At 35.9% G+C, this 144,179-nt stretch overlaps 1 protein-coding gene across 1 annotated transcript; it reads left to right on the top strand.

The window, feature by feature from the left end:
- The first annotated feature begins 43,669 nt into the window (after window positions 1-43,669).
- Window positions 43,670-119,703, top strand: LOC149571493 (transducin family protein / WD-40 repeat family protein). The gene is made up of 6 exons (XM_089813008.1): window positions 43,670-44,434; window positions 55,019-55,180; window positions 88,503-88,689; window positions 116,880-117,305; window positions 118,326-118,733; window positions 119,095-119,703. Exons 1-6 carry the CDS (start codon window positions 44,043-44,045, stop codon window positions 119,344-119,346), a joined length of 1,827 nt encoding a protein of 608 aa, XP_089669134.1. The 5' UTR covers window positions 43,670-44,042; the 3' UTR covers window positions 119,347-119,703.
- Window positions 119,704-144,179: the final 24,476 nt, after the last annotated feature.

Raw genomic sequence — 144,179 nt, 5'->3', positions numbered from 1 at the left:
ACTTGGGTCTTGTTGATATCAACATATTAAATCATTTTTTTTCCCTTTTATGTTGAAAGTTATTCAATGTTAACCCACACTTAGCTTGCCAATTTCATGAAGTATGTTCTTAGCTATTTCATGCTTTTGACTCCTAGTTAAGTATAGAAGATTTAGGGGTTTTTATCTGCTTTACATTAGATTCAGTGTATGCTTTGACAACTGGTACCATATAAAGAATCTATAGGTACACCCGCCTAGGTTTTGCAGAGCCTGAAGTGCAGAAGGAGTATAGCCTTATAGTTGGCCCAGGTTCTTTGTGAAGTGTGTCCATTCTTGGAGATAGCTGCCAATAGATGCATTCTTGCCTTGCATACTTGGTTGTTCAAACATTGTTAAATCAGGAGCCAACATACCATACCCTTGTACCGATAACAATACTTTGTGTATCATACCCATGTAACAATAACCATATTGCATCAATGATATCTCCTCATCTTACGCTTTTCCCTATCATACACACACCTACTATTGTATTATATCATAAGTTCCTAATTCATCCGCTCATTATATAGTCATGCTTGAACATCTTCAAGTCCTATAGTAGAACCTCACGTCACTAGCTAGTTGTTTATAGGAAGTTATCATTGCCCATTATATCATTTTCCAAATAATACTGTTGCTAGGTCTTTATAGGATGCATCCTTCATTGTACCTAACATTAGCCTATCATTATCTAGTTAACCTGATCTCTTTGGCAAATGGTTACTTTCTCATGGGTTTATTATTTCTTCTGATATTGGGTTTTTGTGTATTTTTATTTGGGCCATTTCCAAGTGATTTAGTTGTTCCCTCCTCATGGTTGCCATGATTTGTTATATCATGGTGTGCTTTGACTGGGGCAACTTAAAAGCATGGTTTTGACCAAGGTCTTTTTTTGCTTGTGAGTTAGTCGGATATCACCCTTGCATATTCCAAACATGTTTTCATTAATGATCACATAATGCAGTTGGATAATATCATTTTCTTGTGGATCACCCAACATCCTTTCCACGTTGATTTCTTTGAGAATCATGTGTAATGTTGGGGAAATCATTGCATGCTTGTTCGAGTCAGTTCTATTGCAATATTGGGGAAAAGGCCTTGTTGTTCCTAGTAACCTTGGCATATCCCTAATGTTCCTATATCAAATAAAGTGCTCACACTACATGGTGATACTTCTTTACAAAGTACCCCACCCTCAAGCTTCCAAGGCATCCCCTCACTCTTGCCATTTTGTCCCATACAAAAACAATTGCTTGTGTACCACCCTCACACACATTTGTACTAGCCCCCTCCTACATGTTCTCTTCCTACATCACACCTCGCCTCTCTACCCCCAATCCCCCAAAGCTCTTATCTACCATGTTCTCACCTTTTCCTATCATCCCAATCTCCTACCTAATCCCATACCCCTAAGTCTTCTACACATGTAGTGTTTAAAGTTGTGCATACTCTTCCTCCCTTCCTAACCAAGGTCATGATTGATCAATGATATGCTACACCATCCTCCTACACCCCACATATGTTTCCCTATCACTCTACTTACCTTTCATATAGTAATCGCTCATCTTCCCTGCATCCCCTTAAATCCCTTCTCCTATTTTTCTTCATCACTTGCCTTAGCTGCATTCTTTCTTTACATCACCCATCTTTTTCACCCTTTGGATCCTCCCATCATCAGAATCTCTAGATTCAATTTCCTTATCCTCAAACATTGATTTCATCTTCATTATCATACTCTGACATATCATAATCCATGGGCTAAGATTTCACCATCATCAATTGCACTCTTTATCATAGTTCACCATCCTAGATTTAAGTTCATCTATCCTATATCTTATCATCATAGCTAGCATACTTTTCAAATCATTCTCCATCATCATACTCTTAAAAATTAGTTTTTCATATTTTTCAAGTTCATTCTTTATCTTAGATCATTATCATAGATTGAGTTTGTTTATCATATCCCAGCATCATAGTTTTTCCTTTTATCATATTTTTACCATCATAGATTATGTCTATTTGTCATCTCCCACCATCATAGTGTTAAATTTATTTACCATGTTGTATCATCATAGATTATGTTCATTTATCATGTCCATTATCATAGTTTGGATTTATCTTATCATGTTTCACCATCAAAGATTACATTCATTCATCACATGTTAGGTGCATTTATTATATTTTATCCTCCTAATCTTTAGTTCATATATCATATGTTATCATCATAGCTTTGAGTTCATTTGTCACATTTTCTCATCCTAGTTGGCAATCATTTTACTTACGTTCCATCATCATAAATATCACATTCACTTTATGTTTTTTTTATCATCTTTAATCATAGTTTCAAATCTCCTTTTAGCATATTCATCATCATAAGTTTGCGTCCGCTTTTATCCTATTCTTTATCATACATTCATTTTCCATTTCTTGGGTCATGTTTTTATTCTTTTACAAACATTCATTTCCGTTTATCTTTTTCAAAAGAGAAAACACATTACATCCATCACCATATCTTAGGTTCATTTTTAAATTATTTTTGTAAGAATTTGCCTAAGGGAAAAATTTGCCTAGGAACTAAGAACTCAAACACAAGCACACAGTAGACCAAAGAGAGAGAGAGAGAGAGAGAGTATGATCAGAATGACAATGTATTCAATATGCCATGATTAAGAGTACACTAGGAGAGCCTATATATAAAGGCCTCTCAGGAAGCACCTAGAATGTCTCTAGAAACAACCAAAAGATAAGACAACTAAGCACCTTATCCAACATTCTAGATGAATGGATAAGAATGACAAAGTGTCATATGTGTGTAGAAGATTCCTGTGTTGTAGACAACATGTGCTTAAAAGAGGTGCGAACCCCCTGTGATGTCATCATGACAACACACAAGAGTGCACAAAATCCTAAGTGTCTCACAAATCAAATAATGCAAAATAATTAAATAATGCATAAACCTAAGTAAACTTAAGTAAGTGTAATAAGTAAATACTTATTTACACCAACAATTTTCTTAGTTATCATAAACACAATTTTTTAAACAAACTCATCATCAAGCACATTATATCCAGCATCACAAACTATCAACACTATCAAGCAAACTCATCATAAACATCATATCCTGCATCACCACATATCAGCACTATCAAACAAACTCCTCATCAACATCACATCCTCCATCACAAACATATCAACACTATCCAAACAACTTATCATAAGCATCATATCCTACATCACACATTGTCAATAACATCATATATCTCATAAACATTGCATCTTGTGTAATGCCCCGCCCAGAGATCCTTGGAAACAAGGATTCAAATCAAGCCAAGATATAAAAAAATTCCAAGTATGAATGCACAAGACAACATCATACAAGGATCACAAAGATCGCAACAGAAGACTTCAGCACAATCCCGGCAACCAACGAATCTCTGAATGCCACTACCAAACTGACACACCCAAACAAAAGCCAACAACCACCACAACAAGATGAGGGCACAAGAAATGACCACTCATCAACAAAACACCAAGCTGGGGTAAAATGCAGAATCTCAAAATTTCCTAGAATCCATAGCTTATCTCTGAGAGGTCTGAAACCTATCTCAAATGATTTGCCGCATATATTAAAATATATCTTAAGTATAAGAAATTACTTATACTTAAACGATATATTTTAAACCCCAAGAGACTAAAACAAAAACACGAAAACTCGATTTCAAGAGAAATCGACAAAATTCAAAATGCAACAACATAGGGTCGAAGAACGCCCAAAAGGGTATCCAAAACCACTCTCAAAAAGATCAAAACACGAAGAAAAGTGCCCGCTGATGGCACGCGCAGGTTTTTCACAAAAATCGTGTGACACTTTTTACTAAGGGAGGGCGATACTTCTCCTTAAGGCGTGCGACACTCTTCCAGTGTCGTACGACATTTCTCAAGAAGGCATGCGACACTTTTCAGCATCGTACGACATTTCTCAAGAAGGCGTGCGACACTCTTCCAGTGTTGTATGACATTTCTCAAGAAGGCGTGCGATACTTTACAGTGTCGTATGACATAGTTTGCATGGGCGTGCAATACTTTTTAAAGTGTCGCACCATGCTGAACAAATGTTGCCCATAGAAACACGAAAATACTCCCAAAAGCAAAAATGACCAAAATTAGCGCAAAGAACCTCCACACCACGGAGTACCAGATCCACAAAGGCTCGAGGAATGAACACTCGAGTGCAAGAACAACACAGAATGAAGAACATCGATCCGACAAAACTACAGCAGCAAAGAACATATTGAAATAAACCTCGCAGAGAGCTGAACAAAAGCAACATCGCAATGTACGTAAATACATCTCAGGAACAAAATAACCAAACTAAGTACGTGGTTCCTCCCAACCGTCAATAGCATCATAAGACCATCGTGGATCCTAGCCATCCCCCGCGCGTAACATCCCAAGCCACTGACCAAATCGTCAGTACTGTCGTAATAGGGACGTCACTACTAAAACATGCATAATAACAGCATAAGAAAATCTAACATGCTAGTGATAATGCATAAGATAATCCTGCAGTAGATAACATCACCTATCACATGCTAAATAGCAGTAAGCAATAGATATACTACTAAAGCAAATCACATCATCTAATCATATGCTAAACATCATAATAAGGGAATGCGCCAAATAAAATAACATCATCTAAACATGATATACAAGCATCCCAATGAAAGCATAAATCACAAGAAAGCATACTCTGAAACCCGAAGTACCAAGTGAAGACATCCAGCAACGGTCGCACTAGGATAAGAGATCGTCTCTGTACACCAGTCCCTAGCAGTGGTGAAGGTAGCTACGCCTCCCAACCACGTGGCACCCATAGGTCCACACCTGCCGTGATGATGGAGATAATGATCCAACCAAAAACACACAAAAGAACATCCATGGCTAACACTCATGCTAGACAATATGATGGCTGCAACCAAGAACCTAAGACAATGCAAGGAGTACAGGTCCTGGTCAGACACTCAAAAGGCTACTAAGTAGGGGCTGACATCATGGAGAGTCGCTTGGCATCGACAAGCCCAAGCTCGGATCTATGTAGCTCAACTCCCTCAACGGAAGGCCAATACACCGTGTAGCTCAACTTCCTCAACGGAAGGCCAATACACAAAAGTACCATTTTATTATCTTAAGTTTTATTACCAGTCACACATTTTATTTAGTTATCACTTATTTAAAACTTCCTCTGCCAACCCTATAGGACTAAGGTCACCAGGCTGTGAGATAGAAGCCCCCTCCATATGCTACCCTACCCTACCCATGCTCATCCTACGACAAGTGCCCATGGGCATGCATACTCCCATCCCAACCCCAATGATCATAACTTCCGGCAAATCCATGGAAGATCGGGCCTCACAAGTCACCCAACAAATGTACGCGTACGTACTCGTGTGTGGCGCACCACCATCACGAAGATCATAACACAAGGACAAGAATGAGAACACAATGCAAAGAAAACACCCAACTGAAAGCAACACGAGAAGGATGGATTATACACGAATCCCAAAGCCAATAAAATCATACATCATGAAATCACTCAACCGGCCTCAATTCGAGAGTATGGATTCTACACGAATCCCAATGATGTAACAAGACCAAAAGTCATGAACTTACTCAACCGGCCTCAATCCGAGAGTATGGATTCTACATGAATCCCAATGTCCATGAAACAAGGCAAAGGTCTAAAAGAAACAATAACAACAAGTATAAAATCACTCAACCGAACACAATGTCGGGAGTACGAATGCAACACGCATCCCAATGCAACATAAAAGTGCAAAAGTGGTCTGACTGATATCCAAATGGATCATCAAGGTCCACGACCCACATTGTGCTAAGAAAACTCGAGAAAACAGGGCGGCACACAAAACGAGGTAAAAATCCCAAAAGTTTGAAAAACTACAAAATTAAAACCCATTTGGCCTTTGGGTTCAAAAACCCCAAAAATCCAAAAATAAATGAAATCGGACATCGTATGCACAAACAGCCAGCGTAACGGTGCAAAACTCCAAACCCTCATCTCGAAAAACAGGAAAATGTTCATACCCGCCCAACCGGGTAGAACTAACATACAGAAACGGAGGGGAACACTAGTTCTCAGCCTCCAAACAAACGGCTACCAAAAACAGAAGCAGAAACGGAGCAGAAACAATAAAACAAGAAAGCCCTACCTCACAGCCAAAAGGGCAAAACGGGAATCTGAACCATAAAATAAATATCTCGTAGAAGTAGCTGAAAATCGCGACAATCCAAGGTTTCCCCGAGCTGGATCCAACGAGCTCAACCTCGTGACGATCCCACGCCCGTAGCTCCCACAACAAACAAAACAGTAAATCCTCATGAAGAGGATTTTGGGTTTTACTCTCCAACTTTCCAATTTGAAAGTGAGAAGTGAGGAATTAAATTCCTTTTTGGATATTTATTCACTTTTCGGGTGAATAACCGATTAGGGCATTTAACCAGCCAATCTAGTTAAACCTTGAATCGACCCAAACGAAAATAGGCTATTCCTATAAATAGGAATTCATCTATGGCAAAGCTGCCAGAAATTAAAATAAATCAATTAAAAAGCCCAAAAGCCCACAAACACATAAATCTCCTAAACAACTTTCGCGATAATGTGAACCTCTAAATGCACAAACACGCTTACTGGTCTAATCACATAATGCAAATGAGTTCCGATTTAATAATCACCGAAAGGTTTAAATTAAACATTTAATTAAGGATACGTCGACCATACAAGGGCGACATTGGTAAAATATGAACGGCTGAATCACTAACTCCATGTGCCACTGCTAGGGATACAATCCTGCACACTAAACAACACGATCAAGTGCAATTGCATATAATAACATAGCCGAAGCAATAAATGCATTAAATCACCTAATTTAACCATTTATTTAATTATATTAAAATAATCTATTTACATCACTCACGTTCACAAAAGGTATAGCAACGCAGGAATGAAGTAAATAACCATAGCATTAATTCCATCGCATAACAAAATTAGAGGTATGTCCAAATACCAGATAACCAGACATCATCATAAAACACACAGTCATCTCAAAATGGCATCATCATGCAATATGATTAACTGAACAGCATAGTAGTCTAAAATCCATGATATTGGAATCAAAGAGTAACATTTGACCCTCAGGTCATCTCAAATGTAAAACATCACATAAGAACAGATATCTCTCAGATCAAAATAAAACAAGGTAAATGTCCGTAGCACATAACCAAATAATCCCACAAGAACAATCCATTTAATTACTTACGCATTTAATAATGATTGATTACTCTGCATTAAAAAGGCATTTAAAACATATAAGCAAACACAGTCATAAACATGACTAACCACTGCTACAGGAACCTAGTCCAGTGTAGCATGGTAAAAGAACATAGTGCAATCTATGCACACATCTCAAGGTAATCATGGAACAATCTCATGATACCACATCGATCCTGGTAACCACTGGCACAAACCTCAGTGAACCAAAAATCACATCATAATCTCAAAGATCAGTCAAAAGCATAAACAAAGCAACTGATACATAACCATAAATCCAAACACCTCAACGGTGTAGACCACTCAGGGTCACAATCATGATCCATCACAACAAAAGACCAGCAAGGTTGCATCCATCAGGACGACTTACAAAAGTCAAATGGGAGAGGCACTACATCTTGCATAAACCACATTAGTCTCTTGTCTACATCTAAACATCTATAAACATATATGTAGTAAACAAACATCATGACATCATCAATCCATACATCTTTATCCCACCCCAAAGAATGATCTTATATATATATATATATATATATATATATATATATATATATATATATATATATATATATATATATATATATATATATATATATATATATCATCCATAAAGAATAAAGAATAAATCACCCATCCCTCCAAAAAGACCAAAGTCCATCATAGTCCATATATCTAGTATCAATATAATACAAAAGGCCCATATCAATACATCGGGTCTGTACCCACACAAAAATACATCCAAAAACACTATGTCAAAATGTAGCATATCACTGATCCCCCAATCCATTGCCTCCTCATCATGAGACTCATAAGTGTCTCTCTCTGCCCCTAGCGCTGTTGCTAGTGGAGGTGGCGGCCTCATCTATCCTCCTCCCATACCTGAGCCCTCTGCCTCATCCCTCCTCCCTCTAATCCCTCTTGTCTCACTGCTAGCTCTACCCTGTACTGTGGTTCTGCCTTGTATTTTGAGACCCACCTATCCTCTAAGAGCCCCCAATGCTCCATCCACTCTTGCCCCCTCCTTGTATGCTTGTATGGGCCCCAATTGTCCCTGACTGTGTCGACTATCTGTAATGCTCTATCTGGTCTGCTGGTACCACTAAATGATATCTCCCCCAATCTCTCTCTCTCTCTCTCTCTCTCTCTCTCTCTCTCTCTCTCTCTCTCTCTCTCTCTCTCAACCTCCTCCACCTCCCCCCACAACCTCCTTAGCTCATCTAAACCTCTACCTACCGCCACCTATGCTTTCAGGGTCGCCACCTCCACCACCAACCTATCCCTCTCCTCCTGGATAGTGTCCATTCATACCTGTAACATCATCCTCTCTAGTGTCACCACCTCCAACCTCCCCTCCAACTGCATGCCCTCCACCCATATTGTCCCCACCTCTATCCCTACTCTGTCTGCCTATCCTTGTGCCACATCGTGCTCACATCGCAACTAATCTCGCTCTATCCTGAGCTGATCTTTCTCCTATTTAGTGTCTCACAATGACTAGTTGGTCACCTCATGTGTCTACTGTAGGGACATGTATTGGCTTGTTAGTCCATCCTCCCCTCTCCCTGATGATGATCCACCTCCACCACCACCTTTGTCACTCCCTCTACCACTCCCTCCACCTATAGTCTCCTCTCCACGACTAGCCTCTCCTCTCCCCTCACAAGTTGTGCCCTCCTCTCTTCTTTTCTCACCTCTCCTTCACCCCTCCGCCTCTACCTCATCGATCCCTCCTCCTGCACCACTGCCTTTGCCTACTATCGTAGTCCCCTAGCTACATATCTACCTTGTCTAGCTACTTAGGCTATCTCTCCTGCCACCACTACTGCTCTAGTCACTTGCACTTAGCCTACTGGCCTCAACCACTCAAACCAATCTCAATACTCATGTGTGGAGCCTCCATCTACTACTTCGCCGAACTAATCCCACTCCTATAGTGCTAAGTCTTGCCATGCCTGTAAAAGTCCATCTCTCTAGAGCATTGGCCCAAACATCATCACTAGCTCGCGTGTAACCAGTGATACTAGTTCAACTCCCTTGGAGCCACCTGTACCCATCCAAACTACCGTAAGGCCCTATCTGGTTGGTACTGCTCTGTGATGTACTCCTATTGCCCAAAAATGAAGCATGGTGATATAGTATATGGCAGGTGTTGTCTCTCCTTTGCCCATGGCCCGAGACCCATGTATGGTCTCCATGTTACCACCTGAATCTCATCTATCTAGACTTGCCAATAGTCCACCTCCTCTGTATGATGGTATATTAGTGGCTCCCCCCAGCTATACTCCACTAGCTCCTCTACCTACCTATCCCTGTGCCCAACCATCCTGAATGTCGCAATATGCTCCTAAGCCAACACCTATAGTAATGTAGGGAACCCCACACTCCTCCCCTAGCATCATGCCCCCTGATATACTATTTGATGAAGATCCTAATATAGATTTTCCAACATCAGTGACCCCCAAGCCTCAGAAAATCCAACATCCACAATCTGCATGATGCTTGGTATTAGCACCAAAGTAACTTCTATCCCACCTGTATATGGGGCAATGTACCTCGATACTAGCCCATACATAGAAGTAAATCCACCTCTTTACTTCTACCCAATCTAGATGCTCATCTAATGGGAACTGCCCACTATGGATCTGGTATGCTACTCCTAGCCCCACTAGTCACTATATTGCTACCTCACCTATCATCTCCCTTGTCACCATCACTGGCATCCCTTGCACAAGTAATCTAAAAATCATGTACACATCCTCTAGCATCATTGTCATCTCTCTTATTGACAGGTGAAAAGTGCCTCTCATTGTGTTATCGCTCACATAACATTCTCACCATTGCCATGTAGGTCCATGTATGGGGCAATCTCACTAGGTACCCAAGGCCAATGTCATTGATCCTCACCCAGTCAGCTGGCATGAGCTACTCTTCGACGCATGGTATGATCGCCTGTCGCTTCCGTGACACCAGAGCGTCTAGAGACCACTGCACACAAACCAGTCACATGTCAGTTTTCCTTTTCATATATACATCATATAGCTTCTAACTCCCACCCCCCTCATCCCTCTACCAAATCCCTATTTTCCTACCCAACTTTCCCCCTTTTTTCCCTTTTAACCGTGTTCCCACTACTACATTCATGTGAATGCTCACATCTCGTGATCTTGTCGATACAACTTATCGTGGGATTGTTCGTTGACCTTTTGACCCCCAAAACCTTAGCTCGTGTTCCCACTAGAGAATTCTCATGAGAGCTAAAAAGAGGTGATCCTATTGACCCAACTTATCATGGGATCACGCTTTGCCTTTATCCTACTGGTCAAACCCTATCTTGTTCCTGCATTAACCCTACCCATTTTAGCAAAACCACATTCTCGCCACCTAGAGTGTGTTTTCACTAGCGGGATCGCTTTCCCACTACCCAATTTGCAATCTCGCAACATCTACATGACCAAATTCACAATTTTGCAAAAGGTTTTTTTGAGTCCTATTTTACCCTTACCCTCTAGTCATTTTTGCAGGATCACAATCTCGCCAATCCCTATAGCGATCCTGTTGGACCCATGTCTGCGGGATCGTGTTTCCTACATCGCAAGAGCACTAAAAATATGGCAAAATAAAATTAAAGACTAGTTTTTTGACCCTACTGCTTGATCTAGTGTTTGTCACACTCATACTCATCCTACCATGTCCACCCCATGCTCTAGTCGTCCAAGCGCAACCATCGTATTGTCCAAGTTAGAGCACCAAGCAGCAATACCTCATCATTCATATGAGAGAAAATAACCCTTTCTAGCCCTCCCCAAGCCCCTTATAGGCCCCCTAGGGTGCCTTATTTTCCTCTATGACTCCTCTAGTAACTTCCTTTTCCTACGACCTTATTTCTTTTCTCCATTTAATTCTCATTTTCACCCTCTTTTATTCTTTCTATGTCCTCCTACTCCCCCTGGCTTACTGCATCTTTTCAAGAAATTGTCGAGCCTTGTTTTCTTTCCCCATTGCCTTCTTGAGGGGGCATCACGTAGTCCATTCTCTCCTCTTCTACTTGAAACTAGGGCAATCATATTGTTTCAAAAAAGTCTTCTTCGCATCATTTATATTCAATTTTTTTTGAAATAATGTTGTTCCAAAACTATTTCAAAGAGGGGTAAAATGTAGACACCTAAATCTTATTACACTACTAGGTAATCGTATTTAGTCATCTCCCAGGACATTCCTAATTAAATATTTATTATTTAATTAATTAATTATCATTCCCTGGTTTATTTATTTATTTAATTAGCTAGAGTCCAGTTGATAAAATTGAATGATAACCCAAAATCAATTTATCAATTAAAGCCTTATTCCTCTATTAAATTAAATAAATGTCCAAATCTATTTAATTTAATCCCACATCCCCCATTTATTAAATAATCATTTAATAAATCATTCCTAACCCCTAAAACATCCCTAAATGCTACCTTTACCCTCAATCCAACCCATTCACCCATACTAACCTCACTTAGCCACCTAACCCACCCATCCCATCAAAGATAAGCCACTTGTCCCCTAAACCCCTTCCTAAGATAAGCCTAATCCCCTTCCTAAACATGTGCACAACTTTAGGCAAGGGTTAGGACTTGCTAACCCAAACCCAAGTCAACAAGTCTCCCTTGTCCTCTTCCATCCCTATCCAAGAGCATTAATGGTTCTTACATGCCATTAATGCCTCTTACATCCCTCTTATACAATCATCCTTCCTCATTACTCCCCTTGATCCTCCATTTTGACCACCCAATCCCCTTGTGACACTTGTCACAAGGGTAGAACCCTAAACAAGCACAATCCATGTGCTCCCTTTCAATACATCTTAGCCCTCCCTTATCATTCTTCCATCAAAGCATCTTGAACATCCATCTCTTTACCCCTTGGCCTATAAATAAAATCCTTCCCTCTCACAATCCATCATCAACATTCATACAAACTTATAATGCCCCACTTACCACTACATTACAGCCATTTTTACACCATCACCATGCTAAAATCCATCCGCACCTCCATTGTTGAAACCCTCACCCATCTACATGCTTGGTAAAACACCTATCCATTGGAAACTTGAACACACCATGAGCATACATCCCCTATCCATTAGGGACATATCTATGCCATCATAGGTTACACCTAAGGAGCTTATCATTCTTGGTTTGCCTTCCTTCTTGGTGATAACCTCGTCCTATAGTAAGTGTTTGTTCTTTTTAGTATTTGTGAATACTTTGTTAATATTAGCATTTCTTTATTACATATACTAAATTAGGTTATACAAAAGGAACAATAATAACAATAATCAAAGACACCAAATTAATTCACCAATCTCCAAACCCAATTCTACTATACCTCAGCAATAGACTGGAAAATATACAATATTCAAGAAGCCTTAGAAACTACCCAAACCCTCAGCCAGAACAAAAGATGAGAGAATATAATAATTAATATTACTCTCCTTAGCTATAGAAAATATAGTAGGAGAATGTTGACCAATTGTATACTTAAGCACAATTGCCAAGAAAACTTCTTAGACCTAACTCTTATATATCAGCAAGGGCATACAATTTAGAACTCAGGAAAAATCCACAAAGGCACAAAAGAAAATATATAATCAAGCATACCTTTCCCAATGAAATGAGCTCTCATTTATAAGCTTTCATTGGCAAAACTTTCCATAAAACTCCACTTCAGAAATCATGGAAGTTTCCAAAAAGAAGTTAACGCTAGAAACTTGCCAACTTGCTTTTTAGAAATATCTCTTTTTTTTTAAAGAGGGGTAAACGCTTTGACCTGGAGCTATGAACCAGTGAGGTCACAAACGGGGGACCTCATCCCCATGAGATTTGAACCTTGATGGCAAGGATAACAACACAACAACTTAACCATCAAAACATGCCACTATTGGCAAAAAAAGAGGGGTAAACACTTTGACCTGGAGCTATGAACCAGTGAGGCCACAAATGGGGGACCTCATCCCTAAAGAAATATCTCTTAAAGTCATTATTATAATAATATAAAAATTATTATAATAATGCAACTCGATGAATAATAAATAAATAAGAGCTCATGCAATTCTTAACCTAATTAACTACGGGTGATGACCAACTACCAAGCCACCCACTGCACTGCTAAAAATAAACTTACTAAAAATAGTAAATCCATAACTAAGACCCCCAAAATGCCCTGTCAGCTTACAAGGGTCACTATGGTGAACTAACTTGGCCAACTATAGGAACCTACTAAAAATGGGGACATTATAAATTTGATTGTGTAAATATACTAAGTTGAAACTTGGATCCATGCTCAATACTTTTTTGTCCTTCTGAAGATCAACATCAATCTTATCCATTTACTCCATTATTTTCTTGTGGTACAAGGGTATATCATTACACAATTTGGAAAATAATGTATTTGTATTTGTAACTATTTTTCCAAATCATTAATGAGAGTAGATAGCTCAACCTATTTTATTGCTCTCTTTCGATATCTTCTCTAACACTCTATTCTTAAATTTTCTTTCTGACCACTACATAAGTTTTTTCTTGTGTTAATGTAAGGGTCATTCAATCTCTCCACTATATTAACCAATTGTTCAATTATAGGATCTTTTTCATCTAAGTCATCAACAATAAATGTATCAAGGAATATGTCCTTAATGTCATATAATACATGTTTCTACTAATGCTCTCTCCTCATTCCTTCTTGCTTGGCCTTCCTTGCTAATAAATCATTTAGAATTCTTATTTTCTCCTTAGTTAGATTGGATGTATCCCAGTTAGGAATTATAATCTTCTCATCCAATGTAATAGATTTACCTTTTATTATCGATGGAGACTTCATTTTCTTCTTCAATATTTTCCCTTTGGAGTTTGGTGTGCTGCTACTCATCATTGTTTGTTGTAGACCTTGTCTTTGTACCTCCAAACTCAACTTTTGTAGCTCCATCTTAGTCTCCTCACCCTTCTATGACAATTATCCTAACTTTCTCCTCTTCTTTACTCCTGTATGTACCCAATTATTGTAGATAATCATCTTGCTTATCCTCATTATCACTTGTTTGGAGTTCACTAGCTGAACGCGGCTTTTCTGCCTTATTTGGTCCCTCCTACTGAGGTCTTAAGGTACTCGATCTACTACCTATACTAAATTGATCTGCTTGATCATTTAGGCTCTTGTCTTCCTTCTCACCTTCTAAATTTACATTGATATTGCCCTCATTGGCATCATTTTAGGCACAAGTGCATTATTTTCTTCAATGGCTAGTATACCCTATTACCCAACATCACCATCTAATGCTTCACCTTGGCTAACATTTGAACTTACTGAAAAATATAGGAATTATTGGGATAATTGGTTTAGATTCTACTAGTTGTGTGCATAGTTGTATATATATATTATGATATTCCTTTACTTATACTAACATGGGATTCAGGTTCAATGATACCTCTCATGTTGACTTAAGTTTTAAGCTCCTTTCTTCTATTCTTTCTCGGTCAACATATTTGTTTCTGGATCAGATTCTTCATTGGTCACAACCTTCACTGGATTCTTCTTAGGCTCATCTTCTACTGTAACTATCTTGGTTTTCTTGCCACCTTGTTGAACCATATCATCATTAAAATCTTCTTGATTGTCCAATTCTATGTGTTCATCTTCCTTATCATCATTCTTCCTTTCATCTGCAGGCATCAACCCATATATCTTCTTCCATATAGTTTTACTTTCTTCCACTACATGTTCAATATTGCCTTTTAGAATCATGAAATCTCTAGAGGATCAAATTTCTTAGTATAATATTTCATAGCTTTTGCAATTTGTTTCCTATTCAATTCCAACATAACAATGGAAAGTGCACCTTCCCTAATTTGTCTTTTAATCCTTAGTGCAAAATTCCATCTCTCATAAACTTTGGCATATAATTCATTAGGAATCATGTTTCCTAACTCCAATGGGGTATATATGAATTTAGCCATCATATCTAAAGTAGATTCATCAACTTTATTCTTATTAGCAACATCCCATTTTTCATACTTAATGAAATGAAATCCTGACAATCATGCACTTTCACTATGGTTGTGACAAACCTCATCAATTGCTTGTGGGGGCTTGTGCACTGCAACTCTAAGGTGACTTATATCTTCTGATTTAATATTCTCTTAATCATTTTCAATTTCAAGCCTTCTTCTTGGCTTCTTCACGGGTTTTCTCGACTTTGCAACATCACCAATACTTTTCCTCTTTGTCAAGATCTTCCTCTAAGCTAGTTTAGTATCCTTAGCTACTCCTTTCTTTGGCTTAGTTAGCTATAGTGGTGGATTCTCTATTCCTCTGCTTAGTAACCCTTTGTGGTGTAGATACAAGCTTAGTGAGTGTCTTTAGGTTCTTCTGCACTTGGGGCTTGACAATTACAATTTCTTTTCTTTAACTCTTTTGTGGCTCAATATTCATTATCTCTTTTTCTTTCCTTCTACTTCTTCCTCTTCATTGTCATCTTCCTCTTCATCCTCACTATTCATGTCCTCACCTTTGCCTTCAATTATTTGTAGAGGCATCTCCTTCTTAGCTCCTTCTCCAAATGCTTTCTCCAAGTTTCAAATCATACTCCTCTTCTTGTTTATCTTTGGGCCATTGATTTGTACAGTTATTTTAAGTTTTTTTGTCTCATACCTTCCGAATGGCTCAACATCCTTATCAATTTCCTTGGCCAACAAGGCAATAATTTGTTTGTTTTCACTTCATCAATGTTAACCTCATATGGTAGAGGTCTCAGCCATTCAACCCTAGGTATAATTTCTTGTGAATATGTATAATCTTTGTCAACTAAGAAACATACATCATTGTTGTACTAGTCTACTAAGGATTAGGGAATTCTTGTCATGTTCTTCATCTTTCTCTTAAACTCTTCAAAATATTCATCCATGATTATCTCAAAATTTATACCCATTTGACTAATAAACTTGCTTATTTTGTGAGCCATGGGTTTCTTCTCATCCCAAACAACATTGCCAATAGTAGGAAATGAATTCTAAACATAGAAGAAGATACAAAAAATTAGACAACCAAACTTACAATTTTTTATTTGTGTTAGCTAGACATTGCAAGGTCATAATTATGTATTTTTCTTGATAATCTTCCACGCTCGATTGCAATACAAGGTGCTTTATCAGGTCGACTAGATTGATAGAATTTGTGAGCAATGACTCTTACAACAAAATCAATCTTTGCATCCTTGATGGTAGATATTGTCATTCCTCTGTTATTCCATTTGGCCAATGTGTTTGCCTCAATCACATCTTTTCCTTGGCAATGAATAGTTTTCACCCTTTCCATAAGAGGGTAACATGTGACATGATGAATGATTTTCTTGGTAATCTTCATTAGTCCATCTTCCAACTAGAGTTTCATGTCAAAATCACCTATTTCTCTAATTTTGCATGTGTAACATGATCTTACATCTTGAATCATGATAACCCTAGGTGAGATTGATGATAGGGCACCTAAAGAATCACCCTTCATCACAATAATTAAATAAGCTCTAAATTTTAGTGGGTGACAAGCTTCACTCTTAACCAATTGCACATTAATATCCATCAATTCCATTTTCTTCCTAGTTGTAGATGAATTTGATGTCATTCTTTCGATTTGGGGTTTGATCACCTCTACGTAACTCAACCTCAATACAATTGCTTGCAATTCACTTATATCACCAAAGGCACATACCAAATCTTTCACAAACTTGCTCAAATTGATTGGAAAATACTTCAACTCAATTTTCTCTTAGAAAACATGAATTCAAGGTGCACAAAATGATTCACAAAATTCACTATATATTTCAAAAAATTCAATTTTAGGGCCTCCTTAATACTCCATACCTTTAGTGGGTGTATAACAATTGTCTTGGCCTTCTCTATAAAACTTGATAGTCTCACTTCCTTCCATTTCACTTGGCCAATACCATGACTCAATCAATATTGATAGTTCAACTCAACCTCTTAACACTTCGAAGACTTCAACACTAACACTCAGCCATCACTAGCTCTTCAATTCGACATTCAAATACATTGATAATTTAGGTTTATCCTTATGCATCTAATATTATGTTGATTTGGAATTTCATGCATGCAATCTTAGGAACTGATGTAATAATTGACCATTTGAAATATATTTCCATGCATACCTCTTTATATTTATTTTTTATGGGGGAATCACTAGACCCATTGGATTGGATGATCACAACTTCACCATTTGCACTGTTGCTTCTATCATATTTCTTCTTCTAAGTTTGATTCATAAGGTTTCTCACTTCTCCAGCATTAACCTTCACATTTCCATATTCTCTTCAACTTTAGTGTTGGTGCTCAATTCATACAGTCTTTTCTTAAGTTATCGACCTTCTAACAGTTTAAACATATTGGACCAAAGTTTCTCCAATTCCCCGATCTTCCTCTGAGATGCATCCTTGCATAATTTTTTGCAATATGCCCATACTTTCCACATAATTGACAATTGACACAATCATTGTAACTCCCAATTTATAGCATTGCCTTGCCTAGTTGCATTGCCTTAACCTTTAGGTGTCCAACTACGTTTGGCATTAGAACTACAATCTTGTGTCATATGCCCATACTTCTGACATGTGTAACAATAACCTTCAAATTTAGATGTAGCTTGTTTGTTATTGGCCTTAGATGTACACTAATGTGCTTTATGTTCATGCTTGTTACAATTGAAATAATTACCATTGAATTTGGGCTTAGGATTTGACTTACCAATTTTTCTCCTACAAATATTTGGTGTATGGATCTATTTTCTACAGTGATAACATGTAGACTTCTTGTTCTTTGGTTTTGCATCTCCTTGCTCGGTAGATGATATGAACTTAGTATAGCCTAATTCAATCATATCATGAGGTCTTCTTTGTGCTTTTAGTTGTTCATCAAGTTGTCTCATAACCTCTCCTAATCTATTCATCCTTTTAAGGATTTATTTTTCATCTCTCAACTCAAATTTTAGTTGATTTTTCTAATATCTTAGATTTTCAATCTCTTCCACCTTCCTAGCAATCCCACTTAATAATTGATTGACCATGTCAAATTGATAATGATTTAACCTTTGTACTGCATTAATCCTCTCATCAAGACTTGTAGTTGTTTACCTTTTGTCTTCATTAGTCATTGCATTGTCTTCTTTAGCCTTTTTCTTTTGTTTAGTAATTTCACATAGTCTTACTTATTGTATTTCATGTTCTCTTTTCAATGCTCTTACCTCTTAATTCAGGATGTTCTTGTTCTCCAATAGATCTACTATTTATGCATCAATTTCACTGGATTTGCCTTCATCACATAAGTCTTCAATGTTTTTTTTCCTTGTATTGTATGTCATTTTGTTGGATTGTCATCCCTGTCCTTTTCTTCAAGGATTTCTTTTGTTCCTCCTTTGTAACCTTGACTCACTCAAATACAAATTGCAAATGAAGCTTTTGATTCTCAATATCCTTTTCGAGCTTGTAGGCTTCCATCTTCTAAATCTTTGACTCTCAAGTAGTTAGACTTATTTTTTAGAGAATTGGCTCTAATACCAATTGTTGGAAATCTAGTGGGAAAGTAAGGTACTAAGAGTGCGGGTGGGGGGGGGTGGTGAGTCATGATCTCTAAAACTTTTATCACATCAAACATTAACCATGCTTAAGATCTTTGCCATAAACTTCATAAACCTTAAGCTTCTATGTAGTCAAACATGCAACTTCATGAAATATCATATCTACATCTACTTGAATGAATAAAATACATAAACACATAACACCATATTTGGTAACACAAAAACCCTCCAAGGTGAAGGTAACATCAAACATTAACCATGCTTAAGATCTTTGCCATAAACTTCATAAACCTTAAGCTTCTATGTAGTCAAACATGCAACTTCATGAAATATCATATCTACATCTACTTGCATGAATAAAATACATAAACACATAACACCATATTTGGTAACACAGAAACCCTCCAAGGTGAAGCTTGTAGGCTTCCATCTTCTAAATCTTTGACTCTCAAGTAGTTAGACTTATTTTTTAGAGAACTGGGCTCTAATACCAATTGTTGGAAATCTAGTGGGAAAGTAAGGTACTAAGAGTCCGGGGGGGGGTGAGTCATGATCTCTAAAATTTTTATCACATCAAACATTAACCATGCTTAAGATCTTTGCCATAAACTTCATAAACCTTAAGCTTCTATGTAGTCAAACATGCAACTTCATGAAATATCATATCTACATCTACTTGCATGAATAAAATACATAAACACATAACACCATATTTGGTAACACAAAAACCCTCCAAGGTGAAGGTAAAACTACAATGGGTATGACAGCCACAAAATCTTCACTACTATAGCAATAAAGTGTCTATGTTAGGGCTACAAAGTTTGATCACTTCTGATGATCTACCATGTAAGGGGTTTACACTCCTAAGAGCTTACAAGATTGTTAAGTCTACCTTGATTAAGTGAGCACTCTATTAAGAGATTTACATAAGCCTATTAGGATTAATTTATTAAGAGATTCACCTAGATACACTTGTTAGAATGTAACAGTACCTCGATCCTTCAGTTTACACTTGAATGGTGATGACAAATCTTCTCTTTCCAATATCTAATCACCTCCCTGTGTTTGATATACAATAACTGCTCTTTGCACTGCTCAATCACCTTACTTCACAATTTGTTGATTCACCTTAGCTTAGCACAACTACAAAATTCTAGCTTGGAATCATGCTTAAATATACATCTTAGAATTTAATGAAGCTTTTGATTCTCAATATCCTTTTCGAGCTTGTAGGCTTCCATCTTCTAAATCTTTGACTCTCAAGTAGTTAGACTTATTTTTTAGATAACTGGGCTCTAATACCAATTGTTGAAAATCTAGTGGGAAAGTAAGGTACTAAGAGTGTGTGTGTGTGTTGGGGGGGGGGGGTTGAGTCATGATCTCTAAAACTTTTATCACATCAAACATTAACCATGCTTAAGATCTTTGCCATAAACTTCATAAACCTTTTCTATGTAGTCAAACATGCAACTTCATAAAATATCATATCTACATCTACTTGCATGAATAAAATACATAAACACATAACACCATATTTGGTAACACAGAAACCCTCCAAGGTGAAGGTAAAACTACAATGGGTATGACAGCCACAAAATCTTCAGTACTATAGCAATAAAGTGTCTATGTTAGGGCTACAAAGTTTGATCACTTCTGATGATCTACCATGTAAGGGGTTTACACTCCTAAGAGCTTACAAGATTGTTAAGTCTACCTTGATTAAGTGAGCACTCTATTAAGAGATTTACATAAGCCTATTAGGATTACTCTATTATGAGATTCACCTGGATACACTTGTTAGAATGTAACAGTACCTCGATCCTTTAGTTTACAGTTGAATGGTGATGACAAATCTTCTCTTTCCAATATCTAATCACCTCCCTGTGTTTGATATACAATAACTGCTCTTTGCACTGCTCAATCACCTTACTTCACAATTGTCGATTCACCTTAGCTTAGCACAACTACAAAATTCTAGCTTGGAATCATGCTTAAATATCCATCTTATAAGTTAATGAAGCTTTTGATTCTCAATATCCTTTTTGAGCTTGTAGGCTTCCATCTTCTAAATCTTTGACTCTCAAGTAGTTAGACTTATTTTTTAGAGAACTGGGCTCTAATACCAATTGTTGGAAATCTAGTGGGAAAGTAAGGTACTAAGAGTGCGGGGGGGGGTGAGTCATGATCTCTAAAACTTTTATCACATCAAACATTAACCATGCTTAAGATCTTTGCCATAAACTTCATAAACCTTAAGCTTCTATGTAGTCAAACATGCAACTTCATGAAATATCATATCTACATCTACTTGCATGAATAAAATACATAAACACATAACACCATATTTGGTAACACAAAAACCCTCCAAGGTGAAGGTAAAACTACAATGGGTATGACATCCACAAAATCTTCAGTACTATAGCAATAAAGTGTCTATGTTAGGGCTACAAAGTTTGATCACTTCTGATGATCTACCATGTAAGGGGTTTACACTCCTAAGAGCTTACAAGATTGTTAAGTCTACCTTGATTAAGTGAGCACTCTATTAAGATATTTACATAAGCCTATTAGGATTACTCTCTTAAGAGATTCACCCAGATACACTTGTTAGAATGTAACAGTACCTCGATCCTTCAGTTTACACTTGAATGGTGATGACAAATCTTCTCTTTCCAATATCTAATCACCTCCTTGTGTTTGATATACAATAACTGCTCTTTGCACTGGTCAATCACCTTACTTCACAATTTGTTGATTCACCTTAGCTTAGCACAACTACAAAATTCTAGCTTGGAATCATGCTTAAATATCCATCTTAGAAGTTTCTAGATCTTGAGCAATGATCTAGATTCATCCTTTTTTTCACTTAGTCCTTCCAATTTTTTGATTGGTTGATCTCATTACATATGGATTAATTATTTGTAATTACATGCTTACTTACCTCCTTGATTAACTCCTCAATCATAAAAACATGCTTCCATCTTAACAAAAATGGTTTACATAATATTTTGTGTCATTCCAAAGATATATACAAAAAAATTCTAACTCGACACATATACCCTCTTATGTTGGGTCATGCTTGATCTTCATGTTGTCCTTCGATGCATACTATACTCAACTTCTACTGCATTGCTTGGCTCATGTGTTGCCTCTTGTATAACTCAACAACCACCATATACTTGATGACTTGATTTGCTTGACAAACATCATTGCTTGACAATAACTGAATGTATACAATTCTTATTTACTTAGCTTGGCCTATGTAGAGTAGATTGGTCGCAATGTTGACTGACTAACTCTACCTTATAAATGACTAAGTATTTTGCACTAAGTGACAACACTATGATTTCCTTTAGGGTCAACATCTGTAGGTTGAGGCCCATAGATATGACCCTTTTTCTTATGCTTATTCTTCTTAGGTTGGACCATAGGTTTTTTTAGTTTGTGGTGTCTAATAAGGGAAGTATTGTACATACTCCATAATTATCAGCATTTTTGGGCTAACATGTTGTAACTAATTTTAACCCTAAAGTGACAAAAATACTTGTATAAATGGGCTTAGGATTAGGGATTTCATAATGTGTGATGTAATAATAGCTTCGTGGGATAGTATTAAATTGTAAGGGATTACAAATTGTAATCACTAGATAATAAAATATTAGATTTGTTGGTGGACATAGCCTAGGGATTGGGTGAACCACGCTAATCTTTGTGTCTTGTGTTCTCTTTTGTGCAATTTATTATTTTTTGATATTGGCTATATTTCCATGTAATTGTTATTTTTGTCTCTTCAAACCCTAACAAGTGGTATCAGAGCATAATTGTTTCAGTTATCCTCTACAGGAAAGTCTCATGGTTGAGTAGGAGCGATGGAAAATGAGGGAAAGTTGAAGGTTGAGAAGTTTAATGGGAAAAACTTTCAGTTATGGAAGATGCAAATGGAGTACTATCTTTATCAGAAGGATTTATGGTGGCCATTATAAGGAAAAACTAAGAAACAAACTGTTATGATGGATGAGGACTGGAAGATTCTAGACATAAAGGCACTTGGAAGTATTTGTTTATGTCTGGCACACTCGGTGGCATTTAATATTACAAAAATGAAGACGACCGAAGAGTTGATGAAAACCCTAGTGAAATAGTATAAAAAATCCCTCCTCTTCAAATAAGGTATTTCTCATGAAGCATTTATTTCATATGAATATGACAAAAGGTGGATCTATAGCAGATCATTTCAATGTGTTTAAAATAATTACTAGTCAGTTATCTTCTATGAATGTTAATTTTGATGAAGAAATTAGGGCTCTCTTGATTTTGTGTTCTTTGCCTAAAAATTGGAATGGCTTGGTCATGGTTGTATGTAATTTTGTTTATGGGTTTAATAACTGTTGTGGTCACACAATGCATGCCCCATTTTGTGACTCAAAATGGGGACCCCCTAGTTTCAAACTCTCTAGGAGGCATCTAGTCTGAAGCCTTTGTCATTTAAGAACCTCCCCTAGGTCCAGGTCAAACCCCGGTCTCTAACGGGAAAGTGTTGGGTAGTCAAAGAAAGGCAAAAACTACCATTCAGGACTTTATTGTGCTTGAAGTGTGCATATGCGCACATGCACATGTTTTCCAAGTGTGCACAAACACACTTCACCCTGCTCTAGGGATGTGCAATTATGCCAATTTTGCACAAACATACTTCACCCCGCTTTGGGGATGCATATGTGCGCACCCTCAGAGGTGCACACATTTGGAGGTGCACACCTCACCCCCACTTACCTCTGCTTCCTTCGCATGATCACATGTCTACACCTACTCTAACTATGCTACTTTATTGCCCCACTTCCCCTCTTCACCTAACCTAAGGTAAAAACACACCCCTAAGAGTTACACATGCACACCCCTAAGAGGTACACGTGTGCATCTAAACCAAAAAAAAAACTAAGACAAGTTTGTTCCCCCCTCAGCATTATGCATTGATGTGCTAGTGCACAACTATGCACTTAACTACTTTAAGTGCAAGCAAGGTGTGCAGGTGTGCAAAACTGGCTATTAGGGGAAATCCATAGTTTATCAATTTTGATTAGTTTTCGCTCACTTTTTCATCAATCTGGGTCCTAATTGAGTCTTATTTGGGTCTTTCAACATTGGTGGATTAATGATTGCTTCTTTTATACAGATAAAATGGCATTATCATCATCTTTCGTACTAGAGAAAATGACACCTAAACCTGTTGCATTCAAATACCAAGGAGATCTCAAGAAATCTAGATTCCAAGACAGACACGTAGAGATCCAGGACACTGAACTCAATCACATTGACTAGAATGCATTTTTTACAATATGCAATAGACCAAAGGAGAGGTGAGCAGTGATATCAAATTTGATTTGGAGTGGGTTGGTGAATGTTGCATCACACCCTACATCAGTTCAATCCTTTGAATTGATCATGACACTGACAGAACACTACATGATGGAAAAGGTTGTGAAGAGTGTTACAGGAGAGATAGTCCTAGAACTTTGACCATACAACATGGAGAAAGTATTCCACCTCCTGAGGGCAGACTAATGCCTCCAAATATCCCATGATGGACCAGACAGATGATACAGGGAAAACAAGAAACATGCAAAGGAATTGGTGCAAACCTCATTCTTGATTAACATGACACCTTTAGACCAAAGAGTAGGCAAGGTAGACATGACCCAAGGATATATGAAGAATGACATTGGATATTCGATTGTTCTCCTCGACAGAGCAATGGGCCTCCCTGTAATAGGTCACCTACAAACATGGATGGTTCACTTCATTGAGACCATCAAGACTACAAAGATGCCTATTGATTGGGGTACCATCCTAAGTGACAACTTGGATGAGTAGTTAGTCTTGATCAAGATAGACCCTCACTTCCATATAACATGATACATGGTGTACCTACTAGTGGCTAGAACTACTGACTACCTAGGGCTATACAAGAAGGAAAGCATGCAAGATGCAAGTCATTGGCCCTATGTGGTATACCCACAACTTGTAAAGAAGAAGCTCCCACTACAGAGTGTGGAATACATGGTAGTCAATGATGGATTCATTTTTTCCATTGTCAAGTTTCTAGAGGGAGATTATCCTAAACAAATGTCAGTAGAGGCAGCATCAAGAATAACTAAAGTAGGAGCCTACTACATTTAGTTCAAGACATTCACATATCTCTAGGTAGTTGGTACTCTTCTATGCCCCAAAAATCTCCTAAGGTACCCTCTAAAACAACTAATACTTTTAGAGATAGCCCGCCAACTCACTTCTACATATGACAAAGTGAGGAAACAACACAAGAAGACCTCAGTCTGGCCAATCACCATTGGGGCATTTGAGGTGAAGTAAAAATATGATATTGCTACCTTTGATTTGGAATGGGATCAATATCCCTTGGAGGACTATCAGGCTCCTTGCCCATATTTTGATAATATTGGGATGGTTCAACATCTTATGGGAAAACAATTTGTCCATGAGGAAGCCCTGGAAGATCACTAGATGAATGTGATAGATGACTATGATGTTTGAATTAGGGACTATTGTAGGATGAGTCTACATTTGGCAAAAAAATGTGCTTAAAATGAAGATTCCCCCAAAGGCCATATAAAAGGATGTCGACAAAATCTATCATCAGGCCAAACATGTAGTAGAGTTAACAAGGGAATGGATTCAAAAGCCATTTCAAATGGATCCATTTCCCTAGGTCATACCTCTATAAGCTACAACCAGGCCTTAGAAAGGTAAAGGTGTTAAGGTCACCATATTGACCTACTCCGCTAAATCATTAGTGAGGCTAGAAATAGTGTATCAACATGAGTGAGAGGTTGAATATTTTAAGGTTGACAAGGGAAAAGGTAAGAGGAAAAGGGCATCCCCTAGGGTGAGGAAACAAGTGGTTGGGGCCCAAACAGTACAAGCCCAGCAAGAGCTAGAGCCAGCTGACCAGCCTCAAGATGAGCAAGAACAACCACAAGAGCCACAACCAGCAAGAGGAGGAAGTTCCAAAGGAACAAGAGGTCCTACCACTGAGAACTTTAGAGGAAGAAGCCTCCAACTTAGTGCCAAAGAGAACATAAACAACTGTGGTAGGTGTCTGAAGGAGGAGATTGAAAAAGAAAAGTATGCCCTCCCCACAGGTTCTAGAGACCATCTATGAAGCAAAGGATGAGGAAGAAGGGGAACAAATAGAATTTGTTTCCTTAAGTCAAAGAACTCGCTCGACCAAGGCAGTAGAGGAAGAGAGAAGGTGAAGCTTTACTCAAACACCTCCATCTACTCTAAGATATCCTATCCAGGTAGAAACTTTAGAAGATAAACAACATAAGTGGACAACTAAGATAGAGAGTGAAGGGGCAAATGTTTTTTACCTCTTAGACTTTGAATTTATGCAAGTGGGCACCAAGATGGTAGGTGAGAAGATAAGGGACACCCTGATAAATGAGCTACTAGGAGAGGATTGGAATCAACTACCTCCTCTACCTTAGGGACCACTTGGAATTCCACCACCAGCACCACAAGATATGGCCACCATATTGAATAAAGGGTTAGTAACTCCACCTCCTCTAAAAATACAAGATGAACCAAAAAGTTAGGAAACCAAGGAAGGAGAATACCAATAGCTTCATGCTAATGAAGTATCTGAAGAGGGGTAAATAGAAAAAGAAACTCAACAAAATCCCCTAGATATAAAGGCTAGATCCTTAGCCTGATAAAACACAAAAACTCCTTCTAAAGATCTTCCTCACCATGAGAAGACTTCAGAGAGGAGTAATAAGGGAAAGAAGCCTGCTTTAGAACCAACTTCTTCAACCAAGTACATGTCACCAATGGAGATCATACCATCATGGTTGAAGAAGGAGGTTATGTTTCAATAGAGGAAGAAATTGGAGCTAATAGAAGAGGAGGGAATGAAGGAATTAATAAAAGTGATAAAGAAGCCTGCACCACCTAAGGGTGATGCTAGAACACTTGCCTTCATTATGATGAATCAAGATTAGGATCTTCTAACTCATATTGATATTCCTCCTCCTCATGCTAGCACCAAAGAACTAACTCCCAAGGATTACCATATGAACGAGATCATATTGGGAAAGCCCATAGTGGACATGGCTAAAGTACTAATCACTACAAGCCTGAAAGAAGTGTTCCAACACTTAAATAAGGATGAATTAAAGTTAATAAAATTGCAAAAGCAGAATGAGATGTTAAGAGGCTATCTAAATGAAGTGGTGGGACCCATTGACCTAGAAAATCTGAAGATCGCTCTTGAAGATGCAATTAGAAGGAAACAATCACAGGTACAAATGGATTCAATTTTGGATGCATGTCAGCAATGGTGTCAAAGTTTTGAATAAAGAGGAATGTGAATAATACAGGGTAATTTGAACCTATTGCACCATGTCCAGACTAATGCTAACAAGTTGGTTTCCATTATAAACCAAGATTTTGGGTTACTGGATGAAGTGTGTACATGAGGTAACAATCTACATGCACTCCTATCAATAAAGGGCCAAAGGTACCAGATGCTGATGGAAGTATACTCAGTACAGGAGCTAGATAAGCTCAATGACTAGATAGAGAAAATATCCTCGGGATAAAGTTATGGAAGGATTACATGAGGGAATCCAACAAATAAAGGACAAAGCTCAAGAGCAATTTTTGGAAGCAGAAAAGTACTATAATGTCGTCAGCCTTGAGTTTTTTGAAGATGAGTCAAAGACCAAGCTTTTTTTGATGTAATCAATGATTTAACAATTCAGAGATACATTTGAAAATACTTTGTCAAAAGATGATGTATGAAAAGCATTTAGAGCTGAAGAGGCATTGTTAGAACTAGACACCAAGCTTGAGGATATTGCAGAGACGAGGATAGAAGTTAGTAACTACCGACAAGTAGTAAAGAACAAGTATGATGCATTAGATTTACTAGAAGCTAGTGAGGTTGCAGAGATAAAGAGAATTTCAAGAATAAACTTCTAGACATCATTTTGGTATAAAGGGGAAGAAAACCCAGATGTTGGAAATTCAGTTTTGACACTTAGAAGATTTTTTGGATTTTTGAATCTTGTCACCAAGGTGCGCAGGTGCACTTTTCACAGAGGTGCGCCGACATTTTTTAAGAAGAAGGAGGGTGCTAATAGTTAACTAACAATTGCTATTTTAGATCATTCCATGCATAAAAAACACATTTTGACAATAGTTCAACTCCCAGAAATGCCTAAAGAAGGTTGAGCTTCCATTTTTAGAGCTTCCAGAGACTACAACATTATCTCACAACTTCCTTCTTCTTATCTTCTCATCCTTTTATTCTTTCGTGTCATGTAAAGGCTCATGCACCTAGAATGGATATAAACAAGGGTGGAGACCTACTTAGCACCATTTGGAGAGTCTGTTTGTATGTAATTATATTTATTTTATTAGTTTTAACATAAATTTGCATTTAAAGACCTCTCACTCCTAACACAAAAGGAGGAGAGGATTTCTTTTAAACACATGGATGTAATATATATTCTAGGTCATTATTTTGATGTAATAATATATAGTTATTGGTGCTCTCATTTCGAGTGTAGTTATTCTTGTCGAAGTGTGTTATTTTTGTGAATGCATGTTCATGAATAATATGGAGCCAATTGTTTTGTTGTATTTTATGATTATGCAATTTTTTAGTTCTGGTGTTTGCCTTGTGTTAACGAATTTCATTGCTGTGACAAATTGGAGAAAGGATCATATTTGTTCTTGCATACTGTTTTGTCTCGTGTGAGCACACTTTTTGTGGACTCGTAATTTGATGATACGTGAAACATCTTTCAGTTATTATTGAAGTTCCCATCGATGATTGCATCAATGGAGTTGAGGAAGTGATAATTTAATTTGTAGACATGTTGTTACTTTGGCTTATGTCTATTAGGAATTCCCTTTCAATAATTTATTTTAATCTTTCATTACTCTATCTTTGTTATTAGCTTTCAAACACTTGGTTAAAATAGAAATTCATATAGTTGCATCGATAAATTGCATTAATCATAAAGAAGAAAATACAAAAAATATAGATCTCTTTGTGGTCACATTTCAGCAACAAGTTGTGCAGGTTGGTTGGAACCAACATAGGCCTCCTCATGAACATACACATTTATCTTCAATTGAGTTACCTAGCAAGTTGAAAAACACCCACCCACAACCTTGGAGTTGGTCCTTGATCAAATTTTCAAGAGAGAGACCTAAAAGGATCTCTACCATTCAACATCGTGCAAAATGACAACTCATCAATACCATAAAATTTGAAAATGTGATTGGCATTATTATGAGTCAGGAAACTTGTAGAAAAAGATCAAGTGGATCTATATCCGGAAGTGTTTTGAATGCACAAAGCAGAGGCAAAACGACGAAGAGAGGAAACAATTCTAGAAATCATGGGAAATCAAGAGGAAAATCAAACGGGAAGAGGTCTCAATCTAGAGGACCAAGAGATTACTGGTAAATGAAGGAGACAAACAAGAAGGGAACAATGAGATAAATGTGGTAAGTAATAAATTTAAAGAGGATGCTTTGCTTCTTTCTTTAGAAAGTGTTGGTGATTCATGGGTTTTAGTTTCAAGGGCTTCATTTCATGTTACTTCCCATAGAGGTTATTTCCTAGATTATGTCTATAGGAATTTTGGGCTTGTATACTTGGGGGATAATGAACCTTGTCGAATTGTTGGAAAGCGAAAAATAAAGATTAAGTTTTAAAATGGGAATCATTGGCTACTACAAGAGGTAAGACATGTTCCAAGGCTGAGTAGGAATTTAATTTCAGTGGGGCAACTAGGTGATGAGGGTTGCGTAGTCACTTTTAATGACAAAAATTGGAAGGTTTCAAAAGGTTCCCCTGTAGTAGCAAAAGGTGTGAAAGTAGGCACCTTATATCTTTGTACAAGTTGTAATGCCTACTCCTAGTTGACTTTTCTATTGTTATTGCCAAACTCTTTTAGGCCAATTTATGTTTATGCTTGATGATTAGTAACATTATTTTCCAGATTATTGGGTATTGTTTTCATACTCAATTGATTATATGATGAGACTACTTTGGTACTAGTTACTTCATTTATGCATGATTATACTTTGATGATGATTATTTACAATGATTCCAGTTATTTAATGATGTTAGTTAGATGGATTATTTTTACGTGTTTTCTATGGATACTTACCCCATACTTGTATGTGTATGGTATGTGTGTATGCTTTCTTTATGTATGGTGTTTCTAATGTGGTTAAGGAAGGGAGTCGTAGTCACCTACTAGTCGGGATCTACACAATGCACCACTTCCTATCATTGTTTGTTTAGCTTAGAATATACGTGTTTGTACATGCACGAAGTTTATGCAGATTGTAGGTACTGGGTATCAACTTCCCTGAATTGCCAGAATGAGCGTACCCTATTGCAATATCTCAATGGTAAGAGAGGGGAGATAAATTCTTAAGTCCAAATCTTGACCTTAAAACCAATTGTCCTAGAAATTAGGAAAAGTATATGAGATGATTACCCTTTTGAATTCGTCATATGATGTAAATTTGTGATTATAACCCTTGAGTTTGATTTTGTATGCTGTATTTTATGATGGGTTTTAATATTTCATTTTGTAGGTCTTTGGTGATTTTTCTGTTAATTAAGTCAAATTAAAAGAATATTTAATGATTTAGTTTAATGAAAAATTATTAAGATAATTTCAATATTTAATTATATTTAATTAATTGAGAAATTAATTAAATAGAAGAAATAAATTTAAAAGATAAAACTATAGTTCTAATTTTAGAGTGTGATAATATTTGTTTAATTAAATAATAATATATATTTAGGAGATCATTTTTAAATAAATGCTAAATATTATTATTACTTAAGTTAATAAATATTTTATCAAAAAACGCTTCGAAAACTAATTAAAGAGAGAAAGAGAAATTAATTTAATAAAGATATTTTAAATTGCAAAAAGTGTGCATGAATATCCACAAAGTAATAAAATATTAAAAAGATTGTGATCAACGAGTTCCCTTGCGTGATTGCACAATCAGTGCCCCAAATTTAGGGGAGAACTCATTATCAGAGATTGAGAGTTCATTTTGCAGGGACTAGGGATTTTGGAGAAGGGTTTTCAGAAAGAAAGGTTTCAGAGGAAAGAGGAGTTTCTCACATTCTTTGTGTGGTTGCGTATTAGCATCAGATTCAAGTAGAATCTTGTGTTTTATTTGCACAATGAATTATGTTTTTCGAAATTCCTATCTACATCATGTTTGTTAGATCTATTTTCAGATTTTCTTCTAAAATGAATCTTTCGTTGTGAATTATATTGATATTTATATCAAATTCTATCTGTATCATGAGAATTGAGACATTAGAAAACCCTCGTTCTGTAGATTAAAAAGTTAATATTTCAATTGGGAAGGATTTTGAAAATAAATTGAAATTGTAGAATATTAAATTGACTAGTTTATCAAACTTTCTCTATCAGAGTATTTTCATAAATTTCATAAAAAAAATGAATTATGGAAAATATTTATTTTGTCTCATTAAATGACAGAATATGTTTTAAGAAGGGGGAGAATTTTAAATTTTTAAAAAATCAAATAAAATAAGGGTAGGGGTAGGGCCACCAAACCCCACACCCCATCCCTGTCTGCGACCATTAAGACTGAGTGCGACAGGCCTTACTACTGCATGTGGTAGCAGTAATGCCTACAGCCACAGGATTTATAGGCCGACAAGCTTTAAACACGCCAAACCTTATCAAATTATTACTTTTAATTATGTTAAATATAATTTACTTAATTTTTAATTTATGTTAAATTTAATTAAAATTTAAAGTTTTAGATATTTAAAATTTAATTTAGTTAAATTGTAATTTAATTAAAAGTTAATTTTTAATAGGTTTTATTAATATGTTTATTAATAAGTTTCTTAAATTATTAAGATATGATAATTCATTTAGGGTTTTATTGAAATAATTGTTATAAACAATTAATTTAATTAATTTAGTTATTAACTAATTAATTGTTGATGAAATGTTATAAAAAGAAATTGATTATGGGAATTCTCTATTTAAAATTTAATAATGTTAAATAATTGCCAACTAATTATTTAATAATAATTATTTAAGATCTTTATAGAGATAATGTTTGTTTTGTGAGTTTATGGTAATGATGTATTCATGTTTAAATGTGAAAATGGGTTAAGTTAGATGGAAACTATAGTAAACTCTATCAGACAAAAAACGTACAACGAAATGGAAACTTTAACCTTACTATAAAATTAGACCGTGTGTCTTCAAAATCAAATAAAACTATGAGTTACACTGTTTGTTGAGTGTTTTCATGAATGTTAGAATTGGGGGTTGACTAGAGTGTTGACTAGTCCTAGGATGTTTACCAGAGGCTAGGAAGTATTGTTTTGGTGATTATATATGATGTTATTTTTTGACTTATGTGTACCTTCTTGGATCAATCTTTTTAGGATGATTGTGTTTGTGGTGCTTATATTTCGACCAAGTGATTTTGGTACTTGCCAGTTGCTTGTTTAGAGAACTGATGTATGGTTTTGGTCTTTTGGGATCTTTTTGCTTTGTTGAGCTTAGAGTAGGTTATCTGTATGTTAAGTTGGGAAGTGGCTTGCAATGGAGGTTGAGGCCCTAAAGAGGCTAACGGGTAACCCATTGTAAGTAGTTAATAAGTGAAAACACTACACTAAATGAGAGTAAAATGAACCTTATAAGAGTTTGCCTTTCCTCGCCCATGCCTCGAGTGCTAGTATAGACTAGGATGGGAGTAGAGAGGATGCTTGGTTGTGACCATGCATCATTAATATGCCTTGTTAGTAGAAAAGGATACTAGTGCCACATAGAGTCATTAGGGGGGCAGAGAATTCAAAGACTAGTTGGGTAACCCTAGAGTTGGCTCGTGAGATGACACTTGCCAAGTAGCATTATAGATTCCCTACGTGTCTTTGTAGCCTCTGGGTTTAGATGTCGTTTTATCTTGGAACCTTTGAGTTAGATTACTTTTAGGGTTTTCCTTGACCTAGATATTACTTTTGATTCTGGGATTGTTATCCTGTTTGGGACTTGAGACTTTCTCCTCAGCGCGGTGGGAGTGGACCTTTTTGGGTTACCACGAGGTTAGGTGGTAGTGCTTTTTACTTTTACCATTGCGATCGGTCCATTGATGTCATGGTTGGAGTTCCTTGTTCTGCATTTCCTTTCATTCTATCTTTGTGTATTATGATGGATGGTTATATCTATATGATGGATGATTTTACTTATTGCATTGTATTTTGTTTCATGGATCCTAAAGGGATGATGTAATCTATTTTATAAATGTATATTCTTTCAGCCTTTCATATCCTATGACATGTACAATGGATGATTTTGCATTCCTAATTAATGCCAAGTGGCATTCAGAACAAATGCATATTATTTAAATGGATTAGAACTTGTAGTTATTCTTTTATGTGGATGTGTTATTTATTGGACTTAGTATTATTTAAATTTAAATGTGATTCAATGCCTTGGATCCTTAAGGAATGTAATATGTTATGTGTTTCTTATGTATGATTGTATGTTATTGCTTCCGCTATTTTATAATTGTTGTAGATGTTATTCTTTAAAAAAAATGTTTGAAAAACTTAGTAAAACTTTAGGTTAGCTCTTTTGGATCCCTTGGCGGGGCATTACACAAGTTATATTATTCCTTCTACTTTAATTGTTTTAGAGAAAAATGAATGTTCAAGAACAATTACTACAGTTGAGTAGCGAGAACAAACAGTTGCTATGGATTCAGATACAATGTTATGGCATGACAAACTTGGGCATAGGAGTGAGAAAGGTATGAAATTAATTCATTTAAAGAAAATTTTACTAGGTCTAAAATGTGTCAATATGGATTTCTGTGAAAGTTGTGTGTGTGGAAAATAAATGAGAGTGAGTTTTGTGAAGAGTGAAAAGGAAAAGAAAAATGAGAAATTAGAGCTTGTGCATACACGTGTATGGGGACTAGCTTAGGTATCTTCCCTTGTGGTCTCATTATTATGTTACATTCATTCATGATGCAACTAGAAAAGTATTGGTTTATTTCCTTAGACATAAATTTGATGTATTTCAAACTTTTAAGAAATGCAAATTCTTGGTTGACAATGAGACTAGTAAAAGATTAAAATGTCTCAGATCTAATAATGGTGGTGAGTATTGTAGTTATAAATTTGAAGATTATTGCTCCACTAATGGTATTCGTAGATAGGAAACTATTGCAAGGACTCCACAAGAAAATGGAGTGGTTAAACTCATGAATAGGACAATAATGGAGCGTGTAAGGAGCATGAGGTTGCATGTTGGTCTACCCTTAAACATGTGGGTGGAGGTTGTCAATAATATTGTACATTTGATTAATAGAGGTCCATCTACTTCTTTGGGTTGTGGTATTCTAGAGGAAACATGGACTGGTAAGAAGGTGAGTTGTTCTTTTCTCAAAACCTTTGGTTGTGAATCTTTTGCACCTATATATTCTGAAAATAGAACCAAGTTGGAAGCTAAGTCAGAGAAATGTATATCTGTTGGATATGGCATTGATGAATTTGGTTATAGGCTTCAGAATTTTAAAAATCACAAAATTGTAAGAAGCATGGATGTCATATTCAATGAGAAAGTGTTGTACAAAGATTCGTTGCAACAAGATAAGAAGAAAGAAATGATTATGTAGTGTTGGATGATACTCAAAAGAATGATGTTCGAGTAGTCTCTCATGCTCCGCAACAACAAATGCCACACACCTTGGTGAATGTTAGACAATCAACAAGGCTAAGTAGACCTCCAGACATATTTTCTCCCTCTTTGTATTCTATTTTATTAACAAATGTTGGTGAACCTGAATGTTATGATGAAGTTGTGCAGGTGGATATAATGATTCAGTGAGAGTCAACAATGACAGAAGAAATGGATTCCTTGTTGAATAACAAGACTTGGGATTTATGTAAGTTGCCTATAGGTAAAAGGGTTTTATAGAATAAATGGGTTTATAGGTTGAAAGAAGAGGATGGAGGTAAGAAAATATTTAAAATTAGGTTAGTTGTAAAAGGATTTGCACAGATAAAGGGCATTGATTTTGCTGAGATTTTATCTTCTTTTTGTAAAATGACTTTTATTTGCACTGTTTTAAGTATTGTGGCTACTAAAGATTTGCATTTGGAGTAGCTTGATGTTAAAATAACCTTTCTTCATGGTGATTTAGATGAAGGGATATATATGACATAACCATAAGGATTTGAGGTCAAAGGTAAGGGGAATTTAGTGTGTCAATTGAAGAAAAGCTTATGTGGCTTGAAGCAAGAACCTCAACAATGGTATCTAAAAATTGACAATTTTATGCATGAGCATGGTCACACGTGTCATTCAAACTATTATGTTTATTTGAAGAGGTTGGATGATGATAGCTACATTATTTTATGTTTATATGTTGATGATATGCTTGTTACTGAGTCTAACATGGATCACATTAAGGGGCTAAAATAACAGTTAAAACATTCATTTTCTATGAAGGATTTGGGGGAAAAAAAACAAATCCTTGGTATGAAGATTTGTAGAGATAGGAAAAATAGAAAATTGACTTTATCTCAAACAAGTTATGTTGAGAAGGTGTTGTAACATTTCTCTATGGAGAATTCTAAACTTGTTAGCGCACCTTTACCGATTGAGTAAGGAGATGTATCCCAAGACATAGGAAGAGGAGGAAAAAATGTCCAAGGTACAATATGCTTTAATTGTAGGAAGTTTGACGTATACCACGGTATTTACTAGGAAAAATATTGCACATGAAGTGGGAGTTATTAGCATGTATACGAGTCATCCTGGAATTGAACATTGGAATGCAATCAAATGGATTCACATATATTTGAGAGGAACATCGAATAAATGTTTATATTTTGGGGGCTCTACTATTGATTTACAAGGTTGTGTTGACTTATATTTGGTAGGGGATCTTGATACCAGGCAGAGTACTATAGGTTTTGTATTTACTATTGGTGGGGCAACGATGAGCTAAGTAACTCAGTTACAAAAGGTGAATGCTTTATCCAGTATAGAGGTAGAGTATGTTGCAGCTACAGAGGTAGCTAAGGAGATGATGCAGCTTCAGTTCTTCTTGGAAGAATTGGGGCACCCAAAGAGGGATAATAATTTGTTTACAGATAGTCAGAGTGTCATTCGTCTTGCCAAGAAATTTTCTCTTCATTCAAAGACAAAACACATTAAGCTGCGGTACCATTTCATTTAGTCAATTCTGGATGATGGATAGTTAAAGCTAGACAAGATACATACATATGATAATCCAACATATATTTTACAAAGGCAGTGACAAGGAAGAATCTAAACTCCTCTTCAGCTTTGGTTGATCTTCTCAACTGAACATAATAAAGGTACAGCTAAGTCCAGGGTGGTTTGATCCAGTGGGAGCCTCAGGGAGTAGTGGCATTGCTACATGATTAGTCTCCAAGTGGGAGATTGTTAGTTTGTAGTGACTTATCAGGGAAGTATTGTACATGCTCCATAATTCCTTGGTAGGAAATTTTTTTGGGGGCTACTTTGTCAACATTTTTGGGCTGACATGTTGTAACTAATTTTAACCCTAAAGTGACAAAAATACTTGTATATAATGGCTTAGGATTAGGGATTTCATAATGTGTGGTGTAATAATAGCTTCCTGCAATGGTATTAAATTGTAAGGGATTACAAATTATAATAAGGATATAATCACCGAATAATAAAATATTGAACTCGTTGTTGGTGGATGCAGCCCATGGATTGGGTGAACCACATTAAATCTTTGTGTCTTGTGTTCTCTTCTATGCAATTTATTATTTTATGATATTGGTTATATTTGCATGTAATTTTTATTTTTATTTCTTCAAACCGTAATAGGTTTGAGCTCATCAAACTCTATGGGAATGACATACAAACATAACTATTGGAGGTAAGATAGGAAAAATGAGCCAAGTTGATGGAAATTTTAGGGCCTAAGGTTTTCATTAAATGATTATTCAAGTGGAGACTGTTCAAGGTCCTTTGATATAAATTAGAAGGGTGGATGAGTTGGTTAATCTCAACTTTCTTGTGCCAACTTTTAAACAACACATAATTGAATGACACCAAAATTAACCACAGGACCCAAGGGAGGTTTCTGAAGTTTTAGTCCCTCCATCTAGTGTGACTTATCTATTGATGGGAGTTTATTTCATGTTTGAACAACAAAGTAACAATTGTCAACGAATACTTATTGTTCAACAAATATTGCTTGAAAGAGTGGAGAAAAAGAACTTCCCACTCTCAAGCTCCAGTAAATTAGGTCATGGTCATGCAAGGATGAGAAAAGTCTAATGAGGAGGTGCTATTATTTATAATAAGGCAGTATGTTGGATATTCACTTTCACTTAGGTTTGGTTAAGCATTGGGTCATTGAACATCATTACGTTAATGTTTTAGAAGGATCCAAAGAAATAGGAAAAAAAAGAGCTTAAATGGCTCACAAATTTAATCTACATATAGTCTACCTTTGTTATTATTATTATTATCAACAATGCATGCTTGGATGAAAGGACTATTTAAATCTTAATCAATCAGTTTCACATAAACAAGTGCTACAAATGAAACTGGTACCAAAGTATACATAATCATTCAATTATATCCAAGCCAAGGAAGATAATAATAACAAACATACAAATCTCACTTTTTTCAAAGGCAAATGAATCTCAAAGTAAGCACTCCAAGATTCCCTACTCAAAACACAACTAAAAAGACCAAAAATCACCAGGGATGACACGAATTACTCCAAGAGATAATGTATACTTTCATTAATTCCTTCAAAATGTATTACAATTGTTCAACAGTAGAATGTGAACGATAAAATCATCAATTTCAGTAAGCCTAAAAAGCCATTCTTCTTCCTACTTATAGACAAATATTTACATCTTTAGGGAAAGAAACTAACCCTAACCCTAAATTATCCATCTACCACCTTAATTATAAATATTTACAACCATTTACATGTAAGAGCTTCCTTAAAATATAATACAACTATTTTACAACCATTAAAGGGATAGGAATATGCAAGGAAAGGAGGGGAATTCCCAAGAGGAAATTGGATCCCGAAGGTGATCTTCACATACTTCCTCTATCATGTTGTGTCAATTATTTCCTTGGAGCACCAACTAGATTATAATAACACTTCATCCTTCCTGACAATCTTAAATGTGTTTCAAGTGCGCAGGGAAATGTGCAGACAAAAGGGGTCTTTTTGTTATTGTCCATTGCCCATATACATCATTTAGTAGGTATGAAACTTATTTATAATGAAATATTGTTGGCTTCATATAATCTTCAACACTTTACACTGTAAAGGAATAGATGAATTGACAAGTATGACACTAGGTCCGAAGTTCCAGATACTAGTTACCACGAAATGCAAACTCGCTAGGTCAAACCATGGGAAAGAGGAATCCCATTGCCCAAAGTTTTTATTTTTTCCAAGTATGATGCTATTTTTGGGGATGGAAAAATCCATCCTTGAAAAAATACCCAATCAAACCTGAAAGATTCCTAATGCTGAAAATCTTGCTTGTGTTATAGTTTTTAGAGTGTGATGCTCTACATAGCTATGCAAGAGACACAAAATATAGAAGATACAACTTTCCTAGGGCTAAGGAAAGGAAATTTGGGTATCGCTTACAAGATATTATGAATTTATGATTATCCCCTTAATTATGAATTGACTGCCCCACTGCTTTGATTTTTCTAGACACCTCTTGTCCTATTGGTCATGACTAATTTTTCAAACTTTAGGCATTTGACACATCATTGAATTGAACCTATTGGACCACTTTCTTTCTCCTTACAACCAAAGGCCTTCCATATTGCCTGAGACATTATCCATCTCCTGACATCCACATCAATTATTACCCAAAGGGGTACCTTTATTTTGGTAGCATGCTAGATATTTCCTTTATCTTGATATTTGAGGATCATTACCGGTCCTCCAAACTTTTCCCTTGTCTTAGTATTTATCACAAAGGATTTGACTTATTGAATGCCTATAGATTTTTTGAATGATTGCATAAATACCTACAAGGGTCGGGTACATATTAGCACTTAAAACATTTTGTTGACTTTACCAAGCATCAAAATATTACCTTGGGCTCAGGATCTTGCATCTCCCCATCCTATTCACAAGATGAATCATCGTATGGGCACGGGGGCAAAACCCTAAAGCCCAGAACTCAAGTAAAACATGCTTTGGTAAGGAATGAAATGGTGTTCGAAAAGATTGTACCTTGCAAGTGTGAAAACTATCCTTTTCAGAAAGGGAATGCAAGGTCTCTGAAGCCCGAAAACTTATAATATTGGGTCAAAATTAATAACAAAAGGTAACTTCATACTTGGATACTTTGCATCTCATTCTTACTAGAAACCCATATTATGTTGCTCGAATCAAAGTTCCAGCAACATGGACTATTAATGTTGAGTTGTCCTAATGTCATTGATAAGATAATATATTCAATATTAGCTTGTGTGATACATGGGACCAACTAATGTTCTGTACTTGTGATGTGACAACATTCAAATTTAAAATATATAACATATTTACTAAGGTGATGCAAGATTCTTAGCCAAAGGCAAAGTGATGTTCTTAGCAAGAGGTTTGAAGCAAGAGACTACTTCTTGCAACCACCAAAAACCATGTAGGCACTGCTAACACAAAACTAACAAGTCGCAACCACCCAACTAGGGTTGAGGCTGCATATAAAGGATGAGCAAAAAAACTTGTCCAAAACTCAACCCAAGATCGATAACATTGAGACAAAGTACCTACAAATGCATGCTTGTGACTTTCTTGGTCATGTTGAGAAGGCCAATTCAATCTACAAGATCCCACCCCATGCAAAACCAATGAGCAAAAATGAACACCCACAACAAATGCAAGTAAAAACCCAAGACATTGTTGACACACAGGGTGCAAGCTAACCCTTCTAGCAGAGCCAGGGTCTAGAAACCAAGAAGGAGAAAATCACACGACCTAACAAAAGGAAAAAAAAGAAAAGGAAGAAACCCATTCCTACAAAATGCCACCCATGTTATAAATTCCAGTCATTTGGGCGACCTAACCTTATGGCACAGGAGGTGTTTTGCAAGACAAAGTTTTTTCTATACCTACAAAATGAGGGTGAAGCCAAAAGTTCTGCCCTGACGGGTTAATAAACACCAAAATGAAAGTAGACAGAGACCCAACAACAAACGAGACACATCCACAACAAAAAAATGCAAAGACAAGGGGCAACTACACTGATAATAGGAAGGAAACAAAGAGCAAGGATTGCAAAAAAATGAGAGGTAGTGATTACCATCCTGAAACTTTGAATGCATCAAAACCTTGATGCTCAAACTCGTCCATCACTGAACATAAACAAGAATTGATGCTGCTAGATGTAGAGATGCAAGAAAATAACCATGCACGAATGAGGTGGCGACTAAAAACATTCACTTGTAGAGCACAAGTGGTATTACAGACTAAAATCACAATTAATTTTGTCTATTATCTTAAATTACCCAGAAACTATGTTGATTAAAGTGCATTAATTGTACTTACCCTCCCTTTAAGAGAACTTTCCACATGTCACACTTAAGACTACATTAACTCCATTCCATTGTAAAGGACACAATGGGAAGGGACTCCAAAAATTTTAGAAGTTGATTGCCTTTCACAATCCCTAGGGAAATCCCTGGCACAAAGCTAGATACCTTTGCTTCTTCTTGTTGAATAGGACAACAACGTCCACTAATAAAGGACACGAGAACCATGATCTAGAAGATGAAGGAAAAAATACAAAAGACTTGCCTCCAGATAGACAAGACAAAAAAAAGAGGGGACTCAACTTTTAATTGCAAAAGTATGGACAATTATGCATGACATAACACCGTCCTCAAATCACACGCCATCCACAAATCTAGATCTTGCATTAGCACCCCTTTATCCTTTTGGGTTGTGCTAATATGGTTGGTCTTGAGGTTGAGCTCTTGGGGGTGTTCCATAACATTATTTATTTTGGTGAGTGATCTTCCTTCATAGAATTTCTCACCATTTCTTATGATACAAAAGTAGAAAATTCATAAATAATATGGACACATTGTTAAAACAACGAAGTTTTAAAGATTCTACAAAAGAAGAACATCTCAAACACTTGTTAAAATTGAGTCTAAATAATTTCAAATGTTTGAAAAAGCAAAACAAATATAAAGGTGTTAAGAAATGCCCATGGGGTTGTTATGTTGGAGAAACTAGGGACCTTGAATCTAGGCAATGGAAATGGCTTGGAACATTTGACACAACCAGAGAAACAACAAATGCATATAATAAAGCCCTAAGACCTATAGAACAAGTTGAAGCAATGACAACTTTTGAGTATAACAACTCAATGCCAGGCATTTTGTTCAAACATACTACATTATCATCATCCAGTCTGCAATCAACTTCAAAAGTAGAACCATTTATGATTCAAGCTACAAAGATAATCCAAAATCTACCATCTACTTGTTTGTGATTTTTTAAAATAAAAGCACTTGAATACAATGAGGATTTTCCCAAAAGTAATTGCATACATGTATACGAATCTATGTTAGTAAAAATAACAACAAAACAATAATTACAATTCTATTGAAAGTGAGTGTAGTTGGATCGAAGATTACTTGAACAATTGCGTAATGGAAAAAACTAGCAGTCCTCAATCCATATTTAGATATCCCGATCCTTAACAAACCTGTGAATATAGTATTTTGAACAACTAGACCAATATAGATTCTATCCGAAATTAGTGTACTGCCCCTATTTTAACCACAAAGCTTCTTAGATATTTGATCAACCCACTCACATAATTTCTATTCTTTCTCTTTCTAAGACCACTTTGTGTAACCACATAAGGAGTGACCACCTCACTCTTTAATTGACAATGCCACTTATTTAATGTCAAACATTTTTTTTGAGCCACATGTATTAAGTGTATTCAACCCACAAACAAATTTGTCCAAACAATACTTATCCACATGCATATTTACTTGACCAAATAACACAAGAATACATTTTAGTTTCAAATATGAATAACTTAGATGAACTGAACAATAAGCCTCGTGAAAACCATGCTACCACTTAGTACATGCTTGATGCAAGCACATCTCCATGCAATGTTGATCACTGCGTATCTAAAGTTTCAATTATAGTTGTAAACAAATTGATATATATGAAATCAAATTGGCCGCAAATGAATGAATTCATTGGTATGAACTTTAAGATAATCTCATGTTTGCTATTTTATTTATCACACTTAACTATGATAATAGTAGAAATTAGTAGGTAATGTGAGCAAAGATTTATCCTTTGATTGTATTGCTATGCAAATAACCAATTTCTATAAAACTACAATATAAATAATGAAAGACTTAATTGCAATTCTCTATCAAATGTTCTTTTTCCTTCTAAAGACAACATGCTTTCAAACAAGATCCACATGCTTGATCTTATTTCTGTGATAAAGGGCATGTTTGCAACTCACCAATTATTCACACAAGCTTCCACTAAAAACCTTCTAAGTGCTAATTGTGTTCCCAAATGGGCATGTTACTTCTATGCCCATTACATGACAATGTTGGGAACTTTGTTCATAAATTATAACTTAGGTGCAAGAACTAAATATTAGACTGCACAAAATAGAGCAAAGTATGAAGCTTAAGATGAAGTGCAAGGGCAATTTATCCACAAAGTTTTATAACATCTTCTTGATTTATTTGGGTTTTATATCAAACACAAGAATATCAAAAAGGAACCATGAAGCTTTCAACACAATGTAATGATGGATCATCAAAAAGTTAATTTCTAAAATGTATCTAAGTTCAATTCCAAGCACTCTACAATTTGCATTAGGCTTACAAGTGTAACATTGAGAACTCATAATTTGTTTAAATACTTGCTTGTATTTGTGTAGTAGGATTGGAAAAGAAAGATTTAAATGATGAAATAATGTTTAAGTACTTACTTGCATTCGAAGTCTCTTGTATATGAAATCTACTTACATTAGAAATAAAGATCTAAACTAATTCATAAAAATACCAAAAACATAGCAAATCTTACCTATTCATGACATCACCTAATTTTGACATTTTAATATTCAATAATTTTATATAATTACTTACAATATCTCAAATTCCCAATTTAAATTCCATCTACCTATATTACCTAGCAACTTCAACATATTGTCAATCCATGTACAATAACATAGCAATTTTCTTTAATTTACAAATCAATGTTTGCTTACCTTAAATTTTACCATGGGCTCCTTAATCTTTCCTCTTCCCTATCTAGTTTGAAAAAGGGAAATTATTGCATGTCCGAGAGTCTGAACTCCTTTGCATTGGGAACTTGAATTACGCGGACTTTTGAATGGTTATCCACCTCTTCCCCTCCTAAAAAAAGGAGGCAAACATGGAGACACAACTTACGGGAACTGAAACGTCGGCGGGACACCTAAGCCCACACATGAATCCTGTCGGTTTCAGAGTGCCCTCGTGGAGAAACCAAAAGTAACGAACCTCCTTTTCACTGATCAGTTCTACTCACTGACAGATTCTTGACAAGTTGATGGAATACCAAAGCAAATGCATAGTTAGAATATTATTTTGTCGAAAGACTAAAAGCTTTTACAAGGATATTTACCCATCTGATACCATCCCTCCAAATTCTGTTGCTTAGATTTGCCTTTTTTTTTCCTTGTGATTTAGCGGAGAAATCTATCTGAAAGTGTAAAACCCAACTCTCAGAGCTCTTATTTATCCTCAATTTCAGCGAACAAATTTCCCAATCAACCCAAGTGGAGACTGCCCATTAAAGAAAAATCAACTCTTAATTACCCTTAATTTCAATAGCAAATACCCAACTCCAGATAAATCTTAGATACCTCCCCAATCTCAGTCGTTAGACAATGGCGAAGCTGATTGAGAGCTATGTTTCTGTGCCCTTGACTGAAAGAGGGAGAGGTATTTTGATAGCTGGAGAAGCAAAGACCAACTCAATCATCTACTGTAATGGACGATCTGTGATCATCAGAAGCCTGGATAATCCTCTAGAGTCATTTGTTTATGGTGAGCATTCATATCCTGCAACTGTGGCTCGGTTTTCCCCCAACGGGGAGTGGATTGCATCGGGAGACACATCAGGCACAGTAAGGGTCTGGGGAAGACATGGAGATCATAGTCTCAAGTTGGATTGCAAGGCTCTGTCTGGAAGGATTGATGATCTTGAATGGTCATCTGACGGACAAAGAATTGTGGTGTGCGGAGACAGCAAAGGCAAATCTCTTGTCCGGGCTTTTATGTGAGTTAGTTCCGTGATTCTTTTTGGACTGTTTTTGAATCTCCATTTAGAAAATTCAGAAAAATATTTGCCAAGTTTCATCATCTTTTTGGTCCTTTTAAAATTCTCTTATTGGAAAATAGTCCGAATCTGTTTGCCAATTTTTCAAACGAAATTTATATAAGGAAGGCTTTTAAGAATCACTGAATTCTTAGTGGTAAGTTTACTGTCGAATTGCCTCTAAGCTACATACCCTATATCTTTTCTTAAAATTAGCTTAGAATCACCAAATTCATAGTTGTCCCTGCTGGTGACCATTCGCCATACCTATATTAATAATAATAATATAATATAGATTATTAGTCACGCCCTTGTTTGTCTATTGGTGCGTCTCGAGGTGTCTATGCAAATTATACACATCATTGTACAGAGGTTTGTGATGTTCATCTTTCGAAAATAGTTTCTCCTCATAAACGTTCCATGGTTAGTTTTTTTTTCTTTTTTTGTCGTTTCATTTATCTCTTTAAGACAATTTGTATCTGTAAGAAACTAGTAAGACTTATTCTGATAGTGAAATGTCAAAATATACCATCAAACTTAGATCACTATTATGTATTGAAGCAACATTTGAGGGGCTTCTTTTCTGTAAATTCACCTGAGACTTGCTCCCACATTTATCTGATAACTAAGGTTGGAAGTCAGGGGGCTGGTGAACAGCATCTTCTGTATTATGTGTTTGGTGTTTCTGCGGTGCATCGTTAGTAATATCATCATTTAGAAATCAGCTGTGTTGATATCATGATTTTGTTCATGATCCATCTGGGTCCCTTGCTGCAAAGACGTAACTTGCTGTAGCCCTTCGTTGCATTTCATGATGTAGAGTTTGGATAAGTTTTATTTTGCACTTAGACCTTAAAGACAATACCATAGTAACACGGAGATGTGTTCCCCCTTTTTGCCCCACGTCTCGGAGATGGGGACATACCAGGGACTCCGTCCCCCTTCTCAGCGGTGCTGCCAGATTCGGCCACTTCTGCCGACAATGGAGGAATGTGCTGGTGTTGACTATTTACTGATTCGACTATTTATGTTCAATGTTTGATGTTCCAATTCAATGCAATGTTCAAGTATTTACTCTTTTACATCTTTGTATCTTATATTGCAATACATCTTTTCATAACTAGCATTTCAAGTACCATATGTAAAGTATATACAACCCCCCATGTACCCCGCCACCATCCCCCTTCTGTTCCCCCGCTGTCCTCAAATTAAGGCCCCTCTGTCCCCTCGTCCTGGAAACTTGTCCCCCGTTCCACCGTCCCCCCATCCGCCAAGACGGTGAAGCCATGGACAATACTAATACAATATGACTCATTGTTCTCTTATTACCTACTTTTAAACTCTTAAGAATTTTGCTGAATGTGATTTGTTGATTTTCTCCTAGTTTTTGGGCTTGTTGCTGGTTTTTATGCGATCAGAAATATAATCGACATAAAACAAAAAATAATGAACTCAAGACACAACAATTTATCCTGGAAAAATCTTTCAACTCGCGGGGAAAACTCAGCCATCAGAAATAACACTTTATGTTGAAGATAGCGTCAGGAGGATGAGCCAAAAGTTATTAAGGATTCCTCCCTAGTTAAGAGTGGTGATAATACTTGGGTATTAAATCACTGCAGCAGTACAAGTTGGAAATAACATATAGTGGGTGCAAAATATTTTGATATTTATTAGGTGCTACACATATCAGTGGTGTTGTAAATATTTGCTCGGTAACTATTATTGTTATATGGCCGTGTCAGAATACTTGGAGCCCGTTGATTGGATTTAATAACATAGTTGAGGCTTGTTTTATGATCAAATTTTGTGGTTATGAATCCAATGTAACAGCAGTATCTGATGCTATTTAAAAAAATCTAATTTTCTTTGTCTTTTATGCATAGTACATTTGTCAACATGTTACTTGGCTAATTCTGGTAACATTATTGACAAATAGAAAATCACTGTGAGCGAGAAAAGGTGGCAAAATAGGTGAAAGAAATGGTATTTTGAGAGTACTAAATGGTTTCATGAAATGGTGGTATCTAGCAATCAGAGAATAATAGAGAAACAAGGACGCATAGCGTCTAGTTCCTGCCGATGTATAATTTGTTATTGCATTAGTCATACAATTAGTTCGTAAAAAGATTTGAGTTAAAAAATAAATTGTATTATACTTGTATATGCAAATACAACATTGACTAATAAGCTAATACAAAATTTTAAAAATGAAATGTCATTGATACATAATGCATATTGATTTTGTTGTGGTAAAAGAAAAATATAGAAATACATTTAAATCATATGTGACCAAGAGAATGTCTATTTTGTATTAAGCAATTAATGATGAGCAAGACAAATAATAGTTTTTGAAAAATAATGTAGAGGTAGATTTATTTTGTTTGGATAATTACATTGATCTATCTTGTGGTACAATTTTTGTCATTATGTGCCAATTTTGTTTTAAATTGAAATAAAAATACTTCAACAATATTGTAGAATGTAAAAAAATAAAATAAAAAAATTTCAAGATTGTTATTGTTCTCAAATGAGTACAAAATATTTATGATACTTTTAAAAATTCATTTATTATTGTCTTTAGAATAAGTACAAGATATTTATGGTGCTTTTTCAACTTTATTTATTACTCATTTTTTTTCCACATTGGAGTGTATAAAGTTCTTAAGTGAGCCAAAAACACTACTGTAGCAAAAAGCAGCCAATCATATTGAAGATAAATGTTTTCTCTACAATTCTAAAAACTTCAATATATATGAAAACTTTAGAAATCTAAAAAGTTGTCAAAAAATACTCAAATCTCATTGGACAATTAAATGGAACAGTTGCATTTCAATGAATGCTATAGTATCCTGCCTTGGCAGGAACTAATAAGTCATATGAAGCATGGATACACTTATAATATTTTGAAATGATATTCTTCATTACAATAAAGATGTTTTAGAATATTTAATCAAGAGGAAATACACATAGATCAAATGCAGGTGTGGACCTGAAATAGCAAGCTCTTATGTATTGTTTCGAGTGGCTGATGACTAGAAATGCATATGTGAAAGAAAATGGGAAGCTATCTGGAGTTAGTGCTATCCACAGTGGTCATAGTTTGTAAATTTATTAACTTGAGAAAATCAACATTTAGATTGAATGCATGTATTCTTGTTCTTATTGTGGTTGTCCAACTCTTTGATTGGGGTGCGATCTAAAGACAAAATGGTAGTAGATGTATATACAAAAGATGGAATTATAAGTGCAGCTTTATTACAAACTTATTGATTTAGGGATTGGTCCAAAGTTTATGCTGTAAACAAAAGCATTCCACTTCTGCAATATGTGAGGGCTCAATCTTACGATAGTAGACCATGTGGAGATGGTTTCTCCAGTGATCAGGAAAATGTAGCAGTTAGAAGATTATGATTCATATGATGAAGTTCCATGTATGTATGCTAGATGGCCTTTATGCAGATGTCTTGGTCATGATATTCCTAGATAGATGGATACTTGTTGGATGAAGGAGCATTCAAGTAAAGAGCTTGATGCAGGCTAAAGAATAAAAACACAACTTGCTGCCATGATGTTCAGAAGGTTGATATCAGATTCAGAGGGAGTCTGACAGCTCATTAGAGACAACCTTGAACGAGGAGCTCAGAAGCTTGATACCAAATTCAAAGGGAGTTTGATGATTAATCAAAAACAATCCTGGACAAAGAGGTCAAAAGGTTGATATCTGCTTCATGAGTTCTTCTTTGTGAGGGATAAGTTCAAAGTCCAATCCTTCGTTCACGAGTTCTCTATGAGGGAGAAGTTCGAGGTGCAATCCCTCGTTTATGAGCTCATCTATGTGAGGACGAAGTTCAAGGTGCAATTCCTTGTAATGATTCTTCTTTGTAAGAAATTTTAGGTGAAAGCCCTTTTTACACCCTTTGGCGGTAGTTATGGTGGATCCACCCTTTAATATGGTTCATGGTGGATGTTATGTGTGTGACATCATGAAAATACCATGTGAGAGAATCCGTGGTGAATTTACTTGTACTTGTGATATGAATATCTTTGTGAGGTGATGATCTCACAATGATAAGACACTTTTACATTGTTACCTTCATTGTGAGGTGATGATCTCATAATGACGGTTGATAACTCATAAAGTAATGGATATTCATTACACGTAGATATTTCAAAATCCATTATTGTGGGTAGTGCATGTGGTGGTACCTGAGGATATGCCATAATGGTAGATATCATAAATCTATTATGGATGATAGTGTATGTGGTGATATACAAGGACATAACGGTAGATATCTTAAAACGCTTTATGGTGGATAACGCATGTGGTGGTATCTAAGGACATGCCGTAAAGGTAATTTTCTAAAATCTATTATGGTGGGTAGTGCATGTGGTGGTACTCAAGGACATGCTACAATGTTAGGGATCCTAAATCCATTATGGAGCATAACAAATTTGGTGGTATCCAAAGACATAGTGGCATATATCTTAAAATCCATTATGGTGGATATTGCATGTGGTGGTATCCAAGGACATGCCATAAAGGTAATCTTCTAAATCCACTATGGTGGATATCCTATAAGGTGATATCTAAGGACATACCATGTGGTAGATAAGTCTAAAATGATTATATCACATGAGATGATACTTGAGGATATGTCATATGGAGATATCTAAGATTCATTGTGATGTTTACGGTGAACCATAATGATAAATTCATTATGACTTAACCTAATATGGAAGCCTCCCTAGCTAAGAGGGAGTGTTGAAGATAGCATCAGGAGGACAAACCAAAAGTTATTAAGAAGGATTTCTCCGTAGCTAAGAGGGAGTGTTAATGCTATTTTAGCTATGGTCGAATTCCTTTAGGCCAACATATTTAATATAAAGGTTGTGATAATATAATTATTGTGATATAGTAATTATATTGATAATTACTATTAATATAATAATATATTGATATTATAACTTATTTTGATAATAATATTATTGATAATATGATGAAGGGCCACACCACCCTACCAACTCATAACCAAGATTGCAACAATGTGGAGACAAAGAGATGACAAAATGCTTCCCAAGCAATTTTATTATACTTGAAAAATCCTTACAATATTCCCCAAATAAGAGAACTCCAAATTCTTACAATATGAGAGAGAGCTTCCTCACTAAGGGCTTCCAACTAACTTGCACACCAAGAGCTTCTACAAGAAGAGCTTACACTTCCCGAACTTTCACACCTTGAAGCCTTCACACCTTCCAGCTTGATTAAAAATGCTCATATGCTTTGCTTAAATAGGCACTTTCCACCCAAGATGTTGCAACTACCTTTCAACAAATATTTAATTCCCACCCAAATACAACTAAGCACCCAACAAATATTAAATGCATGATTTATCCACAACCTTCTAGAATTCCACCTACACAATATCCACAACCATCTAGAATTCCACCTACACAATATCCACAACCTTTTAGAATTCCACCTACACACCTCGTTAAATGGAATGACAACCATTTTTATTTTATTTTTCTATTTATGCCACCTATACACCTCGAAAATAGAAATTCCTCTTTTCTTTTCTCCCTTTTCCCTTTTTTAATTTTTATTATTATTTTTTCCTCTAATTTTCGTCACTTTCTCTCTCCTCAAATTTTTTTTAATTTTAAAAAATATAAAATTTTCCCATGCAAGATGCTCCTGCATCATAATATGATGATATTTTGTTAATATAATTGTTATATTATTACAGTAATAATAATTATGTTATAATATAATTATATTGATAATGAATTATATGATATAATTATATATTAATTATATTGGGCCATATTGGAAAGAGTGGTGATGCTTGGTGAAGGGGCTTCAGCAATAGATATAAAGGAAGAGTAAATCTTCTTTTCTTGGTAGTTAATATATGCATGCAATATGCAAAAACAACACTTTATTGATAAAAAATTGAAGTCTAATTTTATAATGCAATAATAAATTCTTTTCAAATCTCTATATCTTTGCAACAATGAATAAAATACTACAATCGAACAACCTGCAAATTCCTTCTTGAAGAATATGAAACATTGCCTCGACCCTTCCTGTTCTTGCCATTACAAAGTGAAGATTCTTCATTGGCTTGACCCTTCATTGTCTTGACTCTTGACTGTTAAATGTCTCGTCCCTTCAAATTGAGAACCCTTCGATGTGTTTAATAAAAAATAGATTATTTATATATTTTAAATTGGGAGAAAGGTATCTTGCAAAGCTATATCTCCAACACTCCCTCCTAGCTAGGGAGGAATCTTCCCAAATATCCATGTCATCGAATCTCACAATATGACACCCACAATGGCTACACCTATTTGTGGAAAATATTTTATCACATTATCTCTCAACATGATAATGTCATGGAATCACTCAGCATGACGTCCACCATGGCTACTCCCATGTGTGGAAAGAAACATATACGCAAGCTCACATCACGAAATCACTCAATGTGTCGTTGTCTTCGAATCTCTCAACATGACATCCACCATGGCTATGCCCTTGTGTGGAAAGAAGCATATACACAAGTGCCCATTATGGAATCACTGAACATGATGTCATCATGGAATCTCTCAACATGATGTCCACCATGGCTACTCCCATGTGTGGAAAAGACACATCTCTCAAGGGCTTTCAACTCATATTTTTCTCTCGTAGAGAAATATGCATTACAAGGGCTTTCACCTTATATTTCTCTCACAGAGAAATATACATTACAAGGGTTTTCAACTTTTCATCTCACACTTCTCTTACATAGAAATATACATCACAAGGGCGTTCACCTCATATTTCTCTCTCATAGAAAAATATAATATTAGCATATAATAAGAGCAACTGATTCTAAGACTTCCTCTCAGCAAGGGCAGCATTCTCACAACTTTGATTATCACAATAAATTACAGATGGCTCCAATGTTTGACCAAACAAGGAGCTTTTGAAGTCACATTGCTTCACGAGCTTGCTGATCCTCTGCAAAGGACTTGTCATTCTCTATCTGCTACACAAGCTCCCACCGAACCTCTAACCCGATATGAAGGAAGAGTCACTGCAGAGTATTTGTGCTCTCGAACCAGGCCATATACTGAACACACTTTGTCCAATACATAGAATGAACTCATAGATTGCAGTCAAATCCAGATTCAAGGTCACTGTCTATAAATTTATTGCCCAGAGCTCACACAAGATGAATATTCAGTGCCTCTGTCGATGAAACCTGACTTCCATCTTTAGCAAATGCCCGATGTGTTGAGTCTCTTGATTCTGCCAAGGTTTCCTTAATAATGCTGGCTCAATAAGTCTGAGGGCCAGCTTGGTTCCACGATTGAATTGGCTGAACAACCTAGAGATTGACGTGGGTATATCTCACCTCACATATTCCAATCACATGCTGTTCATGTCACTTTTTCTTCCATGTCTCTTCAGATTCCCAATCTTTTCCTGCATGTTCAAATTTCCAATAATATTCCCTGTAAAGCTTCTCCTCTTTGTTTGCATCCAAAACCAAGCAGAATTTGCTCCGCTTCATTCTTCACTTCATGCCAGATCAAACCCAAATCAGGAAAAAATAAGCCTTATCTATGAACAAAAACTAGTAACAAAAGGAGGAATACGTTATTACACAACCCACAATTGATGTCTAACCAGAATATTTTTTTTCTTATATAAGAGGTCATACATATTTAAAAATAAAAACAGAAGGGCAAAAACAAGAAATAAACTTATCCAAATGGCAGGCAGATCATGGGATCTTATTCCAGAATATGTTCCTTTGCCCTTAGTGTTATTCTATTTGTAGGATTCCTTCTCCCATTCCCAAAGCTTTCTCACCAATATCATCACTACACCTATCTTTTGTCAAGGAGCACCATTCATAAAGATGGAAAACGACTTCTTCAAAAACAACTGTCTTGACTGGAGTATATTGTACTGCTTCATTTAAAATACTCAGCTGTACACAAAATTCTCACACCATCTCCAGATGTACATCTTTCTGAAAACAGAAGAGTTACAATGAAGAAAGGAAACTGAGACCTTGAGATGTTACAGCTTTAGCTGTTCCCATCACCTCTGATAGCAAATATTTATTGATGCTCTCCAAACAATGGTCACCATCAATGGTAATCAAAATATTTTCAAGGCTCTTAATAAAAACACCAATCTTTAGCTTTTAAAGTATTAAATTATCCACTCACTTAAATTGCAAATATTTCAATATGCAAATCTATTTCCCTGCCTATGTAAGTTTTATTACCCACGGAAAATATACTTCCATTGATTTATATAAACACTGGCAAAAATATTTTACCTTACAGCAACCAATGAGAGCTGAAATAACTTTGGGCAGCACATTTATTCTGCACAGTGAATTAATTTTGATATAATGTATTACTTTACCTTTATAAGTGCAAATTACGGATCAGGGCCAACAATATATTCTTAAACACAAGTCATTTGGCCAAAAAATCGTAATAAATCGACACTTTTATTGAACATTTGAAAACATACAATATCTTAAAATATTCTTAAAAACACACACATATACCCATATTTGTAGAACATATATTGATTTTACATATCCACCATATACTAATCAAAGTTTGAGTTAAATACATAGCTGCTATTTTAAGTTTGTTTCTCCAGAGTTCAAATAGGTTGCAACTCTTTCAATTTTTCTTGATGTAACTTTCAGTCAATTTGACTATTTTTTTTCACTTATGGATATTTGTTCATTTCCGCTTATTTTGTTTTTATTTTAGGGTGGAAATGTCTTATGAATTATATTTGGTGTTTTTTCAATATTTTATGTCAACCACAAACATCAATGCAAAATTATTTTCTGAGTTTGACAATTCTTCAAACCTTTGTTGACTTTGCCGCCGATATAAGCTCTGATATATTGCGCTATCTACGTAATTTTTCTGATAATATGGGGGTGCAAAATTGAAAAAATTGCTGAAGATATTAACAGAGATTATATCTTTGTCAAGTTTGACTTGCGATATATTGTGCTACAGGAGATATTATCGTGAGATTTTCAAGTATGATTTGAACTACCCTTTTATAACATTTAGGGATTAATACTTGAAACCACTATCTTCCGACTATATGAGTCTTACTGTCAAGTCCACGACAATATAAGCAAATTCCCTCAAAATAACAAATGCATATATTTCTCAGGATAACATTTTCAGAATAAACAATCTCATTGCCAAATAACAATTCTTCAATGTTAACCTTTTGGCAGGCAGGATAAGCTTGGCTCTGATACAATGTTGGTTTTTATATGATCAGAATAAGATAAACAGAAAACAAAAAATAATGAACTCAAGGCATAGCAATTTACCCTGAGGAAACCCTCCTACTTGAGAGGAAAAAGCCAGCCACCAGAAAAAACACCTTATTGATAAAATTAGAAGTCTGATTTTTCAATGCAATAATAAATTCGTTTCAGGATCTCTGTATCTCTGCAACAATGAATAAAATACTACTGTTGAACAACCAGCGAATTCCTTTTTGAAGAATATAAAACATTGCCTTGATCTTTCATTGTCTTGCCATTACAAAGTGAAGACCCTTCGTTGTCTTCACCCTTCATTGTCTTGACTTTTAACTCTTCAATGTCTTGTCTCTTCGATGTCTTTAATAAAAAATAGATTATTTATATATTTCAAATTGGGAGAAAGAAAGCTATATCTCCAATGTTTGTTACTTGATTTTCTCCTAATTTTGGGATTACTGGTGAAAATATATTGATTGGCAAACTATTGGTGATGGAATGTGATGAATAAATTGACAGATTTGAAAGAGTTACGTGGTTTTCTTTTGAAATGCTGAATCTTACAAGTCAATTCCCTGCTAAGTTGTGCCACAAGAACTTGAAGGCCAACATGAAATAGTTTCCTTGCCTTTTTAAAATAATTTAGTTCCAATTTACATTTAAGTTATTTTGTGGGCTGTTTTTGTCATGGGACCTATTCCATACCTTCAGGAACTTAGTTTCACCGATGTTTGAATATTCATCATTCATGGCTTAATTTTTCAGCCTGTGAATGGATATTTATCTTATTTTTATTGGTGACACTGAATCAAAGACTACAATAATTGAGAATTTGATATTTGATGTTGGTTATCATCATTGATTTTATTTTTACCCCCTTCAAATTTTGAATCTATTATAGAGTTTGGGTTTGGAGCGCTTTTTGCTCTAACTTATTTGGGCTGAAATTTGATCTTAACTCTCACTTGTGGCCTTTATCTATGCCTTAGATTCTGACGCATGTGACTTAGGCTTCAAACTTTACTAATTTTCAAATGGTGCTTCTTAGTTCTGTTTCTGTTATTCAATGCTTATACTCAGTGAGGATGATAGCCATTCTAGCAATATTTGTTTTTTGAAGCCTGAGTTATTGTGTTACACTTTTTCTCTTTGTTATATAGGGAAATGTTTGAGAATTTGATCTGTGATGAATGTCATTTTATGATATCGTTCAGCTTTAGTGTTGCAGGTGGGACTCTGGTACAAATGTTGGTGATTTTGATGGACATTCAAGGCGTGTTCTAAGTTGTTCCTTTAAGCCAACAAGACCATTTCGCATTGCCACTTGTGGAGAGGATTTCTTAGTGAACTTCTACGAAGGACCACCTTTTAGATTCAAGACATCCCACAGGCACGCTTCTTCTCTTTGATGGCACAGAGAAACTTAGTACCGTTTGTTTCATACTAATTTTTTGGTACAGCAATAATTTATTTCCAATTTTACCTGGAAAAATCATTTGCAAACAATCTTAGTGACAAATTTGATATTCCTCTGAACAAAATAGCTTCTTTTTTTGTGTCTGTGGGTATTGAGTTTTGAATTCTAGATGAGTTTGATCTGAACATAAAAAATATTCAGTTATGTGCATCCTCATATCAACTTGTGTCACAGTGATGACTATGACATATGGGCAGTTGAGGGTACAACTACTTTAAGTACATGTTGTTAACATAAGACTCCACAGGAATTTAACATGATCACCTAAATTTTGAACCACTGTAATGTTTCCTATGCAATTTATAAAAGTAATAACTCTTGTTTCCCACTGTCTATTTGACATCCAGCTATACCTTTACTGAAGTAAGGGTCACAGCAACTATAGTTATACTTTTAAATTAAATGTGATGAATGGTGAAGAACTGAAAGCGTAGATTGTTTAGAAGCTTGGCATTTTCTCGTTCATTTGGTTTAATTGTCACACATGAAATTGTATTTGATGTCAGACATCTATGCATGGCCAACAAATAGATGTTTGGCTTTCTTAAAGTTCAGTTGGAACTGATGAGATACTTTTGAGCATTGAAGTGTCATGGACATGAAAATATAAACTCGAGTTTAACAGAGCTTCTTAAATAATGAGGACACCTAAAATTCAAGTGTGAAAAGTTCTATACAACATTTTAATTTACAGAGGTTTGCTTTTCCTCTAGCTATCCTCACTCCATGCAGACAATGATGTCTAGATTGGTCTGTTGTTGAAGCATGGATCCTAACTAGGGTTGAGTCAATGCCAATGGATATTGATGATCTGACAACACTCAACACTTCCTTATTGCTAGTGGGCAATGGCCTGCAATAATTTTCCCAAATATGGAACTCCTTTAAATCCTTACTTCTTCCATATAATTCAGAACATACAAAGTTACAAAAATTACTTCCAGAGTCGGTCACAGCTCAAATTCTTGAGAGAAAAACTCATGATAATTTTGCTTTGAGAGAAACAATCTTGTTTACATATAAATAGCCCCTTTAGTTCCTTCTTTTGATACACGAATCCCTTTAATTTCTTAAGTCTGATGCAGAAATTAATTATTAACCATATAAACGAATTGTGTAAAATTTCTAGCATACTTTTTTGATTTCATAAATGCCTCGTACTATATCAATTTTCAATAAAATTAAAATCCTATAGAATAGAGCTTCCCTTTTACATGCAAGCAAGCATTTATAATTTGACTCCCATTACGGGAGACAACTTGAACTGTGAGAAGCATAACACAAACTTAAACATCATAGTTATTCAATTGGTTTTGAATATCAAATCTACTAATCACTTTCTTGGACACTTAACTATCAATGTGTCTTTTGTCCGTAGTTCTAAGACTTGTGAAGTGTTGCCAAGACTTGGCAAGTTCGAAGCCGTGAGTTTGAGGGGCCTGGACCGAGTCTTAGATAGGACTCACCAAGTCTCAAAGACTTATTAGAATATTTTTGGTATCCTAGGGTCTTGCTATATTCTGCTCATTATTCTAGAACCTTAGTTAATGATCTTTTAGGCTTATGTTTAGCTTTCTTAATCTGATCTATTTTTAGATGTCTTTATTTATACAACTTTTCATTTTAATTAACACTATTTTTAGCGTTTGTAGAACTCTATTTATTTGTGTATTGATAATACAATTTAATTCCATTTTTGACAATTTCATAGTATTAGAGCAAGATCCAGTTTTGGTATGACTCCCTTATGGGAGGGTTTTAATCATTTTTTCCTCAAAAATGATCTATTAGGTTTCAATAAGTTTTTGATCAAAAAATATTTATTTTATATTCTCTCATTCAGGTTTGTTTGGTTTTGATTGATTTTTCCTCTCAAATATCGTGTTTGGTTTTTATTGATTTTTTACCCCGAAATTTGTTTTTGGTTTTTGTAATTCGCATAGATTGCGTGGGATTATTTGTTAGGGATTCTTGTTTTCAGGTTTTTTTTTTTTTTTTTTTTTTCCTAAAACATGATGCTTTTTGAACTTCAAATCATGGTATCTTGCAGTCTATTTTTGGGGTGTCTTTCTCATTTTCATTGGAGGGTTTCCTAATTTTTCCTCAAAATTGTGACAATCGTTTTTGGTGTGCCTTTGGCTTTAGTGAGGAGCAGCTCAATTATCTAGCATCTGGTTGCATGTTTTGTGGATAATTTTTGGTTAGAGGTTTTGTAGATTTTGGGACAGTTAGTGGTAGACCATTCTGAAGAGGGGGACACTTTCTCCATTCTTTTAGGCTACTCTTCGTCATCGGAACTCTACAAATCCTGGGAGGGTCTTAGTAGCAATAGAATGTTCTTACGCATTTGTGACTAGAAGACGTACTGTCTTTTGCAGTGGTGCAAAGCACCTATTGGTCAAAGGAGGCCAATGAAATATTGTGTCAAAAATGATAGACAAGCATGTAATAAGCTCCCTTGGACCATCTTGATATCAATTGTAATCTTCTTGAATTTGTAAGGCTAGTAAGCCAGATTGTCATTGTAAGACCAATCAGGACCATTGGGCCAAACTTGGTCAATCTGGTCAAAGTAGCAAGATTATGGTAGAGTAGGAGTTTTTAAGTTGTTCTAGACATATGCGACTTAATTTTGAATTAAAAATGTCCATTATGTGGTCATGGTACTAATTTGTCAAAAAGTTGCAAAATGATGCTAATTGATTGATCAACCAACTCTGAGACTGGTTAGATTTGGTTGAAAACTGATTATATATGCTTATAAACCCTCTTTGCTCGAGGGTAAGCCATGCCGTGGAGTTTGGAAGTGGAAAAACAGTGAAATGATGCTTGAAACTGTTAATGATGTTAGCACTGAGTGTATTATATGTGCTGTTTATTATTTGACTGACAGTATACACACACACACACATACACATACATACATACATTACAAATCTGTCATCACATTTTCTAAATGCAGAATCATTGTTTCATATCTGTTATTCATCCATTATATGGCAATCGCTATTCAGATCAAATAGTTATTCTACATACGATCATGTTATATGGTTTTGTATACATTCCTCATCACTATCGGGTGCCATTACCAATCAGTGTTCTTATTATATACTCACACCGATTGATCGGGAGTCTCCTTTGGTAAATGTTTGTTGAAAGGGACTTGTCATCAGTTGTGGTTAATAAAAATTAGTTTTAGTTAAGAACAGATTTGGGTCATGCCCCTACTTGGTTATGTTTCAATGTATATATATACTAGGTTCTTTTCTCATCTGCAGATCATATCAATAACATTGGCATATAGATCTCAGACTGAAATTAGAATACAAGCTCACAGATTATATCAGATTAAGAAAATCAAGCAATCACATAAAGAAAGAATATGTCTGTCAACAAATGAAATCAAACTAGAATATCGTTGTTTAGTCTTCACCAATCAAGATCTACAAAACTTTACATGGTATCAGAGCCTAATTGGTAGAGAGACTATCAAACTGATTTTTTGAATATATAAAAGGGACAATATGTCAAATAATGTAATGAGTAGAGGACAGATTCAAAGGAGCAGCAAATTTATTTTCTTGGAAAATTTGAATTACTACAATTCTTGAAGAATTAGAATTAGAATCTTTTATTGAATCAAACATTTCGATTCGTGAAGATGAGGCAGAAAAAGCTACTTGGAAAAGACGGAATAATAAAGCCAGAAAAATCATTGTGGATTCTGTTAAAGATCATATTCTTCCATCTATTTCAAACCAAAAGAAGGCATTTGAAGTATTCAAGACAATTAAGGATATGTTTGAAATCAACAACTCAAGTAGATTGATTACACTAAAAAATCAACTAATGATTACTAAAATGAATAAAGGAGTAACAATCTCATCATACTTTGGAAAGATGTCCGAAATTAAAAATCATCTAAATTCTATTGGAAGCAAAGTAGAAGATCAAGAACTATCAATAATAGCTCTTAGAGGATTGCCCTTATCATGGGAAGCATTTATCCAAGTAATTAGTAGACCTTCTATACCACCGTTTGATCAAACAAAGAATGATTGCATATCAGAAGAAACAAGGCTAATCTCTATAGGAATCATGTCAAATCAAGAGGGAGAACATCAAGCTCTTTTCTCAGTTTCAAATTTTAAAGGGAAAAAGAGGAAATTTAAAGCGAAGAAATATGACAAAAGTAAATAGAATAAAAATTACAAAAGAAATGACTTCTCCAAGGTTAAATGTTATAAGTGCGCGAAACTCAGACATACCTTCAGAAATTGTCCAGAAAGGGAGAACATCTTAGCTTGTTTAGCCGAAACAAAGAAAGATGAAAATCTATTATTCTACTCCGCCTTATCAAGTGAGATGAATTCAAATGAAAATGTGTGGATAATAGATAGCGGTGCTTCTCGACATATAACAGGATTCAAAGAAAAAATTGAAACCTTCGAAAATTACCTTTCTGAAGGAGTCACCATTGGAGACAACTCCACCCATCCAGTCAAAGGAATTGAGACTTGTTCTACACAACTATGAATTGGAGTCACACTAAAATTAAAAGATGTTCTATTTGTACCAAGCATAAAAAGAAATATAATTTCTATCTCTGGATTAGCTGATGAAGGATTTCAAGTCACCTTCAATAAAGACAAAGTCCTGTACTCGCCTAAAAACTCTAATCTAAAAAATACTATCACTATAGGGACAAGAGATGGGACATTATATAAACTATGCAACATTAAAAAACAAGCTCTTAATCATGAAGTAACAAATTCTAATGAAGTTTGGCATCGAAGACTTGGACATATTGAATTAATTCACTTCCAAATATAGGAAAAATCACCTCTAGAACACCGAGTCTAAATTCAAAGCACATAGGTATTTGTAAAGGATGTGCCCTAGTGGACTATGCCCACGGATGGCCTTTTACGTGAAGCACTTTTCGGAGATATTTGATGGTATTGTTGTTTGTCCTAGCTATCTTTCCCGGAGGTGGTCTCATGCTTTGCTTATCTCTTTGGGGTCTTTCAGAGTTGGTTCTCATTGTCTTTGAATTCAGACTGACCATCATATCGACAGTGGGGAGTGGATTTGTGGGCTTTGTAATTTAGGTGAGGTGGAGATGGAGACACACTTCGTTTTCCATTGCCCCATTTATTATGAGATCCGAGGGAGGTTTTTCTGTCTGTTTGGGAATACTTCTCGCTCTATGATTTCTTTAGCTATTATGATCAGCACTATCTCGCACTTTATCTTTGGGAGGCCACTATGCTCTGTGATGGCATGATCTAGTCACTACTTCCTCATCGACACTCGTCTACTCAGCTCATTACTGCCTTTTTCACGCCATTATCTCCTTTGCATGGTGTGAAAAGGCCTTCTAGCTCCACTAAATCTACCAGGCATTCTAGATATGTCAGAGCCCGAACTGGATATTTGCATCAACGACACTCCTTTATGAGTGATCACAGAAAGAGCAGGGCCTTTACTCTTCGGCATGCTTATCATTCAGTTACTAATTTCTTTTTGCCTAAAAAGGACTCATAGTCTCCTTCTTGGCCTTCTGTCTGGTTCTCTGCTTGCTTTCTCTTGTTGTTGTTTGTATTTATTTTTCGGACACCTTTGTGTGCTCCTGTTGTTGGCAGTCTCATTGTTGTAATCCTGCAGTCCCATAGACCCTTTGTTGGTCTTTTGTTGGACATTAATATCATTATCTTATCTTATCTTATCTTATCCTAGGAAAGAGCAGTAAAAAACCTTTTCCTCCTAGTGAACGCAAGTCTAAATCAGTTCTGGAACTAGTACACTTTGATTTATGTGGGCCCATGCCAACACTTTCTCTAGGAGGTTACTCTTACTACATAATATTCATTAATGATTATTCTAGAAAAACTTGGATTTATTTTCTAAAAGAAAAAGAATCAAATGAAGTTCTATCAAAATTTAAAGAATTCAAAGAAATTGTGGAATATCAAACCTCAAAGAAAATTAAAACTCTAGATTTGACAATGAGGGAGAATATACTTCTGAAAATTTCAAAGCTTTTTGTACTTATGTTAGGATTAAGAGGGAGTATATAGTACCTTATAATCTGCAATAGAATGGGGTAGCAGAAAGAAAAAATAGAACCATTGTTGAAGCAGCTAAAGCCATGCTTTATGATCAAAACCTACATTTTTCATTTTGGGCGGAAGCCACCAATACGGCTATATACACTCAAGTGAGGTTCTATCAAAATTTAAAGAATTCAAAGAAATTGTGGAATATCAAACCTCAAAGAAAATTAAAACTCTAAGATCTGACAATGAGGGAGAATATACTTCTGAAAATTTCAAAGCTTTTTGTACTTCTGTTGGGATTAAGAGCGAGTATATAGTACCTTATAATCCGCAACATAATGGGGTAGCAGAAGGAAAAAATAGAACCATTGTTGAAGCAGCTAAAGCCATGCTTTGTGATCAAAACCTACATTTTTCATTCTGGGTGGAAGCCACCAATACAACTGTATACACTCAAAATAGATGTCCTCACTCTATACTAGAAAACATAACACTTGAAGAAGTCTTTATAGGAAATAAACTTGATTCAAGTCATCTTAGAATTTTTGGTTGCCCTGTTTATTTCCACATACCTAAAGAAAGAAGAACTAAGTTAGAACCATCTGGGAAGAAAGGGATATTTGTTGGGTATAGTGATAACTCAAAAGGGTTTAGAGTTTATGTTCTTGGACAAAGATCAGTTGAAGTAAGCTGAGATGTCATATTCGAGGAAAACACTGCATTAAAACTATCTACAAATACATAAGATGAGCCCATTACAGACTTAGATGAAAATCCTTAAACTGAAAATTAGAGGGAGAACACATCAGAAGAAAATGAACAATCACTAGATACAGAAGATAGGGACATCTCCAATACCAAGAAAAGGTCCTTATGGGCAAGAAAAATGATCGAAGAAATAATGTTGAACCGGATGAAATCTGCAGGGAAAGCAAGAAAACCAAAAACAAATCTTGCTATACTGCTTTAGTAACTGAACTTACTAATTCTGAACCAACTATTGTTGAAGAAGCCCTGACTTGTGAAGCATGGAAATATGCTATGGTTAAAGAATATCAATCGATACTACAAAATGATGTTTGGGATATTGTACCTAGACCTAAAGACAAATCAGTGGTTTCTTCAAAGTGGCTATATGAAATTAAATATGCAACAGATGGCAGCATTGAGAAACATAAAGCAAGGTTTGTTGCTCGAGGGTTTTCCCAGAAGGAAGGCATTGATTATGAAGAAACTTTTGCTCTAGTTGCTCGTTACACTTCAGTTAGGACAATTATTGCAATTGCAACAGCTAAAGGATGAAAGATACATCAAATGGATGTAAAGATTGCATTCTTAAATGGAGTCATTAATGAAGAAGTATATATTGAACAACCTGAAGGTTTTGTTGTAAAAAATAAAAACCTATGTGTGTAAACTCAAGAAAGCCTTGTATGGCCTTAAGTAAGCACCTCAAGCTTGGTATGAAAGGATAGACAACTACCTCACCAAATTAGGATACTCTAAAGAATGAAGCTGATCCTAACATATATTTCAAAATCTCTAATGATGATATGCTAATACTTGTTTTATATGTTGATGATTTATTGATAACAGGAAATGATCATCTAATTGAAATATGCAAACAAGATCTTGTAGCTAAGTTTGAAATAAAGGATCTAGGTTTACTACATTATTTTTTGGGTCTAGAAGTATGTCAAAAGAAAGACTACATATTTATGTCAAAAGAAAGACTACATATTTCTAAATCAAGGGAAATACACTCAGGATATCTTGACTAGATTTGGGATGATGGACAACAAACCACTTGCAACTCCAATGGAAACTAATCTACACAAGCTAAAGGAGGAAGCGGTACACTCAGAATCTATTGATCCAACTCTCTATAGACAAATCATTGGATCTCTCATGTATTTGGTAAATACTAGGCCCGATATCTGTTATGCCACAAATGTATTAGGTCACTTTATGTGTGAGCTTAAGAAAATACATCTAATGGCTGCAAAACATATTTAGAGATATCTACGTGGCACTATTGGTCTTGGATTAAAGTACATAAATGTTGAAATCAAACTCGAAGGATATACTGATTTTGATTGGGCTGGTTGTTCCATAAATCGTAAAAGTACAACCGTATGTTGTTTCAATCACGGATTTGCAATGATATCTTGGTTCAGTAGAAAACAACCCATAGTTGCCTTGAGCTCCATCAAACCTAAATACATGGCAGCTTCCATGGGTGCGCATGAAGCAGTATGGTTACAGAAGTTATTATTTGGATTATATGGAAAGAATTTAGATTCCACTGTGATTCATTGTGACAATCAGAGTTGCATCAAGCTCTCCGCAAATCCTGTGTTTCACAATCAGTCAAAGCACATCGAGACTCCTTACTACTATATTAGAGATATGGTTGATAGGAATGTGATCAAGCTGATCTATATCAGCATAGATGATCAAAATGTTGATATTTTTACCAAACCTCTTACAAGAGTGAAAATAGAGTACTTTAGATGTAAACTTGGTATGACAAATTTGTAATCATATTTGTAAATTTATATATACATATTCATGAATGTTGAAAATTAAATTGTTTGCAAACTTGTAAAATGAAAGGTGACAATCTTTCATATGTGTTTAAGGTCTCTATTGTAAGGTGACAAAATATGTAATCATATTTGTGTGTGTATATATATATATTCATGAATGTTGAAAATTAAATTGTTTGCAAACTTGTAAAATGAAAGGTGACGATCTTGCATATGTGTTTAAGGTCTCTATTGTAAGGTGACGATCTTATCAACATATGACTAACCTTCTAACACCAAAAGCGTTGAAGGAAAGTGTTATCATTGTTCTTCGGGCCGGATTTTGCTGGACACATTGATAACCATCATGGTTCTTCGAGCTGGATTTTTGCCGGACACCATGAAAATTATTATGGATCTTTGGGCCGGATTTTACCCAACACATTGGTAACCATCATGGTTCTTTGGGCCGGATTTTGCCGAACATCATGAAAATTATTGTTATGGTTTTTCGGGCCTGATTTTGCCAGATACCATAATTGTTAACCACAGTGGAGTGGTACTTATATATATATATATATATATATATACATATATATATATATATATATATATATATATATGTTTCAAACCCTCATTGCTAAAGAGGGAGTGTTAATGATGTTAGCACTGAGTGTATTATATCTGCTGCTTATTATAATTGATTGACAATACACACTCACACACACACACACACACACACACTTTACAAATCTGTCATCACATTTTCTAAATGCAGAAACATTGTTTCATATCTGTTATTCTTCCATTATATGGCAATCGATATTAAGATCAAATAGTTATTCTACATATGATCATGTTATATGGCTTTGTATACATTCCCGATCACTATCGGGTGTCATTATGAATCAGTGTTCTTATTATATACTCACACCGATTGATCGGGAGTCTCCTTTGGTAAATTTTGTTGAAAGGGACTTGTCATCGGTTGTGTTTAATATAAATTAGTTTTAGTTAAGACCAGATTAAGTAGTATTATATATATTGAGGCATGACCACATAGGGTCATGCCCCTACTTGGTTAAGTTTCAATGTATATATACTAGGTTCTTTTCTCATCTGCAGATCATATCGATAACATTGGCATATAAATCTCAGACTGAAATTAGGATACATGTTCACAGATTATATCAGATTAAGAAAATCAAGCAATCACATAAAGAAAGAATAGGTCTGTGAACAAAGGAAATCAAACTGAAATATCATTGCTTAGTCTCCACCAATCAAGATCTACAAAACTTTACAGAAACATCATTTTTCTGTCATTTTTGCTGATTGATCATTCATAGTAATACCTCTTCACCATGGATTGAACTTGCCATAGAAAAACTATCGGAGATCAAAGTATGGTGTATTAAATTCAATTTGTTTTTAGTTTGAGGTCCTTCCGTGATCATAGAAGGGAAATTGATGCATTTCTTCCAAAACTGTCTTGAAACCCTCAAAGGTAAGGTTTCAGAAAGATTTATTCATTTCTCCTAATTGAAACAAGGTATAAAGATAGTGCCTCATTAAGATGTTTGTCATTTCTTTGATAAACTTGTGGTGGCAGATCATTGGAGTGTAATGAATTAGTTATGAGCACTTGCCAAACCTTATTGTTACTTGACAAGTTGTTTGTTGCTACAATGAAAGTTGTCCTTGAATGCATGATGAGAATACTTTGTGAACATTAGGGTATTGTTTTGCATTGTATTGGGAGTCTACCAAGTTAGGGCAAGGTATCTCTTGTGATTAGTTGTTGATGAGTGGTTTGTAGGAGATTTGTGTTCTTTGCAATCATTGAAGAGGCTTTTGAAGGGACTTGTAACTGTGATCAGATTGTTGGTTCTATGAGATTAGTATTCTTGTGAGAGTCAACCATGGTCTTCTTTGTTGTGATTGATGAAATGAACAACAATGGGAGTTTGTAACAAGTGTTTTTGTGAAAGGTATTGAGAACCTTGTGGGAGGAGTGCTCTTGAATTTTGATCAGTCCAAGCAAGAATGTGGACAGCCCACCGATTGAAGTTGGTAAAGTGATCAGCCATTAGATGCATTCTATCTTGAGGGTGTTGATGAATTCTAAGATAGATTAGATAGTGGAATGTCGAGAGTACTATTGGCAAGTAATTCCTCTTGAGATCTCTTTTAGCGGGTTTTGTCACAAAACAAAGTTGGAATATAACCTCGTGTCAAGGTGAAGTTGGCGAGTCCTTGGAGCCTCCACATTATATTGGATTTTTCTTTTTAAAAATAAATAATTTTTTTGGTATCATTGATATATGAGATGTAATAAGACAAAGTTATGTAAGGCCAATTGAGCCAAAAATGTTGTTTAGGACCAATAAGGGATATATGGTCAATATGGTTGAATGTGTAAGACCAAGTGAGAAAAACTATTGTTGAGCCATTTTTAGCATACAAATGCAAGATGTAATCAATTAGAGGTCTTAGGATGGTTAGAAAAGCCAAATGTCAAAAGTTGTCACCACGTTGTCATGACAACTTTGCATTTTGTTAACAAGTAATGAGCAACTTTTTGATCAAACGGTAGTTTGATTCAAAAAGTGGTTGCTGGTGGTTGTGATCATTGCATTGGGTCTATATAAGCCTCAAAGGGTCAAGGCAAGTCAGAAGATAGAGAATTGGCCATTGAAATAAAGGAGATTTTTGGAATTCTCTGTATTTTGTACGAATTTCTCTGTGTTACCATTCTAGTGCATCTGGTTTGAAGTTCATTTGATTTGTTTTGTCCATTTGGCAAGCATTTTTCTATTGGGTGGTCCAAAACCCTTAGTCACCTAAGGTTTGTAGAAGAATGGGGTTTTGACCTATCATCCTCTAGTCAAAATTTCTATAACCCTGAGGGATGATAGGTTATTGTATGCACTTACAAATTCCCAAAGTCTCAGACTTGTTGGAGTTGATAGCTATTTTTGTGATTGAGCACTAGGTCTGGCATCCATTTGTGACAGGTCGAATTTGGGGATGACAATGAGGTATTAGTGTGTTGCAGTACAAGATAAGGGGTTTGGATGCCAACCCAAGTTGGTTTCGATGTTTGTGCATATGATAGAAGGTGTTCGAGGTGGAGATTGGGTGGGGGTAAGTATTAGTACTAGGGCTACCTTGCATTTGGAGGCTTGATTGTGCAATTAGGTCTGTGAGGACAATGTGCATTTACTCATCCTTGCAGTTGATTAGAGTTTGGTTTTGAGGTATGTTTTAGTGCTCCCAAAAGGGTATGTTTTTGGCAGTTTTTTGGCCATTTATCTGCAGCCAACAACTCTGTTCTACAAGCAGTCACTTCCGTGTGTTTGTTGTGTGGTGTTCTGGTGTGTTGATGGCTTGTTTGGTGGAGGGAACTTCTAGTGTGGATAACAGTTTCAACACTTCACAACCATCGTCCACTCCAATAACCTATCAAAGGAGGTTGATAGGATCACAAATTTGGAGTCAAGAAATATCTATTAGTGGGAGATGGTGCATTCCCTCTCCGAAATGTTGGCTGGAATGAGGAAACGACTAGACTCCAACGCCCAACACATCCTAGAAATCTCTGCTAACTTAAACACAACCCTTACTGATATTGTTGATCTATGATCCTAGGTTGATAGTAACAAAACACAACTGTGGAAAATTCATGAATTAAGGTAGAAACAATCTAAACTGGACAACAAGTAGAGCTCTCTCAAATCTAATACTAAACAACAATTGAAGTCACGGGCTTCAATTTGTAACAATTCTAACCCGATCCCTCCCTCTTGTGTGGAAGAATTGGTTCATGCCAGGATGGCAGATGAATGGGTCAGGTGGGTGCAGGAACTCAACTTGAGGGTTTGGGGCCTTCCTCCGTCCTCCTCCAAGCCACTTGCTGCATGTCATTCTTTCCTTCGTAATCAACTTGACATCTCAGATATTGCACTTGATAGAGCGTGGGTTGGGCATGACAACACCTTATTCCTCCATTTATGTTCCTCATCTGACCACCTTCAAGTCCTTAGAGTGAGGAGGAAGTTCTTTCCTCTTCCTACGAAGGTCTAACTTGATGAGGACCTCACAAAATCATAGGTTGCAAAACTGAAACATTCTTGGGGTTTGGTGGTAGAGGTTAACCGTGGTGCGAAGTGAGCTGTCATCAGGAATCTCAGGGCTGTTATCCTAGATTCTTCCCATCTGGGGTGGGAATCGAGGTTAGCCACCAAGGTCAAATGACGATCATATAGATAGTTGGACATGAGGGAGCCCCTCGACTACTTCCTACATGTCAACTGTTTGAACGATAATGGTACTTTGTGGTCCATGTCGGGTCTTCTTCTCTATGCTATGGATTCGACAAACATTCTCTTATCTACAAAGACACATGAGAGCCCTACTTGTCCTCTTTTGGATGTTAGCGACTTTTAGTGGTTCTCATCTTTTAGCGATGAGGTCAAGTTGGGTCAAAGGTTCAAAGAGGGGGGGTTGCCTGCTTGGTTAATAATCATCTGTCGAGAGTCTAGTTTTTGTGGTTTTGGGTGGATTAGATGACTACGCATACCAGGGACATCTTTATTGCAGTTTGCTACTTTCCTTTGACCTCTTCATCTTATGCTATGCACAAGGATTTGGAGGGAGACCCTTTTGGGGATTTGCATGATTGCATCACCCATTTCTCAGCCTTGGGGGACATCATCATTATAGTGGATTTTAATGCACGAACTGGAGACAACTAGATCCCCCTCTTGACCAGATGACGAATTTTGTTTGTACTGGATACGTCCGCGTTGGGATTGTAGAGCTCTTCGCTGGACAATGAGGGGCCCTTTATGAGGTACAGTCGCCATTTACTCCAATTGTGCAAGTCGTCGGACTTGGTGATCCTAAATTCTCTCCTATCTTTTTGGATGTGTTCTTTTTTCTTGTTGGCCTCAACTACGGTGGTGCGAACATTGTAGACTATTGCACCCTCCTATTCGTCTCTCATTCCCTAGATCAAGCAGTTCACCATTTCACATATCCCTTTGGTTGACCATGCCCTTCTCAGGCTTACCCTCATGGTCTCACATTCCCCCCCACCCCTCTTTTGCCCCTCCCCCTCTTGCATCTCGAAGCTTCTAATAACCCCTGCGGGTTATTGCTTAGACCAACACCAATTTACTTTACTAATTAGTGGTTTGACATTTTGTAAAACACTTTTTCAAGCAATCTTTGTAGTCAACCCAGCTGCTCAACACTAACTATTTGATGAGATTGGTCTACCATGTACTATCTTGTAAATTTTTAATGACTTGCAATATTAAGGCATATAATGACAACTACAATATGATATCAGAAAAAAATGGCAAATAACAGGTTGTGCAATTTCCATTCTTCAATTAAAACCATTTGCTCCACCATTCAATTGTTGCATGCGCTGAATACTAAATTTAATCTTATTCAATAACAATGAACATAAGAACCTGGTCATTATGATGTGTTTCAACTTGCAGAAGTCAGTCATAGATGCTGTTCCAATTTGTGTGATAATCACAGTAGCAAAACACCTCAGCCCCAAAAGAAAATCCTTTCATCATGCAATTTTCAAACCCCTGCAAATAACCGCCTGAATGCGCAGATTTGACTAACACCCAACAACAGAGAGATAGGGCATTGGATGTAGATGAATCACTGCCCAATTTCAGTGATAAAATCCCATGCTGAATGCTAATGCAAATTACCATTAACTTCCAGCAGCAAACTGTTATGGAAAGACGCCCAACAAATTCTCAAAAATGCTAATGCTCAACTTCGAGAGTTTCCACTCACCATTCTCAGCAAACAAACTATTCTTAGTTACAGTCAATATGGTAGAAGAAGTCAATAATAAGTCTCATGATTTAATCCACAATACCTCAGCTATGGCTTAGATACACAACCCAACTTCAAACCCTTATACCTCAGCAAGGGACTTGAAATCACCAAACTCAAAAAACCCTCACACAGATAATTAAAAAGAAATAAACAATTGGATGATCAATTCTGATAATGGGAGCCATATTTATAATCTCCATTGTGCAGCTTAGCTTCAACTACACGCCTTTCACTTAAAAGCCTTTTTGCTTTGTACTTTAGGTACATAATATAATTTATTAATTTCCTTTTGGCTCCCAAAATCGACCATTTCAACCATATCAAGATATTCTGACACCTGAGGTCACTGTTTCTTGTGCGCAAGATTTAGAAACTTTTCAATTTGGTTACAACAAGCTATGACACTAAGGTGGCCAACATACAATACCAACAAAAATAACAACCTCAATATATTTAGTTGAATAATAATAATAATACACCTGTCTTGCGAAAATGATTGAAGAAGCATCAGAATCAATATCTAACACAAGAATGAACTTGACGGGGTGACTTACTAAAAATAAATGCTTCCTCTAAAATTCTTGAAGCCCAAACCAAAAGCTAGAAATAAAATCTGAGAGCATCACTCAATTCCTCTAACTCAACTGAGCTCATCGGAACCAATTGTTGACTTACTAGAAATAGTAAGTCCCTCAAAACGGAGCCAAAACTCACCATAGGCCACTGGTAAGCCTAATAACTCCACAACTGAGACCCTCAAATCCCATTGTCACCTCATGAGGGTCGCGATGATGAACTTGCCAAGCACACTGCAGGAACCTGACAAAAATGGGGACATTATAGTCCTCCCTCCCTAAGATTGCTTGTCCCCAAGCAATCCTAGAGGAAAACAAACATCACAGTTTGCTCGAATCTTAAGGGTAAAGTTGTGTGATTTCATTGTTCACAACCAACTATTGTAGCACCAACACCCAAATAACCAACATCAATAATAGAATCATCTAAAAACCATCTGTAGGCGCTAACGGACAAAATAACTCATCGGAACTCAACCCAACTGAAACACCAACTTTGTCAACACCCGAGTCCCCGTCAAATTGACACACACATCCAATTGCACTCCAGAGATGGTAACTACCACCAACTCCAACCTCTGTTGAATTGTCTTGGGTGTGTCGATATAGCAAATGATCTAACTCGCAGCTGTTGATCCCATTTGCAATAGATGGCGCTAAGTTAGAAAGGACAAGGTTGTCATTTTACCAAAAGATCGACCTATCAATGCTCGATACAACCAATAGTCTTATAGAACCACAGGAGGTGGTTAAGCCATGTCGCGCAGGAGTTGGTTAAGCCATGTCGCGAACCTTGCGAGGTACACTGGTCCACTGCCAACAATCCCCTTCCTAGCATCACTTGCCATGGCTTGAGGGATTCGAACCTGTCACCAAGCTCTGATATCAATTATTAGAAAGGACAGGGTTGCTGTTGCACCAAAAGATCGACCTATCAATGCTTGATACAACCAATAGTCTTATAGAACCATAGGAGGCGCTTAAGCCATGTCGTGAATGCTACGAGGGACACTGGCCCATTGCCAACAACTAACCCATCCCATAATGGATGGTATGAAACTGGAGCCGACCCACACCAACATGAAACAATATCCTCTACTAGTGGGTCAAAAGAGAAATGACGAGCACTCCTCATTGTGTAATGTCGTTAAAAAGCTCCAATCTGTGTAAGAGGCTCATCAAGACCAAACTAGGAATCAGGAGATGACTCCTACTCTAAACTATTGGTCGACCAGGATCCTGGGTAACCCTCTTAGCAAAATTGACCACAAAATTCCTGTAGGGAAGCATTGTAGTCAAGGACTCTATAGTCTTTTGCACCAAACACCATATAGCACAAGAGCCTTAGATGAGAGTACCCTCAGACGCTTTGTATGGTCCCTCCCACAAAACTACACTCTCAAGTAAATACTCCATGAATGACTAAGTGTAGTAGAAATTATATGTGGAAGCGTAAACTTGCTCCCTTGCAATCCATAGTTGATCCCTCTGAAATTGTGGCATTGCTAATTGTTCGATGCTATTAGTTGTATGAGATGAGACAACAGATTTGCTCTTGACAGAAGGAAACAAATCTCCATGAGAGCGCATCAAGCGAGGGAGTAGTGTCAACAACTAATACACAACCCTTTGAAGAATCCACCACTACCATGCTAACGACTGGAGAACCTAGCACAACAGGAATCACTCCGCAATCTTCCACTGATGCTCTCACCTCCTTTGTACCTACTGCCCTCGTATACTAGATGGATGTGATTGCCACATAATCACATCCCTTATCCCCAAGCGCAGAGGCAAACTCATCACCAACCACCACAATATGCAGCTGAACTAGATCTGGGGCTGGTGTCGACTGTACTTGCTCTAACTCCACGATAACAACCTTCTCCTAACATGATTGTGACTCCTGGAGAGCCAACTGAGTACATCGAAGAAAGTCCACAGTCACCTCAAGCTCCTGGGTGAGCTTAGCCACCTCCTCTTTCACTAACAATGTCTCATAATAGGTGCTACCCACATAAGATTGAGTCTGCACAATATTTGGTATCATGCGTAAAGTACCAACCTTCTTTTCCTGCGAGAACATCTCCAAACACAAAAGAAAAGATTAGGGCAAATAGCTCTTTATAGAATGTATAGAATTGCAAATACAATAGAGACTACAATAAGTAGACAAATGTAATACTCAAGGAAGAATACTTATCTGCACAAGTTACTCCAATGAAGGTCCATGTGCATCAAATCAGAAAATACCTTCATATAAGTATTTATGAAAGAATAGGAATGGAACATTGGTTATTATTCCCCCCACAATGTAAAATTCCTACTCATTCATTTTATAGAGTTTTCAGCCACTATCAAGTCCAATCGTGCATGGATGATATCAAATTGTTAGTCATCAACCTCTATATTCTCAACATGATTTGTCGGAGCTTATTGCATTCCAAGATACCACATTCCTCTCCAGCATCTTTTGTATAGGCCACGGCAATAATAGTCCATAAGATCATATTCCTATTAGCATTTCCTGTTGCAACCATTCTGTGTTCCAGATTATCACCAATATTAAACTATTTTATTTTTAGGATCTTTTAGAGGTCCACTCCTCTCTTCTATAAGAATTTAAGAAATTCTAAATGAAATATCCTTCATTCCACAATACCGAAATGTAACTTGAACTTTGAATTCTTTATCAGTACAAAGTGTCACTCTACCATCAGACACTATAAACTCAAAATTGAAAGTAACCATTTGTATAACAATGTGTCTAAATTTGGCAAGGTCAAATCCCACTATTCTCAAAGTGTCACTCTACCATCAGACACTATAAACTCAAAATTTGAAGTAATCATTTGTATAACAATGTGTCTAAATTTGGCAAGGTCAAATCCCACTCTTCTCTGGCAAAGGTCGTTTGCATAGCCATATCTTCAACATATTGAGGTAAGCAACAAAAGGTTCCAAAAGAATCTGCATGCATCAGGGGCCCAATGCGATGGCCTGTCTTATTGCCGACTCACCGAGTAGCTAGCTTAGATCATTGAGTTACTAGCTTGGCTCATTGTGCTGATAAACATCTCTTCTGCTGAGCACTCCAATTTGCATTTGAACTCTGTTGAGTGCTCTTACCTCACTTTCAAGGGTGAACTGTATCTCATGTGCCTGCGTGGACCAAGTTCCTGGAGTACCTATGCATTCAACCCCATGGTACTTTTATTTTATTCCTAATACTATTATTAGAAGTTTATTTAATTCCATCATAACTTGAACTGGTCATATGCCTTTCCAAGTAGGGTACATTCCCTATAATATATATTTTTATAGGACATGGTCATGAACTTAGGTGAGGTGGTACTTTTTGATACAAAATGATTACTTGATGGCAATTACAAAATCCTTCAAGTTGATGGCACCTGTTCTGCAGTTATACTCGCAATGCCTTGCTGTCAGTATATTAAAGTCTGTGGCAATATAACCTGACTGCAATTGTTTTAGCATGATAGCACAATGACTCCGCTTACACGTTACATGCCTTTATCTCCACCGGGATCACCCTCTTTTCATGTAGATGCTAAGTGCGTCCTTGAACTGATGATTAGATGCTGCTTGATTCGTTTGACTTCCCTGTGCTTGAATTCATATATACTGAAAATATACAGATCAATATTTCATTGAAATCCTTTGTTACTCTTGGAAATAGAGGGAAACTCTAGTTGAGTCCATCTTTTCTCTTCTTTTCTCTTGAATAGATTTTAACGATGATAGCCATGTTGATTGTAATCGTAATACCTGGCCCTTACAATAATATACTCGCACCACTGTAGGATACATTCAACAACTGACGTAGGGAAGGATATTTCTCCGAGGGTTGTAAACAAATTATTATAGCCAATTAATCAGAAACTGATATGTACTGGTTATAACCTTTAATACAAGGTCATTTCTTCTTATAACATTGTCATTTATTTCTATTCATTTATTGTCCAGAAGCTTTTGTGGTTATTTAGTATGGTATTGCACAATTGTTATGATAGCATAGGTAGGTTCTTCTCAAATTTTATACATGTTTCTTGATTGAGATGACATAACACTTAATGGCGTGAATGTAATGCTCCTTGGTATTCCTTGGCTGGACTTTACAATCTCCTGGCTTTAGAGGAGCTCAACACCTGTCTTGCTTCAATGTGACACTATATTATAGTATCACTATTATAGCCCTGTAAAGTGCCTTGGGTTTCTATCCCAATTCCTAGTGGAGAAGAGTCTGCTTATTACTGGAGTATTGATTATTTCCTCTGGAAGCCTGTTTGGTCTGAGAATCTTGATTTGGAACAGTATTTGGTTCTTTTGTTTCTTCTTTTCCTATTGGTAATGTTAAACTTTGAATATCCCTGGGGACTGGAGTATGCTTTAGATTATAAACCATAGTAGTTTCCACATTGGGTGTTAACTTTGAATTTGTTTCTTTACGAAGTTCCTTGTTTGTCAATGCTGACCTTCTCCTTTCTGTCAAATGTGGATATCCCTGCCTTCGTCCATGTTTGCTGCCAGTGGTATGAGGTATATTTCCGTCTCAATTTCCTTTTATTTTCCAATATGGAATTGTTCACTCATTGATTAAACGCTTCTTCTATTTGATGTTTCTTCATATTCAAGATGCTGAGTCTATGGTCGTCCCTCTCTGTTGCGTGATGACCTCTGTTATTGCTTCTGCGTAACTTGAGTCCCCCGCATTGGATTGCCTTTGTTGACGTGTTTGTGTTAGCCATCTAATGCCTCTCTTTTTTTTTTTGTGTTTGTTTGTAGAATTCTAATTTGAATTTTGAATGTCGATATTATTCACTTCTGACTCCACTTATGTTATTGATGTTGTCGTTTGGAAATTTATCATCTTTTCTAGCGAATGCGACGAACTTATTCCTGATGTGCTGGCTTAATCCTCTCCTTGTTAAACAAGTTTGTCCAAAATGCTGAGTAGGATTCTTCGATGGATTCCTCCAATGCATCTAATGTGTTATCTTAAAAGTTCTAAATTATAACATATGTTCCATTTGATTTTACCTTGGTTGATATCTCCATGTTGGATGATAAGGTTATTGAGCCCACTGAATAATAATAGTTGGAGTTTGACTAAATGTCATTTGGAATAAATTTCTGGACGCAACGAAATATCCACCTTCACAAGTTACCATAGCAAAAAGATATGCAGCTCCACCACTACTTTTAAAGTTATGAAGCCTTCAAAATAAAATATTAAATACTGGCTTTTGACTCTCTGTAATTCTTTTGCTACTCCACTGCTCTCAAAAACTTGTTTACATTTGCAGCCTAGCTTTAATACCATGTTGAATTATCTAGGATTATTTTTTACAAATGTAATAACACTGCCATGTAATTAGTGTGTTCCAAATGAAGATTTGGATCTCATATAAATATCAGAGGAGACATGTCTCATGAAGAGATATGTCTCAATGGTTTAATCATCATTTAATTAATAATAATATATTAACAAAAATAATAATTTGTATAACAATATATATATCTCTACAAATATATATATAATATATATACATATCTACTATATATATATATATAATTTAACATGAATAAGTATATATAGGAAATGATAATTTATCAATAACAATAATGTATCTTAGATTGAATCAATCCGACTGAAGCTACAACCTTAACAAATAAGTTATCTAGTTAGTTATGATGAGGAGCATGAGTTTTTTTTTTTGCTGAAAAAGATTCTTCTACTCTTTTTTTATTTAAATCTCAGTCACTGCCCATATCCGAATTCTTCCCATCTTGGAGTTCTATTATTCTTCCTAGACTTTGTTTTAGTTTCTTTAATTCCTGGCTGTGCAGAACCAAGTCCCGTATTCTTATTTGAACTTTTGTCTGGATGAGTATCAAGAAGTCATTAAGTTAGTAGAGTCTGGTTTATCTCCCAGTTTATTGTTGTCACCCTCGAAATACTATTCTTCATCCACATGCAAAACAAGAAGTCTATCATAATGTCTCGGGAGGTGTGTGAGGGAGACTAGATGTTTGAGCATTACTTTCGAAATGATCAATATATAGGAATTTCTTTCTCACTTGCAAAGCTAGGAATCGACTATTTGTTGCCGATTCGCTGTATTCTACAGTAATATAGAAGAGAAATGGTTTCTTTCAAACTATAGTCTTTTTTTGAAAGAAAGAATAGATTTATTTACCAAGAACGTCAATATAGAGATAGTGTTTGTTTAAGCTTTTTCCATAAAGGTGAATAGTTTTATTTGCCAAGAATATCAATGGCGGAGATAGAGATTCATTTAAGCTTTTTCAAAAAGGTGAATAGATTTATTTAGCAAGAACACTAATAGTAGAGACAAGATTCAATATTCTTATTTAGGCAGAAGGAAGAACTCATTTGCTAACCCAACTGGCATCAGACTATTGGATTCAAAGTTTTACTTGCCTGGTGTGGTGTGCGGGTCTCCTCAGTGAAAATAAAGTGTTGATTATTGACTTCCTTTTCCCTAGCAGCCCGCTCTGGAACTATTACCGTCAGTTTCAATGGCTTGTCTTCGATTTCATGAGCTTGAAGAATCAGTTTCCACTGTTCTTGTTTCACGTAAGGTGGTGAATACAAAAACATAAGGCTTCTTATTGAACATTCTTGTACCCCAACTCCTTCCACTCCTCTTCATGGCGGAACATTCGTAGCTCTCTGTCGTAGGATGAATGAGGTGGCCCTTTAGATGCGCCAACCTCTCGTTCATCTCTTTATGTTCAAACTTTAGGCATTCATCTTAAATATTTCCTTATGTTTGAGAGGTTACCCAATGTTCGAATGGGGATCTCCAAAGATTATAAGCTGAAGAATTTGAAAAATGAAGTTGGTTCCGTATTTATTTTTTGAAGGGCAGGGTTAAAACAGTAATTCGAACAATCTTGAGAGAGAAAATTTTGAAGATTAATATAATTTTAGCCTTCGAAAGATGTAAAAGGACTTAATTGATAATGAGAGAGCTCTAGGGGACGATTAACATGTGGAGTAAGACCCGAATAATGGTTGAAGTGATATTAAAAAGTCTAATAAATAATTTTATGTAGAGCTAAATGTCTATAAAAGCGTAGAAGAGTTCTATTAAAAGGTTTAAATATAAATCTATTATAATTTAATTTAATTTTTTAAAGTACTTACTCTGATTAACATTTTGTCTTCTTAAATATTGGATTAAATTAGGCATGGAGACAATCAATCTACGCAGGTACAATTAGACAAGGGAGAAAGTTAGATGACGAGTTATGAATTCGCCAGGGGAAACGTAAAGGTGCATCCCTTAGAGTTTGATTCACCTTGGCCACGTAGGTATCATCTTGTTAGATCTTACTACTCCAGGTTGACTTGAGCTCGATGATACAACATCCCCTTTCCCGGTGATACCTTTTCCACCTTCGGGTTTGATTCACGTTCTTACAACATCCAATTAGAATGAGTGGTTAAACATTGATCATCGATTTAAGTAACATGATCTTCATCATGTAATTAAATTGCCATGTCTATGAACATATTGCTAATTGGAATAAGTTTGATCCATATAACTAATTGTAATAATCTTAATTACAATCTAAAGTGTAACCATTTAAAACTAAATTGAGAATTTAAAGTTGCAATACCTTGAAACCAGAACTCGCCTAGGGTACAATCTGTAAAATCAGGGTTAGTCCGTATAAACTGCTTTAGGGCACAAAAAGTTATACTGCTGTAATAATCAATACCATTCAGGGCAAGAAAACCACTATTTTGATTAGATCTTTTCCTGCTTAGGGCACATTTACAAAATCATTATTGAAATAGCAAGATTCATCTAGGGCATCAAATAGTAAAGGCATATGCATAGAAGCATTAAAAGGAAGGGGTGTGACATGCCCTTCCCTTTGTGAATCATCGTCCTTGATGACTAGAAAACCAAAATACGATAGTATTTACAGTGTATAAAAGGTCGTTCTAAACTATCTAGTTATATACATTAAAAAGATGAGGAAATTGATGGTGGATCTCGTCCTAGTCTTCCCACGTGGCATTGTCTTTTGAGTATTGGTCCCACTGGACCTTACACTGTTTAACCTCTTTGTTACGTAGGCGTAACCTACGTGCTTCTAGCACCCTGATAAGCTTGACCATGACCACCCCGGGGTCTTGGATTTGCAAAGAGTTCTAATCAATCACATGAGAGAAGTAAGAAATATACTTTTTACGGTAAGAAATGTGAAACACATTGTGTATTTTAGACAGTGTTGTTGGTAGAGCAATCATGTATGCAACCGGGTTGATTACTTCCAAAATCTCAAAAGGACCAACGTATCTAGGATCAAGTTTGGAATATTTGCCAAAGGTAAAAACACTTTTTTGGGGTTTTACCCTCAATATAACTTTCTCACCGATCAGGAAACGGTGGGGTGTTCATTTGGCATCGGCGTGACTTTTCTGCCGATCAATTTCTTTTGTCAACCTTTGTCTGATCAATTTGACCCACCCTTCCATCTCTAACAACATTTCTGGGCCTAATACAATCTTGTCTTTGAGCTTATCCTAATTGATAGGAGTTCCACACTTTCTGCCATACAATGCTTTGAAGGGGGCCATCTTGATTGAGGATTGGTAGGTATTGTTATATGTGAACTCTACCAATGGAAAATAATCTTCCCATTTGTATTGCTGATCCATACAATACATTCTAAGTAAATCTTCTAGGATTTGGTTCACCCTCTCTGTTTGCCTATCCATCCTTGGATGATATGCCGAGCTTATGTTTAGTTGTGTTCTCAATGCTGAGAAGAGACTCTGCCAAAATTTGGAAGTCATATGAGCGTCTCTATCAGAGATTATCTTCTCGGGAATTCCATTTCTTGCACAAACTTGCGTGCAATTACTGGAGCTCCATTTGTCAGGTTACTCAGAATAAAATGGGCTACCTTGGTAAGTCTATCCACAACTACCAATATTGTGTTGTGCTTATTGCATGGCATGGACAACCCTTGGATGAAATCCGTACTAAACTTCCATTTCGGAATAGCATGCGGATAGATTAAATCCACTGAGTGGTGGTGCAAAGTTTTAATGCCCTGACATTGGAGGCAGCTAGCTACAAACTTAGCTGCATCGCTCTTCATGCCCTTCCAAAAGTATAAGGGTTTGATATTTGCTAAGAGTTTTGTGAAGACTAAATTCCTTAGTTCTGCGGTGTCTGGAATATATATTCGTCCTTGGAATCTAAGTATTCCATCTAGATAAAAATGAAACTCATCATATTGGTGGTCTTGAGGATTTACTCACAACGCTTTTTAACCGAATTGAAGTATTTATCATTCCTATAACCTGATAGAACCTATTGTTTGAAGTTTGTTTGAATGGATGTTATGGAGACATGTTGTCTTCGGTTCAAGGTGTTAGCTACCTTATTCTCTTTTCCTTTAATATAACTGATTTCGAAATCGTAGTTGGAAGTTAGGTCTAGCCACTGACTTTGTCACGCATTCAAATTAGGTTGAGTAAAGAAATCTTCAAGCCTTAGTGATCGAATCTCAATTTGAATGTTTTTCTCATTAATAATGCCTCCATTTTTGTAACACGTGCACTACAACGGCCAATTTTATATCATGAGGCGCATAATTTACCTCTTAATTCTTGAGTTGCCATGACTCATATGCTATAACATGCTCATCTTGCATAAGCATTGCTCCAAGCCCCTCACCAGATGCATCTGTTACCACAAGGAACTGTCCTTTTGGATCAGGTGCTTTCAAAAGTAGTCGTTAGTTTTTCCTTGAGTAAATTGAAAGCTAGTTGACACTTACTTGTCCATTCAAATCTCTTACCCTTGCACTGCAGGGAGGTAATAGGGAAGGAGATTCATGAGAAATTGAGAACCAATTTTCTGCAATGACCTGCTAGCCCCATAAAACTTCTGACCTCTTGGACATTTCGAGGTGCCGACCATTCCACTATACCCTTTATATTTGAGGGATCCACAACTATTTGGTCTCTAGTAATTATATGACCTAGATTTTGGATTTCTTGTTGGAAGAAGGCACATTTTGATAACTTTCCATACAACTTATGTTCTCGAAGATGCTGAAGGACGAAGTGAAGGTGTTGTAAGTGTCCTTCCTCGTCCTTCGAATAGATTAGTATGCGAGAAAGACTAAGACAAATTTGTCCAAGCAATCATGAAAAACACTGTTATTAAGTTTATAAAGGCAGCAGACACATTAGTTTATCCAAAGGGGAGGACTGTGAACTGGTAATGTTTGTAATGAGTTCTGAAGGCTGTCTTATGAATGTCTTCATCTTTTAACCTCAATTGATGATATCCTGATTGTAAATTGATCATCGAGAAGACTATGGCTCCATGCATTTGATCGAAGAGATCATCAATGTGGCGTAAAGGATACTTATTTCTTATAGTGACCTTATTTATCATTCTATAGTCAATGCAAAGGCTTAATGTCCCATCCTTTTTCTTAACGAAAATTACTGGTGCTCCCTAGGGCAAAACGCTGGGCCTGATCAGACCTTTGTCTAACAATTCTTGTAATTGAGCCTTAAGCTCCAGCAACTCCATTTTGGTCATTCCATATGGTGCTTTTGACATTGGTTTGGCTCCGGGAATTAGATCAATAGAGAAGTCAAAGACTGCTTCGGGGGCAGCCCTGGTAAATCCTCAGGAAAAATAGCTATGAAATATTTTAAATAAGGATACTTCTCTTTGGATGATTCTTTTAGTTCCTGATCTGTTGAGTTTTTCTTATCCAAAATAAGGTACTCATTTGAATGAGTACCTTCAGTGGTTTCAGGAATCTCCTCCATCTTAACCATGTACAGATGACATCCTTTCTTATGATTTCGCTTAAGTTGAGATGTAGAGAGTTGTCGGAGTTTCAGATCTCGTTTAACTCGGGTTACCCAAGTCATATCTGTCTGTACAACCGCAGGAAATAGTAGAAAACAATGGAAAACTTCAGCGAACAACAACTCAATCCCTTAAATTCCTTGCCTAATCCAAATTATTACACATGAATCGGTACGAAGGTCTAAATCACGTCTTCCTTAACTGTTCCAACCAAAGTTTGAACCAATTGACTGTTGGTGTGCAATCAGTATGCATTTTTGTTACAGTTGTCAAAGTTGCACTTTGTCAACTTTCCAACATCATGACAACTTTGACATTTTTGTGCATTTTAAGCACTTGTTCCACCCAAATGACTCAAACTCGTTATTATCACTCAAAATGACATTCTTGGACCCTATGACTCTTCTAGCCATGATATGGCATGGTTTGACCCATTTTGACCACTATAGCCCAATCAAACAAAATGAGGCCATTACCACCAAGTAGGTCACAACCTTGCTACAAATCATACAAATATACTACAATGACTTGGAAGATGCCTTATTACAATGCCAAACAAGAAAAGAGAGGATTGACTCTTGATCAACCATGGTTAGAGAGGGTGGTCCTGTACCTTACTGCCTGGGACAAACAAAACTCAAGTCCCTTGAGTTCCCAACTGCTGCAAGGTGGTGCCATGTTTGAGTATAGCTGCTTCATTCATCCAAACGACTTCTGGAAGACCTGCCCACTTCACCAAGCACTACTTGTAAGCACCTCTTCTTGGTGGTTTGATGACTTAGATGTCTAGGATGCTCTCTACCTGGACTGGTTTAATGGTTGGAAGGTCCTCGATCCATTCCTCATCATTCTCCACATTCTCTATATGTTTGTCTCCACCTGTACCCTGTGGTGGTCTCTAAGGAAAAAGATCTGAAACTCATGAACTATCTTACAAGGTCCAATCTTCATCATGAGTAACTTGGTGGGCTGTCCTTTAGGTAACCTCTCTTTCTTGAGGAATGCCATGACAAGATCACTTTCTTTGAATTGAATATCTCTCCTCTTCAGATCTGTCCTGTTTATATATTTCAAAGCATTTTCTTCTAAGGTTCTTCTAACCTTCTCATGCATCTCCTTGATGGCAGTGACAAAGTCTTCTCCCCAAGCACTTCTCTTCTCAATACCCTGCAAATCTCTGAGTTCTAGGACTCCCCTAGGATGAAAGCCATAGACCACTTCAAAGGGGCTTTTCCCTGTACTTCTGTAAACAGAATCATTAAAGGAAAACTCTGTTTGACTGATAACTAGATCCCAAGCCATGCCATATTCTTTGGTTAAGCATCTAAGCAGATTTACCCAAGGATCTGTTGGCCACCTCTATCTGATCTTTTGTTTGTGGATGGTAACTATCTGTCACTATGGATATAGGCAGTCCATGGGTTCTCACAACTTCCTTGAAGAGCAATTCTGCAAAATGAGAAGCATCAGTGGTGCACTTACAAGGCACAAAGTGGGCCATCTTGCTAAACTATGACAAATACACTGTCAAAACCCCTAGGAGTCTTTGGAAGGCCTAGCACAAAGTCCATACTTACACTCTTCCAGGGTCTAGAGGGAATTGGCAAAGGTTGGTACAACCTTGCATTTGAGGAGATACCCTTACCCCTTTGGCAAATCTGACATCCTGCCACAAATTTTCTGACATCCACCTGCAACTTGGGCTAATAATAGTACCTTTTGACCTGCTCCAAGGTCTAATGAAGATTAAAGTGCCCACCAAGAGCTCCATTGTGTTTTTCACTAATAATGTTCTCTCTCATAGAACATTTGGGAACACACAATTGATTCCCTTTGAACAAAAGTCCCCTACTCAAATTTAACCCATGTCTGATCGTCTACCCAAAAACTTACTCTTAATCAACCAAAATATCTTGTGAGGGCTAATATGAGGCAATTTATTTAATTTAAGTTTTTCTATCATCTTTGTAGACACGATATTTTCAGTGAATCTTGAATCAACAATAATTTTACATAGTTTTCCATAGGCCTTACCTTGTGTTTTGAAGAATGCCTTTCTCTGTGGGGGTTCTTGCTTCAGGGGTACCTTCAACAGGGTCCTTTTGACCATCAGACCTTCACCTTCTAGACCCGGAGCAACACTTCCAATGGGTGAATTGATGCTTTGACAGTCTTTATCTTGTATTAATTGGTTCCTTGTCCTCATGTTGGGAACTTGCAAACTTCTCTGGACATTGGCTCATTGTTTGTCCTACACGATTACAACTGAAACACTTATTAGTGAACATTCTTAGTCCCCTTCCTTGTCCTCCAAATCTACCCCTGCCATTGGGCCTTCTTCCACCTTTGAATCCTGTTCTATACCCTGCTTCTCTATTCTGTTCTTGTGGATTAGGTTCCCCATTCCTTCCATTTGTTGAGCCTCTCCCACCAAAGTTTCCTCTGTTATTGGTTATGTAGTTCCTGCCACCTCTACCTCTATTATTTTGTTCCCTCCTCTTCAACCTTTCCTCCACTCTGAGGGCCAACTGAAACCATTTGTGCACTGCATCTGGAGCCAAATGACTAATTTCCTCTTGAATATTCATCCTTAGGCCATTCAAGTATCTGGCCACTTTTTCTGGTTCATCTTCTTGTTTCTTGGATCTGAGACTTAGTTTGTGAAATTCTTCAGTATATCTATTGACATCCAAGTCCTTCTGTCTGAGGTTTTGAAGCCTCCTATGCATCTCCACTTCATAATCTGTGTGTAAGAAGTGTGCCTTAACCCTTGCCTTCATCCTTTCCTGAGAGGCTATCATATTATTTCTTTCCTTTACCCTTTCTCCTTGCACATAGTTCCACTGTGATAAGGTAGATCCCTTCAGTTTTCCTTTGGGCGAACCTGACCCTCTCATCCTGTGGGGTTTCATGGTATTCAAAGTGATTGCTTAGGTCCTCTATCCATTTAATTATTTTGTCTGCATTCAGGCTACCTCCATGCATTGGTAACCTCTCAGTAACATCTCTTTTTACTGAATTTGGGGCTTCCACAAAAGCCTTTTGATCTGCAGGAAGATCTACCACTTGTCTTGGTGCTTCTCCTCCTTCATCCTCTTTTCTGTCTGTATCATCTTCACAATCCTTATCCTTGTTCTTTGATTGCTTAAAATCTGCTAATTTTTCTTCAAGCAACTCTTCCACCATCCTTTTGATGACTTCTTGGCTCATTCCCTTTGGAGGCATGATGTTAGCCTCTAGTTCTCCTTCTTCCTCTGACATACACCGTAATTAGACACGGGACTTTTATCTCTGATACCAATATGGTGTAGAATGCAAGTATTCTTAAGGTCTCACTAACTTGGGTATGCGTTGAGGCACCAAATAATGGTCCTCACACCATCAACCTACCAAAAGGTTGATTCACATCCCTACATATGGTCTAACATTCACTTGGGTTCATAACCACTACATCAATACGTCACTTCCCTAAGACCTTCTTGGGCAACTCGTTTCACATGCAACCTAGGATATTATTACCAAGTGATGATAGATATGTGTGAATCGCTTCCATCCTTTCTATGAACCATACAACTCATTTTGACCACCATAGCGGCATTGACAAAGAACCACAATTTACTTTGTGCATATAAGGCTAATGGAAGACCTAAAACAATTATCCTCCAAATAAACTCCAGTTTCTGATACCCTTTTGGGGCTAATATGAAATATCACAATTTGGGATGTGGGTTTTGCCTTTGACCGGGTCAGCCAAAAATGGGATCAAATGGCTTACAAACCTGTAACTAATGAGGGTTTGCTCAAACACATGTCATTTGGATTGATCAGGGAAAAATGATTCTTGATCCAGTCTCACCAATGAACTTGGCACTCACACACCCTAAGACTTCTCTGCAACATCCATTTCCCTTCTTGACAGGCTCGTCACATCCTAATGCCGAGCCTAGGGCATCATGGGAAAAAATCAGGGATTGTTTATTTAACACTGAAACCAAATGCATTATGTAGTATACAAAGTGACCTGACATTCCCTTAAAAATCATTCAATTCTCATGGTAGAATGTCAGGGAAAAGCCATTAGTTTGTGAAACCCTCACTGCAACTGTTATTCTGGACCAGTCTACACTAAAACACTCATTACTCCCTTCATTACTTATCAAATGGATTCAAACAAAGTGCAATAGAAAGCTATTTCAAGAAGCTATCCTACATACCCATGGATCCAGTGCTTCAATCAATATGTGTGCCCATACAGCCATAGGAAATAGTAGAAAACAATGGAAGACTTCAGCAAACAATAATTCAATCCCTTCAATTCCTTGACAAATCCAAAAAATTACATCATGAATCGACACCAAGGCCTAAATCATGTCTTCCTTAACTGTTCCAACCGAAGTTTGAACTAATTGACCCTTGGTGTGCAATTAATATGCATTTTGTTAAAGTTGACTTTGCAACAGCATGACAACTTTTACATTTTTGTGCATTTTAACCATTTGTTCCTCCCAAATGACTCAAAACTCCTTATTATCATTCAAAATGACATTCTTGGACCCTATGACTCTTCTAGCCATGGCATGGTTTGACCCATTTTGACCACAATTCCCCAATCAGACGAATGAGACCATTACAACCATTTAGGTCACAACCTTGTTACAAATCATAACAAATTAACTACGATGGCTTGGAAAATGCCTTATTACAATGCAAAACAAGAAACCTTAGGGTTGACCCTTGATCAACAATGGTTAGAGAGGGTGCTCCTGCACCACAAACCTCCATCAAACTATAAGAATAAGCAAGTAAAAGGCCAGCGACATATCATGATCATAAAGATCTATATAATACATATCCCTTTTTTTAAATCTTTGCATATTTGTAGATAAAAATAATATTATGGTTGCTATATCAGCTAGGACCTACGTTAGATGCCTTCTTAGGATGGATTCTTGCTCCTCTGAGCAGCTGAGCCATAGACTTGTAGTTTTTGATTTGATATTTATTTGAAACATTTGATCCCATGAATTTCATATTCCATGAGTTCCGTATATGGATGAGATTATTTATATATTAGGTGTCCTATTTTTTGAAGTTACAATTTGTATTTATTGTCCTTACTTATTTGATTGATGTAAACTTATGTATGTGATCAAATTAGCTTCCATTGGATGAATTACTTGTGTTTCTAAGGTTTATTTAATAAAGGGTGCATGAAACGAGTTTTAAAATTATGAACATCTGTAAATTTCTTGGGTTTTTCTCTTTGCCAAGTCTTGCTGAGTCTCAGGTCCCCAGTCTCGAGCTAGGTAACCCTTGCCAAGTCTGAGCCATATCTGAGTCCCTTTTAACTATGCTTTCACCTTCCATTAATAAGGTGAACTGGTGTAATAAACAAGAGATTCTAAGGTTAACCATCATACCTTTGCCCAAATCAACGTTTTGACACTGCTTAATAATAGATTGTAGAAGATAGAGCTCATACAGTAAACTTTTGCGAACCAGAATAGCATAACTAAATAACAGAGAAAGCAAGAACGTAATGACACTAGAGGTACTCTGGGAAAACCCTCCTACTCGAGCAAAAAACCAACCACACCCTAAAATAGTTCCTTTCTTATTAACAAGAGATTCAGTACAAAGCTTCGCAAGCTTATTTGGAAGAATGATTTCTTCAACAATCTGTTATAACAGATGCTAGCAGATTGTCCTTATAGGATTATATATCTACAGCATGTTTACTTCTCTTTGAATCACAAATTACACATATATAAAACTGATGATGTAGTAATCACACACAAAATATTATAATGCCGAGAAATATACATCAAACTATCTCAGATTCACATAGTCCTTTCACTTGCTCAACAAAGCAATAATACACCAGATGTTAAATCACCGAACAATGTTCCTCTAGCTGTCTGAGACTGTTAAGCAGGAAGCAAACACGATTATCTCTCCCTCTGCCTTGATAATGGTATATATAATGCACTCTTCAATCTCTGCCCATTACCTGATACTGCATGGAATGAAAAATATACAAACAGGATAGTGAAGTAGACTCCCATATTAATTGCATGTCATAGTAATGAAAAACTAAATTGCCTCCAGTGTTACCCCCATAGATTCTCATACAAGCCAATACATCATAAACTTTTGACTGCAGTTACACATATCATTTTGTATTCCTTCAATGATACAAACCGTGCATTTACCAAGAAACTGTGGACTCTTGAATTTTCAGCAGTGACAAAAAGAAATGGGGATTGCACCATCTTGAAAATCATTTGCATCATTTAAGTCAGAGACTCAACACAGAGAAGAGAAGATACAATGGTATGACAGTTGTCAACAGATACTAATCACCGCTGCACAATATATCAAATGCCTTCCGTACAGAATGGTATACTCTCAGCATGTATCAAAGAGTCATGAAGACAATATAAGATACTCAAAAGATGAGCTGGAGATGATAATACAGCTCCAAAATAAAAAGCATGAAGCTGAAGACTGAAGCCATCGAACTTAAATATATCAAATTCATCTATCACAAGTAGTAATGATTTTTGCTGTAGCTATAAAACATTAACATGTTTGTGGGCCAGGATGCCTTGATATCCAATAAATGCAGAAATAGAGTAAACCCTCGAGGTAGAATAACACCATACAATACTATTTATGGAAGAAACCTCTCCATGCTATATCTCTGAGAGAGAACCTAAATACAATATCAATCTTCACTCAAATCCTTACAATGATAATCACCTCCTTTAGACAGTCCTCCTAATAATTTAATGGAGGGGTAATCCTAATGAAGGCCTACTTATCACTTAATATAATTGAAGTTATTCACACAAGCCAATATGACTAACTTAATGGATGTGTATGTATTTTTGAGTATGTTTAGAATCAAGCTCCATGATCTATAATCCGGTTGAGAAAGAAAACAAGGTCTTGTATTTTTAAGTTAGTATATTCATGTGGAACTTGTTGAACATTTTTTTAAGGCCATGTCTTTTGAAGCTAGTTATTTGAAACCATATTTCCATTTATGAACCTGATCACTAAGTTTGGAACATGGTTATTATGGTTAATCTTTGAAAATGTTGTACTGTGTTGTGCAAAATTCTTTTGGTCTACAAGTTTAATGGAGACCAAGAATTAAGATACCTGTTTAATGCAGATCAAGAATTAAAATAGGCATCTCAACTACTGTTGCAGAATACCTTATTAGCAGCAGTTTTAGTTATACATATTCTATATTTGATTATGATATTTCTTGTTTTCAAATGCAGAGAGCATTCAAACTTCGTGAATTGTGTAAGATTTTCTCCAGATGGGAGCAAGTTTATTACTGTTGGTTCAGACAGAAAAGGGGTGCTTTTTGATGGGAAGACAGGCGAAAAGATTGGAGAGTTGGTTAAAGACGGTGGTCACACAGGAAGCATTTATGCTGCCAGCTGGAGTCCTGACAGTAAGCAGGTATTGTTATTAAAGACATAGATGATGGTAAATTCTTAAAATTATTTTCATTTTTGTCAGCTGGTCTCCTGTGAAAAGAGAGAAATCCTGCCTTTTGTTCAGAAAACAGGTAATGGTTTGAAGCTCATCTCATTTTTTGGTTTAGGAGTAGAAAATGAGGCTTTTTGGTGTATCAGTTAAATTTATGCATCACTGTGGCTTTTATGTGTCCATTGTAGTGAGTACACAGTGCCCTTAGTTTATACCCATCTGAACTTTAGTAAATACACTCTTCTCTTATTTAATATTGAAAATATCTTGTTGCCATTTTCATTCAAGCAATTCAACATGCTTTGTTTTTCCTCACATACATAACTTACAGCTGCTGAGATTTTACTGGGTTCACTTCCACAGATTTTGCATATTAATGTATTTATCCATTCTTTTAAGCTTTTCAATTCTATATGATTTAGTTGAGTCTCTTGTTACTGTTACATGTACATTAAGTGATGTACTCAAATAAGCACTAGGAGTAAGTGGAAGAGTGGAAAATATTATTATTAATGTTAAAAAAAGACCAAAAGAGGAGCAATTGGACTTGACAATACATGTCATGATAGAAAAGTACAAGGAACCCTGTGATCTGAAGAAATTAAAAAATAACTAGTCGTTAAAATTTAAGACAATAAACCTTTGTAATTGTGTAATGTCTCTTCTCTGGCTCCACCTGCAATTTTACCAAAAAATACAATTCCAACTCAAGTCTTAAGAACATAATTCAATTTCAAACTTTACTATATACAATATTGTTAAGTCATAACTGCAAATTTTCAATGATATATATAGTAAAATCAATTCACTATTAAGCAATCTTCTTTTATATCAGGAAGTGGTCAGTGTATGCAAACCATAGTCTTTACGGGATATTCCCTTGTAATGCAAGAACATGGAAATGGCTTAGTCCATCTATTGTGGGTTGGCGTACTTAAGGGAAACAATCAAGCCCAAGGGCATTCATTTCCCCTCAGCCCATGATATATTTATTGTGGGTTGGAGTACTTGGGGAATTCCTCGAGCCCAAGGGCACTCATTCATCCCTTGACCCATAGTATATGGTAGGATCATAAGCTCATTGAATCCCTCAAGCCAACTTGGAGATATCACAGCCTCCTTGGTCAAGCCCAAGATCACTCATTCGCCTCCCAATTCATGAGAGTTGTATCTCGGGGTGGCGTGCTTGAAAGAACATAGGGGGATTGCCTTCCTCAATAAGCTTGGGAGCACTCATTCACCTTTTGGCGACAACCCTACAACACAGGGTGGTGTGCTTGCTGCAGGGTAGTGTAATGTCCTCTTTTACCAATGCCCTAGTTTCTGCCCAAAAATTACAGTTCCAATAAAATCCACAAAACATATCTTTCCCACTAGGGTCAAGAACATAAATTCAATCATATGATATATGTAATCTTATTAATGGAGTTCCTTTGTAATGTCCCAAATTGGAGTTTACCATCTCATTACCAATCATAACTTAGTCTAGTAGGAACCTCAAGATGGTGCTAGTAAATGCCCAACCTAACTAAGCCTGAGAGCATGTCATATTCATATTATGGAAAACTTGCCTACATCTCACAAGTTGCAGGAATGTCCGACAGTGCACTAGTTCTCCCCTTGTGGTATCCCTCAAGCGGTAGGAGTGTCAGCTATGACCAATTCCCCACCCACTTGGATAAACTAAATTGCTTCTGGGCCCACAAAAGGTAGGAATGTTAACTATGATCCAATTCCTTTGTCTGGGGTGCCATACTTAGTCAGGGGAGCTGGTTAACTGCACATCCTATCTTTTTTCCTCTAAATCATAAGTGATTGATTACGGAATATATAGACTCGTATATGTAAACACATTTCGGAATATACAGACTCGCATATGTAAACACAGTTTAATTATGAACTATCTTGCATTCAATAACTAGTAATGTATTGTTGGTAAACAGATTTGTCACTTGAAAATGGCCCAATGAAGTGTATGTGGCAAACTGTTTACAACAGTTGGATAGGCCCTTGATATGTGGCCTTCCTCTGCATTTAGAGGTGCAGCTCCCTTGTATGATATAGTTTTGAAGGTTTTCAAATAAAGATGAAATCAAACTTTAAAAGATCAATAAAAAGCCATTGATGACAAATGCACCACACGACTTTAAAGCTTTCCTGGACTAACTTAAACTGCCAATAACAACAATCAAGACCTATGCTTGAGAATTACCACTAGCACAATGTTGATCGAAAGATTCATAAACATCTGCTCGATACCATGAAAGTGCTCACTACAAAGAGAATCAACATTTTCAACAATTTGGATTTTGAAAGAAGAGAACTCGAATAGCACTTTCCTTTATTTTCTTGCACCAAGAACTTAAAAGGAATTTTCGATTACAAAGATAAAATTTGTACACACTTTCCAAATATTATCTTATCACCAAAATTCTAACCTAAGTATTCTCCTATTCCAGAGTCCAAAATGTCCCCCCTTTACAAAGCCAAAATGAACCCTTTTATAAGCACCAAGGTTAAGAACTACCCCTCTGTGGTTAATAACTACCCTACAATCACAAGATCTGGGAGAGGTTAATTAACCTCATCAAAATTAAACCCAAATTACAAAAGTCGCTATTTATATGCATAGAATCACAAAAGAATCACTTTTTCTCTAGTGAAATGAATCCCGACTATATGGATGCAGAACCAACTTTCCAACAATCATACTAAGGGGCAAATCCAGAGCCACTTGAGCTTGCTCTAGGAGTGATTGCCAAACCCTAATGGACTAGAAATTGTTGATTGTGATCACTTCTTGAGCATATATGCCCAAGCACAAGTCATAGATGATTTGGATTTGCAGACACTTCCATCTGGCAAACACTACACATTGCATTATTGGAACCGAGTGATGTCTTCATCCATGACCTTGTTTTCTTAGTAGGCTAGCTATACCCATGTTGATATCCCTTTAACCATCATATGAGCACACCTTCTGAGGATTTGTATCTTCCATCGAGAGTTTCCATATTTCGCATCCATCCCTTACAAAAATTTGGTCAAATCATTTCAAGTGGACTGTGATAGCACTGAACTATTCTTTGATGTGTCTACTCGGCTGCTCCGATGCTTCTCAATATGAATATATCTCACCTGCAGAGAACATGGTACAAAACATGACAATATAGTGACATGCTCATTATCTAAGTCACCCAGACTTCTTTCACCATTAGACGCTTTATCAAAGAACTTATAAACCTTGCCTATGCTACACAATAGAGGATGAACTTTGTCATGCCTGACCTTACTCTTTCTTGTTTCTCTTCGTTTGCCTCAGTTGTTGCTGTGATTCAAGTTCATTGCTTTGATATTATCAAACTTTGTTTGTTAATTTGTTAAATTTAATTAGTTAAATTTGGTCTGTGTTGATACAGTTATAGTGATCATTATCTGTTTATGTTAGTTTAATTGTGATAAGGATTCAGCTGTTTCGAACTGACTGATAACGTTGATTCTTAATACATGTTTGAACTCAGAGCAGATACTAATTTTGAGTTGGATGGTAGTGAATTTAATTAAATAATAGATTGCATGACTTTAGCATTGAAGTAATATGTTAGGCATTGCATTTCTAATTTGATTCATGTTAAGAATTAACTATATTCTTTTAAGATAAGCATGGATGTTTTACAGAATTTTAGAAAATTAAACACATTGTTATGAATATGGCAAATTCATTCTGGTGTTACTCACATTGGGAAACTCTCATGTATATTGATGTTTTCTCACCTATATATATATGTATTTTACTGGTGAAATCTATAAATTTAAGAGTGAATGTTAGTTCATGTAAATACTTATATATAATAAGTTTACATCTTTTAATAATTCACACAAATTTAAAAGTGGGAAGTCATTATATTAAGTTGCTATGTTTGATCACCGCAGCTATAACATGGAAGTTATTGTTTTGCCCCTTTCTGTTATATTGGATATAGGGATTTTATTGTCATAAAACCCTAGGGGGGTTTCTTATATTTTGAAAGGGTCATATGATATTTTTTTCGAAAGCCAATTTGTGGCGGTGAATATGGGTTGTCATTGTACCCAGTCCTGCAGTTGAATTAATGCATGAAGGTGGGAAGTAATGGCACTTAGGAATGAGTCGGCCATTCCATCTTGGGGTTGAAAATTGCAAGGTTTTGGCCGGTATTTGGGCCGCTTGCTTTGTAAAGTAAACCACCTGTGTGGTGTTGCTGTTGAATAGGCAACATGGTTGGAATGGAGCTCTGTTTTATGAGACTCAGTTTGTTGTATTGCTCTCAGCTACAGTTATTCCTTTTGAGGTTGCTCTCAAGGCTATTGATTCAATTTTTAGGGCTTTGGAGGCGAGCGGAATCTCAGAGCAGTGGGTTGAGCGTTTGTTCACCTTCTCAGATTTTGGAGGTAGGGGGCCTTTCTTATAACCTTATACTTTGTTTTGCGGTGTGTTATTTCTTTTGAAATTGCAAAAAAAAATAAAAAATGTCATTTAAAACGATTGGTTACGGTTTCGTATATATCGACACCCATGGTTGGGTGTATGCAAGGTTCGAAGTTATTGAACTCTGTGTACATCCAAAAATGGATGTGGGTATAGCGTGACCGCTAAGGAAACTTTGCATGCTGTAGTAGCAAATAATGTTAAAATATCATAAAGGCTATCGAGCAGCTGATACTTTGTGTTAATGGGCATTATGTTTCAATTTCAATCTGGAAATTCTTATGCTGTTGATTTTAGTTATCTTGCTTTTATGAGATTTGGAAACTGGACGGTGACGTTATGGTAATAACAGAGGCATTTCGTCATATAGTTGTAGGTAGTTAAGGTATGAGTATTTCATGGAATGTTATGCATTCGCCTTACTTAAACAGCCTTATGAAACTTAGAAGATGTGTCTCTGTTTCGCAATAAGAAATGAGGGTATAAATCCCAAGCCTATTTTATGAATTATTTAGATATATAAATACGGGTATTAGACTCGGTCCAACCCATAGTGTATGCTTTTAAACATCAAAATTTTAAAATCTTAGTGTTATGCGAGTTGTATGAATCTAAACTTAGATGAACATCTACATAAACTGTGGTTGGGTATTTAGTCTTATGGATAGTTCGAAATTTTATTAGATGAAACAATAGCATTTGTCAGCAATATGAATGTGTGTTGTAGGCAGTCGATACCAAGGAGAATTGTCGTGATAGAATAACTTGTCATTGGCAATAGATGTTTAGAATATTTGGAAAACTTGGTAAAACTGTTGTTCTCAACACTGGTAATGATATCTCGTCGAATAGCTAGAAGGAAATTGGATTTCTAGTCGATTTATAACACTGCGACAACATATTTCTCATTAAGTTTTTAAAAGTAGAAAGGCATCTAGTTATAACAACTGTCGTTTAATGAGTTTTGCATGTGAATCGATTTCATTTACAATTGTTTAAGATATTTGTAATAGTAGAATTTCATAGCTGTTGATTGCTTAATATCTAGAATGAAAATGATGTTGGATAGCAAGTGTACATTTTAAATTATGATCTTTTATATAGAAAAACATTACTAAGTCTGGATATGTAGAAGTCTGCCAGATATAAATAATTTAGTTGAATATGTTTTGAAGCATTCTGATGAACATTTATACGATGTTAGAAAATGAAATTTTATGAATTAGTAATCTTTTATTATAAAGAGGAGTTTCAGTTCATTATTGTAATGAAGTTGTTTCAAGCATGAGACAGATTATGATTTGTGTTGATGGTTTGTCCTTTAAAACAAGAATATCATAGGCATTTTAATCTGTATCTGGGTCAATTCGAGGATAAATGTAGATGGTTTGGTTAGCTGGAAATTGATGTATAGTATGAAGATTCTGTGAGTATTGTTGAGCGGAGGCTAGTTCAATTGTATTTGCGTGATCTTGATATTATAGGTTTTATTTCTGATGAATAAACTATCTATATTTATCTTTGAACTTGGTAGAATAAGATGTGTTACAAACAGGTTAAAGAATGTAGTATCATGTTGTATATTGATATTATATCTGTTGCATGTACATTCTTTGTATATCTGATTGAGGTGTATTTTAAGAATAGCTGTGATGAATGTATATCGAGGTGGCTGAATTTGGTTTATCCTATTCAGTTAATTAATTCAATGATAACTTTAAAATAAATTGGGTGGGTTAATTTCATATAAAAGATAATTGGCCTTACCTATAACTTAAACCTATATGGTTAAGTATGGAGAACAAGGCTTATCTCTATTTTGTCATTGACAAGTATAATAGAGAATTCCGTTATGTGTTGACTATGGGCATACCATACATGGATGCAGAATCTTAGTGCCATAACGATGACACCTCAGTATATATATGATTCATTTACGGGTTATTCTTAGTGCGAGTTTAATTTTGCAATGATGAGTAAATGTTTACTTCTTGCTTATTATTTATGAAACTGCGCTATGTTGAAGTAATTAGATATTTGCATTATATTTATGTATATGTTTATACTAACATGCATGCAGATGGATTACGCTCTTATATCAGTGTGTACTGAGCCCCCTTGCTGTGTTGTGTTTCGTTATTGTATGTTTTCCAGGTGCTTTGAGTTTTCAAGTAGCTAAAGATGCTTATTGAAGTTCTTCTTGAATCATTATTCATTTGCTTGTAGGGTCCATATTTTTGGACATAGGCATTTAAGGATGAGATTGTACTTCATGATTGTACTGAACTCAATATATTTTAGAATCTTTATGGAATCATATTTGGATGATGTTTACTTGTATTTTGAGGTTTTCAGATTGAGAATGGTTCAATCTATGTACTTGTACTTGTATTAAGTGGAGTTAAATAAAAAAAAACATTGCGTACTTTGTACTTGTTTTTGGATTCTTTATTTTTGTTATTGTTAGTAGTAGTGTTACAAACTTCATGTGTGCTGTGTGCATCTATATTTGCTTCCACATCTTCAAATTCTTTTGTCAAACAATTCTCGTGTCACCCTTTACACGTTGTCTTTGCGGAACAAAATCTCCACTTGGCCTTCGAGATATAGAACAATCTCCAGCCAAGGTGGCATACTGAGAGTTGAGAGTTGGGGCATTCCATCATAGATAATATGTGATATCTCCTTCATATCATAGTTTGGAGATCGAAGCATTTTGTTAAACATTTGGCGACAAATACTGACCATACACCATACATATATCATACTATGCACTTTGTTTGGATGATGCCCGGTTTCATTCATCAATCAAATATTTGATGTGCCATTGGTTAACATTTTTCAACGTTGTGTCTTGAGAATACATCACGCAACATTGATGTGCTATATTCTTGCAAGCTGGATATAAATTGGATCGACACCCATTGGAAACTTCAATCCTTCGAGTACCTTAAAACTTATTTATCATGAGTGATACACATTTTGCCATCTTACACCTACCTTTAAGATGATCCAGCTTCCTATTATTATCCTTTATCAACTCGGTCAAAGAGGTTGATAATCGAACCCAAAACACGTGTTCTGGACTCCAATCTTAACCTTTTTTAATTTTGGGGGTTAAGGTTAATGGTATGGAACACGTGTTTGAAAAATTTATCTTAACTCATTTGAGAAGAGGTTAAGATTTTGGATAGAAACACGTATTCCAAACCTCGAGCCTTAACCTTTTAAAAGGTTAATGGTTAATGATTAGAAAGAGAACACACATTTTTTAAACTTATCTTAACCTTTTAGATGGAGAGGTTAAGATTTTGGAGTGAAAGACGTGTTTTGGAACCTTAACCTTAACCTTAAAAAAAAAAGGTTAATGGTTAATGATTGAGTGGAAAACACGTAGTTTGGTGCTCTTCATTAACCTGCCATAATTTGAGAGTTAGGTGGTGGAATTTGGAAATTCGAAGTGCAGGGCAGAGGTGGTGATTAGTCGGAGGATTTGAAATCATGAGACTACCAAAAATTGGATAAGTCTTCGAACAATTTAAAGATTGAATTTTGTTGTCCTCTTGCACATTTTGACTGAAAAATTTGAAATTTGGGTATGATAAATACCAGGGCAACATGCATATAACATAATTGATTGTATGTAGGCAGGTCAAATGCATCATTATCCATAATGATCATGTAAGCAGATTGAGTACATTATTATCTGTTATTGCACATAGGCCAGATTGAGTGCATAAAATACCAGTGTAACACCAGTGCTGGGGTACATTGGGACAAGTTTACAGGATGGGGGGACCGGGGGGGGGGAGGGAGCGGGGACAATGGGCCTCAATTTCAGGATGATGGGGGGACGACCAGGGGACAGTTGGGCAGGGAGGGGTGATGTATACTATACATATAAAACTTGAAATGCTAATTATTAAATGATGTTTCAATATAACATACCGAATTAAAATACTTGAACATAGCAAATTGCAACACAAACTAGAACCATTGAACATTCAACAAAGTAACATAGTACATACCCAACAGTAACATTAAAAAATCAAAATTCAAATATAAGTTCAAGTACCCATCCTAGTGGTGGTGTGGTTGCGGAATGGCAAAGGTGGGGGTACTTGGGTACTCCAAGTACCCGATGCGAGGATGTCTCGGGGACAGGTACTTGGAGGTTTGGGAGGGGGTTTGAGTCCCCATGTCTCACTGTAAAACACTTAAGTTCCATACTAATTCATGTCTGCAATGTCAACAGTTGTGTGTGTGTATCTGAAGTCTGATTTCTCATCAGTTTAATCCCTTACATTGATCTCCTTTAAATAGAGTACCTTAATGCTTGCTCTTATTCATCTTTTCAGGCTGCTCTTAAAATCTGAATAATATTCTTTAATACCGTTCCTTTTTTAATTTCCCTTACTCAGCTCCAACTTTCCTTACATAGATACCATCCTCTTTTGCAATGGTCACAACCTTTCATAATTACCACCTTTTGAGAGAGTTACTACCTTTTATAATCACCACCCTTTGAAAGAGTAGCAACCCTTTATCATTGTTGCCCTTTGGAAGAGTCACTTCCTTATTTCTTTCCCTTTCTTTCTTCACACATTAATACTTCTTTAATACCTATGCTCTCGTCTTTCTTCCTTACTCCCTATCTCCTTTTAGATGAACTCTCCTCCCTTTTATAACTTATGTTGAGGGAGAGAACTTTTTATTGCATATCTTTTGACTTTTCATTAAACTTATTTTTTTTCTAATTATAATATAAAATATTATATTTTAATATTAATATTATTATTAATAATTAAATCCTATGTCAGACTGGCGACATTACAAGTAGGACCTGAAAGGCTGAAAACACCTTTCTATTTGCAATTCATTCCATTTGGATTCGAAGTAGATTTACTTCCTGATTTTTTTATGCTGATCTCTTTATCTGCTCTTTCTGCACTTAATTCCAAATCAGACTTCATTCCTTTGAGTATTGTTGAGTAATTGATAGGTTTCTCTGTGTGGGAGGAAACAACTAATCTAGGGCAAGAATTCTTTCATTCTTGCCCTCAACTGGGGGATAGGGCAGGAGGAGGTGCCACTGACCTGAATTTTATGATTTGAGGCATTGATGAGTGATGTTTAAGTGATGAGTAATAACGTAATGAATGCTGGTTTCATGTATTGGTGAATGATGATTGAATGAATGCTGATTTGATAGAGTGGCTTTTTGATTATTGTTTGCTTGATTTATAAGTGATGATTGCTTTTGTGGATTCATGAGATGATTAATAAGTAATCCTTGAATGTTTGTAATGATTTCTCCTTTTTTGATTAAAGGGTCACTAACTTCCAGAAGAACTGAGTCACCACTCTCCGTTGCTGTTGTTTGAGAATAATAATGTTCCCCTCTATATCTCCCAATGTGAGGGAGCTCTTCATCATGTCATCCCTTTACAAGTGTCATACCCTTTCACAATTACCACCCTCTTCATCATTTTTGCCCTATGAAAGAGTGACAAACTTTTCACAATTATCATCCTTTGAAATAGTACAACTCTTCCTTATGTCTTCCCATTGAGAGTGTCACAACCTGAGCTACTGGGTTTGCACCTTGGACACTCAAACTGGGTTTGGGTGCAGAACGGGGTCAGGTTCGGGTTTGTGAAATGGTTTGTGCTTAGTCTAGGCAGGGTCCATGCGCAGCCCTGTGTGTCCTCATGGGTTCCTCCCACAAAACTTGTGAGTGTTGAAACTACAGCTTTGAAAGAGATCTAAGCATCAAATTTAGCATGCTTATTATAGATGAAACCCACCATATGATGATAGTGGGCGTCTATCATAATGGGCAACTATCATAGTGGTAGTGAGCGGATAGCGTTGAAGATAAGTCTTAGTGCTGATAGTGGACAACTATGATGTAGTGGACAGCATTGAAGATAAGACTTAGTGCTGATAGTGGGCAACTATGATGTAGTGGACAACATTGAAGATAAGATTTAGTGCTGATAGTGGGCAACTATGATGGCTATGAAGATGGACAATTATAATAGTGGGCAACTATGATATATTGTATTCAAATAATTAAAGTTTCCAATCTATATATTGGAGCTTCTTGTATCATGTAAAACATGAAGTTGTAAGAATGAAGTTGTACATGTGATATTGTACTTATTTTTAGACATTAATAAAGTAACTATCTTTGTTGTGTGGCAAGGTTTTTCCCTTCAAGAGGAAGGGTTTTCCCAGGATAAATACATGTGTCTTTTCTTCATATGCTGTTCTGATTTTCCTATATACTGCTGCTATGTGATTCTGGTTTTAAATTCAACGTGGTATCAGAGCCAGGTTCTGATGATAGCAATTAAGGATACTTGGCATGACTGGTTTAATGCCCGATCAAATAAAATGATGAATTTTCTTCTTATTGTAAAGTCTATTGTGTGATGTTTTTATCTTAGGAGTGTTCGTCAGAATCACACTGCATCTATTTAATCCTGTTCGAATTTGGATGCCGGCTAATTCAATATTTGGCAATATTATTCAATGTCTCTTCTCTTTGCTGAGTCAAATTCTTTTTAACATCCAATCTGAGAAGCGTCAAGAGTTATCAGGGTGATTTTATTGCGACTGTTAGTTTTAGCCCTTTCCTTTTGATGGTGCTCTCGTCGAATTCGCATGGAGACTCTTTTTAAAGCTCTGTGTGTGTTTTTTTAAGGGTTTTGGAGGTGGATTCATTTGCGCAGTCTCTTGTAGCCAAATCATTACTCTGAACATGTCTTCTACTGCTTCCCATCTGCGTTTGCACTCACTCCTACTTGTCTCATTGATGAAATTTTAATGACAAAGGCAGATAAGCCAGGTTTCGATCTTAGCTGATTACGCACCCAATTAGATGCGTTTCTTGCTCTTTATCATACTCACCTGATGCACAAAAGTTTCGTCGGCGAAAAGTTTGATGACGTCCACCCGACTCTCACTTTAGAAGACAGGGCAAAGGGGATCCATTTCCAGCAACCATGATGGAGAAAAGAAAAAGTTGAATGTTGTCTCAAGAGTATATTCTATTAATTTGTGCAGGCATCGGAACATGTTCTTGATTTTTCTAATTATCAAGCTATCAAGCTTTTGGTAGCATCATATTTGACATTTTGTGCAGGTCTGATGGTGCGAGGAAGAATGCTCGTGGTGTGTAAGGTTTTCTGGAGATTGCTCGGGTCTGATGTTTTCCTTGCTCAACGGGAGTTAAGCTTGCAATCTTTCATCTTTCATCTTTTTTGATTATTTTTATGCGATATCGTGTTCTGATGTTCATCCATGTTTTCTTACTGAGAAGATTAATCTTGTGTTTGTTGAGAATGCTCAGTTGGGAGTCACAGGAAGTAAGAGGAATGGATATACTGTTCAATCTATAACTATCACCGTCAGGTCAGTGGCATTTCCTTTGGAAGGTTAATGGTTGTTGGCATTCAAAGCTGTGTGCAACGTTCACATATTGTATGTTTTGGAAATCAAAGATGGGCGCATTAGTTACTCTAAAAGTGTGCAGATGCCTGGAGTTGGTTTGTGCCTTTAGAAATAGTTTTCTTGTAGCTGATCTAGAAGATAAGTATTATTTCAGCATATGAACACTGGTTATTGATTCTGCTACAGCAAATAAGTATTTTGAGTAAAATCATATTTTTATTTTGGAATAAGCAAATAATTTTATGAGTTGTTATTAATCTCCCTTCGTTGAAGGATACAACTAGAGGGAGGCTTTATATTTAAGAGGGAGTGCTCATGGAAGTCCCTTCATTCTCACATATGCTTGTGATGCTTGTGGTATTTGTAAAACTTGGGACTTAAATAGAAGTAAGTCTTGTTTTTGTTATACCTATTTTTATCTTGTGTGAATAAATAAGATTGTAAGATCAGCTATGATAACTCTTTCGCTATGCGATAGTGAACATCATGTTGAGAGAGTCCATGATGTCATCACGTTGAGAGATTCTGTGATGGGAGTTGGATGTCATGTTGAGAGATTCCATGACAGTTCACGTTGAGAGAGTCCGTGAACAAAGGTTTCGCTGTGAGTCTTGCAAATCTTTTCATGTTGAGTGATTCCATGAATATGATTGATTGTTATAGTTTTTCATGTTGAGTGATTCCATGAATATGATTGATTGTTACAGGTTTTCATGTTGAGTGATTCCATGAATATGATTGATTTGTAACTTTAAATAAATGTCATGGTATGAGATGTTGGGAGTCAACAATGTACTCCAAGTGAACTAAGTATTCAGCAGCTGTTGTTGATATGCCAAATTATATCAAGCTGTTTTTTCAAGAAGCTGCATGCTTGGTGTTGCAGTCATGTGACTGTTACTGTCACATTCATTTTCATTTGCAGCTGCAACATGTTGGCTGTTTGTAGTTGATTATTGGGCTGTTGCAAAGACAATGGATGTTATTTGCATACATATTCAACATGGTATTTGCTGCAATTTGTATTTAGGAAGAATTTATACAGTTTGTCACTGTGTTCAAATAATTCTAAGAGGAGGAATTAAGATTCAAAGGGAGCTTGATTAGCAGAGGGAGAGTGCCAAAACCTTTTACTAAAGTTCAACTAGCTAGTGTAGTAGTGTGACAACTAATGCTAGTTGTTTAGTCAAACATTGGAATCAACTTTGATTTGTTGTAAGGATCAAAGTGTTAAGTTTGTTGTCACTATTAAGAGAAGTTTGAGGTGCAATCCCTCTAGAATGGGTTCTTCTTTGTGAGAGAAGTTCAAGGTGCAAGTCCTCAATCCACCCTTTGCGGGTAGGTAAGTTGGAATCACCCGCTGCAAGTAGGCATCGTGATAATACATTCTTCTAAAAATGTGCACGTAAATCTTTAACAAGATTGCCTCTTAAAAGAGCTCACGTCAGAAGAGTGAAATTATTTGGGTTGCCGGTCCTAGGTGTTTTTTTTCCCTTTATAGAGTTTCTATTAGAGTAATAAAATATTTTCTTATTAATTAAATCATATTGATTAAATTATTAAGTCACATATTGGGCATATAATAATTAATTCTTTAATTAATTATTATCATGCAACCTAGGTCAGTTGCTTGTTAGGGTTTTGATCTCCTTTTATAAGGATTGATCTCTTTGTAATTTATTCATTCACTTTTGATAATAGCAATCTCTTTATTTGCTCATTAAGAATGTCTCATTTATGGATCAGGGAATTCCAACCTCCATAGCATTTGCTTCTTTTTTTCTGTGACAGGTGTCTGCATGCAGGTGATTCTTGGGAGCTATGGGTTTGATCTTTCATCAACTTCAACATGGTATCAGAGCTCCAGATCTTCATGCCCCTATTTTGTTTATGAGAGGTTTGACTTGGCTTTCAGATTTGTGCTTTCTGTTTTAGAAGGTTTCATTTTTCAGATGATTTTGTATTGGATCTAGGGGGTCATTGATTTTCGGTGCACTTCTGAGAAAAAACAAACATCATCGTTGAACTCAGAGCGCCCAAAAACCCCTGTTTTCTTATAAAACTTGTCCAATTTCGACACAATTGAATCTGAGGTAAGAAAAATATTGCTCATCAAGAATGGCTCATCTATTGATATGGGAATACTAGCCTCCATAGCTTTTGCTTCTCTCTTTCTGTGACAGGTGTTTGCATTTAGGTAATTCTTAGGAGCTGTGGGGTTGATCTTTCATCAACTTCAATAGTTTCCATGTTAAAATTTTGTGTCAAATTGTGTGAATGCTTGTGTTGCTAAGTTTATTTCATTATTTACATTTCATGTTGCAACTTGGTATATAAACTAATTAGATATTCTTATATTCCGTGAAGTAAGGAACAATGAGATAACAGTTTGAAGAAAAATGTTTATAAGTTTGATTTGAATTGTTGAATGTGGTTACCGAGCTATTTTTATGAAAGTATATGAAGTTACAATTGCTGTTGAGTGAGGTAACTCATTCACCCCTCCCCTCTTAGATATCTAAATCTAACAATTGGTGTCAGAGCACAATGCTTGAAGGAAGAAGTTTAAAGGGACTTAAGCTAAAGATTTGAAGATGTCATATAAGAGAGAGGCACCCAAGCTGAACAAGGAGAACTTTTCCTCATGGCAAAACAATATGAGACTTCATCTATTTGGAGTTGGAGACAATGCCCTACACTATTTGGAGAATGTATATGTTGCCTATGTAGGTCCTATGACTGTGGATGAAATGAACCAGAAGAGAGAACATAACAATGTGATGATTGAGATTGCATCTTCCCTGAATGATATGGAATTTGATGATATCAAGCTTTCTAATATTGCTAAAGAAATGTGGGATAAGTTGGCACTTGTACATGGTGGAGATGAGAATGTACTGAGAGCTAAATCAGGAAGTCTCAGAGGCAAATGTGATGACATGAGAATGAAAGAAGTTGAAAATGTTGTGCAATATGTGAATCGAATCAAGGAAGTTTTGAGTGTTATCAAAGTTGCTGGTGGAGTTATTAGTGATACTGAAGTTGCAAGTAAAATTCTAAGAACCCTCTTACCAATTTATGCTATTAAAGTTTCTGCAATTCAAGAAGTCCGAGCCATGCTTCGTAATGCTCTTACACTTTATGGTCTTGTTGGTCGGTTGATTGCATTTGAATTATAAGTAATTTTGACAACAATATACCTACAATCGAAAATGCTTTCAAGTCTTCACTAACCATTGGTAGTACAAAGAAAGATAAGAGAAGTAAAGATGAAAATGAGTCTAAATTTGAAGATGATATGGATGATATTGAAACATTGCTTGCAAGGAGGTTACTGAGAGGAAATGGTAAATTCAAAGGTAAATTACCTTTGATATGTTTTAAGTGCAATGAAGTTGGTCACTTTGCTGCTAGATGTCCTAAGAAGTACAGGGATGACAAGAAAGACAAAAATGATAAGAAGGATCACAAATTCAGAAATAACAAAGATTACAAGGACTGCAAAGACAAAGGAAAGAAGGCATGTTACATTGTTGAGGAAGAACACACTGAGTCAGACACTGAAGATGAGAAAGATGGAGTCAACGTGGTGTATGTTGCTATTAAAGAAGATCCTAATGAAGAAAGGTATGAAGAAGAAAAGCCTCTTATTTCACATGTTAAGTAAGAATGATACTTAGATTATTGATAGTGGATGTTCACAACACATGATTGGTGATATTAGTAAATTTGACAAATTTGAAGAAAATGATGGTGAAATTGTTAGACTTGGAAATGATGTTCCATGTCTATTGAAAGGTAGAGGATCATTGGTGCTTAATGATAGAATGAGATGTGATGATGCCTATTGGGTGAAAGGACTAAAATACAATTTGTTGAGTGTTGCTCAGTTGAACAATACAGGTCACAAGCTTGAATTTCAAAGTAAGAAGGTAAAGATCTATGACGAGAAAGAAAATCTGATTGAGACTGGAGAACAAACGAGAGGTAACTTATTTTACCTAGATCCTACAAGCCTATATGCAAGATTTGAAAATGTTTGGTTATGGCATAAGTGACTTTGTCATGTGAACTTTGATAACATTGGTAAGATCAATAGAAAGAGAAGAGTTAGAGGCTTACCGAATTTGGAAAAACGTGACAATGCTATGTGTAAACAATTTCAACTCGATAAGATGACTAAATCTAGTTTCACTCTCAAGACACATACATCTAATGAAATTTTGGAGTTAGTACATACTGACTTATGTGAACCTATGAGAAAAAGTTACTATGGAGATAGATATTTCATGCTATTTATTGATGACTACTCTAGGATGATGACTGTCATGTTCATGAAGCTAAAGTCATATGCTTTTGATATGTTTAAATCGTACAAAGCTAGAGTTGAGAAGGAAATAGGTAAACAACTGAAATACCCAAGATCTGATAGAGGTGGTGAATTTTGTCTAATGAATTCACTAACTTTTGTGCTGAGCATGGAATCAAGAGACAATTGTCTACCCCAAGGACACCACAATGGAATGGAGTAGCATTGAGAAGAAATAGATCTATTGTTGATTGTGCTAGAATATTAATGATCGAAAACAATGTTGCACAAATATTTTGGAAAGCAACTGTCAGCACTGTCGTCTATACTCTCAACCGAGTTGAGTTGAAGAAAGGAACAAACAAGACACCCTATGAATTTTGGTATGATCATACATGAGTATAAGTTATTTCAAAATACTTGGAAGTAAGTGTTATATTCATAAAGATGTAAGAAATGAGAAATTTGATTTTAAAGAAGATGAAGGTATATTACTAGGTTACTCTACTACGAACAAGGCTTATACATGTTGGAACAAGATGACTGATACTATAATTGAAAGTGCAAATGTGAGAGTTGATGAGCTTGCAAATAAACATGATGAGGAAAGCAAGAATGAACTTGAGGATTACAACAAATTTGTATATGTCTATGATGATGTACCTAATATTGCAGCTATTCACTTAAACTAAGTCATTGGACTGGTACACCGAGCAACAACAGAAAGCAACCAAGGAACTACAGAGGAACACCGAACTACAAAAAGGCACTGCCAAGCATTAGACTATTCTACTCGAGCCACTGACTAAGCAACCCGAGCTGAACATTGAGCCCCAACCAAGTGGAGATAATGTTGGAGATGAGAGAACTGAACCTGTCCTAGCCAAGTATGTGAGAAAGAACCATTCACCTGAACAAATCATTGGAGATAGAAGCGTTTGAATCATGACAAGAAATAAGTTAAAGAATCCTACATGTTTAATTGCTGCTTTTGAACCAAGAATTGTAAAAGCTGCACTTGAGAATGAAGATTGGATTAATGCTATGAATGAAGAGATTGATTAGATTGAGAAGAACAACAAATGGACACTGGTACCGAGACCCGAAGATAAGAATGTGATTGGAACAAAGCGGATTTTTAGAAACAAGCTAAATGAAAAAGGTGAAGTTGTAAGGAATAAGGCCAGATTAGTTTGCAAAGGTTATGCTCAAGAAGGAATTGATTATGGTGAGACTTTTGCACCTGTTGCTAGATTGGAAGGAGTCAAACCTCTACTTTCTTATGCTACTTACAAGAGATTCAAGGTTTATCAAATGGATGTCAAGTTTGCATTTCTAAATGGAATACTTGAAGAAGTCTACATTGAACAACCAAAAGAACTTGTTGAACTTATTAGAAGAACCTGGTTTGCAAGTTAAACGAATCATTGTATGGACTGAAACAAGCACCGAGAGCATGGTATGAAAGGTTATATTCATATTTGATTAAAATTGGATTTGCAAGAACTAGTGAGAACAATGATTTGTATTTGAAAAGTGAAGCTGAAAATATGGTATTGATTGCTGAAATATTTGTGGATGCCATTATATTTGGTGGTAATGATTTGTAATGCAAATCATTTGTTGATCAAATGAGCAAAGAATTTGAGATGTCAATGTTTGGTGAGATCAAATTTTTTATTGGATTACAAGTTCATCAAATAAGGAATGGTATATTTTGTGATACAACCTATGCATATAACTATGTTACTGGTACTTAAGAAATTTCCTTCAAATGCTGGTAAGGTACGTATCAGAATCAGATACATTGGAAAATTGCCATGGAATCGGACAGGGTACAATTTTTCAAAGGCTGGATCGTATGTGACTTTTGCAACCTGTATCCAGATGTTTTATCTTGACGTGTTTGACTTCGAATCTAAGTGTTGATGTGGCGTTTTGAATTTTTTTCTGACAAATTTGAGGGTGACATGTTATATAAAACCTCTTGTTCACATTTGAAAACTCTAAAATCTCACACCTAAAACCTATCCTCTTTCCTTTCTATTTGCCGCAAACAGTAATGATTGTAGACGATAGCTATTCGAATCCACTGCAGACGGCCGTGCAAACGTTCGCCTTGTCTGCATTTTGGAAATGGTAGTTGCAACGTTAGAGCGATAATTATGAAAGAATTTTATAAAAGTTCTTAATCTATTAAAGTTTTAAATTGATTTAGGTAACAGGGACTTTTAGGATAATTTGAGTTTAAAAAAAAATTATTTTAAATATATAACTCAAAAATACTTAGGATAATTAGGAAAAGAAGATGTTACGGGAATATTTAGAATGATTTAGGATAATTGTTAAAATTTAAAATAGTATTAAACTTTAAAATGTTATGTATATTTATGATAATAGTATTAAACTTTAAAATAGTATTAAATTTATTTAGAATGATAATAGTATTAAACTTTAAAATACTACATATATTTATAATAGAAGATTTATATAATATTATGTTTTTAAAGTTTCGAAAACATTTAAAAATTAAATTGTAAGTTTTTTATGCATAGATAATATTATATTATATTATTAGTATTTTTTTATTTATTGTTTAATATTGTATTATTTAATATTAATATGTTGTTTTAACTTGTTGGCTGGTGTAGATAACATAATGGCTAATATTTTACTTTTTAGGCTGTATGCATTTATACATATATATTTATGATTTTTATATTTTTTTGTTTGAACGTACCCAAACCCCCTCCCAAAAAATTGTCATACCGACATATTTGTACCCGTGCGTGTACTCGTACCGGCAACTTAGGTATATAAAGGAGATCTTGAAGTTTTGATATTTGGTGAAGTAAGGAACAATGAGATAACAATTTGAAGAAAATTGTTTATAAGTTTGATTTGAAATGTTGAATGTGGTTATCGAGCTAATGTTATGAAAGTATATAAAGTTACAATTGGTGCTGAATTGTTTTTGAGGCCTATGAGATAACTAATTCACCCCTCCCCTCTCAGTTATCTACATCTAATAGGTTTTGACCCTGTTAGGTGTCTATTATATACATATAGTGTATTTGTCCTTGTTAGAGGACTTGATCTTGTTGGAGGCCTCAACCGTGTTAGGAGTTGTATTACAAAATGATCTCACAGATCTACAACAATATACAACTTTACAAATAGTATAGAGAAAATACTAAAAGCCCGACTATACTGATATCTCAAAATTTTGATTAGTCCTTCGTTGTTTATTGCATCTGATCATGCCAATATACCTTTGTTATGCTTTGATCATCAAAACATTATGATCATATTGATTCAAAGGGAGTAAACCATGTTGAGAGGGATTCTCTAGTTATCAATAAATTGTAGTAGTCAAGAGGACTGTGATTCATGAATATGCCTTTTGATTAAGTGATTTTAATGCGCCCACCCTTGTGTACATCACGAGGAAGTGATGTACAAGATGAATGTACAATGAAAGGAGATGGAATCAGATGTTACAAAATAGGGCAGACATCTTGTGTTCCCCGTACATCATTAAACATGAGATAAGACAAAAGACTTGGAAATAATTAAACTACGGAAACATTAAAAGTGTGCCATGTTGTCAATGATATAAATAGACTATCACAAAGGATAGACATAGAGGAAGCTACTGATTTCTATTGTGACGAGAAACCATCAGAAATGGATAGGATATGTATATATAAAGAGAAACATATTGTAAAGAGCTTAGTCTATGGTGCATGGTGCATCGAATATCCTTAAACTCAAATTTATAGGAGATAATCAGATCTTCTCAATGTAGAGGCTTGGAGGTCTCGACATCAAATTTCCTTCAATTAATTTTGTTCTAAGGTCATGGATCAATTTGGAGGAAAGTATGAACATACATATTTGTCATTATTTGAAATACAACTTACAAGTTTTATTGTGTGAGATTCATCTCTAAGAAAGTTGAATTGAAAGTACATTCACCATATTAAAGTTTAAAAGACAATGATATAGAGGTTGATAGGGATTGAAAACTCTATAAAATGGAATAAGTGGGAATTTTACATCGAAGGGGGAAAGAATAACCAATGTTTTATTCCCAAATGCCTATATGGAGATAGTTTTGACGCATATGGACCTTCATTGAGAAACTTGTATAAAGGATGTACAGATAAGTACTCATTAGCCTTGAATATAACATTTATCTTCTCACTATATTCTTTGTCTTATTTGTAATTCTACACATACTATAAGAGTTATTTTGCCTTGATCTTTTCCTTTGTATCTAAAGTTTATCTTGCAGGAAAAGAAGAATGACACATTAGGCAGCTTATGACAGTAGCTTAAAATAAGTTGTGATCAGACTGGATAAAGTGAGGCTCTTGAGGCAAATATTCTTGATGATTAAGATTATGAGTATCCTTCTACATTAAGAGGGAGTATGACACTTCTTCGAACTTTGAAGGCAACGCAGGAGCTTAGAAGATTGATACTCAGAGGGAGTCTAGAAATACATGTGTGTGATTGCATGATTTTGATGGGCCTACTCGAGTGCATCATGAGGAAGCATTCAGAGTGAGTCTGACAAGAATCCTTGGGGGAAGAGAACCTCTAAGGGAGTAACAACTGGACCTAACTTCCCAATATCACAATTCTAAGGGAGTATTTTTGAAGTGCAATCCTTTGTGAATGATATTTTCTCTACGAGGAGAAGTTCTAAGTGGAACTCCTTGTAATGCATTCTTCTTTGTGAGAGAAAATCAAGGTGAAAGCCTTTGTACCACCTCTGACTTGGTTCATGGTGGTTACTATTTCACATATGATATGTAATGAAAGGTGAGGATCTTTCATTGACATATATAAGCAAAAGGTAATCACTGTAAGGTGACGATCTAATAAATGGTAGATTTGTTTTCATGATAGACTTTTATTAAGTTGTCCCAGAGTGCTAGAAGTCATGATAACGAACATATCATTCAGAAGGTAGCTATTGTAAGGTGGCGATCTTATAAATGGTAGACTTATTATCATGAAAGACTTCATTAAGTTGTTGCCTTAGAATGCTGGAAGCCATGATAACGAATGTGTCATGATCAGACTTCATTAAGTTGTTGTCCTGGAGTGTCGGAGATCATGATACTTGTCATGATAGAGACCATGATATTGTGATTTCTTGTTAAGTTGTTGTCTCGGAAATTAGATATCTCACATCCTTCTAGGATATATCATATTCTTTTGGTAGGTGTCAAGGATTTGTTGCTAGTGCACATACCAAAAGAATATGCGTATGATGAATATCATTATGATTGATATTACTTGTTGAATCATACTTTAGATTATATTAAAACATAACATCTAAGTTGATGTATCTATGTTGATATCCTTAAATGTGCCATTCCAAAAATATCATATTGAGATGATATCTCTCCATATTCTTGAAAGCATAATGTGTTCTATAAATCCTCCCTATCTAAGAGGGAGTGTTAAAGTTGTAGCTTCAGTTAGATAAATTCGATCTGAGATGCATTATTATTATTGGTAATCATCATTTCCTCTATATACTTATCCATGATAAATGATATATAATATGTATAACAATATATATGTATATATATACTGTAGTATATAATATATATATATTATATATATATATATATATTGTTACACATTATTATTTATGTTAATATAATATTATTAAATGATGATTACACCATAGAGACATGTCTCCTCTCATATTTATGTGAGATCCAAATCTGCATTTGGAACACATCAATCACATTGGCAATATTAATACATTTGTAGAAAAACGATCTAAGTTACTCAAAAATCGATACTAGATTTTTTTTTGATTTTGGTATGAATATCACTCTAGTTAGCTGTAGGGAAACACCGGATTTTAATTGGATTGTGCAGATTCCAATTCCTCTTACAGGGTGAGTGGAGTAATCTCCTATAGTGACTCATTCATTTGAATTTTCTTCAAGGCTATCCAGTTGTTCTCTGACGGGATGCTCCACTCTCAATGACCCAATTATTTTTGCTGGTCATTAATTCACTTGATAATGCTGAAAAGAATACCATTCTTTTTGTATCCTTGACTTCTGCTAGTGAGGCTTGATTCTTGAGTATTTTTGGACATTTTACGGTGAGATGTTCATACTTGTTACATCTATAGCACTGTACCTTAGACATATCTTTCTTTCTTTTGAATGAATGTTTATTGTTGTCTTTTCCCTTTTTCATTTAAAATGTCCTTTCTTCCCTTTCTTATGTGAATTTGTATTCAATACTTGAATTTCTCCACCAGTATTAATTATTCCAATCCCCTTGGTGATCAATTTTGATTCTTATTGAATATAGTCAGTTTTAGACGATCAAATTTAGGAAGTTTGGATTGGGCACTTATTCCTTGTGTGAACGATTCCCAGGACATGGGAAGTTTGTTGAGAGCCAATATTTGTTAATTTTTTGTTGTCAATTATACGTCCAATTGTAGATAGCTGATCCCTTAACTCAGTTAATCTTATAAAGTAGGATGTAATAGATTCACCCCTGTTCATTTTTACATGATACAATTGTTTTTTTAGTGAGAGATCTCGATTGGTATTGTTTATTTCATACAAAGAAGGTAAACATGGCATGTTCAGTTTCCAACTTTGATATAACAGGAACAATATGATCCCTTGCTGCATCCACTAGAATCTTCATGGCTTTGTTGTTAATTCTTTTTCCATTGAATTTTCTTGCTCCTATCTTCTGGCATAGGTATAGTATTTTCCACAAATGAGTCTATATCTTGTTCTCCAAGTGTCAGCATCAATCTGACTTTCCATGAGACAAAATTTGTGGCACCCTCCAGTCTATCTTCAAATTTAATTCCGTTCAGCATGAGTGCTAATCTCCTTTTGATGGTGCTTTAGGATTTCTGTTATTATATTTGCTCTTGGTATTATTTTAACTAGGCTCTGATACCATGTTAAGGAAATAGGATCAGAATTAATACCTTTTTTATAATATATATATATCCCTTAGTTTGATGAATTCACTAACTTGAACCTTCTTGTTGAAGTAATTAACCAAATTCTTCTTGCGGGTTTTGTATATATAATTTGGTTGCCAACCTGTAGGTATATTCTTGAAATTACTTTCAATATAAAATGCAAAGGTATTTGTTAGAGATTGCTGCATTTTTATTAGTACTATAGTATTTAGTATGTTCCAATTTGCAGCGATCTTGATAATATGTGTAAGAGACATGTTAGTAAACAATTTTTTCCCTTTAATTTTAAACCTCAAAGAGAGAAAACTTCTTAATATACTAACAGATTGAAATTCCCCAAAATGTGTAAGGAATTCTCTGCTTAGTATTATTTCACAATACTATAAGGTGCAGCAACTAGTTTGGAAAGATATTCATTAATTACTCTTTTGAGGGAAAACCTTCCCAACAAGTATTTTGAAGAGAACATTGAAAAAGCTAAAACTATCAATTCATAAAAATGAAAAGAATGTGCAGATTGAAAAACTACTTAAATTTTATAACCAAGATCATCCACATGATTAATCCCAATAGATTAAAATGATTTGAAGTTCAATTTTACTACTATCCATTCGAATTCTCTCAACCTCAACAACAAGATTCTAAGTTGCAATAAGACAATGTAAACCTTTTCACAAATGACCAATCTCCTCAAGGATACAAATCATTACAGAACAGACAATATTATCTATTCCAAAAAAGCTTCAAAACATAAAACTGCAGAATCTTATATTTCCTTATCACAACCAAAATTTTGCATCAAAGTTTTCTTTTCAAAATGTAGATACCAAATCCAAAAATATTTCTGGTTTTGCATCCATCGAGAGAGAGTTTTTTTGAAAACAGTTATTATATATATATATATATATATATACCCTTCGGGGCTGGATAACAGAATCTAAAATTACCCTGCCAGGAGTAGATAGTTATTTGGTTACTTAACCAAGCTAACTGACTAAAACAAAATAGAGAAAATAAAAACTAGAAAGCATGCAACTAAGAAATTCCAAACGTCATGAGGCTTTTTCCATGCTAGCGGCAACCCTTCTAGCTTTCCAACTTTAATATGTGGTAGTAAAGGATGAGATGACTGATTGATGTGGTAGACCGAGAAAAGCGATCCTCTGCTTCCAGACTTCTTTTTCCCTCTTCAACTCTACTATCTTTCCTTCATGCACCTGTAGGTGCTTCTGATTGATTATCAACATGGCCTCGACATGGGCGATGTTCGAAAAGTCTTGTTTCATAGGTAAATTCTTTTCTTGAAGCTTCAAGAATCTCTTCTATACTTGTTTGATGATATCTTCTATGGGTAAGACAGAGTCACCTTCTCCTTCTACACACTACCTATAAAACCACTTCAGGTCACTGAGAATTATATCATCTATGACCCCAAGCTCAGATAGCCTTTCTTTGATTTCCGCTACACCCTGCGCAATTGCTTCATTTCTCCATTCAATGCATTCTCGGATTATGTGGAAAGTTTTATCGTCAAGACCAACCACAAGGCATAAAGAGAGGAATTTCTACAGGCTATACCCCTGTATTTCGTTAATCCACAGTATCACTTTCACCCAATTATTTTTCTCCTTCTCGTATCCCTCGATATTTGATTCAACCTTCTTAGTGACAATTGAAATCTCTTTACGAGTATCACTCAAGAGATTCACTTGTGTTACTGCTTCAGTTCGCACAATCTGAACCCATTCTTCAAATGTCTTAGTTGTGGCTTTACACTTTTGTAAATTATCTAGGAACTGTTGATTGGCTAGAGACATGACATCAACAATGGCTGACATTTCATTGATTGGCTTTGGTTCAAGATGTAGAATTACATTGATATATTGGGCCATGCTTCCCATAGCTTCCTTCATATCTTGCTTATCTTTAGCATATTTCCATACCCGGTCAGCAATCTTCTTGTTAGACATCTAGAATATTTTCATGTCTACGGCCCTACTGCTTTCACCTAGGTCTATTTTTTATACCTGATAATCTTGAGGCGTGAGTTCTTCTTGAAGCTTATCCTATGAAGGTTTGGCAATTTTTGCCAACCATCGTCCTGTGTCCTTTTCAAAATCGATCCGAGAATCCGTTTTTGGTTTCTTAATTTTAGAAGACCTTCCAAGGCATTTACTCACCAAGTCATCCACTGGCATGGAGAGTGGTACCATGCTTAATTTCTTTTCTACAGAAGTCTTAAACCGCTTAGGTGTCACAGGCTCCTTTCCAGGCATTTATTGTTGATCATCTCCATCACATCAACATGCGAACTCATTTTAATGATGCCAGATAATTATTACTTTTAGTTTCCCAGAAATAACTGGTACTTCTAACACATGCCGCTTAACTGTCACATTTATTGCCTTGTACATCTTTGACACATGGCAAGGAAGTGGGGCCTCCTTTAAGCAAAACGTGCATGCTTTGCTTAACGAAATCCATGCGAGAAGAAAACAAGTGAAATCGTTAGAAATAAAAGGGATGAAGTTGAAGTTGAAGTTACATATTCTTGCTTCAACTTCAACTCCTTTGCATGGGACATATTGGACTGATGGACAAGCGGGAAGAAGGATTCTGCATTTGCGCAAAAGATACTGACTTGAAGTAGAAGTTGAAATAAATGGGTACTAGGTTTAAGTTCAACTTCGATTTAGCAAAATTTTGGGTATTGGTATCTACAATTGACAAGACAAATTTGGGGCTAAGAAGACAAATAGACATGTCTCATGTAGGGACATGTCTCTACATGGTCTAAGCTATATAGGGACATGACCCTATATATGGCATGTCTGACACATTACTGCCAACGGTTCATAACAACACAAGAAGCCGTTCCATTACAATGCGATCTGCATAATGATAATCGTTGTTTATTAAAAAGTAATAAAAGCACAATCTGCATGATAAATATATCAGTTAGTATTTGCAGTAAATGATTTGTATGACAATTGTTCCACACAGATTTTTGATTCAATCAGAATTGAATATTGATCAATAAGTACTCAGATTAATAATCATTAGATGATGTTAACACAGTACAAATGTGTATACATATATAGATACACACACACATCTGTATGTATATATGCCTTATCTAATCATTGTTAATCAGAGATAATAATGATTAACTAGTAACCATGATAAGTGAATAAAACAGTTTATCTCTTGATCAACCAATCTGTCTGAAGCTAAAACATTAACAAGATTGAGGCTACATGTAGAAATATGGTTAGTTTAGGTTAGAGTCAGGGTTTTTATTACCATGAAAGTTAGGATAATGGTTTAAGTTTATGGACCACGATTAGAGTTTGGTTGTGTTTATAGTTTGGATTATGAACTCACTTAGAATTAGGTATATGGTTTCAATTACAATTTAATGTTTCTGAAAAGGTTTTAGGTAAAGGGTTTTAACTTTTAAGGTAAATGTTAATGGTAATTGTGCATGATCAAATAATCTTGTTGATTGCACATATGCAAAATAAAAGATATTTTTTTTCCTTAATTCACCTTCAATATCTCTTCAGTGTGCCCATTGCAGCCCATGGTGAGATTGTTAGTATTAATGTGTCTTAATTGGGAAAAGGGTCATGAGATAAAGTGGGTGCATTGGGTGTGTCTTGTTTCACATGAAATGATGTTGATATGCTTCTGCATGGCCATGCATTCCTAGACAACAATGATATTATTTAAAACAGACATGCTTGGGGAGAACCCAGCATGTTTAATTTGACCAAGAAGGTGGAGCATGCATGAAGGGAATAAGGTTTTGTCTAAAAGTTGTGTTACATTCAGCAGGTTTGTCCACTTGAGGCTTGCAATCAACTCTAGAATGCAAACTATTATGTTAATTTTTATATGAAGCTGGCTGCTAAGCTTGCCAAACAATTTGCTATTAAAAGTTTTTTGGTTGATGTAAAACAAATTTGGGCATTAGAAAATCCAGATTGCTTTTGAAAGTTAACAGAAGAAATTGTGAGTTATAGGTGGCTTTTAGTTTATCGTTTGTATAATGGCTTATCACATAGTATGCATTGGGAATGTGATTTCACATGAAATGATGTTTATAAGCTTCTGCATGCCCACACTATGCTGTTCAGTAACTCCTTTGATCAGGATGCTAATTTAAAATATTATGCATGTACCTTGGTTATCTATACAAAGTGAGCCTGTCATCATCATACTTGATCATTTAGATGCACCTCAGTCAAATGCTTGGCAAGGGTTCAAAAACTCATTGCATTGTGGATCTCACTTTAAATTAGTGTAGTTGTGTTGGATTTGTGTGCCTTTGGTTGCCTTTCATCTGAGATCTTGACTAGATTTTGTGGTTTTGCCACTCTTTTATTGCATAACATGAAGTAGGAATTGTTGAAAATTGAAGCTGTAATGGATGGTCCAAGTCTTTAGCAATTATGTAGAAGATATCTTTCTAGCAGCTGCAGTTTACATGGAAATTTCATTTCATTACATTTCTCGATCCTAAGGGCATCAATGGACATGATAAAAATGAATTTTGTTCTTCAAAATCTGCCGGCGACATTCTGTACACAACAATTTTATTATTGAAATCTACGACATGATCATTTTTGTGTATAAAAACATGATTTCTTCAATTTTGAGATACCTCTAGAAATCAAATGCAGAATATAAGGATGGAAGTCACATTTGATTTAAAGGTTATCTTGTTTCAGGTATTCTAGTTGTGTTTCTAACAATCTTGTTTTAGCAAGTAGAGTTCTTTCGATTCTTTTATTTAATTTTCAATTCTCCAACTTCTATGGTATGCGAATATATTTGAGCCAAAATAGGTTAGCTTAGTGTGTGATGTAATCTTTGTAGTCTATTTTACTTTACTGTGTGATGTGATCTCTGTATTCTGTGTTGTGCAGGTACTTACTGTGTCAGCAGATAAGTCTGCAAAAATATGGGAGATAAATGAAACAGGGAATGGAACAATAAAGAAAACATTGACATTTGGAAGCCAAGGAGGAGCAGAGGACATGCTAGTTGGCTGCCTTTGGTTAAATGATTATCTGATTACTGTTTCTCTTGGTGGCATGATGAGCTTACTGTCTGCAAGCAATCCAGATAAACCTCCAAAGCTAATTTCTGGTCACATCAAGAGTATAAATGCAGTTGTATTTTCTCCTCACAATGGCCAAAATGAGGTTTACTCAAGTAGCTATGACGGCATAATTGTTAGATGGATAGTTGGTTCTGGCTATGCTGGCCGTATAGAGAGGAAAGATAGTAGCCAAATTAAATGTCTTGCAATAGTTGAAGGAGAGCTAATAGCATGTGGCTTCGATAATAAGGTGAAGCCTTGTTCATGCTAAAGACTCTGTGATTCAGAATTCCTGTCTTGTAGTAGTTGTTTTTCATTTTTTTCTGAGGAATTGATGCCAAAGCAATCCAGGAGCACTTTGGTGGTATTTGCACAGCTAAAAGTAGATATAAAAAAATCCAATTTTTGAAATTTTCTATGTTTTAGTAAATTGCATTTTGGAGGCCATTGAAGTGGATTTGGGCTTCCTGAAATTGTTTGAAAGGTCTGAAGAGATCAAGTTTCAGTCTATTCACATGGATTGCTGAACCAAGGAATTTCAAACTCTGCTCTGAAGGCCTCTAAAAATACAATTTACTGTAAACTAGAAGATACCAAAAAAATGAATTTTTTGATATTTTCCACCGTTCGCTGCCATCCAAAGTGCCCTAGATTGCTTCAGGAACAAGAATGATCCTTGTTTATTTATTTCTCTGTTCTATAAATGGTAGAGCAATTTTCAATAGAATGTAGGTGCACATTTGCTTGCTTACATCACTTGCTCATCTAAGCACTTGAACAGTAACTCTGTGCCTCTCTTTCCTCCATCTAACCAAAGCGTGGTGGGTAGGCAAATCTTATCCATCTCCTATTCTATGTGTTGCAAGACAAAGTAATAATTTTAACTTCTACTGCTATTGCACCATTAAGGTTCCAACTTTAACACATTGTTTGCTCATCATATCTGTTTTTTCATTAGTACATTGATATATATTTAGCGTTCTGTATCTTTGAAAAGCCCATTTCTCCTCCCAGTACAGGTTCAGTGGAAATGGAAACAGTGATTATGATTATTTTACTGCTGCTGCACCATCCAACATTATTTACTGGCTAGTGAATATACATCCTTCAATTACATTTTTCTAATGATGTATTATTTGTATCCTGAATCAGACATAAATATTTTTGCGGACCATTTTCAAATTCATCATTCTCATTCTAAAATGCTGATGATGCGCATGATTTTCTTGTGATAGAAATTGTTTGAGATGTGATTATTTACTTTTAACAGGTTAGAAGAATACCTTTGTTATCAGAGCAGCAGAAAAATGTAGAACCAATTGATGTTGGGGCACAGATCAAGGATCTTGATGTGTCAATTGGCTGCCCTGATCTTGCTTTTGTTTCCACTGATGCTGGGGTAATTATCATCCGAGGATCAAAAATGGTATCAACCACTGATGTTGGCTATGCAGTGACAGCTGCTGCAGTATCTCCTGATGGAACAGAGGCTGTCATTGGTGGTCAGGATGGAAAATTGCATGTTTACTCAATCAAAGGTGACACTCTTGTGGAAGAATCTGTTCTTGAAAGACATCGTGGCCCAATTAATGCAGTCCGTTATTCCCCTGATGGATCCATGTTTGCATCTGGGGACCTGAATAGAGAAGCTGTTGTGTGGGATTGTGTGACTAGGGAGGTAAGAATTTATTCCAAAGTGAGGGCTTTCTTAGGAAATAGTAACCATTTACATGCAGAAGGTATCTTTCATGCACATAAGAAAATCCTTGGTCTTTAAAGTTATACATTGTGATTTTCTACACATACATAATATTTCATACTTCCGAATGTTTCACTATTTCTTCTTTACCCCCTGGAATGCAACTCCGAATGACATTTTTATTCAGATATTCCTAACCATTTGTGTGTAAACTTCTCTCAAACTTTATGCTCCTACTATTTTTTGTTTTTGCAAAATGAAATACCAATTTAGCAATGCTGGATTTTTTGATGCCACAGATTGGAACTCTAACATGTATATGAACATGCTGCTGTTTCAGATAAAGGTCAAGAACATGCTTTACCACACTGCCCGTATCAATTGTCTTGCTTGGTCACCAGATAGCACTAGAGTGGCAACAGGATCTCTGGACAACTGCATTTTGGTATATGAAGTGAGTAAACCAGCATCCGCTCGAATCACAATTAAGGGGGCTCACTTGGGTGGTGTTCATGGTTTAGCATTCAGTGACCAAAGTACTGTCATTAGTGTGGGAGAAGATGTATGTGTACGTGTGTGGAAACTACCATAGGTCTGTGGTTAGTGTAAAATTTAATTTATAACTAAGATTACGAATAATTGTTCCGGAGCAGAGGGTAATCCAATTTGTGCCGTGATTCTTGTGCTTGTTTGCAAGCTTGAAATGTTTTGGTGCTGTTTTATTATTGTGAAGTGGAAGATATATGTCAAACTCTTGTATTGTTAGATTTTAACTTTTGTAGCAATGCTTCTTTAGGCTAGACAGCTGGGGATAAATTGATGGAAGGGGAAGTTGACTGCTTCTATGGTTGCTCAGGAAGAGTAAACTTAAAATATTTCCACTCTTTTAATTTTTTGTATTTTTATTGTGGTTTGCACCTAAGTCACAGGATACGCCAAATTTCATCCATGAAGTTCGAATTTCAGAGAATTTTTACCCTTTCCGAACTTCATCTGAATTTAATGATATTTATATAAAATTGTTATTATAATAATATTATTTAAAAAATAAATAATATTGAGTTATTTTGTTTAATTATTTAGCAATGTCACACTATTTTGACAATTATGTGGATATATTACTTATATTTAATTTTTTTAATATATATGTTAAATTCAATGTTGATTTTTTTCCAAATTTTGCCAAACTTCATCCGAATTTTATGATCGACAAACTCAAATTCAAATTCAAAACTTGTGACTTAGGTTTGCACTATGTACCTTCAATCAGAATTGGAGCTTAGAATTTGAATAATTTAAACATTTTTCTTTTTGATGTTATCAAAAGCGACAATTTAATTATTAGTAATTTATTAACCTCTGGGAGTTCCAATTTTTTGCCCAAAAAAACACTTTAAATAACAATTTACCAGAGGTACAAGAAAAGTATAACTAACTTTAATTATTATGCTATTTCCGTGACCAAATCATAGATATAAAAACATTTAATTCAATTTTCATCCCTGCTATTTTTTTTTGTTCCCAGTTTTTAGCTCTTGGGACCCTTAAATACAATTTGGCAATCACAATTTTGGTAGAATTGCCATAGGTTGTTTGTTTGGGTGAAAATGGCCATATTTTCTTTATATTTGTTATTTTTAGTTGAGAACATTGTTTACGTTAACCTAAACATAGTCTCCTGGTCCTTTCTGGTACGGTGGAACTGGGGCTAAATTAAAATCTAAAGGGGCAAGAGTCTTTATTGTGGTTGTAATATCTATTTTGTTTGCTCTAAAATAATGCTGAAGCCAGCTATTTAGGAGCTATTACTGTTTAGTCTTGGGGCTTTAATGTCTCAAATTGTCTATTCTATTATCAACTTATTATTTGTGATATTGCTATCAAGATTTAATTGTGTGATTTTGAGTCAAACTCATTGACCCATGTTTCATGAGTAGTGATTCAACATGAATCCATCTCTCATGAGAATAAATGAGACACTTAGCACTCATTGGATCTAGGTGATGCTCATAGGGGTGAAGCACTGAGACTTTCTGGGAGGTCACCCATCCAAGTACTACTCCAACCTGAGTGTGTTTAACGTCGGAGTTTCCTCCATGGTTAAACCCAAAACTTGCAACCCCATTTGCGAGACTTTCACCAAGTGTTGTGCCTTATGAACCATTCATTAGAAAGCCTCTTAAGCTCATCAATTGATAAGTAGGAGATAATTTCCACAGTAAGTCAAATTGTGATATTGCTATCAGGATTTAACTATGTGATTTTGAGTCAAACTCATTGACCCATGTTTCATGAGTAGTGATTCAACATGAATCCATTTCTAATGAGAATAAATGGAACACTTAACACTCATTGGATCTAGGTGATGCTCACAGGGGTGAAGCACCGGGACTTCCTGACAGGTCACCCATCCTAGTACTACCTCAGCCTAAGCGCGCTTAACTTCGGAGTTCCTCCATGGTTAAACCGAAAGCTTGAAACCCATTTGCAAAACCTTCACCAAGTGTTGTACCTTATGAACCATTCATTGGAAAGCCCCTTAAGCTCATCAATTGATAAGTAGGAGATAATTTCTACAGTAAGTCAAATTGGGATATTGCTATCAGGATTTAATTGTGATTTTGAGTCAAACTCATTGACCAATGTTTCATGAGTAGTGATTCAATATGAATCCATCTCTCGTGAGAATAAATGGAACACTTAACACTCAATTGGATCTAAGTGATGCTCATAGGGGTGAAGCACCAAGACTTCTCGGGGTTTCTCGGGAGGTCATCCATCCCAATACTACTTCAGCCTAAGCACACTTAACTTCGAAGTTTCCTCCATGGTTAAACCCAAAGTTTGCAAACCCATTTGCAAAACCTTCACGAAGTGTTGTACCTTATGAACCATTCATTGGAAACCCCCTTAAGCTCATCAATTGATAAGTAGGAGATAATTTCTACAGTAATTCAAATTGTGATATTGCTATTAGGATTTATCTGTGAGATTTTGAGTCGAACTCATTGACCCATGTTTCATGAGTAGCGATTCAACATGAATCCATCTCTCATGAGAATAAATAGAACACTTAGCACTCATTGGATCTAGGTGATGCTCACAGGGGTGAAGCACCGAGACTTCTCGGGAGGTCACCCATCCCATTACTACTCCAGCTTGAGCACGCTAAATTTCAGAGTTTTCTCCGTGGTTAAACCCAAAGCTTGCAACCCTATTTACAAAACCTTCACCAAGTGTTGTGCCTTATGAAACATTCATTAGAAAGCCCCACCTACTTCTTTACTTATTATTTGCCTATAGCTGCATATTTTTATGTTGCTTAATATATGTAATTGGAGAAGACTGCCACCATTGGAGAAGCATTGTATTGAGAGCTTAGGGAATTAAAAATGAGTGCTTTATTGTCTACTTCTGCCATGTTTGTTGTAGATATTTCGTAATGGTGATTTATATTCCCGTGTCATTATTTTTTCTGATTAGTATTCTTTAAATTGTTTTCTAGCAGTTTTTTGTCAGAAATATTTTCCAATTAGCATTCTTGAACTTTGTTTTCTAGGAGTTTTTTGGCATAAATATTTACGTAGATAGACAATATCGTCGCAAGGGGAATTTACATGAAACTGATGAATGCCCGTCACCCACCCAACAAAATACATACATTGATATTGATTGCTACACTCTTGTTAATTCCTCTCCCCTGATTTGAAATTGCTTTTCAGTTCAATCCGAAGAGCTCCGTCTTATGCTTAAGTATCTTTAATACAAAAAATGCCCAACCAAGCAGGCGCTTGAAAATAATTGTTTTGTAATAAGGTGTTTATGTTTGTCAAATTGTTGGGAGGGACGACTGCATTGACGACTGCATTGAATAATTGAACATGTTATACGTTTTCATTTTGTCGTGTATAATTCTGAGCAACTTAGATTTAATGTTTTGACCAAAAGCACAAATTTGGCAGTTTCGTCAAGTATACAAAAGTCGTTTTACTATGATCACGATCGTCGAGGACAAACACTCTTCACTGATGAACTGTGCGACAAGAGTGTAATTTGAATGAGAGGGTAATAGCCGTATTAGAGTCCAATGTCCAAGGGAAAGATGAATATCAAAACAGTTTTATCATACAATAGTGCTATTATTTTTGTGTGGTCCAATGCATGAATGCTCAAGCTATCCTATCCCAGTGTTCTATTACTAAGCTAGCTACTCCTTTTCCATTTAACAAAGAATTTTTAGCATACATTATTAATAATTATACATGTAGGAGATTGATGAGTATATGGAAGTCGCAAAAAAATGCCTCTGTTGAATTTTGCCGCGATGGCTCTTCATTTGAGAAAGATGCTATAGATGTCTGTGTAGGTAAGTCTGTCATAGGAAATGTTATCAGGTGTGCTAGATGTTAGGTTGCGTTACTGCTACATTTTCCGCAAGTAATTACAAAGTTGAAGTTGCATAAGCTGTGTAAGTGTTAACAGAGTTGTGACCTCCAGTGTCTCAAACCCTTCTACATAAATTATTGCTTTTAGAAGTTGTCTCCATTGTGTGGAACTGTGGAATACGATGTGAGATTTTTGAGTGGCTTGCACTTTTGTGAACTAATCTTTAGAGAGAAAAATTGCTAACCTTAACAAACTAGAAGGATTTGTTGGTGGTGTATCAATTTTTTTTGCAAATGTCAATTATCTAGCCAACGTTTGCTACTTGTTTTAGTTGTTTCTATTGCACTGGCAGAGTCCAACAAAGGTGAATAATGATGTTACAAGAGCCACTCTATTGAAGATAGGGTGTAGATCAAGTTAGGTAAGGAAGTATGATTGAAAACATTGGTGATATTGTAGGATTTGTATTAATGTAGATGAAGCTTGCTGTAAGGTTTGTTATTTTTCACATTACTATATTTGATCACCAACTTTCGAAGTTGTGCATGAGTTGGCATTGTGTTTCTTGTATTCATAATTTGTAATTGTAGATTTGTTTGTACTTGTTATTGTATCTTAATGTCTTCATTGAATATTGGGGCCTTGTAATCTTCTTCCTTTTGAGTTAAAGGAGCTACTAATTGATGTGGTAGAATAGGCTATGCTAATGAACGGGTGCCCATTGTTGGAAACCCAAGTAGCTCTAGAAAGGTTTGTACATCATAGAGTTGTGAAGAGTTATGTTGTAGTCGGGTTTTCTGAAAACGAAGCTTTCATCCCACTTACATAGTTTGCTTGAGTTATATAAAGGTGTACTGGCATCTTGTTTTGGATATCTATATGTTTATAACAGATCCAACTCTGTTACAATGGGTGACCATAATGCTTTCCAAAAATGGCTTAAGGGTTTAGTGTATTTGTTAGAGATGTGGTGAATGGTAATTGGACGTAAATTATACATTTTTAAAAGAATAGTTGAGTTGTTTTGAGAGTTCAAATGAATTTTTTTTCAAGGCATTATCCATGGCTATATGGATAGCCATCACTCTTTGTAATGGTGGGATTATGAGAGAAATTCTTTGAGATGAATTTATTTGACTATATTGGAACTAGTTAAGGTGTGTAATACTTGTTCTTTTGTCAATTGGGTTGGCTATGAAAAATTTGGCAAAGCATTGGATATGAGTAGAGACAAAACACTAGAGATATGGTTAGCATAAGCACTTATAAAATGTTATGTCCTGCAACCTTGTAAAAATGAGTCTCAGGTGATTTTTTTGTTGCCCTTCTTTGTGCTGTATAGTAACAACCAAGGTGATATCAAAATACATCGTACAAACTAATGTATGGAATTGGCTATATATATATATATGTCTAATAATTCCATTTTAACATGAGGCACAAGTTATAATTCCATTTTAACATGAGGCACAAGTTAAGTTACAATTCAAAAAGCAAATGGTCAAAGTCAACCTCTAGTTCAACCTCTGCTCATTGTTTCAAGTACAATGAGCAGAGGTTGAACTAGAGGTTGACTTTGACTATTTGCTTTTTGAATTGTAACTTAACTTGTGCCTCATGTTAAAATTGGAATTATAACTTGTGCCTCATGTTAAAATGGAATTATTAGACAAAATTACTTTTTCCTTTTGTATAATGTCATGCCTTTGAATTGACATCTTACAAATATGCTTTGTATCACCTCTTTCATGAGTCAACATCAATCTCAAGATTTGTCTAAGAGATTGATCTTTTCCACATGTTATGGTCATCACACTCTGTGTCATCCATATTTAATGAGGATTGATAAGGAGCAATTGGAATAAGGTTATGATTGGGAACTAACGAGGAGCAATGGCCATTGGTTGGTTAACATAGATTGATTACAATAAATTGGGCAAATAAGAGGCTTCTATCAACTACGAAAATGCACCTCTTGCAATCACTGGAACTTGTAGGAAAGATTGTGACTTTCTAGCACCAAACAAAGATTATAGAGGCATTCCAACATCAAGAGCAAGGATTGTGATAGAAAATATTCGTACACATCTTAAGGAATCATCAAGGAAGAATGAGGACCAAAATTAATAAGAAGAAGCAAACAAAAAAATTGAGAATATTATAACGAATACAATTATTAGATCATACACAATTAGAAGAACTAAACAATATGATAATATCCGAAGTGGGCATAGGAAAGCAAAAAACCCTTGACCATTTTAGAATTGCTATTAACACCTAATAATCTAACAAATGCTCTTGCAGTATTATTATGGGTAAATTATTTGTCAATTAATAATGTTTTGTACATGTTTATTTTGATATAAATTGCATATGTCAAAGGTCTAATTGTAAGCCCCCTTTATGTATAGGAGGAAGGAGGTGCATAAAAAATGAGGTAATCGCAAGGATTACCATCTAGGTGGGATATCTCGAGTGGATGTCCATGTTACCTGCCACCTAGGCCAAGAGGGGCAAATCTATGCTCTTGAGCTTAGATAGGACAATCAAAGAACCTTTATTGTATCTTCCTCTTCACCTCTATAATGATGGCTATTAATATCATGAGATGAAGTAGGAATAGGGAAAATAGGTACAAGCATCCCATTGTAATACCCCAAAATTGGCACATTGGCATTCTGACCCAATTTCAATGCATTAGTTTCAACATCAATTTCTCAATTGACAAAGTCTTATTTTGATAACTAGGAGATAATTTCCACAGCAAGTCAAATTGTGATATTGCTATTAGGATTTAATTGTGTGATTTTGAGTCAAACTCATTGACTCATGTTTCATGAGTAGTGATTCAACATGAATCCATCTCTCATGAGAATAAATGGAACACTTAGCACTCATTGGATCTAGGTGATGTTCACAAGGGTGAAGCATCAGGACTTCCCTAGAGTTCACCCATCCTAGTACTACTCCAGCCTAAGCACACTTAACTACAGAGTTTCCTCCATGGTTAAACCCAAATGTTAGATCTAGGTGATGCTTAGCGCGCTTAGGTTGGAGTAGTATTGGGATGGGTGACCTCTCGGGAAGTCTCAATACTTCACCCTTTTGGGTTTAACCATGGAGGAAACTTTGTAGTTAAGCGTGCTCAGGATGGAGTAGTACTGGGATGGGTGACCTCTTGGGAAGTCTCGATGCGTCACCCTTCTGAGCATCCCCTAGATCCAATGAGTGCTAAGTGTTCCATTTATTCTCATGAGAGATGGATTCATGTTGAATCACTACTCATGAAACATGGGTCAATGAGTTTGACTCAAAATCACATAGTTAAATCTTGATAGCAATATCACAAAGTCTTATTTAGTAGGCATTTTAGATACTAATTAACTATACTTGATCTAAGTATCAATTGCAAAAAATCCTAAATTTATAGTAATCACATAATCTTATTTAATTCCTAATAATTGACATGATTTAGCTAAATAAACCCTCTTAATTGAATTAATTTAATTAAAAGTTCTAGTGCATTTAATTAAATTAAATCTTCGCTTTTAGCCAAATACCAGATGAAAAGGGAATTAAATACATTTAACTAAATAATAGCTCCTCATTTCAATTATTGAATTCAAATAATTCATTAATTGAGAAAATCATCAAATATGAGATAATATTTAATTAAATCCCCAAGTATCTTGCAAATATCTCATCTCGAGTTAAAAAAAAATGGAAACTTTGAGTCAACTTGAAAAGAAAGGGAAATAAATCACTCGACAAACTCTCAACTCAATCTTATTTTTTAAAAGACTCTCAAAAGCTTCTCTCTCAAATACAAACTTCCATTTGAACTCAACTATCATTTAATCACTACCATTCATGAGATTCAATCTTGACCATTGATTTGTTCTTGGTTTCTATAAAAAGAGGTTTTCTACCTCTCATTTCTAAGGTGTGCATTTTGAGTAATTAAATTCTGCCGAATTCATGCTAGATTATAATGCATTAGATTTATTAGATTGTTGATTGCTTTTTTCTCATTCTAGCTTTTAGTTGCATTTGTGTTAAACTAGAATTCTATTTACTTATCTAGAATAGTACTTTCTTTGCATATCATTCTAGATTAATTCATACTTACTTGCATTGAAATTACAAAAATATAGATGCATTCATTTTCTTAAATCCTTCATTTTAGTAGTGTCTTATAGTCACTGAAGCTCTTGGTTCTGAGAGCACCATATTCTTGTTAGATAGAAGACAACAAGTTGCTTTGCTTGATTATTCATGGTGGATTTATCTATATCCATTTGCAAATGAATCATGCATGTAATGATTGTTGAAGTGTGTGTCTAACCAATTTTAGCACATACACCCACTAGGCAGGAAACTTGGTGTGGATGCCTACGTTACTTGTCATTGGAACCAAAAGGGTCAATATTTTTCTCTTGAGTTTAGTGTGGGATGATGTAGGGGGACCTATTGTGCTTCTCCCACACCCTAATGTGTTTGTATTATGAATATCATGTGTAATTTACTAACCCTAATAATGGATGTATATTATACAATTTCAAATGTTTCTTATGTTATGATTGCATGGTTCAAATCTAGAACCACACTATTTGAAGAGATAATTTACTTGGGAAGATGGATGCTAGGGAAATTAAGTAGTCAAAATTATAAATAACTATTTCCATTGCTTACTGTGAAGTAAAACTTCATTGTGCCACAAAATAAAGATCACAATGACCAACTTCATTCGCGAACACCGACGAAAGAAGGGACAACAACAAACACCACTCGTCAGCACAAGGTGCCCCCATGGGGTTACTCCTCCCATAGTTTTTGGGAAGCCCACAGATGTGCCATGTGTCCACATCGTTTGCCTCTCTCCCAACACTATTTGCCCGACTCCTTCCACACGAAGCATCAACACATGTTTTAACATGGACCTAACCCCGAGATGCGTCTTTGTACACGAGAACAACTGCAAATGAAAACATTTTCTTCATCAATCTCCACACTTGCGAATACAAATGCTTGCCACCTTCTGCAGAGGAACATCGAGAAAATTATGACCCACGTGATGTACCATCTCTTTGATCAAAGAGCCCTTCGATAGATGTCCGATGTTCAAAGGATAAGTACGGGATGATTGTGACCTGATAGACACAGGAAGGAACGACCAACGAATTTAGAGCTGCCTACGATCACCAAGGACAAGCTACACCCAAGCCTTTAAAGTGGGGAGGGAAACACAGTCTAAGGAGAGTCCAGGAAAATGCAGACTGGGAACACTAATTATAATCAAGGGGATTTCTCTCTAAAAAGCTTAAGATTATAATCAAGTTTTGTGATTTGGCAATATAATTATTCGTGTCTAAAGCCTTTTGGTCTCTGTTGTAAAATCACATTGTCTTTATGAATGTCTTATGTGCAAACATAAACTTTAATGAATTCGTATGGATGGTTATTGGTTAGCCTATTCACTCTACTTTTCTATTATAGTTATGCTCATATGTTACATTCTATGTTTGAGAGTTCCATCCTTCGAAGGTTAGTAATTGCTCTCAGTGAGAGGGATTTGTTCCATGCCTGGAGGTGGCCTGTGACTCGGTTAGAAGATTGACGTTGCCTTGGATTTCCTTGGATTTTATGCATAAGCTCTTTGCACCTTTTTCTCTCGCTTCATTTACGAAGAGCCAACTTCTAAAACCCAAAGGGTCGCTTGGTGAGGTGCAATGAGTGCTCCCTGCTCGCCAGGCTTCCCATAGAGACCACTGCACTCTAGCGAACAACTTTGAGAGTCAATAGGTTTATTTTCTAGCACGCTCGTTGGGACACTGATCTTAATGACTAAAGGTGTAGTACAATCTTCAGATTTTGCTTGATTCGAGATATTTTTTCAAAGTATGAAGGCGATTTGATAAGTTCTGATGATGCATAAGAACTCTAATCCAAAGGGCTTTTGTGCCTTTTGACAGATCACACCCTCTTATATGAAGGTCTCTCTAATGGAGAGTTCCTATGGGATAAATCCTTTTGACTATCCCTTATAAGGAAATACAAAGGTTTTTTTTCCGTACCAACGATATCAAGATTCTAACCTTGCTCGAAGCGCCTATATAACATTTGGCTATGGGCTGAGCTTGAACACATCTTTCCCTCCCACCCAACACCAAGAGGATATTAGCTAAAGAGAAATTCTGCAAAACCTTCAAGAGGAGTTGCAAGCCATTGAGAGGCATGCATACACCTGGAGACAGGAAGAACTCAACTCTAGAGTTCTTTAGACAATTCACCAAGTTGAGTCTGTGGGATACTAGCATGAGAAATTCCTCTCTTCACATGTGGCTGCCAGAAAGGAAAGAAGCAAGTGACTAGGTGAGAACCTTGAATTGTGTCCATGGGCACATGGATTGTCTATGATCCATGGGAAAATAACAATGGTTTCAGAGGGATGGGTAAAAATGGAAGCGTTTATGTGGAGGAGGCTAGGGAAGGACAGTAAGATACATACTCTCGAAGAGGTAAAAAGGAGATGGAACCCGACACATGTAGTTTGACAAGGGAACTTGCCAAGGGGAAAGATCACACAATCTTCTCTAGATGCATTTTCAAGGCATTCCAAGTTCTGGAAGAAGTCCCAAAGAACAATGGGAATGACTTCGTCAAAGCCTTTGATTCCATTTGCACATTGATCAAACTCCATCTGGAAGACATAGAGTCCAAAGAAGCCAAGTGCATACAAAGAGAATAAATTTCCTCTGCAGTAAAGAAGCCATCAAACTCTTTTTCTGGTGGTTATCTTTTTGTGCAAGGGTCCACAAGCCTCATCAAAGGATGCCTTATCAGGCATCTAACCCTAGATCATAGATCTCCCCTCATCATGCTCACTCTAGAGCATGATGGCAAGCCTAAAATGGAAGATGAGGAACTCTCACACACAAACTTTTGAAAGAAGATATCTAAGCACATGTGAGCTTTTTCTTATCTCAACTTCAAGAAGGCATCCCACTATGGATATGCTTTCTTTACTAGTACATTTGAGGTCCATTTTCGATGGGTGTTCGTCGAAATTTTTACAAATGTTTGTTGAAATTTTGATGGTCTATGACACTGTTACTTGTCGCTAATTTTTTGTTAGAAGTTATGACACATAGTGCGATGTCACAATTCTGAGGAAGGGCAATGCCGAAATTGCTTGACACTTAAAGCATTTCCCTTCATTGGTAAAGTGAACAAAATTCAGATGTTTGTTGGACTTTTGACAAACTAATCCATTATAGCATCCAAGGAGGATGCATATCATGTGATACAAGAGACAGTCACAAGTTTAGCATCCTTGTTGAATGCTATGATGAGTGTTCATTGGAATTGTGACAAACACTCATCATTGCATCTAATGAGGATTGTAAACATGCATAAAAAATGATTATCACGGGTTTAGCATTCTCGTTAGACATTATGACAAGTCTTCGATAGAATTGCAACGAATTGGACACACAATTCTAATTACAACTATAATTTTAAAAATATATTTAAAAAATCAATTAGGTACTTTCCATGGTGATGACAATTAGTGGATCAATGAAATGATGGGATAGTGCTCCACCTGCGTCGTTGTAACAATCCTCTTCAATGTGTGGTATTTTCTTTTGTTTATATTTTTACCTCTTTATATGATTGGTCCATTTGATCATTTGGAAATGCCCAGTCTTTTGCACCAAAATTTCAAGGCATGACTTGACTATGAGAAGGAACACTTGGCTCTTCCTTCATCTGTTTATCTATGTGAAATATCCAAGGGCTAGGAGTAATTTTTTTTACACCATCATTTATATCTTCTTCTAGAATACCATATTCATAAGTTATTAACACTTCTTTTTATTTTATTATCCATTGTTGTGTTAAGTATTCCAACTCTTTATCACCATTTTATAGCATTGTAGTGCTTCATCTTATTCCATATCTTTTTTTCTTCTTACTGCTTCTCATGGATTTTTATTTGATATAAAGTAATTATGTTACTCCATGAAAGAACTTGTCTATATCTCGATAAATACCCATTTTGACCTTGCTCTACTACTACATTTCTATGGGTTGTTAAGTCTTGACATGATGGCTTGGACTCAATATTTCCCATAGTATTCATGAATTCCCTAAGGTTATCTATGTTGCGAGAAAGAAAATCTTATTGGTTTTGATCAACACCATGTTCAACTTTAACTGTATGCATCATAATTATTACATTCATCAAGTTTTCCATGAATTAATTTGGGCTATATGCACCCTTTTAATCATCCTCATTTTCCAACAATTCAATGGAATCTTCCTCATGAGGAAATTATTAATTTTTCTCTGTAAGAGGATATATACCATTTAAATCTTGACAAGTCAAGCTTCCTATTATCAGATCTTTACAAGAATATTTATATTTTCAATCCAGTGAGATATAACATGTATCCATATTAAAATTCTTTATATGACATATTGTGAAGAGTAGGATATTGGTTGACAACATATGTTTTGACATCATGATATTTTGAATGGTATTTGTAAATTATAAATTTTATCCCCATTCATCCTACAATGAAGCATAACATTTTGTTTAACTTGATCCTCTTGTAGTTGAACTATTGGTATTGATTTTTGTATCTCCTTTTGAGGTGATCTATTAATTCTTCTTATTCAATTCCATATCTATATCACATGCCATGAGAAGTGGGATACTAAAAGGAGTATGGGAGTTAAGGTGTAGTAGGCTATCATAAGATAGTAGGGGAATGTGTGTAATTAGATAAGGACATGAAGATAGAGTTAGGGGTATGTAATCTCTTGAGGATAGTCAAAGAACAAAATGTGTTTAGAATTTTGGAATGGATCAGTGTTTGATCCAAAGTGCTGATCACTCCATGTTTCTATCCCTGCCCTCATACCTTTTGACTCCTCACACATATTCCTCTACCAATCCATTTTGTGGAGGTCAAGTTTCACTATTTGACCTCTAGAGAACTTAACACTATCAATGTTAGAGTAATTAAGTATTTTCTAATTAACTCTAGTCTACTTAAGCTAAACTTTAGGCATATAATAATTAATTCTTTTTTTAGTTATTATTAAGCAACCTAGGTTAGACCGTTTTAGGGTTTTGATCTCCTTTACAAAGATGATCTCTCTTTGTAATTGAAACCAATTCATTGTTGATAATAGCAATTTATCTTTTTTCTCATCAAGAATGTCTCATCTATGGAACTGGCAATTCTAGCTTCCATAGCTTTTTGCTTCTTTCTTCTGTGACAGGTGTTTGCATATAGGTGATTCTTGGGAGCTGTGGGGTTGGGTTTTCTTCTAATTCAACATGGTATTAGAGCTCCAAATCTTCATGCCCTTGTTATGTTCATGAGAGATTTGGCATCAATTTTCAGATCTGAGCTTTCAACAGATTTTTTTATTTGGATCTGGAGGGTCACTAATTTTCGAGGCACTTTGAGCAAAAACATACATCACCATTGAGCTCATAGCACTCAGAAACACCCATTTCCATATAAAATACGTCTAGTTTGGATGCTGTTGAAATCTAAGGCAACTTTTTTTGCATCTAATCTGTGTTTGGCCTTGGGCTCAAAATTTGAGACAATGTTTTAATTGTTAAAAAAAAAATAATAATAAAGCGTTTGATTTTTTTAATCAAAAATCATTATGGCAATTTGTTTTTGCCATAGCACAACATTTTTTTTTTGGAGGCATGTCTTTGGAGGGAACTTTTTGGGGTCGAGGCAATGGACTCTCTTTCACCTGTTCAACCAGATAAAATGGTGAATGGCTAGTCCAATGTGAAAATTGCTCATGGAATTGCGGCTCACTACTGTAGGAGCACCCACATAAAATATTTTGGACATGATTTCTGCATGAAGAATTTATCCCAATTTTGTCATTATGATAAGATCTTTTCTTGGGATTCATATAGATCATTGTGGGGTCATTCTTCCCCATTCTATATTGATCCAGAGTATTCTATAAGCTATTCTTCTTATCTTGTAATAATCTAGAATGTTCCATAGACCGTCTTAGCAAGTATAAATAGAGTTTTTAGGTTTAGTGGTGCAGAGCACCTAAGCAAAAGTTTTTTTTTTCAATGTAATAAAGTCTAGGGGTTGGTCATGTGATCTCCCTAGGACCATCCACCCATGTAATGGATATAAGACCCCATGGTGTTATTATAAAATTGGGCATCGTTTGGTCCAAATAAGGTGGAATTTGGTTTGTTTTATTTTTGCTAGGATAGTTTAAGTGTTTAGAGCTTTAGGATAACATTTAGGAATGGCTGGAAGTCAATTAGGAAGAAGATTTGCTAATATAGCAAAAATTGCATTAGCAACTTTCGCAAGTTTTTGACAAATTTTTCAAATAACCATCCCCAACGGCTACAATTGCTGTAGGGTGGTTCTACCCGTTCAACATGGCCTATAAAGGCTCTAGATACCCGAAGGAAGGCATAGTATGAAGAACACAATTGTACTTGCTCTTTTGGTAAATAAATACTGTTGTTTCAGGATAGATTTCTCTGATTTTTCCATACAGTACGACCTTTAATGAGTGGAGAGTAAATTTTTTTGCATTGATTGGAAAGCTTATTCATTTGTGAATTATTTGTTTTGATTTCAAGTCTCTATCAATCAGGGTGCACAAGTTATTGAATTTTCTAAGCCATTGCCTCGTGAAACCCTCAAAATCAAGGTTTGGCCAAAGAAATGGCCCTAACTTGAAACTCCACCATTGGAAATTGTTCCAAATTGGTATGGAGCAAGTTAGGGTGATGTATTATCATATTTTAAAAGTCTTGAAGTAGGAGGTTGCAACAGAGATTTATGGGAGCAAGCCCTAGGTCTAATATTCCTTATGTATTAGACCTTGTTTTATGCAATTTGGTTGAGTAATGTGAAGAAGGGAAGTTGGGGACTTGGTGTAAAAACAAAACATCTTTATTTGGGTTAGGAGAACACTCTGAAGTTGGAGGTTTGATTTCATGAACCCATCTCTTGGCTATTTCCTTGTAGACCATGCCTAAAGTAGCTAATTAGACCTAAGTGCATGGTTTGGGTTAAGGCATGCTGGAGTGGAGTGAAGCCTTGTAACTTTGGAGTCTATTAGAGCTTGAAAAAGGGTATTCAAAATTGTAACTTATTTGCTAGGTCCTTTGGAAGGTTTTTGAGTTATTGTTGAAAAACTAAATTAGGAGGCCTAATTGGGCTACTAGGTCAAATGTTGCATTTTGCATTTTGGGTTGTTGGGAGTGAATCCAATCATTGATTTGCCTTGTTTTGATCATGTTAGAGTTTTCTTAAGCATTTCTTGGTGTTAGGAAGGTTGGGAACATTAAAAACACATTTTTTGCCAATTTGAGGGCAGTAGGCCATTGTTGATCCAAGTAGGAAGTAGTTGGTTTTATGACTTGTTTGAGGGATTGGGACTATAAACCTGTTGAAGAGTTGTAAGATCAAAGTATTGTCTATTGGGAAGTGAGTCAAGCCTTGCATAGCCCTTTGTGGAGTTTGGAGGTTTGGGTAGAAGGTTGGTTGATTTTTGCTTCCTTATGCTTACTCTGCATCATTTAGGTTTAGGTTTAGGGAAAGTTTTTGGATACAAAGTTATGAGAAGAAGAAATATTTAGGAGAGCAAGTGCATATACTGTTCATTTGATGAATCAATTAGAAGAATATTATTATCTATCTCTTTTTGGTGCTGGTTCCTTTTTGTTTTTGCTTCCGTTGAGTTTATCTCTACCTCATTTTTGGTATCAGAGCTTGGGGAAAGCTCCCGAGGCAATTAGATTTTATGTATGGATCAAAGTCAAAAGCTGAAACATCAAACATGGTCACCAATGCTAAATTGGCAAAGAAGATGCAAGAAAATGAAAAAACCAATAAGTGGTTATTAGATGAATTTGAGAAGATGAAGGGCCAGATGGAAAAGAGAGCAAAGATTTCCTCAAAGCAAGAGGAAGAAGGGGAAGAAGAGGATACCCTTGAGCAGGAGGTGGTTAACTTACATGTAGACCAGAGATACTTCATAAAATCCCTTGAAAGGGTTGGTAAGAAGGATGCCAAAGGTGACCTACCCATCTTCTCAGGAAAGATGGATGCTGATGTTGGTGTGGATTGGATAGAAGCCTTGAACAACCATTTAAAATGTGAAAATATAGCAAAAGAGAACAAGGTAAAAATTGCCAAGTCAAAGTTGAAGGGACCAACCCTCACTTGGTGGAATTTCACTCAAGGAGAAAGGGTCAAAGAAGGTAAGAACATAATAACTTCATGGGAAAGAATGTGTGCCAAGGTGAGAGAAACATATGTACCTGAGGATTATGAAATCCAACTTCATCGAAGGAGACAAAGTTTAAGACAAAAGGAGCTAGATGTCACTGCCTATACTAAAGAATTCCAAAAATTAAGCCAAAGGGCAAAGCAGAGTGAATGTGAAAGTGTAAAAGTTGCTAGATATCTCAATGGATTGAGGTTGAACATTCAAGAAGAACTTAATTTATTGTTTCTTGATACAATACAAAAGTGTCATCAACTAGCATTGAAGGTGGAAGCCAAATTGAAAAGAAGGCAAGAACAAAATAGCAGAGGAAGAGGAAGAAATCAAAGGGGAAGAGGAAATTTCCAAGGAAGAGGACAAAACCATGAAGATCATAAGGAGATAAAGTAAGAAACTAGTCAAAGCGAAGGAAATTTCAGAGGTAGAAGAGGCAGTTCAAGAGGTGTATTTGGTGGTAGAAGGGCACATCTGATTATTTGTTTCAATTGCAATAAGGAGGGACATTATGCATCTAGGTGTCCGGATAGAGCAAATGCAAGTTCACAAGGTGAAAGAAGAACACATTTGGTACAAGATGATGAATATCAAGAGAAGGAGATGGTTGACTTAGATAGTGTGCGTGAAAGAGGAGAAAGTTTAATGATGAAAATAAGAATTTTGAAAGTGCCCACTACCATGGAACCACCACAAAGGAAAACTATGTTTAGGACTGCTTGCAAATCTGGAGGTAAGGTATGTAAAGTCATTATTGACTTAGGATCTACTGAGAATTTAGTTTCTCATGAGATGGTTCAGAAGTTAAAACTTAGGAGGATACCTCATCCTTTTCCTTATAAGGTTTCATGGCTAGCAAAGGGTCAACAAACTCTTGTAAATGAGCAAGCATGGGTTGATTTTCAGATTGGAAAGTATAAGGATAGAATTTTTTGTAATATAGTTGACATGGATGCATGCCACCTATTATTTGGTAGGCCCTGGCAGTATGATTTGTAGGCACAACATGATGGAAAACTCAATATATACACCATCAAGAAGGATTGAAAGGTGATTAGATTGATTCCATTTGCTTATCATGAAGCAGTGGAAGAAAATAAAGAGAGGGAAACCAAGATTATGATGGTTGATAAACATGAATTCATACGAGACATGAAGGATGAACCTAAACCTTGTTTTCTTTTGTTGCCTAACCCATAACCACAAGAACTCGTTGCAAATGACAGAAAGGAGGCTGAAACAAAGAAGACAATTCCTAATGAAGTGAAAGAGCTTTTGGATAAGTATGACGGTTTGATTTCAGAAGGTATGCCAAAGTTTTTAACACCCATACGAGACATTAGTCATTGTATTGATTTCATTCTTGGAGCTACTTTACCCAATAAGGCTATGTATAAGATGACACCTCAAAAAAATGAGGAGATTGCTAGACAAGTAAAGGAGTTACTCAATTATGCCTTGATTACGAAAAGCTCAACCCATGTGTTGTACCTGCTATTTTAGCACCCAAGAAAGAAGGAACCTAGAGGTTGTGCGTTGATTCTAGAGCCATTAATAAGACTACAATCAGATATAGGTTTCCAATGCCAAGAATTGAAGATTTGCTTGATTGTTTGGGAGGTGCAAAGTATTTTTCCAAGATTAACTTAAAAAGTGGGTACCATCAAATAGGGATAAGAGCTGGAGATGAGTGGAAGAAAACATTCAAAACCAATGATGGATTATATGAATAGAAGGTAATGCCATTTGGACTCTCTAATGGTCCTAGTACCTTCATGAGACTTATGAATGAAATACTCAAAGACTTCAATGGTAAGTTCATCATAGTATATTTAGATGACATATTAATTTTCAAAAAGACAAAGGAAGAACACCTGGAGCACATTGACATGGTTTTGAGAAGACTTCATGAGGAGAAATTGGTAATAAATTTGGAAAAGTGTTTGTTTATGCAAGAGGAGCTGACATATCTTGGTTTTGTGATCTCCTAAGGTAGCTTGAAGATGGATAAAGATAAGGTAAGTGCTATACTATCCTGGCCACCTCCAAGAATAGTTGGAGATGTTAGAAGCTTTCATGGTCTTTCTACATTTTATAGAAAATTCATAAGAAATTTCAGTCATATATGTGCTCCTATGTTAGAAACTATTAAAGGAGGAAGGAAGTGTAAGTTTGCATGGAGTTAAGCAACAAATGAAGCTTTTGAATTCCTTAAGAAAAAGGTTAGTGAGCAGCCAATTCTTTCTCTACTTAATTTTAACAAAGTTTCCCAAGTAGAATGTGATGCTAGCAAGGTTGCTATAGGGGCAGTTCTTAGTCAAGAAGGAAAACCAGTGGCTTTCTCAAGTGAAAAACTCAATGAAGCCAAGCAAAAATACTCTTCATATGACCTAGAATGTATGCATTGGTTCAAGCTCTCAAAAGGTGGAGACACTACTTGTTGCCAAAGGAGTTTGTTGTGTGTACTGATAACCAAGCACTTAGTTTTTTGAATAGCCAAGACTAATTAAGTCATAGGCACATGAAATGGGTGGAGTATTTACAGGCCTATACCTTCACCATCAAGCATAAGAAGGGCATATCAAACAAGGTTACTGATGCTCTTAGTAGAAGGAATCTAACTGTCTCCCAGATACAACTAGAAAGTGTGGGAATTGAAGTACTCAAGGACATGTATGTAGCAAATCCAAATTTTGGTGACATCTACAAGGTATGTATGGAGTTTGGTGAAAGATACCATGCTGATTTTCCTGATTTTTTGATACAAGATGGACTTCTTTTCAAAGGAGGACAACTATGTGTACCTAGGTGCTCTATGAGGACAAACATTAACAAAGAGAAGCATAGTGGAACAATGGGTGGACATTTTGGTTTGGATAAAACATTAGAATTGGTTAGAAGGTACTATTATTGGACAAAACTTTAGACTGATGTTAGAAACTTTGTGGAAACATGTATGATTTGTCAAATGGCCAAAGGGAGGACTACAAATTTAGGGCTTTATCAACCTTTGCCAATACCATCTAGACCCTGGGAAAGCATAACAATGAATTTTGTAATGGGGCTACCATTGACACAAAAGGGGCATGATAGTGTATCTTTTGTAGTAGATAGGTTTAGAAAAATGGCTCACTTCTTACCATGTAATTCGACCTATGATGCCTCTCATATAACAGATCTCTTTTTAAAGGAAGTCATAAGGATTCACGGGCTACCTCTCAACATAGTTTCAGATAGGGATGTGAAGTTTGTAGGACACTTTTGGAGAAATTTATTGAGGAAACTTGGAACCAATTTATCATTCTCATCAGCCTACCACCCTCAAACTGATGGCCAAACAGAGGTAGTTAATAGAACATTGGGCAATTTGTTAAGAACACTCACTGGACAACATGCAACAAAATGGGATGTAATCCTACCCCAAGTTGAATTTGCATATAATGAATCCATCAATAGAAGTACAAGAAAGTTTCAAGTGGTGTATGGAATTCATCCTAGAGGGATTTTTGAGTTAAGAGATATGAGTTCATAGCAACAAGTTAGTGCCCAAGGAGAAAAATTTGCTACAGCTATAAAAGAAATCCATGATGAAGTCAAAGCACAACTTCAACAAACCTTTGGCATGTATAAGAAGCATGCAGATTAAAAATAGAGACACTTATAATTTGAAATGGGAGATTTAGTATGGGAAAATCTCAAGAAAGAAAGGCTATCAAAAGGTAAATCTACCAAGCTTTCTGTTGAGAAAACTAGGCCCTTGTCAAATATTGAAGAAGTTTGGAAGCAATGCTTATGAGATTCGATTGCCACATGAGATTGGCATTTCTCCCATCTTCAACATAGTAGACCTCACACCATTCAAAGCACCCCTTGAAGAAATTGATATAGGATAGATTGTTGATACAAAAGACATTCAACGTCTACCATTTAAGTAGACACCACAACTAGAAAGGATACTTGACACCAAAGTATAAAGCAGACAAGAGGAAAGGAGTCCAAGTAGTATTTGGTAAAACTCAGAGGTTATTCGGATGTAGATGTTGTGTGGATGGATGAACAAGATATCAAGAAGCAAGGTACCACTCTACAAGTGCTCATCTCAAGTGGGCTTGAGATAAAATTTCCTGGGGAGTATGGTGTAGGAGCACCCACATAAAATATTTTGGATGTGATTTCTGCATGAAGAATTTATCCCAATTTTGTTATTATGATAAGATCTTTTCTTGGGATTCATACATATCATTGTGGGTTCATTTTTCCCCATTTTATATTGATCTAGAGTATTTTGTAAGATGTTCTTCCTATTTTTTTAATAATCTAGAATGTTCTATAGACCATCTTAGCAAGTATAAATAGAGTTTTTAGGTTTAGGTTTAGGTTTAGGGCAAGTTTTTGGATATGAAGTTATGGGAAGAAGAAATCTTTAGGAAAGCAAGTGTATATATTGTTCATTTGATGAATCAATTAGAAGAATATTATTATCTATCTCTTTCTAGTGCCGATTCCTTTTTGTTTTTGCTTCCATTGAGTTTATCTTTGCATCACTCACATTTTGTGATGCTTCCACAAATCAAGGGACAAACTATTTTTTTTCAAAACACGGGACCATATGGAGGTTTTTTGTGAGCACTCCATTGTGGGGCTTATTGGCCACATGCTACTGAAGGCTCTTGCCATCAAAGGCCTCATTGAACTAACCTCACATCATCTAGAGGAGCTTGTTGCCCGCTCCATTGAGTGCGATGTTTTTTTGGGCCTTGTTTGTACTTCTAGCAGCTCCTCTTAGGCCATGCATAAGCCTTGTCAGCAGTTACTAAATATGTGACTTAGCTCCAATGGGTCTTGCGTATAGACCACTATGCCTTCTCTTTTTTTCCTTACATCTCCTACAATGGCAGAGTACTTGACATTTTTTGCCATCCGCATGCAACTCCTGGCATTAATCTTCAACACCACACCATAGTTCATGCCGATTTTCTTGCCTTGTGCGCTATTAGCGGCACCAAATTTGCAAGTCAACTCATGATGCTTTATTTGCATTCAACGGTTTTTTTGCCTCTTGCGGTGCTTTGATGAGGCATATGTTTAGAGTTTCGCTTTCTACTACCTCTACATCAATAGCATGGGTAGTTTGGAGCATGGGACTCATCAAATTTTTGGGCTTCTGCACCAGGCCCAAGGCAATCCTTGTGGGCTATGAGTTTGGCCCTTATGCTACATGGTGTATTTTGGCGACTCTCTTGGAGTCTTTGCTAAATTGTGCATTCTCCTGGATGACCCTCCTACCCCAAGTGTTTTGAATGTTGGGCAATGCCTGCACTGTGGATCGAAGGCATTGCTGGTGGAATATGATAATGTTCTAAAGCTCTTCTTCGTGCTAGTGTGGCAATGGCTAGTTAAATACTCTGCAATTCACTGCAAGAATAGTGGCTTTGTCATGCCTAATGCCTTGTTGAAGGAGGGTGAAGGCGAGAACAATGGTGCTTCATATTTTGTATCCACACATTTTCAAGGCACTGTGTGGCCCATCATTCTAGCCCTCATATGTTTGGCATTTATTTTTGTGTTCCTTTTGAATGCCAATAATCAATCACAGTTTGTCCATGCATGGTGGGTGTGATTCAAGGGTGTCATTTTGTGGATGCATATTTTTTGTTTTCAACTCTGTGTTCTACTCATTTTTTGGTGCTCTTTACCTTGATTCATGCACTAATGCATCCATGTTAATGAAGTCTTTTGCCATTTGACATGAGTTCCACATGTCAAAATTTGGCCACCGATTTTTAATCCGGCATCGACCCTTTATTTTCTGGCAGACAAGATGTTTTTTCTAACATTAGGGGTCATTTTTTTGGCATTTTTTGCCTTGACAACTATTTAACCATCAAATTTGGGCTTGTCACTTGATGACATTAGTGCCACATCAACATTGCATCAACACTTCTGTCACCTCTTTAGGCTCTGTTTAGACCTACCTTCACATTTTTTCTCATTTCTCAGGCATACAGAGTCCATTTTTTGCAAAAAAAATATTGACGAAAAGTTGATTTTTAGCCCGTTATAGTGGTATAATTAACTTTCAATTTTGATGCTTTTTTGATGGCATCTTCTTCTATCAAAGTTAGGGGTACAAGTTTGCACTCTAGGAGACATCTTGACCATTTGATCTCTGATTTGAAAATTCTTTATATTATTGGAAAGGTCTTTCTAAGCTATTTCCAGTGATGCTGATTTTTTTCCTAGATTCTGCTCTAGGTACATTCTATTTAATATTTTTCTTTTTTCAATTCTGGTGGACATCTTGGTTATTTCAAATTTGAGAATCATATTTTTTGCTTCAGATGATTCGTCATGACTTGTAATATCTATTTTATTGTATCTATATTTTCATTTCAGTTGTTTTTCCTTCTTTTGCCTTCTGATTTGAGCAGTGTCGTCTAAGGACACTCAGACAGATCACTATATTCTTGGGATTCATTATATCTTGTACCTTATTGTACATGCACTACTCATGATTAAAGTTCCATGAGGGGTTGATGGTTTGCCTTTTTTTTCATCTTCCTTTGTCTAGTGAGTGTCCCTTCCATGACATTAGCCTCATGACATGTCTAAGATTGATCACCTTAGTACACACATATGTACTCTTTTGTGCATCTTGATCATGATTCCTTGGTTTGATTAATCAAGTCTTTAGGCTTTGGTGTTTCATGCTATCAATATCTTTGAGTTTAGCTATTTGCCTTTGTGTGCCTCTTGATTCGATGCATATTACAATATTCTCTACTTGGTCAGGTTCTATTCTAGTGGAGGTTCTTCAAGATCAACAATTACTTTTGATAGAGCTTTGCAACTTCTACATGCTCTAGTGATGTTCTTCATGATCATCTTTTGTTCCTATCTTCTGGGACATTCCCTAGTTTGGAGGCTTCTTCAGTCCTTCACTAGTTTCTTTCAGCACGTTTTCCATTTCTTTTTGGAGTAGGGTTTTTCCCATGTGGTTTTATCTATTTCTTCACTTTTCAGAGATTTGGTTGTGCTTGGGTACCCAATTAGACCTTGTTTGCCAGGACCCAAACCTACTTTCAGTAGTAGTTTTTAAGTTTTTAGCTACTCCCTATGTTTATCTTGGGGGGGGGGGGTGTTAGAGTAATTAGATATTTTCTAATTAACTCTAGTCTACTTAAGCTAAACTTTAGGCATATAATAATTAATTCTTTTATTAATTATTACTATGCAACCTAGGTTAGACCTTTTTAGGGTTTCAATCTCCTTTATAAGGATGATATCTCTTTTTAATCTAAACCAAATCATTGTTAATAATAACAATTTATCTTTTTGCTCATCAAGAATGTCTCATCTATGGATCTAGCAATTACAGCTTGCATACCTTTTTACTTCTCTCTTTTGTGATAGGTGTTTGCACGCAGGTGATTCTTGGGAGTTGTGGGGTTGAGTTTTTATCAACTTTAATAGTCAACACAATATTCAAGAAATAATAATAAAGAACTAGCTATTGATTGTTTTTATCCATTTTGTGCATAGACATAAGTGTGTGATGCGAATATGTGTGAAGCGTTTGTGTTCTTGAATAATGTAATATGTCCAAAATTCATTTGCATCACATATCACTTGGTCCCTCTTCCATGTGACTAAAAGAGGTAATTTTCAATTTAAATGCAATGCCAAAAAACTTGTATTTCATCCATCACTTGAAGCTATGGGCATACCTAATTGTTAATTATAAAAATGAAATGAGATCTTTTTTTGATCAATAAATGACAAAGCCTTTTAATTTATATTAATATATTTAAAATTTACACTTTTGTCCCCATTCAAAGTGCAAACACATGGGAAAAAAGAGTGGGGAAGGAAAACCCTTGGTCTACCTTGGGGTGATAACACCCTCTATACTAAGTACATTTTCCTTGTTTAAAGAGGTCTTAAAATGATATTGCCTCATTTGTAGTATGTTTCTTAGCTTTTCAACTCAATAAGGACATACTCTTTACTATATATCTTCCTTAGTGACAAATTTGGAACCTAAAGAAATACAAATGCTGTACAATTTGGAGGTCTTAGGAGGGCATCCCCTCCTTTACAATAACCGCCACCAAATTAAACCTAGATTCTATGACAAATGCCACTACTTTGACTATTCCACTAATAAAATTGTTGTTGAGGAATTCTTAACCAATTAAAATATTAGTTCCTATAGAAATTTTTTGGATTTACCTACTAATGTGATATCCACTATCCTACATCATTGTTTGTCTGCAAAGAAGGGGCAAGAGTCACGATGTATCTAAATCTAGAAATAAAGCTATAATATAAAAATACTCAGTGAAGGTAATCCAAAGCAAAGATAACAAGCATACACTCCAATTGCCTCTACCCCTAACAATAAATGTGTAGCTACCAATGTGTAATGATCAAACCTCCCATAGTTTCCTCATATTGTATTATTCTATGAAAATCAAAAGTCTTTGCTTCACCTGTTATTGTTTTGTAGTTAATATTCATAATGTCAACATAAAAATGACTAGAATTGTCCTTCCAAATGATGATAAGATGAGGAAGATAAAGCCAAGAAACTATTAAAGAGATACTTCTAATAAAACCAACCCTTTGGGGCAACATTGAAGAAACATTCACCATTGATAGATTGAGATGAATACAACTAATAATAGCTCAAACTTGAAAGAATATACTACTAAAGACCAAGGATCCATTACA

This window comes from Cupressus sempervirens, chromosome 2 (assembly GCF_028749045.1).
Source record: "Cupressus sempervirens isolate cs-2001-9-10 chromosome 2, ASM2874904v1, whole genome shotgun sequence".
NCBI classification, from domain to species: Eukaryota; Viridiplantae; Streptophyta; class Pinopsida; order Cupressales; family Cupressaceae; genus Cupressus; species Cupressus sempervirens.
Note: the sequence above shows the minus strand (reverse complement) of the source record. Positions and strands in the feature narration are given on the sequence as shown.

Bases quoted from the DNA above. Each gene is read 5' to 3' on its own strand.
- LOC149571493 (XM_089813008.1), top strand. From the start codon at position 44,043: ATGGCGAAGCTGATTGAGAGCTATGTTTCTGTGCCCTTGACTGAAAGA. The intron at 44,435-55,018 runs GTGAGTTAGTTC...TTAGTGTTGCAG, and splicing joins TCTCTTGTCCGGGCTTTTAT to GTGGGACTCTGGTACAAATG. The intron at 117,306-118,325 runs GTGAAGCCTTGT...TACTTTTAACAG, and splicing joins CATGTGGCTTCGATAATAAG to GTTAGAAGAATACCTTTGTT.